The sequence below is a fragment of the Ovis aries genome, chromosome 14 (genome assembly GCF_016772045.2).
Source record: "Ovis aries strain OAR_USU_Benz2616 breed Rambouillet chromosome 14, ARS-UI_Ramb_v3.0, whole genome shotgun sequence".
NCBI lineage: Eukaryota > Metazoa > Chordata > Mammalia > Artiodactyla > Bovidae > Ovis > Ovis aries.
The window spans coordinates 22,645,606-22,789,784 of record NC_056067.1 but is presented as its reverse complement, the minus strand read 5'-3'; the positions used below and the strand labels follow the sequence as shown (position 1 = coordinate 22,789,784).

Below are 144,179 nucleotides of genomic sequence, written 5' to 3'. Positions count from 1 at the left end.
GGAATGTGGTCTTCCCGCACTGACTTCTCCTTGGTGGTCTGGGGGCTATGGAACCCTGAAAGGCTGGGTCCCTGCAGTGTTTAGTCAGACTTGTCGTGTCAAGCAGTCTCCACCCCAGTTCCTTGTAGGGTGCCTTTGAGTCATCGAGGGACCCGGAGCAGGCATCCAGATGGGATGGAAGCCTATTTTTATCCACTATTGATCTCTCTTGCTCAGAAACCATCATTATCCTGGTGTAAAATGGCAGCTCCCAATGCAGGAGGCTCACGGTGTCTCTGGCCAATGGATACCCAGCAAATTGCTCCAAGCCACACCAGCCAGAGAAACCAAAATAACTTCACGAGACAGCCGTCCAGCCTGGCCCCACCGGGCTCTCAGAAAAGGGCTAACTTTGACCCTTTCTAACATTATCCACAGCTTTTCTTGTCTTGTCTTTGGGAAAACAAAGATGAAGCTAGTCTCTAATTGACCTGGTGTCTGCAGTTCTTGGCTGTGCCTGGCGGCTGAACAGAGGTGAGAAGCCTGCGCCAGGATCAAGCCCGGCTCTGCTGATTCTCCGGGAGCTGTTGATGGGCTCCAGACTCACAGAGGAGTAACGGGGACCTCTGTACACCAACGGGCATCTGTGACGAAGGAAGAAGGTGATGTCCTTCTCCAAACTTAAAGCCAAGCTCCCTTTCCCCATGGAATAGCCTGGAAATGAATCCCTGCTCATCTGAGGGCCCAATGAGCAAGCTGACACCATACGCACCCCGAACTGCCCTGTGGTGTGGGAGTCAGTGAAGGAGTTACAGAAACTTCCTAACCCATGACGTGGGAAGCACAGTCTTGGTCACTGGACAACATGAGTCCAGTCCCGTGGTTTGCAGGGAAATGTTTGACAACTGACATCAGAGGAAAGGGAGTAACTTAAATCTGTGGCCTTATTTGCTGATTTCCAAGGTGTGAATGGGGATTCCTTGGTAGCTCAGATGGTAAAGAATCTGCCTGCAATGCAAGAGTCCCTATTTTGATCAGTGGGTCCCGAAGACCCCCTGGAGGAAGGCATATATTCTTGCCTGGAGAATCTCATGGGCAGAGGAGCCTGGCAGGCCACAGTCCATAGGGTCCCACAGAACTGGACATGACTGAAGCAACTTAGCATGCATGGTGTGACTTAGCATTCACATGGTGTGAATATTATCTTCATGCTGATTTCAAAGTGATCATCTCTCGCAAGCCATTCCACGTTGGCTCCAGCTCACCATGAATTCCAGCTCTACCCCTGGCCTCTCTGTGACCTCAGACAAGTTACTTAACCCCTCTATGCCTCAGAGAATAAAACAGGAATCATATTAGTGTCCACTTCTTAAGATGATCATAAGACGTAAATGGTAAATGCCTGGAAAACACTCTGTGCTGGGCCTAGCACATAGGAAGCACCCAGTTAGCACTGGATATAATTACAGTCCCTGGGATTATTGTTATCATGTTCATAACTGAGTTGGCCAGGCAACACTCATGTGTACATATATGTCCATACACACACTCTCTCTCACTAACTTCTGAAAGGCCAGACAAGGAGAGATTAACTTTGGGTGGATCAATCCCAGGAGGCTTCCTGGAGGAGGCAGGATTCAAATCTGGAGGAGGTAAGACAAGAGGAAAGGAGTGAGTGGAAGATTGGGGGCCAGAGAGGACACACATAGAGAGGAGCACATGAGGGGTGAGAGATGGACAGCAGGAGTAAGGGGATGAGAGTTCAGCTTAGAGAATGGGCCCAAACCCACTTAGTGCAGACTGGCTGGCATATGCAGGCTGAGCCTCTTGGGGCTTCTAATAACTGGGCCCCAAGTGGAAGTCCAGTCCATGGAGAGTCTGGAGTAGGGCACCTGGACCCCTTAGAGGTCCCCTGGCAGGTGGCATCCTAGAGAATTGGTCTGAGCAGCAGACCTTGTACCCTCAGATGCCCAGAGCTTTCAGAAGTGCTCCATACCCGCCGCCCCAGCCAAGCCCAGTGGCCCTGACTTGGGTAATTGCGAGTGATAATTATCCAGTGTGCACAAAGGCCTGGCTTGTTTTCTCATTTGGGTGGGGGCCCGGGGTGGCTTTGTTTGGGCCGGGAATCGTCGTAGGGCCTCTGTTTAGCCAGCGCTGTCTCCTCTTTGTTAACATTCCTCACTAACTGTGGCTCCTCGGGGGCTGGAGCAGAGTGAGGAAGGCGGCACCCAGGCCCTCTGGCTTCCGCGGCCCCGCTCCCAGCTCCTCAAACCCCTGGGAAACCTTGGCCCTGCTTCCTTCTTGCCCAAGCCACCGGGGACAGGCCCAGAAATAACCCAGCTCACCTGGCAGGTGCAAGACCCACATCTCAGGCAATTGCCTTAAACACGGGGAACTTCCCCGGGACCAGCGTGGCTGAAAACAGTCATTAGGTGTCACTTTCTATGGCGGCCTGCTCTGTCTCTGGGGCTGAGGGGCTAATTACACACCTGGGGCCATCCCCACCTTGCACAACCCCAGGACAAATGCTACCTGGGTCCTCCCTCGGTCCTTGGAGCCCACTCCCACCCAGCACTTACACGGCCGACAAATGAATGTTTTTGCCTGTCCTCGGTTCACATAAATAGCCACAAATTCCTATAATTAACTACAGTAAGCTAGGCTGGGATTAAAACAAAGACGGGCTTGTTTACTGGGATGTCCTGAAACAAGCAATTTTCAACATTACAGTGTCAACTACTGTCTCTGTCTTTGTTAAGCAAGGCATTGGGGTAAGGAGGGGGGGCAAGCATGATGAATGGTGAGGGACCCCAGCTGGGAGCCGGGAAGGGGTAAGGATGATCGCTTCTGATGTTTCAGCCAAAATCCCTTTGTCCACGGGTCACTGGGCCTCCGAGGCTTTAAGACCCACTCAGCGTCTAGTGAAGGACAGTAGAGTAGGGCGCAGACAGGAAGGCACCCTCTCTTCCTCCCAGACGTTGGGATTTGAAGGTTCCCAGAAGAATTTCTTCCCTCACTCCTGGCAAAAGTGACTCCTTCCACCCAGCCAGCAAAATTCCTGGAATTTCCACTGTTAGGTGTTAGAGTGGAGTAGGGCTTTGGAGACCATCTGGACCAAGCCTTCCTCTTCCAGATAGGGAAAATGAACCCTGGGAGGCGATCATGGCTAGCTGTTCACCATTACTTGGGAGGTGATGACATAGCAGGATTTGACCTCTAGTTTTCTGGTGACGACGGGGTCAGCAAACTAGGGCCCACGGGCCAAACCTACTCGATGCCTTGTTTTGTCTTGTTTTTTAACAGCCTGAGAGCAAAAATGTAAGCGTTCTTACATTTTTCAATAATTGAAAAAAATGGAAAGAAGAAAGTGTTAATTACTCAGTCATGTCCCACTCTTTGTGATTCCATGGACTGTAGCCCACCAGGCTCCTCTGTCAAGAATACTGGAATGGGTTGCCATTCCCTTCTCTAGGGGATCTTCCCGACCCAGGGAATGAACCCCGGTCTCATGCATTATACTCAGATTCTTTACCATCTGAGCCACCAGGGAAACCCAAAAGAAGAAAAGGCATGTGAAAATTCCATGGGGACTTCCCTGGTGGTGCAGTGGATAAGAATCTGCCTGCCAATGCAGGGGACACAGGTTCAGTCCCTGGTCTGGGAAGATCCCACATGCCTCGGAGCAACTAAGCCAATGAGTGACAACTGAGCCCAGGTGCTCTAGTGTCGGAGAGTCACAGTTACTGAACCCACGTGCTGTAAGTACTGAAGCCCGAGAGCCTAGAACCTTTGCTCTGCGAAAAAAGAAACCACTGAAATGAGAACCACAGTTCCCAATCACCGCAACCAGAGAAAGCCCGAGCAAAGCAATGAAGACCAGCACAGCCATAAATAAATACATAAATAATTCTTAAAAAAAAATTCCATGAAAGTTAAGGGTCAGTGAAAAACGTTTTACTGGGACATGGCCTCTCATGCACTTACAGGTTGCTTTAGGGCACTTTCAAGCTACATGAGGTCAGTAGTTGCCTAGACTATATGAAAAGATTTCTTATCAGACCCCTTGGTCTCTGTGCTAGTACGTTACACACTGCATGTTTAAAAAAAATTTTTTTAAAGACAGAATTTCCTTTTTCAAAACTTTGTTTTCTACTTGGAAGTCTTTCTTTAAACAAAATCCTGGGTAGATCCTTGATGTGTAAGGCTTATCAAAAGGGGAGCTGTACTTTTTAGTTGGATGGGAGTGGGCTAAGAACCCCGAGGAAACTTTGTGGGCTCCCTGAGCAGGTGGAAGAATGTCTAAACCCCCATCTTTTGCTAAGGCCTTCTGGTACACCCTGAAGTGTCAGGGTTGTCCACCTGGCCTGCATTACAAGCCTCAGTGGACAAGCCAGGCTTCTGGACAGATCCACTTCAGAGACAACTTGTAATGAGACTTTTCTGTTGGAATTGTCTTACTCCGCAGGGGTTGGACAAATGAATTTAAGATTCAGTAAATATTTCCTGAGCTCTTCCTCTGTGCTAGGTGCTGTCCCAAGCTTTGCAGATCTTGAGATGAACATCAGGTAGAGTGCCAGCCCTCCTGGGGCTGACGTTCTAATAGGAGGGACAGAGTCTGAAGATGTTAAGAAATTAATGTCGAGTATGGAAACCAACCCTGAATATTTATTGGAAGGACTGATGCTGAAGCTGAAGCTCCAATACTTTGGCCCCCTGATGCGAAGAGCTGACTCATTGGAAAAGCCCCTGATGCTGGGAAAGATTGAGGGCAGGAGAAGGGGGCGGCAGAGGATGAGATGGTTGGATGGCATCACTGACTCAATGAACATGAGTTTGAGCAAGCTCCAGGAGATAGTGAAGGACAGGGAAGCCTGGCGTGCTGCAGCCCATGGAGTTGCAAAGAGTCGGACACGACTGAGTAACTGAAAAACAAAGTTTACTCATAAAGAAGAAAAACCAAGTAAGGGATTAGAGAGACATGAAACTGTAATGCAAAATAAAGGAAAGAAGGAAGGACTCTAAGAAGGTAAATTTGAGCCTGGAATGAATGCCTGAATGATGAAAGGAAAGGAAGAAGGAGAGAAAGAAAGAGTAGAGAAAATCCAGACTTTGGAAAAGGCGGGGGCAGGCTGGCCCACACAAGTCACTAGAGAGAAACCTGAGGGATCCCCAGAGAGGGACAGATTGGATATTGAAAGAAAACCTTGAAACCTTGGAGATTTGTGTTGGGTGAGGGGTGGGGTGGGGCCTGCAAACACAATCTTATAACCCTGTGCCCATCACTTGTGATCCTAGTCAAACTCCTGCAAAAGAACCCCAAGGCAAGACCAGAAAGCCAAGGCACAGAGAAATGAATGGAGAATACCCTGGAATCTAGGTCCTTTAACTCCTGGGGAAGACCTTCCAGGGAGGGTGGGCTGCTGGGAGTCACAGGCAGCGATTCCAGTTCACACCCTGCCTCACTGTCATATGTTTGCAGTCTGTACTCTTGAGTGGAACTTACTAGGTCCAACTCTTCATCCATGGATTTGTCACTCCTGATGATTCGCCTTAGTGGTGCTGCCATAAAGACAATTTGGTGTGTGACAAGGTGACGAAGCTCATAGAAAGTCAAGAATGTGTTTAGCGGCCACCGAGCAGTGATCTGCAGGTGCTGCCTCCTGGGCTAAGTAGCTGCCAACACATTAGCCTGGGCCAAGAAGGCTGAGCCCTGTGAAAGCAGAGGGAGTCAAGAGATTCTACCCAAGGTGACATTCTGCAAGTCACTTATCCTCTCAGGGCCTCTGCTGGCAGATTCTGAAAAATGGGGCGAAATGAACAATACATCCTCTCGGGCATGCTATGCAATGTCAGAGAAAAGATGTGTACAAAGTTCCTTAAAGGCCCTTAAAGAGAAGTGCAGGCATCGCTGATGATGCTATTAACAGAGGCAGGGCGATGAGCCAAGGGAAGGCCATGACCTATTGGAACACCAGGGATCTCATTGGACAACAGGCCATATGTGCCGAGATTAAGACAGGTCCTCTGGTTGCCTCGGTTCAAATCTCAGTCTGGGTTCCAATCCCAGCACTGATATACAGGGGTCTTGCAATGTGGATCAAGTTACTTCATTTCCTGAGATCTCAGTTTCCTCATCTATAACCTGGAGATCATAACGGGACTAACTTTACTTAGGGTAACTACCAAAACTGCGTTAGTCACATAAATAAAGTCATGAGAAGGAGCTTAGTTCCTTATTACTAACTGGGACCTCCTCTGCTGCCCAGGGCTCTTGTGAGGACAGAGTGGGCTCTGCTTCAAGAGAGAGCTGAGCGCATGGGGAAGACTGTCTTACTCTTATCTGGGGGAATTTGGTGCTGGCGGGACCTTGCTTCTTTCTCCTCCTTCTTCTGGCTTGTCACAGCATGGACCAGCCAGAAGGAGAAGCATGGCACCAGGACGGACCAGATATGGTATATTGGGTTGGCCAGTGAGTTTCTTCAGGTCTTTCCATTGCCTCATCTGGAAAAGCCCAAATGAACCTATCGGTCAAGCCAGTACCTTGCTGGCTTTCTGCTTCATCAAATTGTTTGCTGATGTTGCGCTCCAGGCATTAGTCTAAGTGCTAAAGACACAGTGGGGAGCCAACAGCCCAGTACCCTGCCTCTGGGAGCTGATATTCTAGTGGGGACAGATGTAGAGAGATACACAATAGCTTGCCGAGAATGAGGGGTGCTATAAGAGAAGTAGAGCCATACGGGGCTCCTGCCTGCGGCCTGCTTCAGCAGGGAGGGTGACGTTCTCTCCGAGCAGGGGATGGCCCAGCACACATATACTCTCTGAGCCTCGGTCTCTTCATCTGGATGACTGTGTGACAGGAAGAACTGAGCAAGATGCTCGCTCTGGTCACCTTGTCTGCAGACAAGGTGCCGGGACGTCCACCGCTAGGCAGCCCAGGGGCTGGCACGAGGCAGGTACCTGGCTCCTCAGGACCAGCCCTGAGCAGAGCTCTTTTTTTATTCGGGCCAAAGGTGCAATTAACAGCCTCCGCTTGGGCCTCGCCCAGCCCCAGGGCCTCTGCTCAGCCTGACTGACCGGCAGGAGGGAGGAGACCCTCCCAGGGCCCCTCAGTTCCCTGCCAGGGCTATTTTGGTGGCTGTTATTTGGGCAAGGAGTGGGCTAGTGGCTTGTGGGAGGGAGGGGAGGAGGCAAGATGCTAAAAATACCGAGGCCAGACTGAGGTGACCGGTCTCTACCCTCTCGCGGGCCTGGCCTCCCTTCCTGGGTGAGAAGGGCCTGGTCTTTCCTGGGGGGCGGGCTGCTGAAGGCTCAAACCCGCCCAGGAGCCCTTTGGTTTTGGATAATGTTAGTCACGGTTTCCATTAGTAGAGAGGTTGCGGGGAAGGCGGTTAAGTGACCTGTGGAGGTCACATGGCTGTAGGTGGAGGACAGATGTATGAATAGTTGAGAAACAACTGTAATTGGAACAAAGGCCTGCCTGGCCAGAGTGGCGTCCTGCTGAGGAGGTGGTTGGGCAGAAGTCTGCATGACGGCGTCACCTCCCCAGGCCCCACCAACCCTTTTCTTGTTGCAGGAAGACCCAAGCCCCCACCCCCACTGCCTGTATCCCTTCTCCATACTCATAATCCCACAGACCGGGACCACCTCCTTCAAGAGGGTTAAAGTGAGGACACAGTCAGCTGAGATCACACTCTGTTCTCTGCTTTCTCACCTGCTAAACCAGTAAGCCCAGGACACCAGGAGGGAGAAGACTCTTCTGAATCCTGGTTTGGTTGTATGTTGACCTTGGGTGACCTTGGACACATCGCCCAGCTTCCCAGGCCTCCGATCTTTGGCTCTGACCGCCTTGCAAACAGCTTATTTGGGTGACTTTCCATGGCTTTTACCAGATGAGAACTCCAGCGGAACTGTGGGTTCTTCAGCTTGAAGGTCAAGGTCTCCTGCATAGTGAGGCCATCTCTACCTGGGGAGAGAGGATCCATGGGGGGAGGGAACCTAAGTGAACCTTGATGTTTGGATCTAATCATTCATTCATTTTCTCATCTGTTCCATTCTTTAGTTATGCCTTCAGGATTTTTTGAGGAAGCACCACCTACATTCAGGCATTCATCTAAACAGTAGCAATTCAGTGGGGAGCAAATTTACACCCTAAATCCTTATAGAACTTACTCTGTAGAAGGAATAGACGGCCAGTGCCCTAGGGGGTGAAGCAGTGTGTTCAGAGGCGATGGGGGCCAAGAGGAAAAAGAAAGCAGATTAAACAAAGAGGAAGTGCGTGTGTGCGTGTGTGTGTGTGTGTGCGTGTGTGTGTGCGTCGCCTTATCATTATTTAGTCGCTCAGTTGTGTCTGACTTTTGGGACCCCAAGGACTGTAGCCCTAGACTGCCCAGCTCTTCTGTCTATGAGATTTCCCAGGCAAGAACACTGGAATAGGTTGCCATTTTTTCTCCAGGAAACTCTCCCGACCCAGGGATTGAACCCCCATCTCCTGCATTGGCAGGTGGATTCTTTACCACTGAGCCACCAGGGAAGCCATCATATGTGTGTGTGTGTGCGTGTATATAAATAAGTATGTTTGTGTGCACATCTGTATATGGGCATATATGCATGTATGTGTGTGAATGTTTAATGTGTATATGGATGAATGTGTATATATATATGTGTGTGATGTGTGCTGAAATGTATTTCAACAATACATGAACCATGAACTTCCAGTTGTTCAAGCTGGTTTTAGAAAAGGCAGAGGAACCAGAGATCAAATTGCCAACATCCGCTGGATCATCGAAAAAGTAAGAGAATTACAGTAAAACATCTATTTCTGCTTTATTGACTATGCCAAAGTCTTTGACTGTGTGGATCATAATAAACTGTGGAAAATTCTGAAAGAGGTGGGAATACCAGACCACCTGACCTGCCTCTTGAGAAATCTGTAAGAAGGTCAGGAAGTAACAGTTAGAACTGGACATGGAACAACAGACTGGTTCCAAATAGGAAAAGGAGTATGTCAAGGCTGTATATTGTCACCCTGCTTATTTAACTTATATGCAGAGTACATCATGAGAAATGCTGGGCTGGATGAACCACAAGCTGGAATCAAGATTGCCAGGAGAAATATCAATAACCTCAGATATGCAGATGACACCACCCTTATGGCAGAAAGTGAAGAAGAACTAAAAAGCCTCTTGATGAAAGTGAAAGAGGAGAGTGAAAAAGTTGGCTTAAAGATCAACATTCAGAAAACAAAGATCATGGCATCTGGTCCTGTCACTTCATGGAAAATAGATGGAGAAACAGTGGAAACAGTGGCTGACTTTATTTTGGGGGGCTCCAAAATCACTGCAGATGGTGATTGCAGCCATGAAATTAAAAGACGCTAGTCCTTGGAAGAAAAGTTGTGACCAACCTAGATAATATATTCAAAAGCAGAGACATTACTTTGCTAATAAAGGTTCATCTAGCCTAGGCTATGGTTTTTCTAGTGGTCATGTATGGATGGGAGAGTTGGACTGTGAAGAAGGCTGCACACTGAAGAATTGATGCTTTTGAACTGTGGTGTTGGAGAAGACTCTTGAGAGTCCCTTGGACTGCAAGGAGATCCAACCAGTCCATCCGGAAGGAAATCAGTCTCATTGGAAGGACTGATGCTGAAGCTGAAACTCCTATACTTTGGCCACCTGATGCAACGAGCTGACTCATTTGGAAAGACCCTGATGCCAGGAAAGATTGAAGGCGGAAGGACAAGGGGACGACAGAGGATGAGGTGGCTGGATGGCATCACCGACTCAATGGACATGAGTTTGAGTAAACTCCGGGAGTTGGTGATGGACAGGGAGGCCTGGCGTGCTGCAGTCCATGGGGTCACAAAGAGTCGGACACGACTGAGCAATTGAATTGAAGTGAACTGAATGTGTGTATATGTATATGTGTTTATGTATGCACACGTGCGTGCTTGTGTCTCTCTGTGTATGCATGTTTGCATTCGAGTGTTTCTATGTGTGTATGCACATATACGTGTGCATGTGTTTCTCCATGTGTACACGTATGTGCATGTGTGTGCATGCACGCGTGTGTTTATGTGTATATGCATGCATGTGCGACATATATGTGTGTCTCTGTGTGCACATCAATGTATATAGATATGCATGTGTGTGGTGTGTGTGTGTGTGTGTGTGTGTGCATGTGTGAGACTGTGTAGGGGGCTGGGAATGGAGATCAGGAAAACTCATGTTTGAAGCAGGACTAAAAGGTGGTGAGTGTATGAACCATTCAGACACCTGGGGGAAGAACACCCCAGCAGAGAGTGTGAAGCACAGAGGTGCTGAGGGATCCTGGAGGATACAGAAGGAGAGCCCTAGGTCCACCCCTCTGCCATGGGTCATGGGGACAGAGGCAGCTCCTTCATTCTCTCGCCCATCACAGCACCCTCTCCCCAGGGCGGACCTTGCTCCCCTCTGCGCCCCTGGTGAACCTTCACCCTACAATTACCATCCTCTGCCCAGGGCTATTTCCTGCAGACTTGTAAATAGAACCTCTTTCAGCTCCACACACATTATGGTTTGTCTAAAACGGTGTCAAAGGAGCCAATTTTCCTGAACGGGGACCATTGACAAGAGGTGAAGTTTACAGAGGGTTCCCGCAGGACCTGGGCCTGAGAAGTCAAAAACAAGGATCCAGTGGTGACGCAATCGCCCGGCAAAACCAGCTTGAACAGAGGGGCAGACTTCGGGCATCTCTAGGGTGGATTTTCTTGGGGACGTGGTAAATAAGATGGTTAGGGCACAACCTGACCAGCTTTATTAGGGAGAGGCCCCAGCTCAGACTCCAGGCGTGGGAGGGTCTAGGCGCTGGTCCTGGCCTCTCTGCTATATTTCCATGGACCTGCTTACCCTTTGTGATCAGAAGTCAGTGAACTTAACTAGCCAGCTGTGATAGGTTGCGGTCATCTTGCAGAAGGGAAGGAGGTTGATGATTGGAGAGAGGAAAGAAATATGAGGAAAGGTGAGACAGTTCTAAGGACCCTTCCCCACTCCACCCCCTCAAGCAGCCATTTGTGACCCAGGAGGCTGCAGGCCCATATGATGTAGGTGAATTGAACAATAGCATCCACTCTGGGCAGAAGCACTCCCCAGGTATGAGACTTGGTTGAGTGGAAGGCAGGCTGGACTAGGGTACCCCTGGGACATGAGGGTGGTGATCTCCATCCTATTGAGGAAGAAACTGAAGTCCAGAAGGGTGTCGCACATTTCGTACTCAAAGTCACACATCTGATAAGTGGCAAAAACAGGATTTGAACTCTGATTGGCCTCATCCCTAAGCCAGTGAGCCTTCCACACTTGGGAAGCCTCCCAGTCCTGACTCTGCTCTGCCTTAGCAAATCCTGAGAACAGCTCTCTGAGCAGGAACGTTTACTGACCATGACCTTCCCATGGCCCCGGAGGAGCGTCCCATGCCAGCTCTGCAGCTGCTGGCCGTTTCCAGGGGCCAAGCCTGAGCCCTACAAGGCAGATGCTGCCCGTTTTGGCCCAGGTTCCTGTCTCACTTATGCTTCTATGAATAAAGGTTCAGAGAGCATTTTAGGAACCAAAACCACCTAGTAATCTTCCCTGACTTAAAAAAAAAAATGTTCAAGGAACATCCTAACTAGAAAAGCATACTCACTTGGATTATATAAAGATGACGCAGGAAACAGTTTCAGCCTTGGGTTCTGGATCCAGATTTACCTCTGAGTCATTTAACTTCTCTGAGCCTGACTTTCATCATTTATCAAATGAGGAAGATGTTAATATCTACCCTTGTTTATATCCCATTCACCTCATGGAATGTGCATTTAACGTCTCTGAGCCTGAGTTTCATCATTTACCAAATGAGGAAGGTGTTAGTATCTATCCCTGTTTATATCCCATTCACCTCAAGGAGTAGTTGTTGAGAAATGGGGCAGCGTGGTTAAGATCACAGGTTTTAGGGTCAAACACAGGTGGATCTGAACTCTTAGCCTTACCATTTCTATCTGTGTGGGCTATGGCATCTTTGAGTCCCTTCTCTGAGTCTCAGTTTTCTGAGCTGCAAGATGGAATTAAAAATCCTTCCCCAGACTCTCTTCTAAAATGAGTTTGAGGCACCTGAAAAGCAGGAGCAAGGGAGTGAAATCTATCAAAGGATTTTCCTTCTCTCCCTGGGGATTTTTAGTTGTTAAAAGATTTATCTATCTTTCTATCTATACATATATGTGTATGTGTATATATATATATATAGTAAAGTCATGATTCACATACAAATATAAAGTGAACATGTGTCAAAGATTTTATTTAATTCATTAATTAATGAGGCAACAAGCACGACGTTACAGCTGTTCAAAAGAGAACTCAAAGCACCCACATATACAGGCAACTGAGAAAGCTGGAAATGAAATTACAAATAGACACAGAAACAATCCATTCAGCCGGCATTTATCAATTGCATTGCAACCAAACAAAATTCATTTGCATTCCAATGGATGAGAAGCATTTGAATTCTTATCTGTTTTCCACAACTTTCAGAGATATAAAATAGCTCAAAGACTAAGAAATGTGGAGGTCATCCATAAGGAGGAACGAAACAGCACACACAACCATTTATTTCCTGCTCATTTCCAAACCTTTTACAAATTTTTCAGACATGGTTCTGATGCCCTTCCTCCACGGCTCCCCACCACCTCCAAACCAGAGAGCACACACACACACACACAAGAGTGTTGCTTGAGCCATTGGAATCAAGGTGGCAGGGGAGTTTCTTCTTAGGTATCAACTTCAGTTCATCAGTAGCAGCTGCTTACAGAGATGTTTGGAGGGGATTCAGAGCCTGTTCAGCATGGGAGAGAGTGAGTCCGGCCTGGAGGTGAGTGGTACTCAGAACTCTCCCATAAACCGCCCTCTGTGGATCCTCTCTGCTCTTCCCTTTCCACCTGGCTGGACTAAAAAGGTCCCCGGGGTAACATGGAGAGTCAGGTACTGTAAAGGGCAGACCCACAAAAAGGAAGGTGCCTGAGTTCTGGAGTGCAAGAGAAATTTCCTGTCAGGATACTGGACACAAGTGAGAAACAGACTCTTTTCTTTGGTAAACTGCCGAGATTTTGAAGTTTGTCTGTTTTACAGCTGGCATTACATTGTATAGACTTCGCCTATCTGGATTTGAAATTTTGCTAACTTTCTCTGTGATCTTGAAAAAGTGACTTCATGTCTCTGAATCTTGGATTCTGCAAATGCGCAAAATGAGGATTAGGATATAACCATCACAAATTAGATGGGAGATCAAGTAAGAGAGTGTGTATGGCAGGAGTCCATGTCCCCTTTCAGGGGAACAGTTAAGATCAAAAGCATCTTTTCTCCTGGGTTGTACGCAGACAGATCTTTTGACAGTCGATGTGATAGTCTCTATGAAAGGAGCCAGGGTCAAGTAGGAGCAGAAAAAGAGAAATGAAATGGTAGCACAATAATGATGGTGGAGGGGTAAGGATGGTAGTAGCGCCCAGTGGGCTGCAGCAAAGCCATGTTAATGGGAAAAATGGCCCCTCCTCCACATGGAAGCAAACAGAACCGACTCCAAAGAAGATGAATACCATCATGATCGGGTGTACCAGCCTTGCAGGTAATCTAGAAAGAACACTGCTACACGTCTCTTGGATGCAGAGGCTGAAGTGGAATCCACACTCAGTCATGAGCTTAACCTCATCCCTAGCTTCCTTTTGAGGCTTGCAATGGCTAAGCTGAGAGAGTCCTCACAGGGGTCTATTAAGGACGCAGAAAGCATGGAACCTCTTTCCCTTGGTCCTGCAGGAAGCAGAGTATCTTGAGGACCGATAATGGTTACCATTCTTCAGAACTTGAAAATACCTGCCAATGGAGAAATGTGGAATGTATAAAAAGTGTTTTTAAAAGAAAGAAAATAATCAGGAGGAGAAAGGTCACCCATGGTGTTGTGGGATGGAAAAAGAATCAGGGAGTCATCTCAGTGAAGTCCAGGTTTGCAAGGACCTTCACAGAACAAGGGAATGAGTTATGGTTCTGACCAATCCCTCAAGTACATCTCTCTCTTTTCGCCCCAGTGCTTGCATGCATGCCGTCACTGCAGTCGTGTCTGACTCTTTGTGACCCTGTGGACTGTAGCCCTCCAGGCTCCTCTGTCCATGGGATTCTCCAGGCAAGCATTCTAACGTGGCTTGCCATGCTCTCCCCCAGGATCTTCCTGACCCAGGGATTGAATCTGCATCTCCTATGTCTCCTGCGTCGGCAGGCATTTCTTTACCACTAGCACTGCCTGGGAAGCCCACCTTCTAGGTGCAGCCCCCTCGTATCATCCTGTGAAAGTGATAGTGAACCTCCAATACCCCCTGGTGTTTTCCCGAGTCACCGGTCTCACAGGCCTCCAGCTGGGATGCTTGCTTCTCACGGGAAGGTGGGGTGGAGCTCTCTAGGCAGAAGGTAGAGTCTCTCTTCTGCAAACTGCATGCCCACCCACAGACACTGGGACGCACATCACCGCTGTGAGCAGGTTTACAGCCAGAGACTGCTTCTTGGGATGGAAGCTCAACAGCTCCAAACACATCTGTCATCTTCTCGACCTCACTGGCTGTTGGAAAGAATTTGAGAACTATGATTTTTTTTTTTAATTTAAACCTTCAGAATGCTTCACTGTTAAGCTTGGAAAACTTTGAAGTGGAAGCATACTTGGCACTCAGCATGGTCTTTTACATAGGTGGGTCTGAAACTTGTACTCCAGCCATTGAGACATCCACGTTTTCTATTAGCCTTCCTTGCTGACTGTAATCAGTCTCTGGAGAGACTCTGCCATCTCCCCTGTGTGAGTTGCTGAGAGAGGCCTGGGATTTGGAGTGACTTAGACTGGGATTTGCATTCTACACCTAAATTTTTTTTAACCTGTCTGACTTTGAGCAAGGTTCTCTAACTTTCTGTGCCAGAGTTATTTGTTGTATAAAAAGGAGATCACAAAAATTGTAACCCCTACCTTACTAAGTGTATCGGTCAGGACAGGCTGGTCATGCTGTGTAACAAACAACTTCAAATTTTCAGTGCTTTGAAACAAGAAAGATGCATTTGCTCACACATACTCATGTTTATCCCATTGGCACAGAGTCCATGTCATCTTCATTCAGCCAGGCTGGTACCACTATCTGGAATATCCCTGGTCATTATAACAGGGAGAAGTGAAAGTGCAGAAGTGTGAATTAATCTGTAATGTTTCTACTCAGAAGTGCCACATCTATTGATCTGGGAAAGTCATAGAGCCACACTCAACTTTAAGGAGAAGAAAGTGTAATCCCTCTGTGCCTGGAAGGGGAGAGAAACTGGACATTTTTTCCAGCAGGACTGATATATACTATACAAAGTTGGAGAGGGCACATGTGAGAGAAACCTATAGATTGTGGAAGACTTGGGAATGTAAAGAGTTTTTACAGGATTACTCTTTTCACTGGGGTGACCATCTTCTAACTGAGAAGCGCCACACTTTCCAACGCCATGTCTGCTTCTGTGGTTACATTCACACTGGTATCAACAACTATAATCATTGAGGGCTTAGGAGAAAAGGAACAGAGAGAGACTTAGCATGAAAAGATGCAGAGACAACTCTGGCATCTATGCCAGCAGGAGTCCCACCCCAAGCTCTGTAGGACCAGTTCTGCCATTTGATTTGATGTTATGGGGTTTCTGTCCTTGTACACTGGTCTTCAAGGAGTCTATTAGCCACTCTACAGTCCTTCATTAATATGTTTTTGCTTATATTACCATCATAGTTTTCTGCTGTTTGCAACATACCTATAAATATCAGAGGGATATTAAAATAAAAATAATCTGTGTTGAACCTAATCCCCCTCTTTGAAAGGAAAGGATTGGGTACATAGCATATATAAGCACTAACCCAGTGGGACTCATTTTAAAATGAAAGATGGAGGCTGTGACAGGAGATGGAACCTCCAGGGTCCCGCAGTGGGAGAGTAACGGAGTCCAGGGAGGGAGGCAGATGCTGCACCTTTAGGCCCCCAGGGCCTTCCAGTGAAGTGGCCCCGCTGGAGCTGAGCTGGCCTTCTCTGGGCCTGTGTGTGGCAGGTAGGGAGGCGATGAGGCTTGAATGGGAGCTAATAATAGAACTGAGTGAAAAGTCTGAAAGGCTTCTCCAACGGCTCAGTGGTAAAGAATCCGCCTGCAATTCAGGAAGCACAGGAGAGGTGGGTTCAATCCCCGTGCTGGGAGGAGCCCCTGGAGGGGGAAATGGCAACCCACTCCTGTATTCTTGTCTGGAAAATTCCATGGATTGAGGAGCCTCCAGGCTACCGTCCACGGGGTTGCAAAGAGTCGAACACAACTGTGCGCCTGGGCACATGTGCATGCGTGAAAACTCTGCACCCTGTGACCCCCTCCCCCCACCGAGCATCCTGGCAAGGGGCACTCCCAGGACTGGCCACCAGGATTCCTGGCATGGGCCCAAGAACAAGCAGGGGTTGGGGCAGCAGCCCTTGCCCCCGGAGCCACCAGACAATCACTCCGCAGTCCACAGCCCTCCCGTAAACAAGCTGTTGTGCCTGAAAGAACATGATAATAGCAGCCCCTGCCATTCTGCCCTCTCTCTGTGTCGGGGAAGGTCTGCAATTACTGTCTTAACCGACGCAGATATGGCTGGCGGAGGGCAGACATTTCCTGAAGCTGTATACAATTTTTGCAAACTTTTCTCTCATCTCCTCTTCTAGAGCTGGGGGTTCAAGCTCCCTCCCTCCAGCGCCATCCTTTAAACTTCTCTTGCAAGGGCAATGGCGAGGCATGATCCAGGGAACAGAACTTCAGGGCCTTCTTTGCCCACAACTCATATCCATGGCTGCGGCTGAGGCTGGGGGTAGGGGTAGGGGAGAGACAGTGCAGAAAAGTCCCTGTTTAATGATCTCTACCCAGACCTTCACTGTGCCTGGAATATCTCCATCGGAGACTCAGTCCTTTGGTAAAGCATTGCTCTCATAAAGTACCTGCTAGACTATGTTTATCTCTAGAGGATACCAAAGGGACTTCAGAGAAAGTCAATGGTTCAGATGCCTAAAACAGAGCATATTCAAAAGTAGATAAATGCTGGCAAGGGTGTGGAGAAAAGGAAATCCTCCTACACGGTTGGTGGGAATGTAAGTTGGTGCAACTACTATGGAAAACAGTATGGAGGTTCCTTAAAAGACTAAAAATGGACTTATGATCCAGCAACCCCACTCCTGGGCAAGTATCTGGAGGAAACTATAATAATTCAAAAGACACATGCACCCCAAAGCTCTCAATATCACTATTTACAATAGTCAAAACATGGAACCAACCTAAATGTCCATCGAAGAGAAATGGATAAAGAAGATGTGGAATATTTCTCAGCCATAAAGAAGAAAGAAAGAATGCCATTTTGCAGCAACATGGACAGACCTAGAAATTATCATACTGAGTGAAGTAAGTCAAATGACAAATGTCATCTTACACTTACATGTGGAAACTAAAAAAGTTAGACACGTGAGCTTATTTACAAAACAGAAATGAACTCAGAGGCATAGAAAACTTATGGTTACCAAGAGGGGTGGGGGTGGCAAAAATGAAGAGTTTGGGATTGACGTATACACACCACTATATATAAAATATTTAACCAACTACTATATAGCAGACCTACTATATAGCAGAAGGAACTATATTCAATATCTTGTTCCAACCTATAATGGAAAATAATCTGAAAAAAGAATATATTAATATATATGTGTGTGTGTTTATAACTAAATCACTTGGCTCTACCTATAAACCTAAACCTAACACAACATTGTAAATCAACTACAATTCAATTTTTTTAAAAAAGTTGATCTGCCCAGCCCTGATCTGAGTGACAGTGTTGAGTGGTCTGGGTAAGTCAGACCTGAGTCTCTAAACTGAGATTTGGCACCCACTGCTTACTGTCAGCCCTGCAGGCCCAGAAATAATTGTCAAGGACAAGGAGAGAAACTGGGAAATAGAGAAGGAACCAAAGAGATTCTGGGCTTTAGAAATGTACTGCTAGGGCCTGAACTAGGCCTAGTGTTAGCCATCAAATCTTTTTGTGCCTTAGCTTTCTCATCTGCAATATGGCGATGATAACTCCACGAAGCAGGTCAAGTCTGGTTATCTTGCAGTAACAAGCAACCCCAAAGCTGCCAACAACACAGGTGTGTTTCTCACTTATACTACAAGTCCACTGTGCGCCATCGAGGAGTTTCTGCTCATCTTGTTCAGAGCGGCTACCAACCCAAATGTTGCTGGGTGATAACAGGAGGGAGAAAGAACGACAGAGATCTTCAGCCAGCAATCATGCTCTGGCCTGTAAATAGCACACATCTGCCCTGTTCATACTCAAAGGCCAGATGTAGGCTCCTGATCCTTCCAGTTAAACGAAGAGCAGTCCACGTGTTCTGGAGAGAGGAAGCCAGAAATATTTGGTGACTAGCATTAATGCCAAGTCAGTAATCACAGAGGGTTTCCCAGGTAGCTCGGTGGTTAAAGAATTCACCTGCCATGCAGGAAACACGGGTTCAATCCCTGAGTTGGGGAGATCCCCTGGAGAAGGAAGTGAGGGCCCACTCCGGTATTCTTGCCTGGGTAATCCCATGGACAGAGGAGCCTGGTGGGCTATAGTCCAGGGACTTGGAAAGAGTCGGACAGGACTTAGTGATTAAATGATGCAAATAATCATATAGCGTATTTCTAGAGTTGTTGAGAGAATGAAAGGAATTCAATTTATAAGTTCTATGTAAATATAGACTGTTCACATTACAATAATAATGGTGGTGGTACTGTTTATTAATAGTCAGGATATTAAAGAAGGACCCAAGTAAACTGTCAATGAAGGAAAAATCACAATTCTAAATGCTTATTAAAGTGACATTGGAAAATTTGATGTCATGTCAAGAAGAGCCAAATCTTGGCTGTGCCACTAATTTTGCTGTGTGATCTTAGGAAATATGCTGTTCATCTCTAAGTTTCCAATTCCTTTTTGTACAATAGCAGTCTTGAATTCATTATTCAAGAATGAACTTGGGAGGCGGGTAGGGTATAAATAAAAGGAGACTGGGGCTGGCTTTAGCTCACCCTCACTGGCTGGGGTGGCATGTACCCGTTGGTGCTGAGCTCAGGAAAATCCTTGACATTGGAGCTGTCTGTGTCAGGCTTATGAATCTCAATCCCTAAATTATGGGTGACAGTGGCTTCTTAAAGAGGAAATGAATTGTTGCAACACAATCCAGCCATGTTGTATCGATATGATTAGCTAGTTATCCATGGAGTGCAGTAATTTGCTTTGATTTTTAAGTATCCGTTAGCAGCCAAGTCCTAATGAGGCGGCTCTAAATTGATTAGATACTCCAAGATACAGCACGGTTCACAGATTGTTTCAGAAAACTGTCAAGATCCTGAGACTGGCATTTCATTGGATTTAATGATTGCTGGAGAAGGTGTGTATCCCAGCCAGATACAATCACATTTGTCAGCATGATCCTTTTAAGCACAATTCAATTAAAGTGTTATTCTCTAATTTTATTAGAACCAGAGCCCAGAGCTAATGCAAACGCCCGATATTGCATCAGGAGGGGAGTGTGCACAATTTAATTTCCCTAATTGGAGTTTAGTGATCTAACATGCTTTTCATATCTTAATTCTTGGGATAATCTCTGGGTTTTGCACCTGCTACGATTCCTTTCATGGAGATGAGAAATCAGAGGCAACCGTTATGCCTGGCGTGGAATCACTGGGTCACATCTGCCTCATTGAAAAGAATTTGCACATCTGGATCCTTTGTTTTTATCTGACCCTTTCCCACTGATCTTGGCCTTGACTTTGATAAAGAGTGTCTCTAACCCAGATATGAACAGCGTTTCCTACCAGGCTGACGGTCTTAGTATGAGGGTAGTGGAAAGAATGTGGGCTCATTTCGGCTCTCAGCTCTATCTCACACACACGCATAAATGCGCTTGATCAATACTTGGGTGGATGCCTGCTATGTGCCGGATACTGCATCACGGGCCGAGGGTACAAACATGAACAAATCAGGCGTGGCCTCTGACATCGTGGAACTTACAGCCTGCTGGGGAGAGGGTCACAGATAGTAATCACATGAATATCGAAACAACCACCACTGTAAAATAAGATGTGGAGGGAAGGAGCCATGTAAGGAAGAGACCTTGTCCCACTGAAGGGTGAGTGTAGGGAGAACCTCCAAAGAGAGTGCCATGAAGCCCTCAGGAAGGACCCTCCTTCAGGCTGCAAGGGCCCTCCCCCTGGCCCCAAACAAGTCCCAGCCTTCAGGTCTTGGGAGGGGCCTCAAGGTAGGAAGACGCTTGGAACATCTGTGAAGCACAGAGTTGGCTCTTCAGTTTAAATGACTTAGAAAGTGTCAACAAATTAGTTTAGAGCAGTAGCTGGGGGCCAGATCACGTAGGATCTTAACGGGTCTCAGTTGACATCTGTTGTCCCGATGCCTCAATGTGAGCAATGAATTATAAGGTCACCACTTACAAGTCAAAATGGAGAGGGGTGTTTTACTGCTAACGTCATCTAGAATTGCTGATTTGTTGTTGTTTGTCATTTAGCCGCTAAGCCATGTCCGACTCTTTTGTGACTACATGAACTGCAGCCCTCCAGGCTCCTCTGTCCATGGGATTTCCCAGGCAAGAATACTGGAGTGGGTTGCCATTTCCTTCTCCAGCAGGGTCTTCCCAACCCAGGGATCAAACCCACATCTCCTGCATTGTAAGTAGATTCTTTACTGCTGAGCCACCAGGGAGGCCCCAGAATTGCTGATGCATGGAGCTAAAAAAAAAAGACTATAAGAAAAATAGCTAAAATGTATTAAGCTCTGTGTGCTCAGCCATTATCACTGGATGTTTTCAGTGGCCATGGGAGGACACTGTGATCATGTCCTTTCTATGGGTGGGAACCTGGGCCTCAGAGAGGCAGGTGCCTGTGCAGGGTCATCAGCTAGTGAGGAACAGGGCAGGAGTTAAACCTTGCCTCGCTGATCTGTAAGCACCAGAGTGAACTGCTTGTTTTCATAAACCTCTCCTCATCCCCAGTCCTGAGTGCATAGCCTGCTAGAAAGGCAGGTACCAGAGCCTCCTCCAGGCCACACTGAGTGTCCAGAGCCCTGTGGATGCCACACCTCCCCTCCTCCCCCAGCTCTAGACTGGCGTAAGCCAGTCCACCTCCAGCCAGGATTCAATGCAGGACTTCTAGGACCAGGCCTGGTTACGTCAGGTTTCGTTGGACTCTGTGGGGAAATAGCACCCCAGCAGTGGTCATGGTGGCCTTCCTGGTGGCTCAGCTGGTAAAGAATCTGCCTGCAATGCAGGAGGCCTGGGCTTGATCCCTGGGTTGGCAAGATCCCCTGGAGAAGGGAGAGGGGAATAGCTACTCACTCCAGTATTCTGGCCTAGAGAATTCCATGGACTGTATAGTGCATGGGATCGCAAAGAGTCGGACATGACTGAGCGACTTAGGCTTTCATTTGCACCTACTATGGTGCCTGGTGCAGAGCAGAGGGTTGGTAAATATTTTTGGATGGGTGGATGCACACATGGATTTAAGGATGAGTGCATGGCTGGATAGACAGGTGGGCACAGGCATGCATACACGGACGGATAGCTGGATATGTGGACGGATGCATGCCTGCAGGGATGGATGGAGGATGGTAGATGGACAGGTGGATGGAGAGGGCCCTCAAGTCCAACAAGACCACATGCAAGTTGATGTTTTCAGGCAGCAAAACCAAAAAGCAGGTATGAGAATAAAGGAATGAAGTACTTCCTGGGAGGCTGAAAAAGCAGACCCAGCAAGTCTTTGAGGATGGTAAAGCTCATAGAGATAGGTAATCCATGCATTTTTGACTTAGGACTAGAGCTGCCCTTCAATCCCTGCCTTTCCAGAGGTTGGCAGGCCTTATTTCTCTGGTTCCTGCCCATGTGCCCTCAACGACACCATGCCCCTTGAGTGGGGCTCTTTCTTGCCACTCAGAGAACCCAAATAGAGCAGATGACCCTGGACTCTGGCATTTTTTTCCACTCTGACGTTATCTTCTTCTCGGTTATCTTATTAAAGTGTCATGATAATGTGGGAAGTAGGCAATCTGCTCCAACGGACAGATGAGAAAACTGAGGCCAAAAAAAGAATTAAGGGGCTTGTCAAGGTCACACTGGGAGGTGCTGGCTTTTCCAGAACCAGCTCCCAAGGCCCGGGTCTAGGAGTTCAGCTCCTCATCACCTTCCCCAGTTTGTCATTGACATGGGTCCCCCGTGACATCTCTCAACTCCTCCCTCTGCCTCCAGAGGTAAGACTTGCTAGGCCAAGTCTGTCAGAACAATTTGGATTTAGATGAAAAACTAGGAACTTCTGCCCCGAGCCACCTAATGGGAAGAGAGTGACGAGAAGAGAAAAAAATCCTTCAGAGACAGAAGGGAGGCGAGCAATGTTTTTCTGGGAGTCATTCGTAAAAACTAACACTTGCCTAGGTGTTACTCTGTGCCAGACCATGTGCTGAATTCTTTACATGAATTAATTCATTTCATTCTCCCCAAAACTCTAGGAGATTGAGGGTGGGAGAGTATTACTGATAGATGAAGTATCTGGGGCACAGAGAGGTTAAGTAACCTGTCCAAGGTCATACAGCTAGTAAGTGGTAGAGATGGGATTTGTTCTCACAAGGCCTGGCTGGTGTTAGCATCTTTGCTGTTAACATGCACTAACTCATTTTTGCTTCCAAACACTCCTACAAAGGGGTATTAGCAGCACTTGCATTATGGGGATAGTAAAATTGAGATTTAGGGAAGAAATGTGATTTGCTCAAGGTTTAAGCTTCATGAGCAGCAAGGTGACTGGCTTGGGGACTTCCCTGGTGGTTCAGTGGTTAAGAAACTGACTGCCGACGTAGGGGACACAGGTTTGATCCCTGGTCCAGGGATTAAGATCCCATGTCCCTCAGGGCAACCAAGCCTGTGTGCTATAGCTACTGAGCCCACTTGACCTAGACCCTGTGCTCTGCAACAAGAGAAGCCACTGCAATGAGAAGCCCACGCATGGCAACAGAGTAGCCCCCACTCACCACAACCAGAGAAAGCCTGTGTGCAGCAAGGAAGACCCAGCACAGCCCAAAATAAATTAATACATAAATAAATAAAATTGTAAAAATGATGACTGGCTTGTTCCATTTGGGTCAAGGCCAGACGGCACCTCCCAGGATGGAGACCTGGGATGATAAATACTGCTGATAATAAACACTGAATATGTACTTACGTGTCAGCCACTGTTCTAAGTGCTTTATAAGTATTAACACGGGTAATTCTTATATAAACCCTATGAAGGAATTATAACTTATCCCCACTGTACAGATCAGGAAACTGAGGCCCAGAGAGTTTAGGTAGTTGGTCCAGGATCACACAGCTAGTAAGTACTGCAATCTGGCTCCAGAGTCCTCCAGCTTTTCTGCCTTATCTCCTAGACAAAGGCCCTCTTCAAGCTTGAGGGCCACTAACCTGCATGCGAAATTCACATCTAGGTATGGAGGAAGGTATCTGGAGAAACACCAGCCTCCCTAACTCTGAACAGCAGCAGATGATGTAGCCTGGATCAGGGGTCGGGAGACACCCTCGAGTGGGACAAAACAGAGCCCCAGGAATGAGATGTTCATGTTTGAAGCTTCCCCAGGGGCTGGGTTCACTAATGGAAACCCACAAGATGTGCCAATAAGAGATGGGATGGGGAAGGTGGGCACCTTGCTCTGCTCTGCACGGAGGTGATCTTACTGTCAGAAATGATTAGGGGTCAAGTTTGTCTGCAAGCCAGCCTGGGGGCCAAGGCAGGGATGGCGCACAGTGGGAAGATGAGAATGAGGGGTGGGGGCTGTTAAATCAGAAAGAGAAGCAGTCTTACAGAGGCCAGCAGAGGGAATGGGGAGGGAGTGAGATGGAGAGAAGGGGAAGAGAGACATATTGAAGCAATTGGGAAAAAAATAAAAGGAGAGAGAATAATTTTGAACAAGCTCTTTTTAATCTCCCCTTCCCCCACATCCCTCATTCCCATCCCTGTTTCCCTGCCCGGTCAAAGTTGTGATTAAGTTATTCTACACATAACAAATAGAGTGAGACCGGGCTCTTGGAAAATTATTTACGGAAATAATGGAATTATTTTCTTCATGAGCACTGGTCAAATAAAATGATTCTGCCCCCTTTTCATTCCAAGGTGGGGCTGGAGCAGTGGAGGAAGGGTTGGGGGGCCAGGTTACCAGCCTGCTGGTGGAATTAACTCCTCAGTCTTTCTCTCTCTTTCTCTGACGGGTGGTAAAGATTCATTTCATCTTCCTGTCTGACGGTCCTGGCCGAGGAAGTACTCACGACAGTGAAAAATGGCATGTGGCTCCAGGAAGGATACCAGAGAAATAAAAGGCAGGTCTCCAGCCTCCATCTGCAAGTGGGAGGCCAGATGCTGGTGCCCAGGATGACAGGAAGCCCGGGTCTCCCCTGGGACATCAGAAAATCCTACAGCCCTCGGCTCCATGGTTTTACGGCAAGAGCCTCTTCTCCCATACTGGACCCCAGAGAAAGAGAGGTCGAGCCCCAGGGATGTCCCATCCCAAAGGAGCTGGGTAGGGGGACCAAGGCTTATTTATGACACTGCTTGAGTTTCATTTGAATCAGAGAGAACGGTGAGTTTGACCCTCCAAAAAAGCAGTTTTTGATAATACGCTTTTCTCAATGATACTAACTCCTCAATTCAGAGCTTCTAGTTAGAACTCCTAACTATGGAGGACCAGCCCCTGTGAAAGTCTATGCGGTTCATAACTGGTGATGGGATTTCTTTTTGTTTTCATGTTTTATAGTGACAGCACTGACTGTGGCTTCATAATGCTTTGCTGTCTCCTCCTTGACTGTATGTAGCCTCTTCCTTCTTTTCCTCCTTCCCTCTCCTCTTCCTTCTTCATCTTTCTTCCATCCCCCTCTCCTCCTTCCCTTCTTTCCCTCCTCTCTCATTTCCTCTCCCCTTTATTTCAATAAACATTACTGAGCACCTGCATATAGGTTTCTCAAGAGGCAGGTCAGGTGGTCTGGTATTCCCATCTCTTTCAGAATCTTCCACAGTTTATTGTGATCCACACAGTCAAAGGCTTTGGCATAGTCAGTAAAGCAGAAATAGATGTTTTTCTGGACCTCTCTTGGTTTTTCCATGATCCAGTGGATGTTGGCAATTTGATCTCTGGTTCCTCTGTCTTTTCTAAAACCAGCTTGAACATCTGGAAGTTCACAGTTCACGTATTGCTGAAGCCTGTCTTGGAGGATTTTGAGCATTGCTTTACTAGCATTTGAGATGAGTGCAATTGTGCGGTAGTTTGAGCATTCTTTGGCATTGCCTTTCTTTGGAAGCGGAATCAAAACTGACCTTTTCCAGTCCTGTGGCCACTGCTGAGTTTTCCAAATTTGCTGGCATCTTGAGTACAGCACTTTCACAGCATCATCTTTCAGGATTTGAAAGAGCTCAACTGGAATTCCATCACCTCCACTAGTTTTGTTCGTAGTGATGCTTTCTAAGGCCACTTGACTTCACATTTCAGGGTGTCTGGCTCTAGGTGAGTGATCACATCATCATGATCATCTGGGTCATGAAGATCTTTTTTGTATAGTTCTTCTGTGCATTCTTGCCACCTTTTCTTAATATCTTCTGCTTCTGTTAGGTCCATACCACTTCTGTCCTTTATCAGGCCCATCTTTGCATGAAATGTTCTTTTGGTATCTCTAATTTTCTTGAAGAGATCTCTAGTCTTCCCCATTCTGTTGTTTTCCTCTATTTCTTTGCATTGATCATTGAGGAAGACTTTATCTCTCTCCTTGCTATTCTTTGGAACTCTGCATTCAGATGCTTATATCTTTCCTTTTCTCCTTTGCTTTTCGCTTCTCTTCTTTTCACAACTATTTATAAGGCCTCCTCAGACAGCCATTTTGCTTCTTATATGCTTTTTTTATATGCAGGTCAGGAAGCAACTGTTAGAATAGGAAAAGGAGTACATCAAGGCCGTATATTGTCACCCTGCTTATTTAACTTATATGCAGAGTACATCATGAGAAACGCTGGCCTGGATGAAGCACAAGCTGGAATCAAGATTGCAGGGAGAAATATCAACAACCTCAGATATGCAGATGACACCACCCTTAGGGCAGAAAGTGAAGAAGAACTAAAAAGCCTCTTGATGAAAGTGAAAGAAGAGAGTGAAAAAGTTGACTTAAAGCTCAACATTCAGAAAACGAAGATCATGGCATCTGATCCCATCACTTCATGGGAAATAGATGGGGAAACAGTAGAAACAGTGTCAGACTTTATTTTTGGGGGCTCCAAAATCACTGCAGGTGTGACTGCAACCATGAAATTAAAAGACGCTTACTCCTTGGAAGGAAAGTTATGACCAACCTAGATAGTATATTCAAAAGCAGAGACATTACTTTGCCAACAAAGGTCCATCTAGTCAAGGCTATGGTTTTCCAGTGGTCATATATTGATGTGAGAGTTGGACTGTGAAGAAAGCTGAGCACTGAAGAATTGATGCTTTTGAACTATGGTGTTGGAGAAGACTCTTGAGAGTCCCTTGGACTGCAAGGAGATCCAACCAGTCCATTCTGAAGGAGATCAGCCCTGGGATTTCTTTGGAAGGAATGATGCTAAAGCTGAAACTCCTGTACTTTGGCCACCTCATGCAAAGAGTTGACTTATTGGAAAAGACTGATGCTCAGAGGGATTGGAGGCAGGAGGAGAAGGGGACGACAGAGGATGAGATGGCTGGATGGCATCACCGACTCGATGGACATGAGTTTGAGTGAACTCCAGGAGTTGGTGATGGACAGGGAGGACTGGCGTGCTGCAATTCATGGGGTCACCAAGAGTCGGACACGACTGAGCGACTGAACTGAACTGAACTGAACTGAGTACCTACTCTACGCCAAAGCTTGTTCTAAGCTCTGAGAACCCAGCAGTGAACCAGACAAGATTCCTGTTCTCATAACTCACATTCTATAAAGAAATGCTAGACAATAAACAGAAAAAGAAATAAACCCACAAACAGTGCTGCAGAAGACTCTTGAGAGTCTTCCAGTCAATCCTAAAGGAAATCAATGCTGAATATTCATTGAAAGGACTGATGCTGAAGCTGAAGCTCCAATACTTTGGTCACTGATGCACAGAGCCCACTTACTGGAAAAGCCCCTGATGCTGGGAAAGTTTAAAGGCAGAAGGAGAAGGGGACAACAGAGGATGAGATGGTTGGATGGCATCAGTGAAATCAATGGATATAAGATTGAACAAACTCTGGGAGAAGGTGAAGGACAGGGAAACTTGGCGTGCTGCAGTCCATGGGGTTGCAGAGAGTCAGACGCGACTTAGAGACTGAACAATGACACAAACAATAATACTATAAATCATGTTAAGCACTCAGAGGGAAAAAAAATGGACAACCGTCGTGGGGTGGGCAGGGTGGGATGGAATGGGCAGGGGGCTCAATGTGTTTGGACAGTTGGAAAGGCCTCTCTGAGTGGGGTCTGGAGTAGAGAGGAGGTCAGAGATGTGTGGTCAGATCTCGTAAAAAACTGATGTCACTCTGGGCGAGTTAGGAGTTGTCTGGCTGCTGTGTGGGAAATGGACATAGAGACAGGTAGAAGCAATGGAGATGAGGATCCTGGAGACAGAGCTCGCTGGGTTGCTTAGGCAATGGACAGAGTGGGATGACCCTGGGATGATGACAGGGGGAGCACCTGGTGAATGAGATGCAGCTCCCTACCTGGCCGGGCAGCCAAGGAAGCCTTCAGCCCCTCGCTGCGGTGGGTGCCTCCATGCCGGGAGAGCAAGCTGAGACAAACAGACACCTTGACCTTCCTCCCAAGCAGAGGAATAGAAGGCACTTCTGGTAGAACACTTACTCTTGCCACCCCTGCCGGGGCCCTCTCTGCAAAGTGTTATTACCCCCTTTTTGCACAGGGGAGGAAAAAAAAAAGATACGCCTCAATTTCTATTGATCCATCCTGAATCAATGCTTTTAAAAAATCTCACGCACATTTGGCTTAAGAGCCAAAGCATGCATTTTATGTTTTGACATGGTGTCATCGATCGGAGGCACGCGTGTGTGTGCCCCACCTGCCGGAGCCCCCCGCCCACCCCCCGGCGGCCGGCCTGGTCGCGGTGCGTCCTTAATGGCCTTGCCCCCGCCTGCACCTTCCATGCCTCCCCTGGCCCTCAGCACGGGGCCCTTTCTCAGGTTTTTTGAAAGGATCGATAAGGTGCTGAGGCCTCCTGCTGCTGCCTGTCACTCACCCTCCGCCATACCATAAATTATGTATCTGCCTCACTCTCTCTCTGGCTCTCTTTTCTCTTGCAGTCTTCGATGGCTCCGCGATGGTTGACTCTTTTCAGCCCTTTGAGGCAGGAGTGCAGTTAAACTTTAGTGAGGACACGGGTCAGGGCGGCAGGTTTAGGAAGAGGGTCTGGAATGGGGGGAGAGGGAGGCGGCAGCTGCTGCCAGTGGTTGGAGTGTGGGGGTGTGGATGCTGGGGCTGGAGAGAGGGAGGGCGGAGCTACATTCGGGGGGTCCTGCGACCTTCTCAGTGGGGTGGCAGTGGATCAGAACCACCCTCCCAACCTAGGAAGAAGGGACATCTTTCTGGAGGAGAAGCGAGAGATCGCAGGTGGCATAAAATGTCGCCTCCTGCTGGGTCTCATCACCTGACTTTTAGACCAACAGGAAATTTTGCTAAGAGTGGGACAAACCCAGGACAGTGTAGATAGGGTACAGCATCTGTTAACCGGAGAGTGGGCTTGCGTCCCCCAGGAGCCTCCAGACCACCCACCTAGAATGCTGAGTGATGTGTTGGAAGAGCAGTGGGCTGGAAGGTCCCTCACTTACCTCGTGACTAGAGATGAGCGTGTTCCCTTCTCTTAGAGGTATAGCCAGGAGATCAAAGGAGTTAATATGTGCAACAGCTATGAGTTAGTGAGTATTTACTACGTATGGTCTCAGCTCTTCTTCCCAACAGCCTTGGCACAATCACAGTCCTCATTTACAGATGAGCTAACTTTGGCCACCTGATGCGAAGAACTGACTCATTTGAAAAGACCTTGATGCTGGGAAAGATTGAAGGCGGGAGGAGAAGGGGACGACAGAGGATGAGATGGTTGGATGGCATCCCCGACTCAATGGATATGAGTTTGAGTGAACTCCGGGAACTGGTGATGGACGGGGAGGCCTGGCGTGCTGCAGTCCATGGGGTGACAAAGGCTGAGCACGACTGAGCAACCGAACTGAGCTGAACTGAGGCCGCAGAGCTTAGGTCAGTTACTCAAGATCACACAGCTAGAAGGAAGGGAAGTTTAAAGCCAGGCGTCGCCACGTCAGAGGCTATACTCCGACTCACTCCGCCCTGCTCCTCTTGTGGCTGCCAAGGTCCTTCCGGCTTTCCTCCGCTTTGGTTCTCTTAGAATCTGTGCCCGTGGTCTTTGCTCCTCTGCCTCAGGTTAGGACAGGCTTGGGAAAGGGGGCTCTAATGGGAAAGGGGGTGGGGAGAAGGAGTTGAGGCTGTAGCCCAGCCATGTTCTCGCCAGGTCTCTCCTCCCGGAGGGTTCTCCTGGTGGCTCAGAGGGTAAAGAATCTGTCTGCAACACAGGAGACCTGGGTTTGATCCCTGGGTCAGGAAGATCCTCCGGAGAAGGGAATGGCTATCCACTCTAGTATTCTTGCCTGGAGAATCTCGTGGACAGAGGAGCCTGGCAGGTTACAGTCCGTGGGGTCACAGAGAGTTGGACACGACTGAGCAACTGACACACACACTCCTCCCTGAACCTCTTTCTTCCTCCCTCAGTCACACAGCCACCATATCTTCCTCTCTGCTGATATGGCATCAGTGGCGAGTGGATTGATAGGTTTTCTCCACCTATGTAGATAGAGGTTTGCAATGAAACCCAGAAAAAGATTTGAGTCAGAAGACCAAGTAATAACGTTTGCCTTCCAGTGTGACCTAGAACAAATCCTTTCCTCCATTTTTACCTCAGTTTCCTCATCAATAAAATGGGTATAAGGTAACACCTGTTTTTACTTTGTCAACAAAGGTCTGTCTAGTCAAGGCTATGGTTTTTCCAGTGGTCATGTGTAGATGTGAGAGTTGGACTGTGAAGAAAGCTGAGCACCGAAGAATTGATGCTTTTAAACTGTGGTGTTGGAGAAGACCCTTAAGAGTCCCTTGGACTGCAAGGAGATCCAACCAGTCCATTCTGAAGGAGATCAGCCCTGGGATTTCTTTGGAAGGAATGATGTTAAAGCTGAAACTCCAGTACTTTGGCCACCTCATGCGAAGAGTTGACTCACTGGAAAAGACTCTGATGCTGGGAGGGATTGGGGGGCAGGAGGAGAAGGGGACGACAGAGGATGAGATGGCTGGATGGCATCACTGACTCGATGGACGCGAGTCTGAGTGAACTCCGGGAGCTGGTGATGGACAGGGAGGCCTGGCGTGCTGCGATTCATGGGGTCGCAAAGAGTCAGACATGACTGAGCGACTGAACTGAACTGAACTAAAGGAGGTGGGAAGGAGGGATAGAAATGTAGTTTTTCAAGATCCGAGTGGATCATGAATGGGGACATATTTTGAAGCTCTGAAACATCATATGCATGAAACAGATTTGGTCCAAAGAGTGTTTTATTCTGTCTCCAGGGAGTAAAACCCTAACAGACGCTCTGGGTGACCCTGGAAGAGAAACTAAGAAGACAGTCTGGCTCTGCAGCTATCGTAACCTCTGCCTACTGGTTTTGGGGTCTCACTGAGGCTCCCTCATTGGACAACAAACAATGTTTTCTGGTTGCAAACAGTCACAATATCTGTGTCCCCATCCCATTGATGAGAGTGGATCTTGTTAAGACCTAGACCTGGCGCTTGGACTGAGCCCCCAAACTTCCGAGGCCCAGAGTTGGAATATCTGTTTATAACTCACAGAGCAGGGTTCTCCAACTGTGAGCTGGGAACCAAACAGAGAGACCCATCCATTTGGTATTCAGAATATACCCTATGTTTATTCATCTATCTGTAAAGTGCTTAGTCCAGTGCCTGGCACATAGTAGGTGCTTTATAAGTGCATGCCTTCATCATTTATTCATCCTTTCCCTCACTCACTAGGTCACTCAGTCAATCACTTTGCACAGCCCCAGGGGGTGACATTACATACGTAGGCACCTTGCTCATTCTCTCTCTGAAACCAGACACTGGGACAGGTACTTTGGGCTTCCCAGGCTGATAAAAGAGAGTCCCTCCCACCACCAGCCCAAGGATCACACAGTCTGTAGCAGAGGAGATGAAGATGCCTATGTATGCATGCATGCTTAGTCTCTCAATCATGTCCAACTCTCTGCAACACGTTGGACTGCAGCCCACCAGGCTCCTCTGTCCATGAGGATTCTCCAGGCAAGAATACTGGAGTGGGTTGCCATGACTGCCTCCAGAGGACCTTCCTAACCCAGGGATCGAACCCAGGTCTCCGGCATTGCAGGCAGATTCTTTACCAGCTGAGCCACTGGGGTAGCCCTGAAGATGCCTATAAACATTAGTAATTCTTAAAGAAGATAGAAAGCAAGAAATAGCACCTACAAGAAAAACATCGAGTGGAAGAGAAGGGGAGTAGGAGGAGAGGGGCTGAGGGAGGATCTTAGTTGCCTTCAGGGCTCAGTCAGACAAGTTTACCTGCTGCTGCTGTTAAGTCACCTCAGTCGTGTCTGACTCTGTGCGACATCATAGAGGGCAGCCCACCAGGCTCCCCAGTCCCTGCGATTCTCCAGGCAAGAGCACTGGAGTGGGTTGCCATTTAGGAATCCACAGAAGTGGAGAAATCTTGAAATGCCTGCCCCACCTGCAGGGGGCAGCAGTGACCCATCTACAAACAATTGTTTTTGTCCAGGAATGTGGGACCAGAATTGACAGGTCTTTAGACTCTTTTTAAAAGAGGTAGAAAACCACCATTTGGGGTACCATTTTCTGATTACATAGTCCAGGTCAAACAAAAGGGCCACTAATTTTCAACTCCAGGTTTGAGCTTTGCAAAAGGAATCAATTCTTTCCCAGGGAAGGCTTCATGTTGGCATTTGAACCGGTCCTTGTGAAACTGACTTGCAAGATGGGAAGAAAAGATTGGCAGGATCCTTAGAGAGAATCTAGTTTCTCTATCTCACTTCATAGATTAGGAAATTAAGGCCTGGGAGATTGGCTTCTTTTAGTTGCCTGTTGAAAGGTGATGGGGCGATAGGGAAGAGTTTGGAAGAGTAGGTTGGAGACAAATTGCAAAGCCCAGCTTTGCAAAATTGAATGTCCAGATGGGGAATTTGGGTTTGTATAAGCATGTAGGCCTAAGGGCTAACACTTCTGAACACTTACTATGTGCCAGGCCCCATACACTATCTCATTTAACCTTCACAGTACAATTACTATCATTCCCATTTTACAGATGAGAACACTGAGACTTGTTAGTTTAAGAAACTTGCCAAGTTCACAAAGCTGGTAAATGGCAGTGCAGGTCCTCAGACCTAGGCCTTTCAGACCCCAAAATTTATGTTCTTGACCACCAAGTCCTATTACTAGAGAAAAATGGAGCAATGGATTTTTTTCAAAAAGATGTTCCATTACCTAGACATATTTTTTAATTCTCTAACTCCTTTACTCCCAGAGCCCTGTTTTGTTTTATTGACTTGAAGATTAGGTTTCCACATTTCTTGAGAAGTCTCTCCCCGCCCCTTTTTAAACACAGCTGTCTTTGAGGGTGGGGAGGAGGAGTATTTTAAACAGGAGTTGTTTAACTAATTGCCAATTATCTCTGAATAGGGTATGGTTTCCAACAGCTGTAAGGGATTTTGGTCTCCATCCATTGCCTACTGTTGCTGGTACTTGGAGTGTGTTGAGATATTCTTGGCCTCTTGCTTCAAAGGGACAAAACCAGTGCCTCACCCCTCCTCCAATCATGCAGTCTCAGCCCTGCTTTTTACTGACTGGCTGGCCTAGGAGAGCGCTGACTGTTTCTGAACTATGAGATCTGTAAAGACTGTTTGTCAGTCTGTCTCTGAGTGCAAGTGGCCTGGTACCTGTGAGGGCAAAATACTTCCCCAAGACTTGGTTCCTAGGCTGTCATTTCACAGTGCTTTTTAACATCTCCCTAGTGTGTGGAGGATTCTTGTTGAAATAGGAGACCAGACTTTGTCTCCTCCATCCTAAATCTAGCAGAAAGCTCAAAAGAAATTAATTTGAGACGTCAGAAGACCCCAGTGCAGATGGGTGATGTTAATTGTCCCTTCTGGCTCTGTCTGCTGGATTCTTGGGAACCGGCCGAGGGGCAAACCTTTGTAAATGTTAATCTCCTTATGCTTAAGATATCATACTGCCTTTGATGTTCCCAAACATGTTCACTCCTATCTCGGTTGAGGGTGTGTGGCCCAGACAAGCCAAATGCTTGTTTTGTCTTTCGTCTTCCTCCAGGAGGGCTCAGTTGATATATGCTCACCTTCAGCTGAAATATGAACAAGCCCCTCTTCAAAGCCAATGTGGTATTGGGGGCAGGGGGAGGGAGGCAGGATGCAGTGACACTCAGGGCCCCTCTACCTCTATACCCAGAAACCAAACTTAATTGGCACCATTTTCTTACTCAAGGCCCATTGAATTCAAGTGGGTTGAATTCATGTGGATGGCCCTGTTACAAACCCCTTCAACACCATAGAAAGGGGAATAAAAGAAATATTTTTAAGAATCTATGCATATAGTTAAGGTAATGCTGATTGCTATAACTTTTAAAGACCAAAATTATATGATGGCTCAAATACAATGGAAGTTTATTTTATCCCTAACGTCAAGTCCAAAATGGATACTCCTAATTAGAGGGGTCTTTCCTCCAAATTGTGATTCAGGAACCCAGATTCAATGCCCTGTGGTCCTTTCATCTTCAAGAATGGTTTCCAAGTTTGCTGTGTTCATCTGCAAAGAGGTGGGGTGGGCACATCCATTTCTTAACTGCTGGTGCCTGAAAATAAGTCATATCATTTCCTGTCATTGGTAAGAATGAGTCACATGACCTCACCTAGAAGGAAAGCTGGGAAATGTAGTTCTGGCTGGTGGCTGCTTCTCGCTAACAAGCTATATTGCAGAAGTGAGAGTATGACTCTCTGGTGGACATGTAGTTCTCTGCTATATACTTGAGCCATGAGAAGATGGCTGGGACACAAGAGGAAGAAAAGCAGTTAGAAGGTATGGTTTGAGTTTCAAAGTCTGGCTATGTCCTTTTGGGTAGGTCACGTTCCCTTTCTGAACCTTGGTTTCCTAATCTGGAAAATGGAGATGGTGTAAAATGGGCAGAGATGATAAGGGTGACCAAGTTATATTCTATCAAACATTCTACCTGTGCCTACCCACTAAGCTTGGATGTTGGAGTCTTTTAGGGAAAATGTGATGCAGTTGATTTATATGGATTTCAAATTTCACTGAAAAAAGGAAAGGAAAGAGCTAGCAATATGGGGTTTGCATTCCTGGATGGTGACAATCAGCCAGTACTGAATGCAGAAAAGGCAGCACTCGGACACTGAGTTGCCACCACTCTCATATGGCTAGCTTGCCCATCTATGTGGCCTTTCTGGCCATGTCAGCAGGGAAGTTTGAGTCTCTTGAGCTGTGCAAGTATCATACCTATTCATAAAGATGATCACACTCAAGCTTCAGGAATGTTTTACTTCTCTTCTGCTTTCCAAAGATCTTAGTCATCGCCAAACTTTTACCACAGCTGCAGAATCTCGTACATCATCTTCATTGACTGATAAGCTCTAGAAATTGCATATTAACGATGAAGGCCAACATATATAATTCTTTTAATTGTCAATTTTTTTTTAATGTTGGCAGAGTATTGTTACGACTACCAAAACACAAACTTCAGGATCTTGTTCATCTTCCTAAGATAATGAATGGGCATTCCTGGAGAAGGTTTTGTTTCAGAATGCAGAGCCCTGTGACTCCAATAATTTGCTGAGGAAGTTACCTCCTGCTGAGGCCAGTGCTGGGGAGGCCTACTGACTGACAGCTGTAATTGATGGGCACTGCTGATGATGCCAGGGACATGGCCTTGTGGGGCAGGCTGGTGATCTCCTGCCAAGGTCCACTTGAATATCACTGGGAAGGCAGGAGATGACCAATCACAGATGCCTTTTAATAGTCTGTTGACAGAAGATAAGTTAAGAAATAGAGTTATATAAGACTGCTGGGCAGAGCAGGGCAGCTGTGGGAAAGGAAGGGACAAGGAAGGGAAGAAGGAGAAAGAGGAGGAAGAGAATGTTTCTGAATATATTATTCAGGATAGGCTAAGTTATGCTGTTATAACAAATGACCCCAAATCTCAATCACTTAAAACAACAAAGGTTTATTTCTTGCTCACGGTGCGTATCCATCGAGGGTCAGCAGGGGTCTCCACTTCATGTTGTCCTCAGCCTGGGGCCCAGGATGATAGAGGCTCCACCATCTGGAACATCATTATGGGAAAGAAAAAGAGAATTGTGGTGAATTGTGCACGATGTTTAAAGACTCACCTGGAAATAACATGTATTTCCTTGGCCAAGGAAGGTATATGCCCTGCGTCTCTCAGAACCAGTGGAGAAGGACAATTCTCCCACCTGCCCAGGAGGAGAAAAACTGAAAATTTTGTGAAACAGCCTTCATATATACCTCTCAGAGGATCCAAGATTCTAGATATGGAAAGGATCTGTACTTATTGGGACAATTTGAGTTGCAAATATAGAAGGTGAAACTCAAACTACTTAAATGAAAGGAAATTTATTGACTCACAAAACTAAAATTCAGTGGCAGGTCTGTCTTCAGGCAAAACTTAATCCAAGGGCTCAAAGTCTCTAACATCTTGTCTTTTACCATCTCTTAGCTCTGTTCCTGCTCTTGTAGACTTTTTTTCAGGTCTTTATAGACCCAAGTTAAAGTTCCATGAGAAAAAAGAGCCTGTACCTCTCTTCAAATTTACTAAAAATCTGAGGCTTCAGTCTCAGTCTGGACCATTTTGGGTCGTGTGTACCTTCCTAAACCAGTCACTGAACCCAGGGGGATGGAATGTTGGGCAGCCTTATATCATATGTCTAGCCCTAGAATCAAAATTGAATTAAGTTCGTCAAAAGCATTTAGACCCAGAGGTGAAGACAGATGGTTCCCAAGGGAAATTCAGAATGCTGGACTAGAATAAATATCCAAAAATATACACAAATAAAATTATGCATATCCACTACAGGATGTAGAGATGCTCTGACCCAGTGGTTTTCCAAGTGTTGTTTCATGGTTGTTAAGCCTACACTGGAGTTCCCGTGCTCTCCAAGCTCCCTTTCAATTAGAGTAATTGTGCTCTGTTTGTTAAATATTAGCATTCCATGTAAGATTTCTTTGGAACTAAAAAAGTGGGATTCTCTGCTTAAAAAAAAAAAAAAAAACACAAGAGGACTAAACAACACTGGTCTTTGATCCCACCTCCTCATTTAAAAAAAGTTGAGACTGAGATTCAGAAAGATTATATTCTCTTCATGTCTCATTGGCCAGAATGGGTCACCTGACTTCCTCATTGCAAGGGAACTTGGGAAAGTGAGCATCTGGCAAGGGAAATAGGATGATCACAACTGGCCCAGATATAAATGGTCCATCCCTTAGGGCTGGGCGCATTGCCACTCCACACAGAGGTGGGGTTCCTTTAGGAAAAGAGAAGGAAGGAAATGGTTCTCCAGGAGCTGTCAGCCGTGTTGGTGTGAATCTGATTTCATGGAAAGTTCCTTAAGGCTAGGACTGGGTCTTGTGTCTCTGTTTATTCCCCACTGGTTTGTGAAATTTGCCTGCAATGATCTCTTTTAATCCTCAAAACAATCCTATGACTTTTAAACTGTCTATCTAGAATGGACCCTTATAACTATGATTGTGTCCCATTTTCGAGAAAGAGAAACCAAACTTCAGAGATGAATTAAGTACCCAAGTTCAAACAAGTAGGTAGTTTTGCTTGTTCCTTGCTTTGCTCCTTTGTCACCGAGGGAGGAGGGAAATTTAAGCACAAATCTTTCACCATCTAGGGGTTGACTGTAGAAAGGTCAGGGGCAGACAGTGAGAAGTGGGGCATGACAGAGGGGACAGCATGTGCAAAATCCCAGAAGCAAATGGTACAGAGAAATGACAAATGGTTTTGTAGGTTTAGAGCCTAATAATTAAAGGAATATCATACTTAGGAGTTTAAGCCTTCATGAGGGCAGTAGAGAACTGATAAATATTTTAGGCAGAAGAATGATATCATCACATATCCAATCTATCTTCATGGGCAAAATCAATTTCAGGGAATAGGACTAGGTCTGGGAGGCTACCAAGGAGATGAGAGATGACAGTGGCCTGGATTCCAGCGTTGGAGACAGGAAGGAAGTGGAGACTCAAGAAAAAAATTAAGGACGTTGAATCCACCAAATCTGAATCCAGATTTGGTACCTGGAGATGACAATCTGGAGAAGACAGGGAAAGCTGAGGCTGAGTCTCAGGTTTCTAAATGGTGGTGCCATTGGCTGAGGTGGGGCAGGTGTGAGCTGAGGGTAGAGGGCAGGAACCCAGGCATCCTGGCTCCCGAGGCTGCACTGCTCATCATGATGTACTCTGGAGGCCCTGTGCTTGTCCCCCATAGGGCTCAAGACTGGGCCACGGGTATTAAGGGAACCCTGATTGAAGTGAGGAAACCTCCTTCACTGGGTGTGGGTACAAGTCCTCACCCAACCAGTTTCTCACCCTGCAAAGAACACCAGGCATAGGTGAGGGCCATTCACCAGGAGCAGGTAGTGAGCCCCTTCCTCATCCTGCCTGGAGCCCCTACCTTTGCCTCTCCCCTGCACCCAAGGTAAGACACCTGGGCCCTCAGATTTCCTGGTAGGACCTGGCATGCATCTGGTTCCTTTCTCCATCTGTATCCTCGGAGAATTACCTGGATGCTCTCATCCCTAGTACCCTGAAGCTCAGACGCTGTACCTGGCACAGTACTGAGAGAAAAAGAACAAAAATCAATGATTTCAACATAATAAATTGATCCTAAAACTTGCATGGAAGCATAAATCCTCCCAAACAGCCAAGTCAAATAGTTTTGAACAAGAAAAGCAAGAAGGAAGGACTTCCCTGGTGCCTTTGCCCCAGCAGTACCTCCTCTGGAGAGGGAGCAGGGTGGGACTGGAGCCACTGAGAATGTCCTGGAAGCTTCTAGAAGGACTGAACACAGTCTCTGAAGGGTGAGTGCATTTGGACAGGTGACTGGGTGGTTGCTCTGATGCCAAGGAGCCAGGCTGGGATAAGCGGCTTGGAAAGTGACTGTGTAGCCAGTGTGGCCAGAACACAATACACCCAGGAAAGGGTCTTGTCACACGGGCGCATGGGGTCAGATGGATGAAGAGCTTCAAAGACAGAGAGGGGAACTGTGACTTCTGTCGGTCGAAATGTAGCTTAGATTTTGCTACTCTCCCACTCCACAACCTTCTGTAGCTCCGCTGGCTACTGTCTCCTGGCTAATAAGGCAAGAGCATGTGGATGGAAAGATGGGAGAGTGCCTGGAGACAGAGAGACCTATTAGGAGGCTGATGTCACAGTCCCAGAGGGAGAGGACAGGGCCTGAAGGGGACAGGAGGAAGGAAGAGCGTATTCTTCAGGGAGGGGTTTCGTGAGATGCACGCCAACCCCCTCCCCGCCTTCACCCTGGCCCTCATCACACTGAAGATCACCGCTTCTCTGCAGCATCAGATAGCATTTCAGGCTCAGCAGATAGCAGGTAACTTATTCTACTCAGCGCAGAATAGAGCCACGAAGTAGCCAGAAAAACAACTGCTGCCTAAAACTGTAAAGAACACACAGCAACTCCCTCCTGGATCCAGCTAGGCCCAAAACACAAGAGTCAGATATTCCTAGGTTCATATCTCACTTTGACACTGACTCAGGCAAGTAAACCTCAGCGCCCCAGTTTCTTCACCTATAAAATGGGCCTAATAGTAATACATACTCCCTAGGTTTGACGAGGCTTTACTGAGCTCATGTATGTAAAACCTTCAGTAGAATAACTAGTATACACTAAGAGCTCAGTGAGGTAGCTCTTATTATCAATAGCAAAATAATTGGTTAGGTATTATGTTACCCACTGTTCTATGCAGTTGATTAGCAGCTTTTAGCAAAGGAATAGGTGCTGGAATTCTCAAACATCATTTATCTTATCATCAAGGTGGAGACGTGATTAAGAAATGTCAGAAGAGGAAACAAATTCCATTCCATTCAATTCAGGAAGTTGTGACTTGTCATTCCTAATTATAAAATAATAGAGAGATAAATGGACAGATAGTAAATCATGAAAGCTAAACATTTGAAGTACTGACTACTTCAGTAGTGAGATTATGCTCCCTATTTGAAGTACTGACTGCTATTTTTAAAAAATAAAGAAAAGCCTATTCTATCTCCCTCCAAAAGTCCATGCTTTTGTGACAGAAGTCCATGGTGTCACCTCTAGGAGTTTTCGTTACTCAGCAATTTTGGAAATGAGTGATTGATGTAATTAAAGTTATTGGTAAAGAGAGACTCAGTTACCACGGAACAGATGAGTCAGCAGAAAGTTTAAGTAATGAAATAATGTTCCAAGGAATGATTCTTAAAATAAGCTTTTTTTTTTTTTTTTTTTTTTAAATTCTAGCCATTTTAACCATTGCTGGTCAGCAAAAAGATGTGAAGTAGTTAAGAACTGGAGAAAACATGCTACACAATTTTAGAAGTTCTCAGATGAAGTCATTTTCAATCATAGGAAACTATATGTAGTAAGCAATAATGGTAAGTGCTCACCTTTCTTGAGAGTTCACCATGGGCTTCAGTGGGCTTTGCACCCATTATCTCATTTAATCCTCATTTTTGAACATTTGGGCTTCCCTGGTAGCTCAGCTGGTAAAGAATCCGCCTGCAATGCAGGAGACCCCAGTTCAATTCCTGGGTCGGGAAGATCCCCTGGAGAAGGGATAGGCTACTCATTCTAGTATTCTTGGGCTTCCCTGGTGGCTCAGCTGGTAAAGAATCCACCTGCAGTGTGGGAGACCTGGGTGTGATCCCTGGATTGGGAAGATCCCCTGGAGAAGGGAACGGCTACCCATTCCAGTATTCTGGCCTGGAGAATTCCATGGACTGTGTAGTCCATGGGGTCGCAGAATTGGACAGGACTGAGTGCCTTTCACTTTCACTCTAACATTTAAACAAGCAATGAGGTAGGTACTGTATTATTCTTGTTGTATAGATGCAGATGCTGAATTTCAGAGAGGCTAAGAAACTTTCCCCGGGTTGCACAGCTGACAGAGGGCACAGAGGGGAATGGAATCCAAGAAGTCTGGCACCCAATCACCACTCTGTTTAGATTTCCTGATTGTCTAATCTGGTTCTTCAATACACCCCAGATAATACAGTACAGTCAAGATTTGAATTTTGATCTGTCTGATCGCACAGCAGTTTCAAAATTCATATTTCTACGGGAAAATCCAAGTATCCTGGCTTGGGGTGCATTTCTTCATTTTCACTTCCATCGACAGGTATTGAATACCCAGGGTGCTGCAGGCTTTGGTCTCTATGTTGGTTCTACAAAGATGGCTGGGGCAGGAGGACCCTCAGGAGGGTATGTGATGGTCAGTGTGATAGATGATGAGGCTCAGACTAGTGCTGTGGGTGGGAGAGACAGTTGAACAAGACTTCTCAGAAGGATCTATGGGACTCGAGGAGTGCATGCATGTGAAGCATGGGGAAAAGCAAACTGCTGGCTCATTTCTAAAGTCTTTCCACTGGATCACTGGATGAAGGGAGGCGAGAGAAACCAAGATCTGGGCTGAGGCTGGGAATGGGAAGGAGGTGACTTTAGTTTGGGACACTTTTTTTCATCTGTCATTTTATATGGCTTTATTCTTATATATAAAAATATATATAATTATTTTTATTAAAGTATAGTTGATGTACAATATTACATATTATAGGTATATAGTACAATATAGTATTCACAAATTCTCCATTTATAGTTATTATGAAAATATTGGGTATATTCTTCGTGTTGTACAGTATATCTGTGTAGCTTATTTTATACCTACTAGCTTGCATCTGTCCCTCCCCTACTCCTATATTGCTCTTCTCCTCTTCTCTCTCCCCACTGGTAACCACCAGCTTGTTTTCTGTGTCTGTGAGTCTGCTTCTTTTTTGTTATATTCACTAGTTTGCTGTATTTTTTAGATTTCACATGCAGGAGACCGGGGTTCGATCTCTGGGTCAGGAAGATCCCTGGAGAAAGGAATGGCAACCCACTCTGGTATTCTTGCCTGGAGAATCCCATGGACAAAGGATCCTGGTGGGCTACAGTCCATAGGGCGGCAGAGAGTCAGACATGACTAAACAACTCACACACACACACACACACACACATAAGTGATATCTGACAGTACTTGTCTTTTTCTGTGTCACTGATTTCACTTTCTGGCCTAATACCCTCAAACTCCATCCATGTTGTTGCACATGGCAAATTTTCATTCTTCTTTTTAATGGCTGAATAGTACTCTACCATATATATAGAAATTAAGGAAACATAGACATTGAGGAAACAATCCCATTTACCAGTGCATTGAAAAGAATAAAATAACCTAGTTTGGGACGTTTTGAATTTGAGGTATTTGAAGTCCTTCTGGCTGGAGATATAATGCAGGCAGTGAGATGAGTGCCCTGGAGCAGGGGCAGGGGGTGGCACTGGAGGTAGGCCAGGTGCGCTGCAGCACCATTGAGGGGTGTGGCAGAGCTTCTGGGCAGGCTGTGGAGGGCCTACCCAATAAACAGGCTAGGCTGAAGGTCCGCGCCCAGAGAGAAAAGGAAAGAGAGGGGAAAGAGACGAGGTGTATGTTTGGGGTGGGGGCTTAACTTCGAGTGACATTACAGCTGCAAACCCAACAGCCCTCTGCTCGATAGCACTAAACAGAGTTCCCATGTGTCTCTTTGGCCGGCTTTAGGAAGAAGGGGAGAGAGATGGGGACCTCCCATCTGTAAGCATCTGGCAAAGGGGGCGCTGAAGGGGCAGGGACCTCTCAAAGGGCAATGGATCCATGTCCTCAAGCTCACCCACCCCTTCCCCAAACTTTGCTCAGAGCCTCTCTTCTTGCCCTGCAGAAGGAACAGAGAAGGACTAGAGTCTTTCATAGTGTCAAAGAGCATATTGGTATGTAGATCTTAGCCTCTTATCCCTAAAGTGTGCATGCTCAGTCACTAAGTTGCCCGACACTTTGCGACCCCAAGGACTGCAGCCCTCTGAGCTCCCCTGTCCATGGAATTTTCCAGGCAAGAATGCTGGAGTGGGTTGCCATTTCTTCCTCCAGGGAATCTTCCCGACTCTTCTTGAACCCTCGTCTCCTGTGTCTCCTGCATTGGCAGGCAGATTCCTTACCAATTTGCTACCTGGGAAGTTCTTAACCCCCACCAAAATGAACTACAATAAAAGAGACTCAGGCCCTGCAGAACCAGTGGAATGGAAGGAACCAAAGCTTAGCAGGTTTCTAACGATCCTCCCATCTGGTCCTGCTCCTGCAGAAGCACGCCTGGAGATAAGGGCTACAGTGCATGCTCAGTGACTTCAGTTGTGTCCGACTCTTTGTGATCTCTCACGGGCCATGGCCCTCCAGGCTCCTCTGTCCATGGCGTTCACCAGGCAAGAATACTGGAGTTGGTTGCTGTGCCCTCCTCCAGGGATATTCCTGACCCAGGGATGGAACCTCCCAGGGTACATTGCAGGTGAATTCTTTCCCCCCTGAGCCACCTGGGAAGCCATAAGGGTTCCCAGGGAAGATTCCCTGGAGGAAGAAATGGCAACCCACTCCAGCATTCTTGCCTGGAAAATTCCATGGACAGGGGAGCTCAGAGGGTTATAGCGCAGGGGATTAATTAGGAAAGAGCAAGGGGGAATAGGGTGGGGACAGGAAGCAGGCATCTCTGACTGCTCTGTCACCAGCCAGCTGCATGATCTTGAGCAAATGGTTTTACCTCTCAGGGCCTGAGTTTCCATTTCTATAAAATGAGCAGTTACTATTTTTCAAAGTGTAGTAAGCACATTTCTGGTGGGGGGAGCGGGGAGGAGGAGACACACAATCATGGGCAAAGCAGAAGGACTGGGGTTGGGGGGAAACCTCTAGAACAACCAGAGACCCTGAGAGACGCCAGTTGCCTTCGAAGCCCAGGCAGCCAAGAACTTCACTAAGTTAGTTTTGCAATCATTGTCTTCCATTGATGACAAGGGATACTAGCTTTCGGTGACTGTGATGGTATACACATTCCTTTCAATATAAGGAAATGGTGACAAAATTCGAAGGAAATTATTCTGTAAATAGTAGTTTCAAGAGTCAGAGGTGATGATGAGTATTGGGAAGGTGGGGCTCAAATGAGTAAGTTTCAGGGAACACTGAGCAAGGTAAGGGTTCTTTCCTTGCAATTTTGAGTCCTACGGAGTCTTCTCAGACATTTTCTAGAAGTTGTCAGGCATTTACCACCAGATTCAAAGAAAAAACTTAAAAGAAGGTAGGAAGGAAAAAACAAGTCTGGAGAGAAAAAATAATCTCCACCAGCCAAAATAAACCAGGCCAACAATTTCTACCACATTCTTCATGAGAGTAAAGAGGTGGTGTTTATTCCAAATGAGCCCTTTTCTCCAAGTCACCACTCATCCACTCTTTTACGTGATGCAAGAGAGTCAGTCCTCAACTAGCCATGAAGATCTTTGCACGTGTGAGTGTTTAGAGGAAGAGCCACCTATTACTACAGGGTTTAGATTTAGATGCTGGATACAAATAGAAGGCAAACAAAACCAACCAATCAACCAACCAACAACAACAAAAAAAACTTGTGGTTTAGAGCTAAAAAAAAAAAAGTCTCAGAAATGACAACTGTGTGGTAAGTCTGATGTCAAACTGTGTTAGCTGGGAAGGTGTCTGGTATGTTCTGGAACTGTGAGGGTATTTGGAATCTAAAGCTAACAGATGTCTCACTCTGCTTGAAAGATGTTGAGATGATGTTTCTAAGGGCCTGTGGGTTCCCTTGGGGACAAAGCCACTGATAGTTTTTACAGGAAAAAAAAAAATCCCCAAGCTGACGACCATATATAAAATACAAGGATTCAAGAAAAGGATTGAGGGGTTGGAGGAAGCAAAAAACAGTCAAACAGACATCAAAAAGAAGAAGAAGATGGAGAAGGAAATGGCAACCCACTCCAGTATTCTTGCCTGGAAAATCCCATGGACAGAGGAGCCTGGTGGGCTACAGTCCATAGGGTCACAAAAAAGCTGGACATGACTTAGCAACTAAATGACAACAAGAACAAAATTTGTTTAAAGTTTTTGAAAAGAAGAGGAAATACAAAATAAATGCGTGAAAGACTCATGATTGAAGTCCTTGTCCCCACTTGAATATGTTTGCTAGAAGTTGCTCTGTAAAATGATGGGTGAAGGCACATTCATTTTTTGCTTGCATTATGTGAGTTCATTGTGGGCGGGCAGGCAGTTACTCCCAACAGGAGAAATGAGCAAATCTTTTCAGATGGCAATTATTTAGGGAAGTAAACACTCCTTGGCAGGAGCATCGGTCCTAGTCCTTCCTTGCTGGTGAGTGTCTAGGGGAGATGACATACTCCTAGCTTTTTCCTCATCTGTACTTCACACCCGGAGTCCTGAGGAGGCAGCCCGTCCTCCAGCAGCGTTGGAGGAGGGCTAAGATGTTTCCCGGCCCAGTCTAAAAATATCTCCCTTGACAGCCTGTCATAGCGTCTGAGATTCCACCATTATAAATTCATTCCTCTCTGTTAAGGCATTTTGTTTCCAGGAGTTCTCGGTTAAAATATAGATATCTGCGAGATCTTAGCTTGGCTGAGACAGAGGGAGAGAACACAGCCTAGGTGTTAGGAGACTCGGGTTTCCGTTTGGTTCTGCCTATAGACTCAGTGGGGCTTCCCAGGTGGCGCTAGTGGTAAAGAACCTGCTGCCAATGCAAGAGATGTAAGAGACAAGGGTTTGATCCCCGGGGTTGGGAAGATCCCCTGGAGGAGGGCAAGGCAACCCACTCCAGTATTCTTGCCTGGAGAATCCCATGGACAGAAGGGCCTGGAGGGTTCACCATAGGATCACAAAAAGCTGGACACGACTGAAGCGACCTAGCACACGTGCACACGTAAACTCACTATGTGAGCTTGGGCAAGTCATTTTCACTTTCTAAACCTCAGTTTCTCCACTGATTTTTTTAAAAAAAGAAAAGGGAAAAAGGAAAAAAAAGACAGGAATAAAAAGGGAACTGAACTAGAGAGTTCTGAGATCTCTGGTTTCAGGAGGTACGATCTGTTCACTTCAGGGTTTGGCCCGGACACCAAGTCCTTTGCCACTGGATTGCCGCGTGTTAAGAGCAACTCCTTTGGGCCAAAGGATTTGGCTATCAGGTCAAGGGAGTATCTTACTTCCCCTTCTCTGAAAAAAAACAAATCCCTGCTCCTCCCTTACTGTTGGCCACCTCAGCAAATGGCAACTCCATGCCTCTGGGTTTTCAGGTTCAAATTCTTGAAGGCACCCAGAATTCCATTTCTCTTGTTCCCAAGAGTGTATATAGATCCAACCCACCAGCAAAACTTGTTGACCCTACCTTCAAATTATCGCCCAAACCTGACTGCTTCTCCCCATTTCCCTGGCTACCATGCTGGTCCAAGACTGAATTCCATCACCTCCCCCTAAAATTCTCCGTCAGCTTCTTAACTGGTCCCTGTGTCTACTCTTCCCCTTCCAGAGTCTCAGCTCCTCATACCTGGGGATGCCTTTAAAACATAACTTAGATCCTGTCTCTCGCCTGAAAACCTTCCCTCTCCCACTTCCTCCCTCTCTGTCATCATAAAATCCAAAAAATCTCACATGGACCTATGAGGCCCCATATAATGTGAACCTGGCTTTGCCTTGGTCTAATTCCCTCCCTCAAAAGTTTTGTTGCTGTTGCTCAAACTTGCTCCTACCTCAGGATCTTTGCACCTGCTATGCCTTCTGCCTGGAATCTCTCCCTCCGATTATCGGCCTGTCCTTTCAGTGGTAAAGAGCCCACCTGCCAATGCAAGAGATTTAGGAGACTTGAGTTTGATCCTGGGCCAGGAAGATCCCCTGGAGGAGGAAATGGCAACCCATTCCAGTATTCTTGCTTGGGAAATCCCATAGATAGAGGAGCCTGGCAGGCTACAGTCCATGGGGTCACAAAGAGTCAGACACAACTGAATGAAAATGCACGCACAGGCACCCATTCCCCCAGCTTATCCACTCTAACGCCCCCTCCCAGGCGACGCTTCCCAGACTGCCTTGCCTTAATTTTTTTTTCCTAATGCTCATCACCTGGAAATGGTGATTAGCCATTATCACACTTATTTGTTTACTTTCTGTCCTTCTCTCTAAAATGTAAGCTCCAGGAGGGCAGGGACTTTGCTTTGTTGCTCGCTGCATCATCATCACCTAGAACAATGTATTTGGCACGTTATAGATGCTCAATTAATGTATGCTGGAGAGACAGAAGGTAATGATTTAAGTGGAGCTGCACTAATATGGAGGCCAGCCTAAGCTTTCCACTGGATTGGTCAATGCCAAGGGCTTCCCATGTGCTGCTTCAGCAGGGCAGCAAGTCCTGGGGAGACAAAGGTAGAGCCTATTGTTGGGAGATGTGGGTGGGGCGCTGTGTGGGGTATAGGTTGGTAGGGGAGGCAAAGACTCCAAGCTGAGTTTATATGTTTATGGGCTACAGAGTTTTTATTCAGACTAGAGGAAGTAGCCAAAAGGCCCTCAGGACACACTCCCAAAGATAGGAGCCTGTAGAGAAAGGGTGGGTTATGTATGAATCAGAACAGCTGTGAACAGTCATGTGGGCTAACCGGAAATTCAATTCTGCCCCTGTAGGGGATCCCAAGCCAGGTCTAGTCAGCTCCCAAAGGTCAGAGCTGCCTTCTCAGGCTCCCCACTGTCCCCCTTAATCAAGTTCTAGAGAGGAATATACAGATGCCAGGGAGGGGGGGAAGGGAAGAGTGCTGCAGGATACCAGCTGTGCTGGCAGGATTTCCCCCAAGTCAGAACCCAAAGCCTCAAGTCTTCCTCCCTCCCTCCCCTCCCCTCAGGCCTCGGCTAGCATCTTCAGTGAAGTGAGGTCTTAAGAGAGTATGACCATAATAACTATGTCAAAGGATGACCACATGCCACCCATTAGAATCCTCACAAAACAGGTGGTACAGGCCATTGTACAGAAGGGGCCATTGAGGTTCAGAGAGGTTATGTGATCTGCCCAAGGACACACAGCTTATTAAATTGCAGACGTAGAATTGAGTCACCAAGGCCAAAGGGCCCAACCAGTAAGTTATAATGCCTCTGGACAACAGCCTACATCTCCGTACTGCCTGGAGCGCCCCGGTCACACTCAAGTCCTGGCTTCTAGAATACTGGAGCAGTGCTGTTTACCTCTGAGCCTGCTGCCACAGGAGTCCCTCCCGGCCCCCCTACCACCCCACACTACAGCCGACAGCCTGCTGGGATGGTGGAATGGCTGGAGCTCACACCCCAAATACAAGGCTGGTCAGCAAAAGGTGGCTAAAGGAAAGGAAAGCGCCCAGGGCCAGGGCTGGATGCAAATAGAAATCCTTGAAGACGCTGAATCCTCTGAGGTAGAACCCCAGCTGTGTGGAGCGCCTCCGACAGGCCGCTGGTGCGCACCAGAGCTCTCCAGCCCTTGTTTGATGAGCAGCGGCCAATAAATTCATTAATCATCATTTTATGCCTCATCAAACCCCCTCCAAGCCCCTCCATGGGAGTTACACAAATTAGCCCCTGAAAAGACAGTAATTTCAGTTTAGCGAGGTAAGTGCTTTCTGATGGGCTCCGCGCACAGAGCTCTCCTGACAAGCCAATCCATCAGCGCACTGGGAACCGGGCGCGGCCGGGCTGCCCGGACCAGCCGGCCCTCACCAGGCCCAGCCTTGCACAGCCTAGCTTGCGACGGCTACCTGGCGAGTGTCTCGGCCTAGGGCGCCCCCCTTTCCCCACCTCTTTTGCACCCATCCTCCGAAGTCTGTCTCAGCCGCCCTTTTGCCCTCACCCACCCCTACCTGCTCCTCAACCTTCCAAACAGAAAAGAAACTGTTGGAAACACCGAGGATCAAAATCGGGTAACGAACTTCTCCGAGGGTTAAGGAGACAGACGTACTGATGCTGAAGTTCTGAACTCTCGCCCAGGGGAGGGGAGAACCAGGTAGCCCTTTCCCCTCATTCAGTCTGGATGTCGGGGTTCGGCGACTCTTTGAAACCATGGAAGGGTTATGTGTATTGCGGGCATACTTTATTGGGGAGAGGGTGTGTCCACGCCAGTCCTGAAAGAAATCCCCGGATCAAAAAGAGAGCCGTCTGGGAACAGAGAAGAGGCTCTCCGCGCCTGGAGGGCGGCTCCACGGGACACTGGTGGCTGGAGGTGGGGGACACGCCTGGCCTTTTTCGCGGCCCTAGCCACATGGGGTGAAAGATGACGCCTGGGGAGGGGAGCAGGGAAGGATTTTTCCATCGAATGGGCCTGGCCAGTAGGACTCCAGTATAGGGAGTTCGGTATGAAAGGAGAGGGGAACAAACCTCAGAACATTGTGGCGAACGGTTGGGTATTTGCAAGCGCGAAGCCAAAGCCGCGCCTTCTCACTTTCCGGTCCTGGTGCACAGAAGGTACCAAGCGGATCCTACCCGGCGGGCAGGGGAGATGGACGAGGAGCCGCGGTCCACCGAACCGACTGACCAGCGCGCACGGCCGCGGAGAGCTCGAGCGCCCGGCGACGCGCCCCTCCTTCATTAGCTTGCCCTCCACGCGGCGCTGCCTCGGAAAATAAGTTAGCAAACGGGGAGCCGTTTATCTCTTTTATCTTGGGGCCTGATCCAATTAAATAAGTGCACATTTACATTTGCATCCATCAGGCGGGAGCACTGAGAGCCCGGGGTTTGCTCGGAGCAAATAAAAGCAGATTTCACTGGGAAAAGTGGCGTCTGGGAGCGCCGGGCTCCTCCGGGCGCCGGAAACGAGCGTGGCCCTGAGGGAGGCCTTGGGGACCTTGGGTTGGGGCTTGAGGCCGATTGGAGGCCAGAGATCCCCAACGGCCCGGAGGGGCTCCGGCTAGGGCGGGGTGTGCAGCCGGAGCTGCCTCCCGGCCCCCGAGGCGATCGTGTTAGGCCACAACCTGGGCCCCACCTGGTGCCTGGGACCCAAGTCGCATTTAGAGCGAAAACGAAAAGAAGAGCCGCTCCGGCCTGGTCCAAAAGGGAGACCCGCGGGGTGGGTCTACGGACAGTCCGGCAGCTTTGGCCAGTTTAGGGGGAAGAGCAGGGGGCAAGTTCCAGGTCCGGCCGATTTCCCTCCTATTCGGCGGCCGAGAGGCAAAGGAATGCTAAGAGCCAAACAGAGGGCGCGCCTCCCGCTGTCCTCCAACGTCCTGGCCCGAGGGGAGATCAGGGAACACCTTCAGGAGGGGTAGAGGGCATGCCCAGGTGAGCACCTCCAGCTTTGCCACGCCGGCCTCATTAAAGATTCGCTCTAAACCGGGTTTGAAGAATTTGAGGGTAGTTTTAGCAGCAAAGATGTCTAACCCACAGGCCAAAAGATAGAAAAGATCTTTGGGGGCCGCGGCTGCATGGTAGACCCCGCTACATGCCAAACCGCAAATAAAAAACTGTGCGGGGGCCCAGAGGCCGGGCATGGGAAGGCCTGCAGAAACGGAATGCGTGCCCCTAAAGCCGAGCGGGAGCACCCGACATGCCCGGGCTGCGCGGGCGGCGGCCCCCACCAGCAGGCTGCTCCGGCCGCCCGCAGATTGCTCAACTGCCTGCCGCTGGTTTGTAAAGACTGTGCCCCAGCCTTGGCAGGCATCTGCAGGGTTAATCCTCTTTTGGTCGCAGGCCCTGCTTCCCGAATCCCCAGTGTTAACTAGGTTCTGGGTCCCAGGCCGGAGCGAGTGGGATGGCGGGGGAGTTTACATTTGACCCTCTTGGGGTCCAGAGCTAAGGACCCAGCGGCGGGGGTGGGCGGGGGGTGAGGAGGGGGCATGGCCGGGTGTCGCCTAACTTCTTCTCTCTGCGAGCCGCAGGGCGCTCGGGGACCAGTAGGCGGCGCCCTTCCTGAACTGCATCCGCCTGTGTCTCCCTCTTGGGAGCGCAGGCACATTCCTTTCAGTTTGGGCGCTTTGCAAGGGCGTTATTTCGTGTCTCTGCCCGGGGTTGGCAGCTTGTGAGGCGGGACAGGTGGGCTGGTTGGCACCACCCGTTCTGAAACCGCACGCACGACCACCTTACCCCAGCCCCTAAATCTTCCAGGTTCCAAGAGCTGCGTACATCTCAGGGGAAATGAGAGGGCCCCGAGGGGTCTGCAACCAGGAGGCCTCGATGAAGGCTCCTCACCTAGGCCTAAGAACAACACTTCGGGCACTGGCCCCCGGATCCGAGGAGTGGGGAAGAAAAGGGGCCCTTTCTGCAGCCTCAACCTCTCTGAGCCCTCGGGGACTGACTGGGCTGTTGGCTTGTCACCCCAAATCCCAGAAGCTGATTCTGCCGCGCACAGAGGGGGAAAGGGGAAGAAACCCAGCGGGTCTCTGGTTTGGAGCTCCCTGGGTAAGGGTGGCGGGGGCTGACTGCAGGGACCCCACTCAGTGATCCGCGGCCTCTGTTGCTGGACTCAGCAACTCTTTTGCGAGATGCAGAGACTCCTAGTCACCCTCAGTGTCAGGCTAGCCTCTGTTTAGACACTGGAACCAGCGCAGCCAAGCGCAGGTGGCAAATGCCGCGCAACCCCCGCAACGAGGTGTTTTAGGCGCTGCTTCGCATCGCGTCATTTGCGCGCCCCAGTTCAAGCGTGCGAACAAACCTCCGGCACAGGCCGGAAGGTTTCCCCCCTGCCCTCCCCGCCCCACCGCCCCTTGCAGAGAGCATCGCCTTCGACACGGCCCAAGATGTGGCCAAGCAGAGGCTCAGAGGCTCTAGGAGGGACTTGGAACCTTACAGACAAGCCACTACTTCTGAGATTAAACGCGGGAGACTGTCTTAACCGCACATACCTCGATCCGCCCGGCAGGCAGCCCCCAAACTGAAAAGTCTCTACACACCAGAAAAAACATTGGTCAGCGAACCCCAGCTCTGGAAAGGAGAAAACCCTAAACTTAATTCGGGGCTTGTACTTAGGGCAAAGTACGCAAAGAAAACTCTAGAGGCCAGGGCAGGAGGGATGCAGGCAGGGGACAGCGAATTTGGGCATCAGCCTTCCAACCTCTGGCGGTTTCGCTGCCCAGCTGGAGGCGCTTCCCGCAGCCCCTCGTTGGGGAAAAATGCCGCGGGCTCCCCGGTGCGCGGCTCCCGTTCCCAGGCAGCCCCCGCGGGCATTCGGCTCCCAGCCCCGAGCCTCAGCAATCAGACCCGGGAGGCCCGCGCCTCGCTATTTGCATATTCCCGGGAACACAAGGAGGCCTGTAATTTTCTTTTTAAAATCGTTGGACAGGGTTTAGGGCCAGTGCTTCCAAATCCCGCAGAGTTGATGTCGTCCTTAAACTGGACTGGCCTATTCTTCTGACTTTTTTAGAAGAGAAGGTGATTCCTGGGGTTACATATTCAACAGGGGGGAAAAAGCTGATTGTGAACTGGGCTGTGTGTGCGGGGGGTGGTTGTGGGTGGAGGGGATTGGAGCGCGGGGGGTAGGGCAAGTCATCTCTGGAATTCAATTGTTTTTAAAAAATCATTTATAATTAAAGGGACAAAGTAAAATACGATCGTCTCATGCATATTTAATCATTCACACTTCCAAGTTTGAAACCATTTTCCCTGAGTGAATTTTCTAATTTAAACTCTGAAGTCGACTGCCATTCGCCAAAACAGCTGGACAATGCTGCTTTCAAACTTGTTTAAATTCGAATAAGCTAAAAGAGCCCCGTTGCAGGTTTAAAGGAAAAAGAAAAAGTAGCAAAAGTAAAACCTCCGGTGAAAGTTTGGGCGGTGTTTAAAAAATCAAGTAGGGTTAAAGTAGTCTTGAGTAGAAATGCAAATATGTGCATTTTGATTTAGCCTAATTAAACTGGTGTTATGTGCAAACACATTCTCTCTACACTCAGAGGCTTGGGTTTAATAGAGCAAATTAATTTCCCTCGCTGGCGTATGTTTTTGCCCTAAAGCCTCCCCTTCCCCGACCAGTGAAAATTTCCCACGAAATTCCACACGTCCGCGGTTCTCCATCTCCAGCGCAAAATGGAGACTGGAGCACCAACAGTGCTAGCGGGCCTCGGGCGCAGGGCGGTTTCTCTTCCTCGTTTGGGACTGAGACCCGACCTGACTTCGTTTTGAGATGAAATGTGCGGGATTAAATGGAGAAAATAAAACCTCAGAAATACTTTTGCAGCTACTCGAGACTCTTGAATGAGCGATGGGAGACGTGCTAAGGTGACGACAAGCCTGATCAAATCCACAACGGCCTCATTATCTAGGCAAATGTCCTTTAACTGCTGAATGCCTCTTGTCCAAAAAGGGGGTCCGTGGGGTGGGGCGGGGGACCCTTCTGGTCCATCCGGGGCTCCCCTTCCTTCCCTAAACGCCTGTGGTGCTCCCTCCCCAACTTCCGCCCCCTCTCTCGCCAATCTCCTACTCTGCAAAGTGCAGGCTTGTAATTCAGGACAAGTGTGACACCTACCTGTGAAAGGGGGGAACCGTCCCCTCGCTGGTCCCGCGGCCCCAGCCCCGCGGCTGCGCGGGGAATCTACCCGGCCGCCTACCACCCGCACGGTCGCGGATGGAACATTTACTAATTTAATGAAATCCAGCGAAGAGATCAATGCCCAGTTTTGAAGAGGTAGAAACGACAGTGACTTGGGAAAGCCTTCTCCTTGGCATCCCCCAACTGCTTCCCGCCCGCATTAGCCCAGAGCACCTTTGAAATAGTAATAAGGGCTAAATCCGGCATAAAATCGAACTCATTAGCAAAGTTCACCAGCTGATTGCTTTGCATAAAACACGACACTGATTGGAAGTAATTAGGTTAAGCGTTGGAGCTCGGGTGGTGCGTGTCTCTAACTGGCTTTGCCATCTCTTCTCCCTTCTGGGCACACACTTGGGTCTCTCTCGTCCCTCCTCCAGGGTCCAATCACCCCCCACAGCAGCCCGCATCAGTGATCCAAATTTGCATTCCGGGCAGGGCCAGGTTCCCTGGAGCTCGAAGCCTAATTACGGTTTCCCGCTGGCAAACTGGGTTCGGTGGAACCTTTCATTCCCCACTTCGAAAAAAAGTTGCAGGTTGCATCTTTTGTCCAGGGCGATGGACAGTTTATTGAGGCTTCTAACAAGTAATGAGTGGCTCTGATTATGTTAAAATCTCTTTTAATTAAATATTTTGCATTTTACAAAGGCGGCTGCAGTTTCTTTTACTTTTCAAATCTAAGAGTATATAACCTGTTTCCTTTCTGTAATAATACTTTAGCTCATACCCAGAAAAAATCAATAGGTGTAAAAAAATTAAATTAAACTTGTATTTTTAAACTATGAAACAGTTTTGGGGGAAACACAAATGTATATATTTATATTACAAAAAAAACATTAAATGCCTGTACAGGTGTCTTAATTTCATAATTTACTTCAAAGATATTGAATTATCAATTTAAATACAAAAATGCTACATTAAATATACAGAATAAGATTTAATACAAATCCTTTTTTAAATTTTTCTTTTCAGTTGGTTAAGACATTTCTGTGGGTGTGTGGAGATGTTTACATTTTTATATCATCCATCTCCATGTACTATAAACTTTTTAGTAGGAGGGGTAGTTTTGCTTTTCTCTCATGTTGATGGAAAAATAACTGCCAAGGCCATGTTTTCTTTTTTTAATAAATTAGGAAGGTCCGGGACCGACGCAGCCCGCGTTAAATGTCGGACATACCTTTCTTCAATTCATAGGGAGAGTCTTTGCACAGGTCTAGCTGGGACTGGCTCCGCAACATTTTCGGGTCTTTAGCCAAAGCGTCCGCTCGATTCAACACGGTCTGGTTTAATCCATTGAAATGCGAGCCCGGACCCGTGGTGGGGCCTGGCCCGGGCCCCGGGTGGCCGTGAAGGTGTCCGAAGGAGCCATAGTTCGTGTAGCCAGGATAGAAGGGCGCCGTGTAGTAGAGAGGCCGGGACAACACCGTCCCGCCTGGGAAGGGACACTGCGCCGAGGGCGAGCGCGATGGCGCCGGGGCTGGCGAGGCGCGGCTGCCTCCTAGGGCTTGCCCGGCTACGGGCCCGGGGCACGGTGGGCACGGAGAGCCCTCGCTCCCGCCGCCCCCGTCCTTGACCTTGTCCGAGGATGTGGCGATCTCCGCCAGAGACCACAGTTTGGGCTTGGCGAGCACCGCCTGCGGCGGCGGCGGTGGCGGCGAGTGTATGACCGAGGACCCTCCGGGACCGGGGGGCAGCTCTCCCGCGGCTGGGTGCGGGCCCGGAGCCGGCGCGCCGGAGGGGTAATGAGGGGCTGGGTCCTCGGCCAGCCGCGCTGCCGCGGGCCCGGCCGGGGAGAGCCCGCCGGCGCGGGGGGGCCCGGGCAGCGCGTCGAGGCGACCCTCGGATGGCGGCTCCTTAAAATCCGAGTCGCTGAGGCTGCCCTCGGTCTCCTTGCCGGCAGGGGTGGGCGGCCCCTGCAGCCGTTCACAGCCCGAAACCGCCTTTTGCTCTGCTCCTCCTGCGGGTGAAACCCAGGCGGTCAGAGGCACGGAGGCCACAGGTCCCCACCCGCAAAGGCAAAAGGCCCTGTCCCCAATCTCCAGGCCTTGGGCGCCCCCTCTCCAGGCCCCTCTTTGGCTCCACACACCCTTTCCCGCGTCCACCAACCTGCTTCGGGGCCCTCGGGGTCGCCCTTGTCCTCGGGCTTCTGGGGCTCATCCTCGTCGTTCTTCTCCAGATCAATGTTCTCCTCCTCCTCCTCGTCCTCACTGCGGTTCCGTGGCGTCCACGTCATCTTGTTCTCCTTCTTGAGGCGCCGGCGCGCGTTGGCGAACCAGGTGGACACCTGGGTGAGGGTCATCTTGGTGATGATGGCCAGCATGATCTTCTCGCCCTTGGTGGGGTAGGGGTTCTTGCGGTGCTCGTTGAGCCAGGCCTTGAGCGTAGCGGTGGCGTCTCGCGTGGCGTTCTTCCGGTACGCGGGGTCCCCGTACGGGTACGAGCCCAGGGGCGCCGCGTACGGGTGGTACCCCAAGGAACCTGCCATGCCCGGTGTATGGTCGTAGGGAGAGCCCTGCAGGGAAAGGGCAGAGAGAACGTGAGTGGGCCGTGGTCCCCAGTTGGCACCTGGGCGACTGAAGCACACTTCCTCTGCGCCCAGGGGTCTTCGGGCAGCGAGGCCCGCACTCAGGCTCCCCCTGGGGTAGGGCTGGAGGGCTCAGACCCGGGGGCAACCCCTCTTCCTCCTTAGAAGGAAGCAGAGGCCGCCAATCCCTGAGTCCTTGGAGGCTCTTGGAGCAGTCCTGGCTTCCCCGGCACCTGGTAGGCCCCCCTCTGGCTGGGCACGTCCTCCCCCGCGTGAGCAGATCCGGCCACCGAGGCCAGGCCCCTCTACCCAGAGAGAGGCCCGGGCAGCGGCGGCGACTCTGCTCTCTGCGCCCGAGTGGCTGCGCAGTAGAAACAAGGGTAGTGAGCAAAGGAAGTCAAGGAATTTTTTTCCCCCACAGAGAAAGGCAAACGAAGATTCAAGCCTTGTCCCTGGCACCCCCTCCCCTCCAAAAGTGTTATCCCAAACCGAAGCCACGGCGCTTTTCCAGAAAGTGCACCCGGCCGAAAAATCCCGGATGCACCGCAGCTCGCCCGACTTTTCAGAAATTTAATACCTCCAAATCGGATTGCGAAGATAGGATTACGGATTTGCAACATTTTGGAGGACTAATTAAAGGCGAGGCCAAACACATTTACACAGACCGAGCACGCTTCTGTTCAGATTTCGGATCTATTTCTTTTGAACTACTTTTCGCCAAATGGCCAAACCCCCCAAAATGAAATAGAGTAAAATGTGCAGGACGGCCTAGAGCTCACGTTTGAACCAAATGTTGCTCTTTGAAGCGACCTCTCCCCCCAAAAACCCCTTCCGCCAAGTTAGCGATCTGAGCAAGACGCGGCTCTCCTCTCCGTGCAACTCCTGAGCCCGAAACCCGGGCGAAGCCGAGAGAGACAATCGCCCAAGTTCGCAGGGGCCGCGAGGCTCGGCGGGACGGTCCGCGGTGAAGCCGAGGCCCGTGTCCCCCGCAACCCCCGCCCGCCACGCGCGGCCCCAGCTGCCCTCGCCCGCCCAGGCTCCCGCTCACTTACCACGTACGAAGAGAAGGCGGCGGCGGCTGCCGCCGCGGGATCGGCACCGTACTGGAGGTGCGAGTTGTAGCCCGGCGAGGGCGCCGTGAAGGCGGTGGAGCCGGCGTAGGGCGAGAACGCGGAGCCCGACGACGAGCGGCCGAGCTCATCCGTGCGGGGCCCCGAGATGACGCTGGTGCTGTACGCCGGGCAAGAGTAGAGCGCCAGCGAGGCGGACGGCTGGTACAAGTAGCCCTGCGGGTAGGACATGGCCACACACGGGCATGGGGCGCTCCGCGCCGCGGCCGCCAACGAGCCGGGCGGCGCCCTGCGAGGGCGAGCGGGCGGGCACCTGGTCTCCGGCTGCCCCGGGCCGCTGCTCCTCGGGCCCCGGCTCCCGGGCTCCGGCCCGCGGCGCCTCCTCGCTGGCTTCCCGCGCGCCTCCGGCTGCGACCGATGAGCCCGCTCCTCTGCGCGCCTCGCTCCTCCCGGCAGGGTTTCCCCCCCTCCCTTGTTGCTTTCTCTTTTTCCCCCTCGCTCTTTGCACTGGGGGGCTCCGCTTTTGGCTTCGCAAAGGTCCTGCCAAGATGCTAAGTTGGAAATTGAGGATTCTGACGCCTTGTGCGCGCCTGAAGCTCCTCCTTCCCGGGGTGTAGTCGGTGGGAGGACTGGCAGGAGCCTCTGGGCGGCCGCAGCCAACCCGGCCGCCAGGCGCTCCTCGTCCTCTCCCTCTTCCTCCCGGGCTCCCTCTCCCGCTCGCTGGCGCTCCCCTCGCCCCTCCCTAGCGCCCGCCTCTCCTCCGCGGCCCTCCTCTCCCCCCTCCCCTTATTCCTCCCCCCCCCCCTCCCCTCATCGGTCTCTCCCTCTCTCTCACTCAGACTCTCGAGCGCCGGCCCCAGGATGACAATCACATCCCAGGCGCGACGATCTCTTCCAACTTTCCTCCCCTGCTAAGTCGGGGAGGAGGAGCGGCGGTTCCGACACAAGCGGGCCCTGGTGGCCGGTCCGCGTTCCGACGCACAAAGGGAACGAGGCAGCGGACCACGCGCCAGCGAACGCTCTGCTTTTTCTACGCCACAGTAAATCGCGGAGTTAGCGGATTTCTTGTTCGCGAGGAGGCTGGGCTCCAAAGCGGATCGCTGTCCACCCTCCCCTGGTTTCTCCCCCTAGTTAAAGGACCCACGAGAGCGCTGGAGACCCAGATGGATGCCAGCGTTCAGGGCGCTGGGAGTCCGGGGTGACTATCCTCCACCAGCAGCAGCAGGTGGGCGAGAGACAGGCCTTGGACATCTGCACGTCTCCGGCTCAGCCTCCCGTCCACCAACTCCCCGCCAGACGGCGAGGGAGGAGACACTGGGGACCCAGTACTACGGGGGGGAGCCTTTCTCTAGAGAGGTTGTGGGCAAGAGCTGCCAGACGGAGGAGAAGCAGCTACACTGGAGTAAGTCTCTGGACTCCATTACGCCCTCTCCCACAATGGCTCGCTGCCCCTTTCTTGGGGCTTTGCATCACCGGCAGCTCGCCCCTCCAGGCCGGTGGTGACGGTGGTGGAGAGTGCGGGTCCTCTTCCAGTTCGCACGCTCACTCGCTCGCACCCGCCCACGCTTCACCGCTAACAGTCCGCGGGGGAGTAACCAACCCAACCACTGTTTGTTCAGCGAGGCGCTGGCAAGGCAAACACAACTGAGTCACAGGCCGAGCCCTTGCCCACGAAGGCCACACAGAATACAAAATAGACCTTTTGCCTGTCTCTACACCCAGCGCCACCGCAAGCCACAGAAGCACTCGAACTCTGGGACAGACAGGGGCGCTGGTGAACCAGGACAGGGGCTGGCACAGTTTTGGGCACTCCAGTAGATCAGGGACTTTGTGGCTTTTATAATGCAGTCACACGGAAGCCGAAGTATACCTAGACACAAAGTTTCCCTCAATGACTCTGACAGTTGAGATACTTTTATTTCCTAAGTTCCAACCGGGTCTGGCACACAAGCCTAGACTCCAGACCCGCACTCTGCAGCGCGACTTCACGCACGCGCGCAGACTCCTCCCCATCAGTTCTCCCAGGCCCCGCCCCTCAGGCGGATATTCTCCTACAACTTCTGAAATCGCCCGGCCCCATCCCGCCCTGCCTTCGCCTCTAATTGGACGCTGGCCTCTATAGGCTCCGCCCCTCGGCGACGTGAGCCCGCTTCCCTCCGAGTCTAGGCGCCGAGGGGGCGGGGCGGGGCGGGGCGTCGGCGCCCTATTGTCATGGAGACGGGAAGCCGGCGGCGGCGGTGGCGGGCATAGCCCAGCTGAGGTGGCAGCGAACCGGCCGCGACTGAGGCGAGGCCGAGCAGCCCCGCGCGCGCGGAGGCGATCGCTGGCGGCCTCTCAGCAGCCAAGGGGGCAGTGTCCTCCGGGGCTCGGGCTAGGCCGGGGTGATCGCGGGGAGTGCCCAGGAGCGTCCCCGCCTGCTTGCGTCGCTCCCGCTCTTGCGGCCCTTCAGCTCCCCAACGCCCGCCCCCGGCTCCGCCCGCTGCCGCCGCCGCCGCCGCAGCCCCTCGCGCTAACGGTCGGTAGCGGCCCGCGCGCGCCGCCCGCCGGGGGCTCGCGCCAGCCACGAGGGAGCGTCCGCGGCTCAAGCTCCCGCGCTGCGGAGGAGAGGTGAGCCCCGCGTCCATCCTGCCACCGCGTACCCTCTGCGTCTCGGCCGGGCTTCCTGCCTCTCGAGCCGCGTCCACGTCCGCCCGTGGACGGGATGGACGTGGTGGTGCCCTGCGCCCCTCCGGGCTCTCGGTAGGCATGGGCCGCGTGAACGTTGGGCGGGATTCTCGTGGTGTGACGGTCCCCCCAGCGGGCGGGCGTGGGCGTGGTCCCCTCCATCCACGCGCGGCGACTTCACCCCCTCGGCTCTGGTCCAGGATTCTGATCTCGGAAATGGAGCCCTGGAGGTTTGTGCCACCGAGAATCTGAATCTGTCAACACAGACATCCTCATTACATCATCCTGCCACTCTGGGCAGCCCCCACTCCCCCCACCCCACCCCCCGCCAAAGCACACACACACACCATACTTCCCGCCCCCGCACCCCCCGGTTTTCTAATACTGTCTTCTTTTTGGTGTCAAGGACTTGGAGAGAATCCTGAAAGATATTGAAGCATTTAGAATTTATGGTTCTGTTGCTGTGGTTGTCACCTCCGCTCTGCGTCAAATTTGAGACTCATTTCTTAAGGATGTCTCTATTTTCTGCTTTATTTGCACATTGATGGCTCTGCTGCTCCGCCGGCCGCCGCCGCCCGTGTCTGCGATAGACTCGTGTTAATATGCTAGAGGGAAGAGCTGATCATTAGCAGGCAGGCGGGATTCAGATAGCATCTGGCGGGTTTTCTCCGTTTTCATGTGAAAGCCTTCCGTTTTTGCTGGTAAACCCGAGGTTTTAACTTTTAGCCTTGGATGCATTCCTTTCTCTCCCCTCCCTCCTTTTCCCACTTTATTCATCAGCTTTCCAGTTTGGGAGCCTGCTTACTTTTAGCAGTAGTTTAACTCATCTCCTGTCACTGAAGCTTTCTCCCCCCGGCAGGCAGGAACTAACTCCCTCTGGTTCCAGGTTACCAAGACGATTCTTTTTCTTTTCCGCTTACTGGTGCATTTGTATCTTTCTGAACATTTGCACTTAGGTTAGGGCTAGGCATGCCTTGATCTTAATGAAAGACTTTAAAACATTCTAATTTTAAAACTTCCTAAGGGTTTATTGGTTTGTCATGTCTGCACGGATCCTGTTACGCATTACTCTTAAAATTTAGAGCTTTAAAATAACAGACACAATCGTATTGCTAAAACATGGTGTGGAGCTTGCTCCTAGAGTTTGGGCTGCACAGTTGTCATTGTTTAAATCGAGTGCAAAAGAGGTTATTCTTGTTTATTTAGTGTAATAACTGTTTACAGTAAAAACTTTAAAGACTTATAAAAGTAGATCTGTATTTTAAAAGATCTCATCATTCTTGTGGGAGAGACACAACACAGGCTAGGAAAGGCAACAGATTGTTTCTGTCATATCGCTTTGCTGTTTTGGAGTGTACTTAAAGGATTATGATTGATAAGGCTGTCTTGCCAGAGAATGTTGACACAGGTGTGCATCGTTATCTTAATTAAGATCCTGAGAAAATGTTGTCTATAAAATGGTGACATAAGAAGGGCAGCATATTTTTGTACAGTTTTGCTTCTGGAGAATTTAATTGCACTAGAAATCTGTCTTTGAGTTCCAGATTTTGTGAGCACCTTGGCAGCAGAAGTTTGAGAGAAATGATAGTTCAGTGTTAAGTGTTCTGGCATGTATTGATACTACTTGTGGCTTTTTTGGCAATGCTTCTGTCGGCTTTCTTTGTGCTCCATCTTTGTGGAATAATGGTTTCTGATTTAGAAAGGAAAGCATGAATAGCCTAGTATGTTATTAAGCAAACGTTTATTAGTATTCAGAAAAAAATATGTAGAGGAAGACATGCTTAATGTGCAGAAACAGGAATGTAATGAAAAAGTAAATATATAAGAAATTTATGTCCCTTCTTTGTTTTTTTTTTTTTTAAGTCTCTTAGGATGTTTTCATGATCTAAAACATTTTCTTTTTTCTTCTCAAGTACTTAGCTACATTGTTTATGGAATGCCTTGTTTTACTTCCAGACACAGAAGAAAACTGTTTTATTTCTTCCAAAATGTGTTTCTGTAAATTCGAATTGATGAGCAAGTGAAGATAGTGCATTTAGACTCTTATTAGTTTAAGGCTCTGAATCATAACCTGGATGACCACTAAAATAATATTACTGTCCTTTACTTCAAATCTCTGAATGCCAAAACAATAGCAAGACGGATGCTGTTGATTATATTACCCCTTGGCTTACCCAGCACCTAATACCCTTCAACATAAGTATTGCATTAAGATTTCCCCCCTCTTTTTGTAGCTCATGATTTCCTGGAAGCCGGCTGTCCATCAATGTGTATGTAAGATGTGTGAGTGTTTTTCTTTAATATTAAAACTCATTGTAGAAAAAGGAAATGAAAGTGGAGGAGGCCATAGGCGTTATGATCGGAGAGGCCAGGTATAGAGTCACAGCTTATTTGTGACTCCAGGGATAATTAGCTGCCTGTCATTATATGGGAAACTAAAATCAAAGAATGATTTATTTAGACTTGTTTGCTGAAACAAAAACAAGAGCATTACTTTTGAGATAATTGCTTTAGTTATCTCCCAGATCCCCCATCAAAATTTTTTTTTCTGGCAGCCAGTATCAGCATCCCAGTGTTATTATCCATCTATTATTTTCAAGTATGATACGTTAAAAGAAATTAAATCAGAATATGAGCTAATTACCTGTCATCTGCTTTAGTAAATAATACCAAGTAATTATTAATGTATTAATATATAGTTATATATTTTTACAGTATAGAAATCTTGGGGAAATTGTCAGTGTTTTTCAGTTGATAATATGCAAGTAAATTAGATCATGTGATCCTGAGTGAATTAAACATGTTTTTTAAAATAGATTATGAAAACAGTATTATATTTTGGAATAACGTTTTAACTCTGAGATAGCAGAGCTTGTTTTGTGTGGTAGTACCTCAATGTCTTTACATATTTCCCTTCAGTGTCTACATTGTGTGGACTCCTGTAGTTTTAACATCTTTTGGGTATAAATGGTAGCTGTTTTTATAGAGAATAATTGTCCTTAATAGAATAGCAGCTGGTACAACTCTGAAAAGATGTAAAACCTCGGAATTATTATTATTTTTGTTCAATAATGACTCTGGTTTGCTTTCATAGCACTACTCTGGAGTGTGGTATTCATGACTTAACTTCTTCATAAATTTGTAGTATTTTTATAGCTGGAGTATACCTAAGTACCAATTTAACGTGGTAAATTAACTTAGATGCTTCAAAATTGAAAACCAGTATATACAAATGTAGTTAAAGTTTAAATCTTTATTAGTGAGGATGCACTTAACATTCGTTCAGGAGAAGAGAATATAATTTTGTCCTACAGTTATCTTTTATGTAATCCATTTTTCCAACCTTTTCTCAGGTTAATGATATTCCATACCTTGATACAGTCTTTACTTGTTTATTTTCGGTAATATAAAGTGATACCTTGGGGAAAATTAGATTAGCTATTCATATCTAATATCTCAGAAGTATTTAACCAGACTTCTATATTTCCTTAAACAGAATCATTTTTATTTTCTGTGCAGGTTATGAGTATGATGCTTCCATATACGTTTGGATGTTTTCAGCTAAGTTCACTTCTGAACTATGGGGTTCCTCCAAGTGTTGACTGAAATCTGTCCTTGAGCATCCCCACGCTCATCTGTAAGTGAGTGTCTGCACAGTTGTGCTTGTATATTTGGGAGTAAACCCAAAATAGCACCAGTGTTTGTTTTACCAAAGTATTTATATTGGTAATAGGGACAGTCTCAGTACAGAATGCAAAGAACGTCACTTGAGGCCTTTATTACAATTTTACCAATGTATTAATAAGTAGGAACATTTTGCTTCATGGAAATAAACTGAATGATTTATTTTTTAATGGTATCTTTGGATAGTGAAATTTATGACCTCAGTGCTTTTCATAAAAATCAAGACTAAGGTTATGATATGTTATAAAGAGAGAATTATTTGAAAGAAATATTTATATCAAATTACAGCTTTTTATTATTTTCGTTATCCCAATTCTTTTTTAGAATAAATATAATGGGAGTATCAGCTCTAGTCATAGGTACTAAACTCTCAGTGACAAAGAACATACAGGTGTGCTCAAAACTTGTCCCTTCTCATCAGAATAGGGGCTGCTGAACACAAGCAGATGAGAAAAGCTATAAGAAAAAAAAAGTGTGCAGAATATTTGTGTTGTCTAGTGGGGAGAGCAAAGTACAGGATTCAGTGATAGAGAATATTTTCTGAAGTAAAAAAGATGGTTGGAGGACCAAAAAAGAAAGAAAGCTAATTCTACAGAAGGCAACTCGAGTACAGTCTGCTATAGAATCAGTGCTTCTTTGTGAATACTTTCAAAGGCATTAAAGTGATTCTCAATATTAAATGAAGTCATATCTAATTGTTTTCAAATAGCACCTTTGTGTTCTTCTATAACTGATTGAGCCTTATAGGTCTTCATGTATGACCAAGAGCTGAAGTATTATAGTGACTTAGGAAACACACAGATACAAAGAAAATGTTATACCGTGAACAATCTGATTCCTCTTTGTTTGTCTTTAAGCTTAGTTTTTTTTTTTTTTAACCACTTATAAACTTGTTGAATTTAAAAGACGGAGGATTAGATTTTTTTTTTTCTTCCTAAGAATGAATATAGGAAAACCTAAACATACAGGCAAATTGGTTGGATTTTATATCTGTTATTCGACAAAATTTATTAAGATTTATAGTTATTATTTATATATTAATGGTATTCAAATATATTAAAACTAATTCTCATTTTATATAAAATAGGTGTGTGGAAGGGAGTTCCCTACTCTTGAAAAGATGAAGAAAGCATGTCCTTTCCAACAATAATAGATTATAGTTGATTAACAGAGAAGGTTATACTAAATATTCTCTGGTGGAAATGGTTAGGGTATGCTTTTTGAGAAATATATCCTTCAGGAATAAAATCAATTCAAGTATAGGTAATTAAATTGTAATTCAATGAAGGAAGGAAGTGGTAGGAAAGATGAAGCTAACTCTTGCTGTTTTTCTCTTTAAGAATCTACAGTCCATAATGGAGCCACTGTACTGGCTTTTGGAAGGAGGAGATTCTGAAGATAGGGAGGTAATATTATCTCTTTTAAGAGAATACTTTTCTCTGTAATCCTGCGCCTTTATTACATATAAGAACTTTATCTAGGAGGCAGCAATTTCTTTAAATTTGGGGTATGGAAACAATCTGATTTTTCTCTGCTGAGTTTTTGAGCTGCTGTGTTGGGAGGGCTGAGAAATCTCAGCTAGGCCTACTCAGCACCCTTAAAATAGCTTCTTTCTGAGAATTAGATCTGCGATGGTGGCCTACCCCATCCCAGTAGGTGTCATTTTAGTGTGTGGTTGATGTGCACACACTGAGCAGTTGCTTAGCTGTCCTCATTTACCTCTCTGGCTTTGTTACCTTCTCTAGGGGAACACGCTGTCTGCAGGGCAGTTTACTGTCAGCCACCACCCAGCCCAGAGTGGGAGACTCGCTGGTTGACAACTGGTTCCAGAGCTCTGCCAAGGAGCTCTCCAGGCCCAGCCGGGGCTGCTGTAGCGCACGGGAGGCCGGGAGCTGCGCCACTCGGGTTCCTTCCCTAGTTGTCAGCTTTAGGTCCCTTTCCATTTTTTGTGTAATCCTGGGCTGTGGGTAATACTTTCCCTTTCCTCTCACTAGGTTGGCTTGCTGCTCTCTTTGCAGCTGTTGCAGGGATTCACATGGAATGGAGGACTCTGTTTTATTCTGGATGAGATCTTTGAGCATTTCTGTGCATGCTTTTTCAGTTTCAGAAACCTAATGTTGGTGTCCAAGAGTGAATCTAAGATTCTTGAACAAGAATAAAAAATGAGAAAATTTGTATCAGAAGGAAAAGCTTCCATCTTTTCAGGCTATGCTGCTGCCTTCACTATGCAAGTTAAATTAAAAACAGAGTCAAATCCTTTTATAAAATATCAGTCTGTCATTCAGTCATTCTGTTTTGAAGAATGTTTATAAAGGCTTAAATTGTGTTATGGTGTTTATGTAATTTTTTTTCCTTTTTAAGAAAAATGATATACTTTTCTAGTCATCAAAAATATCTACTCCCCAAACTATAGCTATAGAAGGCTGTTAATGGAATAATGAAGGACTTTATGATGTCTAATTATATAATTGGGAAATGGGTAAGCAACAGTAGTAGTAGCTAAAACCAGTTTCTTTTATTAAAGAGCTAGTATAGAGTTAAAAACAAAAAACTTCAAGAAGACGACTCTGTAATCTTTAAATCAAATGACACTTTTGGTTAATACAATAGGAAGAAGCAGCATACCAATCTCAGATTCTTTTATTCTGTCCTAGGTAGAGGTTGGAAGCAGCTGAAGAGCTGTTAACATGTGGCCTGGAAAAAAATTATCCAAAAGTGGTTACTTGGAAGGCAGTTTACATTTGCAGAACAATTCAATATTATGACCTTGACCAACTTTTACACTTCGTATTACTTGGGTTATCACTCCAGCTTTTAAAATATCAATCTATGGTATAGCTTGTGTATGGAATACAAGGGTATTTTTGAATTGACTAAGTCTTGCTCGTCATTCTAAATTGTGCTTCAGTATTACAAAGTTGAAATGTAATATTTATTAATAGAAGGAAAATATAAAATTTAATATCTAGGCAACTGAGACCATTAAACCTACTTTAAATGTATAATCTTGACATCTATGACACTCTTTTTTTGTCTTTGAGATATAGATAGAATTATGGATTATTCTAAAATCCAGATGTTTTATTTATTAATTCCAAATTTTGTTCTCTCTAATGGACTTTTAAAATAAAAGAAATACATGCTTTAGTCATGGACTAATTTATTAAACATTAGTACACAGAAAATCAGCCTTGATTAATTTAAAACTGTGAAAGGGGGCAGGTAAAACTGTTTTCAGCTGAAATTTCCTAATGCAGCAACCATTTAAATTAAATGTTTGTTAACATAATAGTGATGGCATTTTCTCCTCCTCCTCCTTGTGGTTTTGTCCAACTAGATGTTACAGTGGCAGTTGCACTGACTGTTAAGTGTTTAAATGATGACACCATTATGTGAAGTGATTTTGAAATGAGAGATTCCAGCCAAGAATTACATCTGCTCCCATCTCCTTCAAATCATAGTCTCTGGCAGTACAGATTATGATTGATTTGTTTGTGACAGATTGCAGGAAACAGTCATTGATTTTTCAATATTTTACCTTAAAATTATTTACAGTTGTAACCATGGGGAGGTATTTCCATGGGCTGTCAGCCCCTGAAAGACTAGGATAATATTCCCTGCTCTCTGACAAGACAAATTACCTGTAATGAGTGCAGTAGCTGAAGGGTATACTTTTATTTTAAAATATGTCAATAACCCCAGTGACTAAACGAATATTGATTTAGCATAATGAAGCCTGAGTAATGTGAAAATGAGCTTTTTCAAGGAGCATAGTAAAGACTTTCTTTTTAGCTGGTTGTAGTAAGCTTTTCATTCTTTTCAGCTAGCAAGTGGAGATAAGGAGTTTTATATGCAAACCATCAGAATGATAGTGTTATTTGTGATAACCAGGGTCCAAATATTCTGCCCTTGCTTTTATCGATTCTTTTTCAAATCTTATTTGGAGTCTTACTTTTAGTCATAGAATAGATACTGATTTACTTGCTGTTACCTTTAACCAACTTAATATATTTACCATTTCAGCATCTTTTGCATTAGAACCTGTGGTATTGAATATTAACATATAAGTTTATATCCAGTCATTTGTAGATGACATAATAATTATGTTAAGACATTTCAAATGGGTCTATTGTAGTATTTAATGTGCTGTATTTTATGGTGGAATAATTCCCAGTCCCTGGACATCAGATTGCTTTCACTGGGAATGAAGATTAATTTACTTAAGTCCTGATATTTTAGGCAGCAGTGCATGTTTCCATTTTTGTTAGACTTTCCCCTCCTTTCCAAATGTAATTCTCAACTTTTTAATGGATCAAGACCCTAAAATATAAGGTCCTTCAAACAATGATAGTAAAGTAGTATATAGCTTTGTTTTATAGTTCATCGAGGAGCCTGAAGACCTTATGCCTAAACTGGTATTCCATGGAAACCTAACATATTTTATGATAACTAATAGTAATGAAATTTTATTGAAAGCAGTAGGTAAAGTCCCTTTAGAAATTAAAAATGAGTTTTGATTTAGAAAATTCAGGTGACTCTTTGTGACTGTTAGTTCTTTTGCAGCACTGCTTTGGAAATGTTTCAATAAAATGAAAAATACAAACAGATCTTTTAATGGAAAATAGGATAGACTCTAGAATAAAAATTACCATTTTGGTTTTTTTCCCCAGGAATTTGCCTGAGGGTGTGAGACAGATGATTTCTGTTACTCATCCTAGTTGTGTCCTGCAGTAAACTGGATACTTTATAAAATACTTGTCCCTTGGTTTCGAATGCTGTAAGATTTTAGTTCTCCATTATCCTCTCCTCCAGATTCTTTCCCTTTTTCTATAAAGCACCTTTGAAAATAGAAATATAAAGCCTGCACCATCATCATATGTGAAACTGATAGCCCAAATTCTTCAACCATTAATTTGGTTTATAGTTTTCTAAGTTGATCTCATATCTTAGATCTTAGATATGAGAACTTACTTATGGATAAGGCTTATCTACAGACTATACCCTCCAGAAAAAAATAAATATAGATCGTTCTCAGTAATTAAAAAAAATAAAGCATATTTTCTTGAGACAAATCTGTGTTAAGGAAAACATCTATATTGTTGTTTAGTTTATTTTGGAATAAAATAATAAATGTATATGGTAAGCACCCCCTGACCCCATCATGTAGTTTAAACCTGGCTATTCATTTTATAATACATGTGCAGAACTATTTATGTGAGTAAAATTTAATAAGTACATAGATAAAGCTTTTTCTGGGGAAATTATTCTCTTTTGGATACTCTGCCCTTTTCCATTTCTTCTCTCCCCTTGAAAAAAAAAATATCCTGCCCTGTTCTCCTTTAGGGAAAAATTATTTAGGTAAAGTGTTTTTAAATCATGCAAGTCATTGCCTGGGGTTGGTTAAAACATTTATTTTTTTCAAAAAGGAGAAAATACCCCCATTTGAAAAACCTTTCTTGCATTTGTATCTATTAAGATAAACAGTTTACTTTGATACGGTACATACCAATCTACTTAGTTAATTTTTTTCCAGAATTCATTTTACTCTGTTTGGTCTGACCTTCTATGATAACTTAATATAGGAACAAATTAGCATATAATTCTATTTTCCATGTGACCTCAACCAGTTGCAGAATTGTACCGCCACTTTTGGGGGGGGCAATTTGATATTTTATGTAGACTCTAGCATTAAGCGTTTGCAAATGTTCACTGTATCCTGGCTCATGTGTTATCAAAAATGTTTAAAAGTAAGCAGTTAGAGGAAATCCTCACCCCTATTACTAAGGTATTACAATGCCTCCAAAAGGTAGCATTTTTAATTAGTGTACATGATTGATTAGTGATTTGTCTTTCTCCCAAGCATAAAGCAGCTGGGCAAAATTAAGTAAGGTTGGTGAAGTATAAGAAGATATTAGGGGCTGATGGTGACAGTGATCATGACAACTAAATAGACTTTTTTGTGTTTTCTTTTAGATTCAGCAATCAGTCTTTGAAATTTCCTGTGGTCTGTTCAATCTAGATGCAAAGGACATGGAAAAATCAAGTGCTCAAGTGGTTTAAATATGTTTTTGATATTCTTATTTATAGATTACAGGATTTTTCCAATTAAAATCCACAGTTGTCATGCAGAAGGAGGTTATGCCCTTCTTGATCACCAGTTTTATTTGAAATGCTTAGCATTATAGTGTTACTGAATGCTGTTTTAATCAAAGTATAGAAAAAATAAAATCAATTTTATATGTTGACTTTTTTTCTAAAATGACTTTATTGAACTGAATGAATGTTTAAACCTGAAAAAGAGGGTTCCCCCCGAGAAAAATCATTTTCTCCATTATAGCAATTCTTCTGGCAATCTGATATCATTAGAATAGGTTTAAAATCACTTTCTAATGTGACCCTATTATATTTATGGAAGAAGAAAGACTTAAAAGGTATCCATATATATAATTTTAATTCTCTATATTAGTCCCTCTGGAATGAAACATTTTCTTTTAAAAACATCTATTAGCTCAACTCAGGTATGAGGGAAAAACCATCTCAACTGGCAGAGCATTTGTTACGTGTTTGAGTATTTGGTTTCTATAAAGGTTGACATCCAGTCTTCCACAGAGTTCTTATATTTGGGCAGACTGAATAATGAGGGGTTGCCTTGTCATCGGGAAATTCCTTGTTGTGGCCTTTGTGGTGGCTGAAGGAAAACGGAAGGATTCCTCTGTGGCAGGCAGGCCTCTGGCTTCGGTGGTGTGAACACTGTCAAGGGGTATGTCTGACCAGAGGTAGCCTTTAGTGAGGGGACTGGAGAGATGCACAGATGTGCTGACACCCGAAAAAGTAGTGGTGAGTGACTGTTTTGTACGTGACACAGTTTGTACTTCATCCACTTCTACAGTTTTCACAAAATGCTGTGATAAATTCTTAAGCGCAGATCTCTGTACAGCAAAGTAAATTTTTTAGGTTAGAATATTTTTTATTTTTAATAAAACTTTATATTTTGAGATAATTACAGATTTCACATGCAGCTTTACTAAATAAGGGAGCAGTCCTCTGTACCTTTCGTTAGTAAGTTTCCCCTCAGTAGGGAAAGTATCACAGCCTGGACACTGGCGTCATTACAGCCCAGATGCAGAGCTTCCATCCCCAGAAGGACTCCTCACTCTGTCCTTTCATAATCATACATGCTTCTCTCCGGCTCCTCCTCCTTTAGCATCACTAAGCTGTTCTCCTTTCCTATAATTTTTTTTTTCTTTTCAAGGATGGTCTATAAATGGAATCACATAGTATATAACCTCTTGGGATTGACTTTTCTCTCTCAGCACAATTTTCTGGAGATTCAACTTGGATGTATCAATATTCTGTTCTTTTTATGGTTGGGTAATATCCCATGGTATGGTTGCCCCACAGTTTGTTTAACCATTGTACCAGTTGAGACTTCAGTTTTGTTTCTGGTTTTTCACCATTATGAATAAAACTGCTGTAAACATGCATGTACAGATTTTTATGTGAACACAAGTTTTCATTTTCCTGGGATAAATGCCCAGGAGTGTGATTGTGGGTCATATGATAATTACATAGAATCTTTTTAAGACTAGAATTGATTTTGTGTGTATGGAAGGGGAGACAAAGAGAACATCTACATTTTTGTGGTATTTTTGCTTTAACTGGATTTGTCTGTGATTTCAAAACATACAGACTATTTTAAATAACTTGTAGCTAGATATAAAAAAAAACATTTTTCCACAAACTAGATTTTGTTCTTATTTCTAGAGAAATACTTTTGAGAAAAAACTGACTTTTTTGGGGGGGGGTGTAAGCAATTTCTGTGTAAAGGAATAAAGGTAGACGTACACTATAGAAAAGTGCCACAAAGCTGGCAGGTTCCTTGGGGAAATTTTCCGAGTGTTAATAGAGACTTGACATTCAAGGGTATATTGTAATAGTTTTTCAGTTTGTAGACTTTAACTTTTGTCACTACCATGTTGCCTGCAGATTTTATTTGTAGAATAAATTCATTATCTTTATAATTTGTGTTCAGCTGTGTTGCATTTCATGTCCATCTAATTCAACTATATGCATGTAGGAAGAAAAAGAAGGAAATGAGAAACAAAGTATCTTTTCTAGTGCAGGCATGCTCAGTTGTGTCTGACTCTTGCAACCCTGTGGACTATAGCCTGCCAGGCTCATTGGTCTATGGGATTTTCTAGGCAAGAATACTGGAGTGAGCTGCCATTTGCTTTTCCAGGGGATCTTCCTGACCCAGGAATCAAACCTGTGTCTTCTGAGTCTCCTGCATTGGCAGGTGGGTATTTTACTACTAGAGCCACCTAGGAAAGCCATCTTTTCTAGTACCCGGCCCCTAAAATGCAGCTACTTTATGCGATGCTTAGTGGAAGAATGGCTGTTTCCAACTCTGGTAGAAATTATGCTGGTATACTTACTGAGACGTGATGAGGCACATACAAAACCATCTATGCTATATTTTGGGAGAAGCCCACTGAAAGAATTGTCAAGGATAATTTTATTTTTATTTTCTACCATATATATTGACTTTAGCACTCTTAATGAAGATGTTGCTCCATTTCTTTTTAGAAAACTTTGGATGTCATTAAGGGGTTACAATAATCCTTCTAACAAAAGTCAATACTATAAATCTTTAATTTTTTCAAGTGAGGCCTTAGGGACCTCACCTTAGGCCGAGCAGACCCCAGTCGTGCAGTACTTCTAAATATAACTTCATCTTTAACCCATTATGGCCGTGACCACAGTGATATAAATGACGTAAGACAATAAAATAGCCCTTGCCCTTGAAAATGACCTGGACAAAAGATATTGTGGACACATGGAATCTATAAATATCAGTGGTCACTCAGCATGAAGCAGCGAGGGAAGCACCTCTGTCTAGCACTTCTAGGCACTGGGACCCTAATGATAAGGAAGAGCTACACAGACCCTGACCCCTTTGAGTAGTTCTCTTGATTCTTAGATTAGGGGATGGGGACAGGGGAGAAGTAGATAGAAACTGAGATAGAGACCAACATGATTATGTATTACTAGAAATCCAGAACCTTCAGAATTTAGGAGAGAGGCTAGGAAAGCTGAAGCTGCTGGAACAGGCCTCACAGAAAATGGTGGGCTTCAGCTGGGATGGAGCATATCCGTGATATGGAGAAAAAAAGACATTAGGAAGAGAAATAAAGAAGCTGCAGTTCATTTTGTTGAAAGTGGGGTGCAGTCTGGTCTGGCTAGAATTTCCCGTGGTATTAAAATGGTTTGTGACTGGCCCAAAGTATACTTAATAGCTTCCTATGTTTTAGTAACTCACCAGAAATGTGGCAGGCTTTCTTTAAGAGTAATATTTGAATTATGCGTATTTGAGAGAAAAAAACAAATGGATACTCTTCCTCCTAAAACCAGGGCTTGGAAGTTTGTTTTTGTTATGAAGCTCAGTTTGTGAAAACCAAAATATTTTCTTCCCTTTATGTTTGATAAGGGATAGAATATTTTGTACCTTTCTAATGTCTTAAATGTATAACCTATAAGACTATAATACTTTGAAATGTTTTATTTCTTTTAAGCTTAAAATAAAAGAACTTTAAATTCTTTTGGAAGAGCTCCAAAATTAAAACTGCAAGATCACATGTAGATAAAAGTTACATAAAGAACATGTTTGTAAGACGGTACATAGAGCTGATGGCTCTACTAAGAAACTCTTTTGGGCACCCTAAGAAAATACAAGTATTTCTGTGCATTTTTTTCAAGCAGTCAAGGTAGGAAGAGAGCTGAGAGTCTTTTCTAAATATACATCCAATTTTAGAAGGCTAAATCAGGACTCTCTAATATGACTGGGCCCTTTATGTCAGGAACTTGGAAAAAGGAAGCCACCTAAGGGACTATTAGAGTTCTATAAGTTTATGTAAATCACAGATTTGATCAAAGTGGTTATAAAAGACATCCAAATTAAGACACTCAGGGCTTTACATGTAATAATACAGATTCCAGTACCCTTAACTATATACCATTGCCAGTGGGGAGGCCAAGATGAATTGGATCTTGTGAAAGTGCAACAAGAGGTGGGCGACTTAAAATTTCCGAATATATGTAATGACCCAGTATTGTGGAATCATCTTGTAATAGTGTTTATCTAGCAGTTTAAGGAAAAAAAAAAAAAGGAAGAAAAACCGGTGCTATTTTAGATAGTTTAAAAAATTTTTTTACAAATACTGCAAATCATAGGTTGGTTACCACTAGACTTCCTGACTCTGCTGTGATTGCTATATTCTCTGTATATTCTTTTAAAATACCGAGCACTTTATAATTTTGTCTATAATTGTTTATGTATATTTTATCCACAGAGTGTTTCTAGAACAACTTACATTGCTAAATTACCTTAGCCTACCTGCCATCTTTAAGCTTTATGTATGACTATACTGAAGTGTCGATTGCAAGACACATTAGCAGACTATTTAATTTTTTTTCCAGAAGTCTTTTTATTCAGAACACCTTTCAAACTCAATGCATAAAAATAGCAGGCAGCTCCCACTTGCAGGCTTTTGAAGCTAGAGAAGACGTGTTTTTCACATGAAGAAGCTGAGTCCTGGGAAGATGAAATGCCTCAGTGGTAATAAGGATCTTTTGACTCCAAAGCAGATGCTGCCAACTTGAAGATGCTTGTCCCCAATTCTGGAAATTCAGGCTTCAGATGCTTGTATCACAACCCTCTTCTTCATAATATTTTGTTCTACAGACGTCAGAAATAAATGTCTAACTCATCATCTGCACGTGCCATCCAAAGGTTTTGGCACCCAGTATGGGTACAAGTAACAGGGTAAGGCATGTTAATCTCAGAACTGGATTTTAACCAAAAGAATGTTCCATGTATTCATTACTATTTATGCATACCTGCTGGGTTTTAACATTGTGATAAATTCAGGGAATCAAATCTGAATACATGTTCCCTGAATTCAACAAAGTGGGCATTGGACTCAGGCCTGGAGTTGAGACGGTGAACAGCATGCAGTGTTTGTCTTTGTGGAGCTTGGAGCTTAGCACCTGCCATGGCTATAGAGGGCTATAAACAGACCATTTCAGCTCAGCATGGTGAGAGGGAAAGGCCAGGTGCTGTGGGACCACAGGGGCAGAGGCCCCAGGCAAGCCTGACAGAGGGAGGGTAAAGTCAAGGAAGGCTTCCTGTAGGAAAGGGGCATTGAGGTTGAGTCCTGAAGGAAGGGAAAGCCTGGTGCCTTTGGGAGTCAGTGAGGAGCTCGAAGGAAGCAGAAGATATGTGTGCAGAGATGGGAAAGAAATGAGAGTAAGGAGGGGCCAGGCTGGAAGAGCAGTTTATATGCCAGACAGAGCAGCTTGGACTTCATCTTCCTTTCACCAGATCAGCTCTGCATTGTGGAGGTAAAACTTTCAGTAGTGACACAAGAGTCTCTGGATGATAAGAGACTCAGTGGTTTTGCAAGTAGTTGTCCAGGGATGAGATCAGTTGCAGGAGCTGAGAAAATGGCCAGGGGAAGGAGGGATGTCAGTGGATTGATGTGAGACGTTAAGATGCTAGAAATAAAAGGACATGTGACTGAAGGGTTACAAATGCAGACAAAGGAAAAGCATGTCAGTGAGGGTGTCCTGAAGGCTGCAGCAGTTCGGTCGTGGTGGTGGTGTTTCGAGACGGGGGACCTAGGAGAAGAAGGTCTAATGGAGAAAAGACAGTGTGGGCACATCAGCTGGTTTTGAGGCACGAGCAGAATATCCAGGGGGTGGAACTCACAATCTTGAAGCAGCCGGAGAACACAATCTATTCTTTCATATCAGTCTATTTTCTTTTCTCTGAAAATGCGATTTCCTGATTTCTGAAAGGCAGATTTTTTTCTTTCGTTCTTTTTTAAAGTGTTCTCTTTCATTATTAAATGTTTTTTCCTCATATGATACAGCTGTAATGATCCCATGGAAAGCAAGTCTGAGATGAACTGTTCAATATTACTGGGCAACATTTGTTTTTTAAAAAAGATGTGGTTCGGAAGGATATAAAGGAAGGAAAGGGAAAGACTGTTCTGGCGATAGCTGTCCCCTAAACAGCTTGAAGGATTCAGTTCAGTTCAGTTCAGTTGCGTCCAACTCTTTGCGACCCCATGAATTGCAGCACGCCAGTCCTCCCTGTCCATCACCAACTCCTGGAATTCACTCAAACTCACGTCCATCGAGTCGGTGATGCCATCCAGCCATCTCATCCTCTGTCGTCCCCTTCTCCTCCTGCCCACAATCCCTCCCAGCATCAGAGTCTTTTCCAATGAGTCAACTCTTCGCATGAGGTGGCCAAAGTACTGGAGTTTCAGCTTTAGCATCATTCCCTCCAAAGAAATCCCAGGGCTGATCTCCTTTAGAATGGACTGGTTGGATCTCCTTACAGTCCAAGGGACTCTCAAGAGTCTTCTCCAACACCAGTTCAAAAGCATCAATTCTTTGGCGCTCAGCTTTCTTCACAGTCCAACTCTCACATCCATACATGACTACTGGAAAAACCATAGCCTTGACTAGACGGACCTTTGTTGGCAAAGTAATGTCTCTGCTTTTGAATATGCTATCTAGGTTGGTCATAACTTTCCTTCCAAGGAGTAAGCGTCTTTTAATTTTATGGCTGCAGTCACCACCTGCAGTGAGCACTAAATTTCAATTGTGCAGAAGGATTTAAAGATAGAGAGGGAGGGGCAAAACACTTCCAGGAAAAAAGGACTGGAGAATAGTTTTGTTTTTAGAAGCTTGGTGAGTTTGGATTACAATATATGCTTAAGTGATTAGTAAGTAACATTATCTGGATCATATTACTTTCAGCATTCACCCACAAGTCCTTACTGAGCATGTACTGGGTATTGGGTACTGGGTACAGGGTACAGGACAGTGCTGGCCATTGAGTAGGGACCACACTGGGCATGTCCTTTCCCTCACAGAGTTAATAGTCTAGCTGGAGGACTATAAATTCCAAAGGTAGCTCTCTATGATCTTTCTGTCTGTATCTGTTTACTATCATTGACATATATTGGGAGGACAACTTATGACTCTCGGATCCCATAGAAATGAACATGTATACCTCCAGAGGGCACTGCCACATTCACAGCAGGAAGAAAAAGGATTCAGGCTGCCTTGACTTTCTTCTACCTGTTGAGCTGGGGCTGGTGGGATTGTTATTCGAAGCAGGGGACTGGAACATAGGTGGATAGTAGCTCCTAGATACTCCTGAGTGGCTGAGAAAGAGTTGTGGCCTGTTTGCTCACAAGGGTCAACACTCCCCTCCAGAGTAGTGCATTTGTTACAGTTGATGAACCTGTATTGACACCATCACCCACTGTCCATAGTTTACGTTAAGGTTCACTGTTGGTGTTTTACATTCTGTGGATCTGGACAAATGTGTAATGATGTGGATCCACCACTGAAGTATCATACAGAATAGTTTCACTGCCCTAAGCAGCCTCTGTGCTTTGCCTGTTAGTCATCTCCTCTCCACCAACCCCTGACAGCCACTGATCTTTTCACTGTCTCCATAGTTGTGCCTTTTCCATAATGTCATAGTGTTAGAATCACCAAGTATTTAGGCTTTTCAGATTGGCTTTTTTCAGTTAATAACATGCACTTAACGTTTCTCTTTGTCTTATCATGGCTTTACAACTTATTTCTATTTAGTGCTGAATAGTATTTCATTTTCTGTATGTACCAGAATGTATCCATTTACCTAATGAAGCACATCTTGGTTGCTTCCAAGTTTTGGCAGTTATGAATAAAGGAGCTGTAAACATCTATGTGTAGGTTTTTATATGGATGTAAATGTTTAACTCCTCTGGGTAAATACCATGGAGTGCTATTGTTGGGCCATATGTAAGAGTATTTAGACATATAAGAAGCTGCCAAACTGTCTTGTAAAAGTGGCTGTATTGTTTTGCATTCCCACCAGCAGTGAATGAGATTAGGCCTCTGACTTGATGAGCCTGTGCCTCTTGCCTGAACTTCACAATCCTTCTTGGTCGTCTTCTTCTTTAGCTAGGACAGGGTGGCTAGAGTGGGCTGGAGTTACATATCTCCCTTCTTCCCTGTGGAAGGCTTGAGCCTGCTGGAAATGGGTATTTCTTTTCCCTCAGGTCAGTTAGGCTCTGGTAAAACCCTAGCAGGTTAGGCTCTATTAAAATAGTTTTCCCTGAGGACAGATCTTGTTAAGACGAAAGTTTTGGAACATTTTAAAATAATTCCTTTTCCCCTCCCCCTTATAGAAACTCAACTTTTTTTTTTTTTTCTTTCTGGATATTCACTGTGAGAATCTGGTTGAGCTTCTGGAGGTAAAACTCATAAAAGTTTGGGGGAACTCCCTTTGACTGGGTCCCCCTGGGTCTCCCTGTTGCTTCTCAGAGTTGTCTACACTGAGCCTCTGGCATCTGGTCAATTACAATTCAGGTTCTCCTTCCCCACTGTTGCTCTCATGGAGGTTTCTGCTTGTGGGTTTTTGCTCTGTTATGGTTTTCTGTATTCACCTGTCTCTCTCTCCAATTTTGGGGGCAAACGTTTGCCCTGTAACCTCACTTCTCCTATGGCTCTTGCAGGATTGTTGATTTTTCAGTTTGTTCAGTATTTTACTTGTTTTATATTGGAGTTGTTGACATCTAAGCTCTTTACATGTTGGACCAGAAACTGGAAGTCCACAAATACTTACCAGCCTGTGATGAGATAAACACCAAAAAGAAAAGAAAGCGTTTAGAAACCTGAATAGTTATTTGAAATTGCTGTGATATCCAAATACACAATTTTATATTTTATAAAAATATTGGTCTGCCGAAGATTAGAAAATAGGATTGAAACAAAATGACAATAAGCAGTTGGCCCTTTACTCCAGATAAGTGGAGAAGCATAGGAGTGGGAGGCAGTCAAGAAAACAGTGATTGGGATGGGAATTATACCACTTTTGCAGTTATCTAGAAGGTGCTCTGAGATCCCTGGGGAAGAACATCAAACTGGACTACAAAAAAAAGGGTGATTAGGGCTTTTCAGAGTGGACGTGATGGGGAGGAAACAGCAGCCTATGGGATGGCAAAGATAGCTTCCACCCCCCACCTACCTTACCCGAGCTGTCGGAGTGATCTTCCTAACATAGAGATCAGACCATGTCACCCCCTTGCTTAAATCCTTTGGAGACACCAACTTCTCAGCCCCACTCAGAAGGCTGCTTACCACCTGACTAGAGGACCCATCTGGCATCATTTCTACCACTCCAGCCCATGCACCCTTCTCTCCAGAGGCTGGTTTTCCTAGACTACATCACAACGTACAGTCAATTTTAAGTGTGGAGCTAGAAGGGAAACTTTCAGATTCAGCCACACTTCTGATAACCTCATGTCCTTGTGTCTTCATTGGGTATCTCACAACTGGAAAGTGGGATGTGTTTCAGGCCATTAGGTAGGAGCAATTACTATATGACCCTGAAACCAGCATCTGGATGCCTCAGGGCTGGGGGAGACCAGAGAAGAGGCACTCAAGGTCAGGGGTGGGGAACTCACTTTCCAGGATGGAGGCAGCTCCCCTGGGGTTCCCATCCTCCTCACAGAGAGAGCCTCTCTAAAGCAGGACTTGGCAAACTTTTTCTCGAAGGAGCCAGATAATGGATATTTTTGGCTTTGTGGGCTAGACAATGTCTGTTGCAACTATTTTGTCACTGCAACGCAAAAGCAGCCATAGACAAGTGGGTGTGGCTGAGTTCCAATGACACTTCTACAAAAGTGTTCCAATAACATTTATGAAAACAGGCTGCAGGCTGGATTTAGCCCATGGGCTACAGTTTGCCAAACGCTGCTCAAAGGAAGGAAAATGTCCCCTTTCTTCTGCCCTGTCTCTAAATAGTCTTTTGAGGCCTCACCAAGTTTACCTTTATAGTTTCTAAATTCCTGAATTTTTTCCCTTCAGAATAGCATAAACAATGAGTAATCCGCCCCCACTTGCCAATCAACTGCAGCGGCCTGAAATGTCCTTTATTGGTGAAGTGAAAGATGCAATGGCATACACTGAACATGTGTAATAGTTAGTAAAATTAATCCTTAACCCAGGTGTCTTAATGAGATAGACACATGAGATGCTTACTGTGAATGATGTGAGAGCTAAAACGTTACCATAAAGTGATTCGGTAATATCTTTGGTGCTCTGCCTGTGTTTTGCTGGGCTATGTGGAATTTGGACCTGGAAAGTAGGGTTGAGCTTTTCATAAACTGGGTAAGGCTAGAGGGGGGATACCCATGTCCGTGACCTAGCATACTGTCTAGAATTCTCAGTCTATGGGAAAAACTGCACAGCTTACTGATATCCTGTCTTTGGAATAATAAAATAGATAGGTATAGCAATGCATCAGTTAAGCCAGTAGACATTAAAGGCAAGTACACCTGCCTCAAATGGCTCAAACGGCCATAAACTCTATAAAATACTCAAACCAAATAGCCATGTACATTAAAACCTAAAACAGTGGGGTTATTAAAACCCTGACATCATTAGCCTCAGGGAAGCGAGTAGAGGAGGCTTGCTGATGCTATGATGGTCTTTGTTGCTACACTCTGTTCTCAAGAGGCTCCATAGAGTTCATCTTGCTACCCTATCTCCCCAAAGCCACAGATCAGGGCATCTTTTGTCTCCTGACTGAACAGATGACCTAGTAGCAAGGCTTGTGCCAGGGAAGCCATGAAGGGGAACTCTGGCCTTGTCTTCATCATCTCCTGTTTGTTTGGAGAAGGGCGTGCTGCAGGCATGGGGTTGCAAAGAGTCAGACACAACTTAGCGAATGAACAACAACAATAGATTAGCCGCAGTCTCCTACTCTGAAAAATAACCAGAATGGGACATTCTTCCCCCAGTAGGTTTTGCCTCCGGATGCCTTCAGAATCAACATGTGCTTTACAGCCTGCAGTGGAGTGGTCTCCTTTTCAGTCTCCAGCTCTTTCCCTTTGCATATGTCTTAGAGGTCTAAACACCTCCAAGAAAAGTTGATGATACTCCCAATATCTCGCTGCTTTTATTTATGTGACAGCCAGATCACTTGTAAATTATATTTCAGATAAACAATGATCTGTTGAGCACCTAATAGGTCATTATGATGTGAAATAAATGAGTGGTGTAGAATATTACTAGACCCTTACCCAGATGCATAGCCTAGATTCATTTTCCTACAGCCTCTTCTCATGAACACAGTGTGTGATTATTGAGATTTCATCCAAAGGGTACAAATGAGCAATTTCTTCTCTCTTTTCTCCCCATTTATCTTAGGACATTTTTGTTTTTCATTTTGAACAGCCATGGTGAATATATTTATAGTCAGCGTTGAAGAAGGCTCATTTTAGTTTATTCTAATGTTATGTACTTTAGTGCTTGAATTATTTACTGTGGGTTTGGTTATTGACCTATTTTATTTGTCATTTTATGACATACATATTTTCAGTGGAGACACTTAGGCTAAGCTATATTTATTTATACCGCAGTACATTAACCATAAAACTATCTAACTACAGTAAAAACCACGATAATCTGGAACCCTCGGGGAGTGGGCTATTCAAGATAGCCAAGTCTGAAGAATGAACATTAACTATTTGTGATGGAAACCTTTTAAAAATGGATCATACCTTTCCCTCTTATGTTGAAAACGAGATATCAAGTCCGCGAACTTGGATAATTACTCCTGGTTTTCAGTTGGAATTGCACTGCATCACTCAGCTTTCATTAAAGGACTTGGTTGTTCTGTTCTGTTTTTAGTTTTTGTTGCTGTTTGTTTTTAATTCTCACGGGCATTTCTGAAACCAGTCTTCTTTCTTCAACGGCTGTCAGCTGTGTTTCTCACTGCCGCCACCCGCGCCCGCCACCCCACACCCACACCCCCCGCTAGCCTGCCCTCTGCCTTTCAGTTTACTGCTTTTATACTTCTGTGGACTTGAAAACTAGGTGATGAAACTCATGAGAATATGGGGGGATTGCCTGAGAAAGGACTTCCCAGAACCCATTAACAGGCCAGATACTGCAGTTGGGTATTGACTTGCCACCAACCCTTATCTCCCTGAAAACTCTTAGTTATTAATGTGTTGGTTGTCTTTGTTCTAGTCAGTGAGAGCTGCTGTAATCCTCCCCTCAACACGCTTCTCTACTTAGCAAAGCTCTGCAACCAGAAGCTGATTCCAGCCAGGCTAGAGGAGCTCTGGGCCTTGTGTCTGGGAAACAAAGCAGTTAGTTGAATATTCCTTAGAAACGCAAATCAGATTTAAAACAGGCCTCATCTTATATTCATAGTTTATTCAATGATGCCTACATCATGATACTATCCTGCAAATTTTGCTTTTCTTCTTTATCCTATTGCTTCTTTTTCCTTTTTTTTTTTTTAAAAAAAATAAAATGCCGAACATATGCTCTTTTAGCTTGTAACTTTTTGGGACTAAAGCTAATACATCTAAAAAATGCTTTTCTAAAAAGACATATTGTCAAAACTGCAGAGCTGGGGCTTCCCTGGGGGTTGGTCTAGTGGTTAAGAACCTGCCTTGCGATGCAAGGGACACTGGTTGGGTCCCTGGTCTGGGAAGATCCCACCTGCCATGGAGCAGCTAAGCATGGGCACCGCAACTACCGAGCCCACGTGCTGCAACCACTGAAGGCCGCACAGCTAGAGTCTGTGCTTCCCCAGCGAGAGAAGCAATCACAACGAGAAGCCCGCACATATGCAGTGAGGAGCAGCACCCACTCTCCCCAACTAGAGAAATCCCACGTGCAGCAACGAAGACCTGCCACAGCCCAAAGAGATAAATATGTCTTAAAAGAAACTGCAGAGCCCTTAATGATTCTAATTTTTAATGCACACTATTATGGAGCTATTGCATATATTTTTACAATAGTTTCTTTGCACAGAAACAAATGAAAAATGCTTCATTAAAGATGCTGTCAGGTGAATATTAGACAAGAAACTTGGTTGTCCGGCATTTCTGTGGTGCTTAGCAGCATCTCCAGGGTTTCACTGTGCTTCCTCGTTGGACCCTGAGAACAGCCCAGGGGTTACACTGTCCCCCATGTCAGAGCTAGTAGACCAGAAGGGCAGAGGTGTCCAGCGACATGTCCAAGGTCTGTTAGCGTTCTTGAGACTGAGCCCTGGAGCTCTGCTTCCCAGACCTGTGGGTTTGCCCCATGAGATCCCAAGTTATCGTACTGATGAGTAAGAGCTGAAACCTCTTAGTTTACAGCGTGCAGACACGTTAGTTGTCACCCTGCAGCGCGGGCTGCCCACCGCTCCAAGAATGTGAAATGTCAGAGCTTCCACCATGAGAGGAGAACCTGAGCGGTGTGTGATCCTGAGGGAGAAGTCTGTCTTCTTCAACTAGCTGTCCCCCTGCTGCTGCTGGAGCAGGGGATCCGAGGGTCGACTGGTTAGTCATGTACAGTAATCTGGGGACCCCGGATCTAAATAGAGTGGCCTTAGTTATTAGCCCACTTAGGCTTCAAGGAGTGACTGGTTAGTTGTGTACAGGAATTTGGGGACCCTACAACTAAATATAGTGGCATTCGTTGTTACTGAAGATAACTGTCCAGTGTTTTTGAAGAACTAAATACTGTCTTGTTCAGTGGTGTTTTGGCCTCAAAACATCACTAAAGTAGTGGTCAGTTAATGAAATTATTATCTTTCAATATTAGGTGCCTAAGGTATTTTGGAATATATTCTGATCCATTTCTTAATACAAACAATCATATCTGTGCCACTTGTATCCAAATCAAAAGTTTCTCTTATTTTTTACTTTCAAATTTCAAAATATAACTGTTTCAGAGCTGGAAAAAAATGAGTCTTTGACAAGAATAATTTGCATAACTGGATTTAATTTGTCATTTGCAAACTCTATTGTGTTTTAAGAATTGTTAATGATAGGTTATGTTAAACCAATGATTTTGAAGGTCTATTAAGATGTTACATTCCAAATAGAACAGTATTTAAATAAACCTTTCACAAATTTGTATTTTTCTCTTCATTTGTGTGTGTGTGTGTGTATTTGCTGATGGAGTATAGAATGCTTCCTGAGAAGTCAACCTAATCCCCAAATTCTAAAATGTTCTCATTATCCAGCTTAGTTTTTTAAAAATCAGAAATTCAGGCTGATCTATTTATATTCACAGACTGGTGCTATCAAGTTAATCCTATAATTAAAATTCATTTCCCAAAGATGTTACTAACATCCTAGAAATATTAAAGATTTAAATCCTAAAAATTGGTATGGAAATGATTCAATTTTCTCTAATTTTTTTCCTCCTCTCCCAGAGTGATTCATTTCACTTTCTGTGTCTTCCTCCATGAACCATAATGCTTTTGCGGAGATCCCTAATTCAGTGAAACCTGTTTAGGGGATCATCTCCGTTAGAAAGACAGCTGCCGAAAAGGCATTCACTTTCCGAGCATGGATTTTAGATTACGGCCAATCAAGACTCAGAGCTGGAGGAACACCTGTCAGAGACGTTTTTCTACAAGAAGATGGTCTCTTTAATCAGGTTTCATTGCACTTCAGAAAAAGATTCATTTTAAAATGTGGGTAAAACGGCATCTGCTTTTATGATTCATCCTCACCATCCTTTTAAAGCTGAAAAACCAATTTAGAGTTTATTTACGACACCATTCTATGGCAGAAGGAGAAACTTCAACAAAGTGTTTAACGAGGAAGGACTTTCCCAGATGTTAGACTTGTAACTTGTGAAGAAATCTAAAAATCTAGTTTTGAACTTTTCTCCTGTGAGTGTAATTAACGATAGGAATTCTTCAGGGCCAACTTTTATAAATGTTTAAGCTGAATTGGGAAAATATCCTTCCTGAAAGCTGGGAAACTGTCCTGTGTTGAAATTTGTTGCATTTATCTGTGAACAATGCAAAATATTATTGATATTGACTGGTGTTTAGAGGAATGACACTCAGCTTTCAACTCTGCTCTAATTAGAGGCACAGTTAAGTATATAAAACACAGGTACCTTCTAACATCTGCAGACTATATTGAGCGTAACTATTAAAAGACAAACTTCATTTTGTGAACTGTAATTTAATGGTATAACTGTGCAGACCGGAATATCGGTTAATTTTCAAAACATTTTATTCTACACCAATTAGCTTGGGTCCTAGAGGGCAAAATGACAAGAGGTTACTCGTTCACTATGTATTTAATTAATTGAAAAATGCTCAAATTGCTTTTACAGTTGTTATTAAAAAGTAGAATCAGTGTTGCCAGTGCTCAACCATAATTGGAACCCCAGGGAATTAAATATTTAGCATTAGTAATGTAACAGCACTTAGGACACAAATTTCTATTTTCGTAATGAAAGCTATACACTGTGAGTGCAAGCGGCTGAAACGACAGCTGTGACAAGTGAAACGGCCTGGGATATTTCAATAAGACACCTCATTGGACAGCAAGTCTTACCACATTACTCGTTCGTAAGAGATCTGCAAGTTTAATTCCCAATAGAAACCCGTTACCCAACTATTTAGATTTCTAATTGCATGCAGGATGAACAGTTGGGCAAATGTCTTGGCTGTAAGTGGCTGAAATGTATAGTGCTTTCTAAATAATCCTATATAAGTTCATGCCTTTGTCAGTTTAAAAATAGCAGGACTGTCAGGGAATAAAGATCTTGTTTGTTTTAAGTTTAATTACATTTTAAGCATAAATGCTTTCAGTGTTACAATGAGAAAAGTTGGATATTAGACTCTAATGAGCTACAGTGGTAGACGGCTAGAGACCCTAAGGGATTCCCTCCGTAAATTAACTGGATAAAAGTACTTGGTTAGGATATAGTTGATGGCTGAGCTGTTCTTGAAACCCAGTTATAGAGCTGTCTCTCACTCCTGTTTTCATTCTAAACAGGCCCTGTAGAGACTTCAGCGGCCGCCTGTTACAACCGTTCAACTTGTCAAAATGTATTATATTACTCCACTAATAAATAGTATTAAAGGGTATTTGACTTCATTTCTCCTTTTCAGAGGGGATCAGGTTGATAAACACAACTGGCTTAGGTCGGTCTCATTTTAATTTGTTTATGTCATCTAAGTAATACTGAAGGTCCCTGGTTTGAATTTGGCAAACATTATTTTCCTGGGGATGTAAAACTTACAAAATATTATGGACAATGGAAACAATTAATGGAGACTATTTATTATAGAATCCCTGTCCATGAAAGATGTATGACTTTGACATGTTTAGCCCATGTTCAAAGTATTTGAAAAACCATAGCTAAACTGACATTCTTTGAAGCACAACTCGCCTAATTCCTTTGCCAATCACATTCTGTCTTTTCTTGAAAAAAAAAAAAAAAGAAAAAGTTGCAAGAATTTTGGTTTCACCATCTTCTTTTGCTTACCATTGTCTGAGACAGTTGTTTTCAAGAATTTATTCTAACTGATCATGATTTCTATTTACTTTTTGTAATGTTTAGATGTAAAGGTTATTTTTTTTTTTAAAGAGAGAGAAAAGAAAAATGTAGATATATATTTGATAAACTCTCCCTTTCACCCTCTCCCCTAGTCTTCCCTCTCTCACTGGTGATCACCTTTGCTAACAGTTTGATAACGTATCAAGCATCCATAATATTTTCCATAATATTATACATGTGCACAAACAGATGTTATTTATACAAATTACGTATAGCGTATTTATTTAAAGAACATACTTTTTTCCCCCACTTAATCATCACGGATACTTTCCTATAATGGTGCCCAAATCTTCCTTATTCTTTTTCCTAGCTAATTGCCATTCCATATTTTAGAGGCATAAGATTCGCTTAGCTATTGCCTGTTGATGTAATTTGAAGTGACCTCTCGTTTTTCACTATGGCAGATAGCGTGGCAGTGAACTTCCGAGTGTGCCTGAGTGTATGCGTGTGTGTGTCTGCAGCAGATGTGTGTACATCTTTGAGCAGATGTCATAAAACGATACTGAACTAGCATTTATTGCATGATTACTCTGTGCCAGGCACTATTCAAAGCTCTTTACATATATTATGCCGTTGCATCATTACAATAAAAAGCTAAGATGTATTGTAATCTCCATCTTACATATAGGAAAGCTGAGGCACAAGAGAGGTTAAGTTGCTTGCCAAAGGCCACAGGCAAGTAATAGCAGAGCCTGGGGTCAAACCCAGGAGGTCTGGCACACCAGTCTGAGTTCTTAACCGAACCAGTGTGCCTGCAGAAATGCTTTGTTTTTCCTTCAGAAATGCTTTGTTTTTCCTTCTAATTTACCTCTACTTAGTAGTGAGTTTGAATGTGGTTTCATATGTTTATTGCCATTACATTTCTTCTTCTGAGAATTGGGCTGTTTCTGTCTTTGCTCATTTTTCTCTAGTGGTGTCTTCTTAGCAAATTACAACAGATCTTAATTGTTAATGGCTGTTGGCTCTTAGTTATACTTCGTCAAATATTTTTTCTAAGCCGATTGCTTATATTTTTACCTTGGTTTATTTTAATATTACAAGTTTTGCTTTATGGATTGAGGTATAAGGAAGTTTTTCACCACCTACAAGATTACAACTATGTTTTCCTTATGTTTTCTTCTACTACTTTTAATTTTTTAACAGTTTTGATCTTCCACTCAAGTGGGATTTATTTGGGTGTGCAGTGTGAGATAAAGATCAAACCTTTTACTTCTAGTAACACCCACAGGTTCCTTTTGTAAGCTGTCCATTTTTTTCTCTATGGTTTGAAAGATAACCTCTGTTTAATACTATAGTCTGCCTATATATGTCTCTGGATTGCCAATTCTCTGGAATATTTCACTTGTCCAATCCTACAGCATCACACTTTTTACCATTATAACACAAAAGTGAGTTTAAAATCTTATAATTAAAAAATAATCTCTATCAAACACTCTCATATTATAAAAATAATTTATATTATAAATATCTATATATAATACAAAATTATACATACGTAAAAATTTTAAAGATACTTTAATGACATACATTTGCTTTTTCAGATAAACATTTGTGTCAGTGTAAAATTTCATTTAGAAATTCCTTTGGGATTTCAGTTGGGAATAGATTGAATTTATAGCACAATTTAGGGGAAGGGATGAATCTTTCTAATCCTCACTCCTTATGATATCTCAGAATAACACCTCATAAATAGCTGTTGAATGAATGAATATGTGCTTTGTTTTGGTTTTAGAGAAAAGGAGAGGGGGTAAATACTTGTTTTTTTTCTAGATAGCTTAAAAATTCTTAAAATGATCTATTTCATTAGATTTTAAATTTATCATTGTGAAGTTCTATTATACATAGTATTTTCACCTAAAACATCTTCCCCATATTTCTAACTATGTACACTTTCTTAATCCAAATGTAGTTTACTTTGCTTTCTCCACTTTTCATCTTTGTCAGACAACAGTTTTACTTTATTGGTCTATGTATATAAAAATTTTGATATTATTGATATGCTCTTTTTCACTTGTTTTTCTTTCATCTTAATTCTTCCTTTTACTTGTTTTAGTTTATATGATTGACTTTTTCCTGGGTCTTTTGGCTGAATGTAGAGTGTGTTTATTTTTTCCTCTCTCTTTGTTTTTAATACATACTTTTAGGCTATAAATTTTCCTTTGGGTTTTGCTTTGACTGTGTCCAGTAGTTTATACATATATTGCTTTCATTGTCTTTCTTAACTGAATAGCCTATAATTTTACACTTTTATTATTTTTTAACCAAAGATTTGTTTTGAAAATAGCATTAAAAAATAAATGGTTATAGCAGTATTTTGGGGGGGGGCATAGGTAAAGAAGAGAGAGCTATCCATATACTGTTTATTTTAGGTTACTTTTTTTTCATAATAGCTTGAGAATAAAGCCTGTATCATTTGCCCTTTGGGTCATATGTTGAGATTTCCTTTGTAGTTAACTTTTGTAAACATTCTGCATATTTAAAGAAAAATGCCTTCTCTCTATAGGAAAAGTATCTTTAAGTTTACTTATTAAATCAACTTTGTTAATTATGCCTTTCAAATACTCTACATTCTTATTTTCCACATATCTTAACCTGTCAGTGGCCTAGAGCTTGTAGTTTTAAAGCTTCTCCTGTATCTCCAATAATGTGTTTATATATTTTGAGGCTGTGTTGTTTCATAAAGATTTGTTTGTACTGTATCTTCATGGTGGATTGTGTATTTAATTGATATAAAATTTCTGTCTTTGTTCCCTTAGATTACTAAAGGAAATCTTTTCCCCAGTGTGGTGCTTCTTGTGATTTTTTATTTTATTTTTTGAGAGTCTGGAGTTATTTCTCATTTTTCTTGCTTCTCCCTCAGCTCCAGACCTCAACAGTGAGCCTTCCCTCGGCACACTTCTCCCTCCATTTGATGAGCAATTCTCAGTAGCACACACTGCTGCTGTAACCCACTGTACCTGTGAGTGAGGGTGAGTGAGTGTGGGGAAAGGCTGGCACTAGAGTAGGCCAAGGGAGACCCAGGGGGTGCAAAATTGAGGTGATCACGGTCAGTGACTTCAAAGTCAGGCAGACCTCGCAGGATGCTGAGAGTGTGTGTTTTCCTGAATTTTGCACTCTAAGGCCTCACCTGCCTCCCTGGAGTCCTTGTCCTGCTAACAGAATCTGTTGTTCTCCAGGTGGGCCTCTCAGTGATATTGAGAGACTGCCCATCACTCACTCTGGGTCTTTCAAACCTGTCATCTCTGAGTCTGCTCCATTGAGAGGGACGACTTCATTTCCATAGTAGTTATTCCTATACCTGTTTACAGTGTGATTTGCTCTGGAATTTCTATTAATCTATTCCGGTCTTCTTAATTCTTATTTTCATCAGGGTGACAATGATGAATTAGTTAACAGTGAACTAACACTAAAAGAAAAACAGGAGGTCTTCACCTTGCCCTTCTTCACTTCATTCTACTCCTCAGAGATAACCCTTGAAAAATCTCTAGCTGTTTCTTCCATTATTTGCCTTCACATTTCTAAGTCATATGATTTCTGCTTTGCTTATCAGTTAAAGGAGTGCTTTATTGACTTCCACTCATGACATATGAATATATGGTTTTGTTAGTTTACCATTCCTATTGCTCTAAAACTTTATTCTCCCAATATAATTTTTGGTTAAATTTGCTTTTTTACTGCTGGGCAAAATAGCATAACTAAACTTCCCTAATCATTTACACTTTTTTCCCTTGATGCTAATAATGGACTTGTTTCCATATTTGATTAATTTCCATTTGCTCCATCCATTATTCACTATCAGCAGTTTCTAAACAGTTAGATCTACCAGATAATAATTTATCAATTCTCTTTTGGTTATTTGGTTTTTCTTTTCTAGGGAACTCTCTCTGGAAATTTTCTTTCCCTCCTTCTCCAGTTTGCATTGATTGCTTTCTTGCTTTGCCACCTGGTTGTCGTCCTGAAACTTATATTTCTGCTGTCCTGTGTTAGAGCCTGTGTTTTCTTGCTGTATGTCTTCTTCGTTCTCATTTTCATGGAGCACATCCTTTCACAGCTTTTTACAGTAGTATGGAAGGAAGTAAAATATTTTCATGTGAAAACGTCTTTACTGGAGGTGTAACACTTTTCTAAGAGCTCTATCTTATACCCTGATTGCTCTTATTCTATAACTGCATATTCTTGTCTCATTGATACACTATCTTCTCTTATTTTTCTGAGGTTGTTAATAACTTGATTTTCAGCACTGTTTCCTTTGGTGCTCCACATGGTCTCAGCTTCCTCCAGATCCCATTTTTTGATATGTGTAGGTCTTTTTCTTTCTGTTGGAGGATCTCCTCAAATGTCTTTGTGGTCATTAACTGTAATATTTAAGAGAAAGGTACTCAAAAGCTGATGGGAAGCTGTGTGTACCTTTGTGAAGCTTTTTGGTGAATGAATTGGAGGATCAAGGGGCAAGCCATTCTTGACTCTGAGGAACACTTGAACTTCTTGAAAGTCTCTGTTTCTTTAGACTCAGGTCTTGAGAGGTGAACCTACCAATCTCCTCTTTGGGAGGTCTGATTTGGTGGCTGACTTGGGCTTCCCTGATGGCTCAGTGGGTAAAGAATCTGCCTGCAGTACAGGAGATATAGGAGACTGGGCTTCACTCTCTGGGTCAAGAGGATCCCCTGGAGAAGGGAATGGCTACCCACTCCAGTATTCTTGCCTGAAGAATTCCACAGACAGAGGAGCCTGGCAGGTCACAGTCCATGGGGTCACTGAGAGTCGGACACAACTGAACGACTGACATTTTCAAACTTTCTGGAAGCAAGGAGGAGGAAGGCCCTAGGGAGTATGCTTTAAAAAGTATGTGGCTTTTTTAAGCCCCGTGTCTTGAACAGCTCTTCTCTCTGCATGGAATCTCTGAGGCTGGACCCTTTAATTTAATGTCTCCTGCCCCTGACCGTTGCCAGGATACATAGGAGAGGAGAGAAGATCTGGGAGTCTTACTGCTGTGCACAGAATTTGAGCCTATCTCCACCTTAACCCTCAGCCCCCACACTCCACCATACCTGTTTCTTCCCATTCCTGAGCCTTTAGGTGCCATCGGCTTCATTCGCAGTTTTACTCCCCTTTGCAGAATTTAGATTCTAGTTTCCTTTCCTCTTTAAAGCCAGCTTATCACTTCTCCACACTCTCTGCTTTCGAAATTGTTTTGATGTCTTTGAAGATGATTTTGATATCTTTCGTGCAGTCATGTCTTCCTTCTTTTCTCCTTACATACTTGCATCCTCTTTGCCTGGAATGGAACCCTTATCTCTCCTTCAGGTCTCAGCTTTACTGTCACCTCATCAGAGACCCCTCTTGGGGGTTTCTCCATTTTCTCCCTCTTGTATTGTCTTTTGGCCTCTCTAGGCTGAAAGCTCTATCTTTTATCACTCTTAACGCAAATCCTGGCACCTGCATGATACATATTTGCTGAGTAAATAAACACAGCAGAGATAGGTTGTTCTAGACTGCAGGAAGTACACCGTTTTCCTTCTGCCTGGCCTGGAGGAAGCTGCTATCAGAGGCACCCATGTTGCCTTTCAAGTGCCAGATCTGGGACCACATACTGCTTTACGAAGGAGTGAAGCTGGATCCATGCGGAGAGGAAGATTATGTCTGCTCCTCATTCCCTCACATCTGTGTTCCAGCTGTGATGACTTAAGCCCTGTCCTTTTTGGAGAAGAGTGTGTAGATCAGTGATCTGGGGTTGGGAGTTGATTCATCATGTTAATAATGAGAGCTCACATTTATTGAGCCCTTCCTACGTGCTGGGCACCATACTGCATGTGCAACATTTTGATGTCGTTTGGTCACTAAGTCATGTCCGACTCTTTTGTGACCCCATGGACTGCAGCCCGCCAGGCTCCTTTGTCCCTGGGATTTCCCAGGCAAGAATACTGGAGTGGGTTGCCATTTCCTTATATAAGATCTCATTTAATTCCCACCAGGGGGTAAATTATCTCTGTTATTCCTGTTGGTATAAATGAAGAAACTGTGACTCAGGGAAGATGAATTGCTTGCTCCAGTCCATGGGATTCATGAATGAGAGAAGTGGGACTTGGACCTGGCTTTGTCTGATTCCAAAGCTCCTTCAGTTGGTGTCATCGTGTTCTACCAGTTTCTGTGATGTTTTCCTCCCTCTACACTTAAGCATCACAGAATCACTGGCTGGAGTCATGACATCTTAGAGGAAGAAAAGATCACATTTGGTGAATGTGATCTTCTTAGAGGAAGAAAAGATCACAAAGGTCATCTATTTGGTCCAGCTCCTGTTGGCACTGAGGAGAAAACGTATGCCTGACACTTCCGGTCACCCATCATTTGCAGGGTGAGCACTGCATTTAGCACTGATGCCTCATAGGAAATAGCAGGACCAGACTCTGTAGCTCACCAAGGCACCTACAGAAGGGCACAAAAGTGGGCCCCAGATCGTTTTGGGCAAGTGCACATAGCCGTCTGTCTACAGGGTAAAGGAAGCTATAGTCTGATGTAACTTAAGTAAATACAGTGCTTAGCCTGAGAAGGGCACCTTGGGAACCTACTCTGACATCGCCTTTCTTCTGACTTATAATTAACATAAAACACCTATTAGTCAGTTTTCCAAAACCCTTGTGCCACCTCAGGCTTTATGTTAAACACAACACTCTCGCAGCCCAAGACTGCAGACTCAAAGGGCAATGTGCAAAAAAAGGCACAGCAGGATATGTTCCAAGATTCACCCAACAGTACAAATTTTGGACTAAAATCACAGGCTATTTCTCTCTACTCTTCCTCCCCAAGTTTACCTACTCCCAGGGTTTCCTAGGTTTGCAAAGATTTGAGGGTAAGGGGATTACCACTGAAGCAAGTAGGTTTCACATTCTGATGGTGTTTTTGTAGCTGCCACATGTGGCCCCGTGTTAAGTAGCTGAACATTTCTGTTTGCTGGCAGCCAAAGTCAGCCCTCACCTCCTAGGGAGCTCCTTCTGACTTCAAAAAGCATTCCACAGGATTGTAGAGAACAGGGAGTGGGGGAGAAGGTTACCACTTATGCTGCCTGAATTCAAGTTCCATCTTTGTGCTTCCTGGTTATTAAAGCCTCTCAGGAGACAATGAAAGGGCAGAGGATTTACAGGGGTTTCTTCAGATAAGGTGCTAGAAACCCAGATATTTGAAGGAGAGATTGCATTCTTTTAGAAGCAACTTTTTATTTATTTTTTTTTTCTAAAAAGCATAACTAAATCTTCAATTGGGAAGGTTCCTATCACAGATGTGCGAAGTATACTGAATCAGTTAAGGGATCCCTTGCTATCCATGAAAGCTCATGTTTTTGCATCTCTCAGGAAAAAAGCAGTCATTTAGAATGTTTTCCACAGTATGGCAGTTCTACTGGTGGCAAGTGAAGCCAGCCTAAGGAGGCACTGCTTCCAGAATGGCATAAGAAATGTGTCATTTACAAACTGTCACTGTGCATAGCTGGAGCGTATAAATGAAGCCAGAATAAATATAAGCTGGACACCCCCTGACTGGAGTCATCTCTTTTTTAGTTTGTTGATGTTTTACTTTATAGTGACTTCTGACAATTTAGCTACCAACAGATTGTCATGAAAAAAATAGCTCTCTTTCTCTCTGAAAAGTATGATTCTTTAAAAAAGTTATTAACTAATTTACTATCGGGATTAAGCACAATGAGTTTCCAAATTATGGCATCATCTTAACAGCAGTCTGCCTGCAGAATTTTTGAAAAAAATTTATTTTTGCCTGTTGGCATTTCTTAAATTTGAAAAAGCCTTTAAAGTCTTCTAGATTGTTTTCACCATTGAAGATAAACCAACATAATTCTTATTTTGTTCTACTTCATATTTTGAGTGAAATTTTAAAGTAATGTAATAATTCTTTTTTAATTTACAAACTTTGGGCAGAATCCTTAACACAGTACAATAAGTTGCTTCATGAGCCAGCTTCCTTCAACAGATTTAATAGAGATGTGAGCATACTTTGTTCTATCAAATGAAGGTAAAAGGCTGATTTTTATTTTGAAATGTAGCCAGTCAACAGATACTTATTGCACATCCCTGTGCATAAGGAATTGTGTGAGATGCCATAGGCATCACATGTTTGGGATGCAATGACTAACTTAGAACATCAAGCATCTTCTCTTATCCTTCTGCAGTGATACGTATTGAGTGTGAACTACACATCTGTTGTGATGATCTTGGGGAGAAAGGGGGCGAGGTTCTCTCAGCAGCACCTGCCCTTTGGTGCTGAACCTGACTATAGTCAGTCTCCCTGTCCCTCTGGTCTTCGGTCTCTTTCCTCCCCCTAACTCACAGGTCAGACTGTAGTTGGAGTGGAGCTGGAGGTTTCTCTGTGTGAAGCTAATTGGCCCATTTGGGGCTGAAACCCAGATTCTTAGACCTCTTAGCACCTTACTTTAGACAGCTGGGCTTGGTGCTTTGGATGCAAATGCTAATTGTTAATCATTAGGAATAACTTTCTCCATTGAGGAGACGGGGTTGGCTGGCTACTGTATCAGCCTTGACTCACGCTTACAGTGGGAGCTTCGGTCCTCTGTGTAGAAACAAGTGAAGTTCAGGCGTGGGGCCGATATGTCCCCTCTCACATTCCAGGGGACAGTTCAGTGGGTGACACATCCCACGACCTGGCCTCCTCCATGATAACATGCAATCACCAGGAGTTAACTTAAACAGTAACTAGCTAGAGATTGATGCAAATGTGTGAACCGCATGCCTATTTGTTGGCGGCAGCCTCAAAGGCTACCATGGTGACTTCTGGAGGAAAAACTCTCTTCCTCTTCTGATTGTATGGATTTGTCGGCTTGAGAAACCTGCACAGTGATTAGGTTGATGGTCTTTGTTGGCCCGAGGCAGTGTTCTCCTTGTGTTCTTAAGTAACAAAGCTTAAATGTCTCAAGAAATAGATGTATAAAGGAAAACATTTACTTTTTAGTGAATTCAGAACTGCTGACTTACAGAATTGAGATGCGTTCAATATGCATAATAGCCTGGATCTGATAGGCCGTAAACTTAAGGAGTCAGAAGGATCCATCATCTAATTTCCAGATCCAGAATAGTAACTCTTTCTCCCCTTGTTCAAACAGCCATTCCTAATCCACCCGGCACTCTTCCCCGAGCCCAGATGTGTTGTTAGAACCTTCCTTAAGACAAGTTGAAGGCAAGTGATTGGAACTGGTGCTTCAGGACACATTTATAGATCAGCTCTGATCTAGGTAGCTTCATTCAAGGAAATGTCAGAATTCTATGTTTTCTGGGAGTCTACACTGGTTTATGTTGGGATATTCTCACTCTCCTTCTGACATGACTTTTGTGTATTACTCTCCAAATGGCATCAGTTTTCAGCCTAGACTTAAGTACTCTTCGTGTAGCTACCAGGCAAAAATAAAGGAAATTTCCAAGTCACATACAGTTTTAACATCATAATAGGATGCCATATTATAACTGACTTTTAATCAGTGTTAACTAGACTTTATTAGTTTGAAAAGTGAACTATATTCAGTCTTTGAATTTTTAAACCATTTCTCTTTTTATGATTTCATTTATTTTTGTCTGTGCTGGGTCTTTGCTACTGTGCGCAGGCTTTCCCTAACTGTGGTGAGTGGGGTCTACTCTCTAGGTGCAGTGCGTGGCCTTCTAATTGCAGGGGCTTCTCTTTTTGGGAAGCATGGGCTCTAGGGCACACAGGCTTCAGTATTCGCCACGCGCAGGCTTAGTTGCCCCATGGCATGCGGAATCTTCTGGGACCAGGGATTGAACCTGTGTCCCCTGCATTGGCAGGCAGATTCTTAACCACTGGACCACCAGGGAAATCCTTAGTCTTTTCATTAAACGTCTCATGAAAAGTCTATTGTTTGGACCAGAGGCATTTTTCAGATTATGTACCTTAGGATACATGCCCCTTAAGTCAAAACAAAGGCTGTGAGTGTGTGTGTGACAGTGTCTGTGTGTGTGTGTGCATTCACAACCGAACTAATACTAAAACCATTTACTGAGCTGGATATTATGGTAGTTATTCTAAATATATTTGAAATATTTTTCAGGGCTGCTATAACAAAATACCACATTGAGTAGCTTCAAGAATAGGAATTTATTTTTTCATACTTCTGAAGACTGGGAGTCTAAGATCAAGGTGTTGGTGAGTCTGGTTTCTCCTGGGCCTGCAGATGGCCACCTTCTTGCTGTGTCCTCACGTGGCCTGTCCTCTGTGTAAGCATCCGTGTGACTCTTTCCCTCATCTCCTCTCCTTATAAGGACCCTCGTTAGATAGAATGGATTAACTAGGGGGCCCCCCTAAATGGCCTCATTTTAGAACTTAATCACTTCTTTAAAGGCTCTATCTCCAAACCGTTCCTAGAGATTAGGGCTTCAATATATACATTTGGAATGAGGGAAAGGGAGACACATTCAGCTCCTAACAGTGTTGAATTCTCACCACAATTTTTGTAATAAAGGTACTGTCATTATCTCCATTGTAGAGATAAAGAAACAGTGGTTCATAAAAGCTGAGTCACTGGCCTGATAACTTCCATGTAGCAAGCCAAGCATACCATTTACATGCCCTGTATTTCTTTTTCAGTGTGTGTGTCAGAGATATCATCTAGGTTTTGAAGTGGGTTTGAAAAGGCCCATTGAAATTTCTGGATTCCTTTAAAAGAAGGCGTATGTAGCCATGTTGCTAAAGGAGCTTCTGCCACTTAGCAGCTGTGTGACCTCTGGCAGGTTACTTCACTTCTCTGGCCTTTGGTTTTCTAGTTTACAAAATAGGGTTATTAATCATACCTACCTGAGAGGGCTGTTGTGAAGAGGATGTGAGATAATCCGCATAACATATGTCTGTAAATAGCAGGGATTAAGTAGATGTTAGTTGCTATTATTATGTGATTATCGTCATTCCGAGAAAGATGCATTTTCAGAATGGGACCAAGTGATTACTATCATTCCATTCTAATATTTGAAAGTGATATTACTTGCTGGTTATTTGGATCTATATATTATCATAGTTTTAAATATTACCATTTTCAACACATTATGTCATTTTACATCAGTAACATGTCAGAGGCTGGTCTAACGTGTCAAAAGGGATTTAACTCATTGGCTGTGTGTCATCAGTGTGACACAGCTCTGAGAATCAGATCAACAGCACCTGCTTTTAACACACATTGGACATACCTGGGTGGTTTCCTTGGAGCCAGGTGACACGCTGAGCCGTTGCAGCACCAATTTTCTGGGGAGTTCAGAAAGACCATAAGAGATGATCAAGACTTCCTGCAAGCCAACTTCCAGGTAATCCCGTTGCAAAACGGCTCTGCAGTCACTCCACCATGTGGCTACTATAGTCTTCTTCTGCTGGGTCGCACTGCCACGGGTGCCAGCCCTCTGGAGTGATGCTCCTTGTAGATGCTACCAGACATCTAATGCCGCAAGTCATGCTGTGCTGCAGGGCCTCATCTGTCTCACCTAAGGTACTTTTGCAAGGATTCTTCTTCTAGATTAAATTCCTGGCAGTAGAGTAGCTGGATTAGAATTTATATGTATTCACAATTTGGATCAATACCACCAAAGCGCCCTTATAAACAGTCAGACCAATACAGTCTCATCTACAGTGGATGAATGCACCTCTTTGATGTTATCAAGTATTTTCATTTTTGCCAACACGATAGGTAAGATCCATTCTCCCACAGTTGCTTTGATTTGTCTTTACCTATCAATATCATTGAGCACCATTTCATGCATTTGTTCCCTGTTTGTATTTTTCACTTCTGAGTGTGAACTGCCTATTCATATCCTTCGTCCACTTTTCCACGGGTATATCTTTCTCCACCTGAATTATATAGACCCCTTTTCAATTGAGGAAGTGAGCCCTTAAGGCAAATATTTCCTCCAGTTTACCCTTTGTCTTTGTTTACAGTATTTCAGTCCATCCTAAATGTTTACATGTTTTTAAATTTCTCAACACCCAGGAAATTTGTTGAGTTGGACCACATCTCAAGATCCCTCCAAGTCTAAAGAAGATGCCACAAATACCATCAGCTACAAAATGAAAGGAATATGAGTCCAGACTTTAGCAGGTGAGTGAAAGCCACTTCTATTGTCTAGGCCTTTCCAAGGATTCTGTCATCTCTCCTGTAAAATACTCAACTCTATCTTGTATTAGCAGAACAGTCAACATTACAATCAAAATATGATTTTTTAAAATGTTTTTATTAGTTATGAAAGTAATATGGTTCACTACAGTGATTCAATTTTTTAAATCTAACAATAGGTTCTGGATTTTTAATATCCAGGCTCTACCCTTCCACCATGCCTGTCCTTCAGGAATGTGCTGGACAACTCTATCAATGTTTGGGGTAAAGGAACATGATTCATGAAAAGGATGAATCTCCCTTAGAAGGCTTGGTGAGTTCAAGGATGCTCTAAGACTTCTTCAAGGGGAGGAAAAGAAAGTAAGAGCTTTGAATGAAGTTATTAAATGATTTGGAGTCAGCTTTAAAGAATTCATGATATAGTTTTAAACTTTTTGGAATATATGGATCCTCTTGTCTATAAGCTTTCTCCCCTCTAAAACTTAAACTATTAAGGTGAAAAGTGAAAATGGCATCTGATTCTTTGTGACTCCACAGACTAAACAGTCCATGGAACTCTCTAGGCCAGGATACTGGAGTGAGTAGCCTTTCTCTTCTCCAGGGGATCTTCTCAACCCAGGAATCAAACCGAGGGTCTCCTGATTGCAGACTGATTCTTTACCGACTCAGCTATCAGGGAAGCTCAACTATTAAGGTAAAAAACTCAGTCATCTAAATTAGAGAGACCCCCAAAACCTTATGTGCATGTGAATCACTTGGGGATCTTGTTTAAATGCAAATTATGTGGTTCTGTGGGGGCAGGGGGACAGCGGTTTGGGCTGGACTGAGATTCAGCATTTTTAACAAGCTGCTTGTTCCCAGACCTCTCAGTAGCTGGGCTCTAAAATACAACTTTTGTGAACACATTGCCCTTACTCGTTGCAGTATCCTATGTACATATACACATGCTTTATATATATCTTTATATTCCTGCTTTCTAAAACATTAATTGAGAAATAGGCCATTGTTACAGAAACCACAATGCGCTTCATGAAAAAACATTGGGTACAAAGGCAAAACAGTGACAAATTGATACTTTCTTGCTTGGTCACGCCTGATTTAAGGAAATGAACCCCAAATAGGCTATGTGAATTGGAAATTGACTTCAACCACATTTAAATTGTTGTCTTTTAAAATATTAGCAGTTGAGTGTGTAAACCAATATTTATTTTCTAATCAAAGGTTTGTGGCAAATGGTTTATAAATGAAAGAAATGAGGGAAGAATGCTTTGAAATGTTTCTCGTAATAGAAATGGAAATAGGATATTTTATTTCTTTAAGTGGCAGGCACAGGCTTCAGCTAAAATTCATCCTGCTCTGGAAAGAGGAAATTATATGAAAAACTGATCATAGTATAAAAGCCCAGACCAGCACCTCTCTGCCAGCGATCATAATAAATATCTTTCAGTGGAAAAAAATTTGAAGATCCAGCTACATTAAGGAAGAATCTATTAACAGAATAATTGTATCCTGAGGATCCCTTTAAGAAAAGCTTCCAAAATTCCATTATCTTAACTGTCACTCGCCACTTTGAGTTGTCTCAGCGCTGTGTGTTTTCATGAATTACCAGAGCTGTTTGTTTTTTCCTTTATCAGTCATCACCCTGTCAGCCGGGCCATTCATAACAACTTTTGGCAGCTCATCAGGAGAGTTCAGAGCTTGAATAGGACCCTATCAACTCTCACACCTCATTGTGTGAAACTGTTTACCAGCATTGCCTTTTTCTGTAAATATTACAAGCAGAGCCCTGAAAAGTGGAGATGCGTGAAAACAAAATGGACAAATCTTGTAGCAGTTGGTGGAGATGGCAGATGGGGGTGGGGTGGGGGGAGTGACTGAGATTTACAAGTACTCATGTTTCCTTGATTGGGCTGAATCCTACCTAGTCACTGGGCTTGAATTCTTGTATATGCTGGTTAATTAGACAATATTTAATTTGACTTAACATTGGTGTCATTTCGGTGAAAGTGGGGCTCTGTAATTAGGGAGTACAGACTGGGTTTCTGTCACAGTTCTGCTCACTTCCTCTAATTTAATGCCCCCCTTTCCAGTGTATTATCACCCTGGATGTGTTGAGTTCCCTGCTGTCTTTTCTGCTTGACTGGTAACAAGGTGGCCCACATGAACACCAGCAGCAAATGGACTCACTCAAGTCTCCTGGTCTTAACAGCCTGAAGTTCTGCCAGATTCACCCATCAGAAATAATTTCCTCTTGAAAACGAATGTCAGTAATTCTCTATGGAAGCTAATATCACCAACTTGCAAATGGGTATGATTTTTTTGTTGTTGTTGTTCTCTATTTTTACTGAAGTTATATATATATATATACAGATTTTTGAAGGGTCAAGTAGTTCCTGGTTTTGTGATTAAAAAGTTAAAAAAAAATTAAGCCTTCTCCCCAGCCCCCCACCCTGCCCACCAGAGGCAACCACTTTCAATTCTTACAGCAGATTATTTAGAAAATAATGTCACAGGGAGAAATAGGTTGTTTTGCTTTACCAGTTTTGGGATGCTACATAAATGTGACTTGCTTCTTCCCTTTACCATGAAGATGGATTTTCTTTAATTACTCTTTTAAAAAACCAAGGTAAAATTTATATACAATGAATGCACAGATTTTCAATGTACCATTCAATATATTTTCAGTTCAGTTCAGTCGCTCAGTCGTGCCCAACTCTTTGTGACCCCATGGACTGCAGCACATCAGGCCTTCCTGTACATCACCATATATATTTTAATGAAAGAATATACTGATGTAACTGTACACCAAACTGCAGAGCATTTGCAAGACCCCCAGAAGTTCCCCTATAGATGTTTGCAATCACCCTTTTTAGATCTGTAAAGCAATCACCCTTATTTCTTTCACTGTAGATTAGACCTACCTGCTCTGGAACTCTCTGTAAGGCATTAGATATTATGTACTCTTTTGGCCCTGACTTCTTTTGCTCAAAATGATATATTTGAGATTCATGCAGAAATTTATTCCTTTTAACTACCAAGTAGTGTTCCATTGTATGAAAATACTACCGTTTATCAATTTTCTTTATTGACGCTCATTTGTTTCCACTTTGGGGATGTTTTTATTATCGACTCATGGAAGTTTTATACATTCTAGATAACAAGCTCTTTGTCAGAAATTGACTTTGCAAATCTCTCTCCCAGCCTGTATTTTCTCTTTTCATATTCTCAATGGTATTACTTGATGAGGAGAAATTTTAAATTTTGGTTATGTCCATCTTATGTTTTTTTTATGATTTGTGCTTTTTGTATCTTATCAAAGAGCTCTTTGCCAACCACGAGATCATGCAAATATTCTTCTATGTTTTCTTTTAGGAAAACATTGAAGCTTTCTAGTTTCAGATTTTACATGAAGGATTCCTTTCCTATCTAAATATAATTTTTGTGTATGGTGTGATGTAGAGGTCAAGGTTCTTTCTTTTTTAAATATGCGTATACAATTGTTCTAGCATCATTTGTTGGGAAAACTTTCCTTTCCACATAGGATGTGTGTGTGTGTGTGTATTTCAGGACTTTATTCTGCTTCACTGACTTTTTTATCTTCCTTATGCAAGTAACAGCATCTTAATTATTGTAGTTTTCAGTACAATTTAAAAGTACAAGTTTTCAAAATTTGTTTTTCTTTCTCAGGTTATTTTTACTATTTTTTAGCTTTTGCATTTTCATGTACATATATAATCAACTTGTTAATTTCTACTACAAGCCTCATAGAATTTTGATTGGGACTGTACTGAATTTATAGATCAGTTAGGGGTGAATTGATACTTTAGCAGTATTGATTTTTCCCATCCCTAAACATGTTATATAGTTTAAGTTTTTATTTAATAACTTTCTACATTATGTAGCAGTTTTAAGAATTTAAGTCTTATCTATATTTTCTTAAGTTTATCTTTGAGTATTTTATGCCTTTCCTACAAAGGTAAACGAATTGCTTTTTAATTTCATTTTCTAATAATTTGCTGGTAACTTTTGAGATATAATTTTTGTATATTAACCTTAATTCTTGTGACTAAATTCACTTTTCAGTTCTAGTTGTTTTGGGGGGGTAGATTCCTTAGAGTGTTTTCTATATACAATCATGTCAACTGCAAAAAAAAAAAAAGACTTTTGTTTCTTTTTAATTTTTATAGTTTTATTTTTTTCTTACATTGTTGTGCTAGATAGGGTTTCCAGTATATTGTTGAATAGATGTGGAGACATTGGGTATCTTGTTCCTGAACTAAAAAGCATTCAATATTTCACCATTAAGTATGACATAAACTGTTGTTTTTTCATATATGCCCATTATCAAGTTGATGAAATTCCTTTCTTTTCCTAGTGTTCTGAGTTTCTTTTCATGAATGAGTATGACATTTTCTCAAAAATGTTTTTGCATCAACTGAGATTTTTCTTCTCTTTGATTCTGTTAATGTGATGAATTACAACTATTGATTTCATAATGTAAAACCAACCTTTAATCCCGGCATAAGCTCCATTTATTAATAACATTTGTCCTTTTCATATAACACTGAATTTGATTTGTTAATATTTTATTGAGGACTTTGTATATTTATTCATGTAAGATATTGGTCTATAATTTTTTTTTCTTGTAATGTCTTTGTCAGGTTTTAATAACAGGGTTATGTTGGCCTCATTAAACTACTTGAAATGCATTTCCTTCTATTTTCTCAAAGAGTTTATATAACACGGTATTAGTTTTGTCCTTAAACCTTTGATAGAATTTGTGAGCAAAGCCATCTGGACCTGAGGCTTTCTTTGTTGAAAGGTTTTTAATTATGAATTCAATTTTGAAAATGGATATAAAGCTCTTTGATTTTTTCTATTTCTTCTTGTGCTAATTTTGGTAAGATGTGCTTTTTGAGGGATTTGTCCACTTGTTCTAAGTTGTTGAAATTATAGGCGTAAAGTCATTAATGTTTCTGTCTTCTTGGAGAATTGAATCCTTTTTCATCATGTAATAAGTCTCTATATCACTGGTAATATTTCTTGTCCAATCTTGTTTTGATATTAATAAAGCTACTTTAAGCTTTGTTTTGAGTAGTGTCTACATGGAATATCTTTTTTCATTCTTTTAATCTATTTATGTCTTTATATTTAAAGTGGTATTCTTGTAGCCAGCATACAGTTGAATCTTGCTTTTTATGTAATATAACAATCTATCTTTGAATTAGTATAACTTACATTTAATGTGATTATCAATATGATTGAATTAAAATCTACCATCTAACCAGCTGTTTCCTAATTTTTCCATTTTGTCTTTTGTTTCCTTTCATTTTGCCTCCTTTTAAATTAATTGAGCATTTTCTGTGATTCAGTGGTATTTCTACTATTGAATTATCACGTACAACTCTTTTTTAAAAATTGAATACTTTAAGGTTTGCCATCTGCATCTTATTTAATCAGTCTACTTCACATTATATCCCACTTCATGTCTGCCATAAGGACACTATATCCCCAATTTCTTCTCTCATCTCTTGTTCTGTTTTGCCACATATTTACTCTTACATGTGCTATAAATACACAGTATTACTCTTTTTGCTTTAGGTAGTTATCTTTCAGAGCAACTAAAATCAATAAAAAATTAAATTTGGACTTTGTTTACCTTTCGTTATTCCATTTCCAGTGCTCTTCATTTCTTTGCGAGGATTCAGATTTCTGTCTGCTCTTATCTGCTTCTGTCTGAAGATCTTTCTTTAACATTACTTATAACATTGATCTACTGGCGATGAATTCGCTCGTATTTGTTTTATGGTTTTCATTCAGGAAAGGCTTTATTTCCTGTTCCTTTTTGAAAGACATTTTTGCTGGGTATAGCATTCTGACTTAACAGGTTTTTGCTGTTGTTCGGCTACAGAGACCTCATCCCTTGTACAGTTTCTGGAGAAGTCTAGCTCTTTAATTTTCATCCCTCTATACGCTGTGTGTCTTTCTCTCCACTGGCTGCCTTCATAATCTCCTTTGTCTCTGGTTTCCAGCAGTTTCTATGTAATATGCATATGGTGTGGGCGTGTCTTGGGGAGGGGAGTGTTAATTCTGCTGGGTGTTCTTTGAGTTGTTTGGTATCTGTTATTCATTTTGGAATATTCTTGAGTATTATTCCTCCTTATTTTTTCTTCCCGGGATGCCAATTATACATAGGTTAGATCTTTTGTTATTGTTTCACATCTCTTGGATGCTCTGTTGTGTTCTTCCAACCACTCTCCATCCTTCCCCACTGTTCTGCAATCCATGTCAGAACTGGTATAAACCCAGTTTCCATAGATGTGAGGGTCTGACTGAAGAAACTTCATTGCTGTTATATCCTCTCCTATTCTCCAAATCCCTATGGGTTTACCCCTTTAAAAGATTGTTTCCTGGGACTTCTCTAGTGGTCCAGTGGTTAAGAATCCGCCTTGCAATGCAGAGGGCTCGGGTTCAATCCCTGGTTGTGGAACTAAGATCCCACATGCCTTGGAGTAACTAAGCCCACATGTGGCAACTAAGACCCAGTGCAGCCCAACAAATAAGATTGTTTTCTGCCATTTTAGTGGTCTTGGGAGGGAGTGAGAGTAGGTGCACATGGGCAGTCTGCCATTCTTTACCTGAAGTCAACTGTGAATTTCATTATTTAAGGTAAACTTAGTGGTGGCAAAGAACTAAATTTCCTATTATCTTTAAAGTAAGTCAATCTGTTATATCATCTTCCTCATTTTAAATCACTTCTGCAGTCTCAAAAATAAGAGAAAAGTATCACAAATAATGATAGCTAACATTTATTATACATTTATCATAAGCTAGTGTTAAAAATGCTATTATATTAACTAAATTTTATTCTCATAACAGCTTTATAATATAGACAGTCTTGTTTTTTTCATTTTTATAGGTGAAGATAAACTGAGGCACAGAAGATTAAGTAATTTTCCCAAAAATTCATAAATAGAAAATGACAGAACTTGGCTTCTTAACCACCATATTCTAACTGCTTCCAACGGATGGGAAGATGGTGGCTTTTAGGGAATTTCTCTGATTTTGTTCTCTGCAGTCTTTCATGTACTACTGTTAACTTTCCAAGAATCTTAACCTGTTAATCAGCAAGTACATATTCAGTGCCTGTTATGTGCCCAGAATTGTTTTGTTCACTGTGGAGGTATAAAGAAATACAGCCAGGCCATTTTCTTCAGGGAGCTTACATCTCTCCAAGAGAAGGCCCCCACAAATCTGAAAATAAGCTTAATGTACAAAGTGGAACCATCATTCAGACAAATGAAAGCTTGATTTGATCTGGGTGCTCAGAAACCATGAAAAGCTCATTAAAAACCCTGATAGTTATTTAAGAATTTACTTAGCTTCTGGCTTACCTGTGTTGCCTTTCATTTCTCCCTTTACCTCTTTTTTCTTTCTTTTTTTTTTTTTGCAGCCTAATTTTAGCTATTGTACTGTTTATAAACATTTCTTCCACAGAGCAAATGTAAAAAGATCATTTGTTTATTTATTTGGCTGCGTTGGTCTTAGTTGCAGTACAGGGAATCTCTGTGGCAGCACATTAATTCTCTAGTTGCTACACACACACTGCAGTGTATGTGGGCTCAGTAGCTGTGGCATGAGGGCTTAGATACCCGACAGCATGTGCAATCTTATTTCGCTGATTAGGGATTGAACCCATGTCCCCTGCATTGGAAGGTGGATTCTTAACCACTGGACAACCAGGGAAGTCCCCACAGAGCAAATTAAGAGGATTGTTTATAAGCTCAAAACATCTTTGTGAAAGTTTAAAGTGGAAAGAGTCTCAAATTCTTGGTCATAGTGAAATATGGAGAGATGTGTGTGTGTATATATATATACACACACACAGACACACACACAAAGCTTTATAGATATATGTACTTTTATCACTTCTACCTTCTTTCCCTGTCAAGTTACATAACTAGGAATGAACATGTGTTAACATTAGATGTTCTCTGGTATTTCTGGAATGGCAGTGAGTAAACAAAGGATTCATAGATATAATATTGTCTTTAGGTTGGTTAGCACAGTGACTGCCTCCTAATAAAAACCTAGCAAATTTTTACTGTTTCATGGATTGAATGCATGAAATTAAAGAAATCCTAGGGTGACTTTTTTTTTAATAGATGATGAAGAAAATCCTCATGGGTTTGTATTATAATTTGAAGGGATTTTCCTAATGCAGTACATGTCAACACACCTTAGAGAAAAAGTTGTCATTGATCTATTATCCTTATACCAAATCTCTTTTAGGATTAAGGGACAGGATTCATTCACAGTGTCAGACCCCTCCCTCCCCAGCACAATACCTAGCAGACAGTAGGTATTTGTTGGTTGGAAATACCTGTTAGGTGAAAAAAGGAATCATTTGACAGTCTCTAGTTTGACGTTGAAGACGTCTAAGTGCTCAGTAACCACTTCTCCCAATAGTAGGTTCTACACAAAACTAGCAATAACAACAGAACAGTGTTTTAGGAGAAACTTGATAACATAGCCGTCAGACCATGTGCTTTGAAGACAAGCAGACCTGAGTCTCGTCCTATCTGTGCCACTTAGGAGCTAGCATATGACCCTCAGGAGGGTTGCTTAACCTCATCAAGTCCCAACTTCCCAATCTTTCAACTGGGAGCAGTAACAGTATTCCATATGCTTGTTGTGAGGATTAAAAAAGATTCTCTGCACTGTGACCCACTACAGCTAGTGCTCAACACATGGTAAATAAACAGTTATTACTCTACAAGGATTTTGGGAGTTGAGGCTGTGGCCATTTGGATCTGTAAAGAATCTTGACAACAGTGGGGAAACCTAAAACAGAGGAGCTTATATATTTCCTAGTTTCTCGTATCTTGCTTTAGGAATTTTGAGTGATGTATGTTTGGTGGTATGCGTATGTGGAAGGACGCAGAGGTGCGGTGGGACAGGATCTAGAAATTCTTTCCACCTTTAGAGAAATGCCCTCTACCAAGGATTTATGCTAACAGGGCCCACAGGCCCACCCTATCAGCTGAGGATGAAAACAGCCAGAGACAATGGGATATGACACAGTAATGAGTTCTCATTTGTCAGGTGTCTACTTGCCGATATGGTCTAAGGATATGGTGTTCAATAATTTCTAGAAATTGGTAATAATGATACCATTTACACGGCAGCTCCTCTGGCAGTTTTCAAAGTGCTTTCACATACACTTTCTGTTTTAATTTCCACCACAGTGCTAGGAGGAACCTGAAATAAATATTATCATTCCCATTTTATAGATGAGTAAATTTATTCTGAAAAGTGAAATGACCACGTCCAAGGTCACACAGCTGCTCAGTGATCAACCTCAGATTTAAACCTGAGTTCTCACTCTGGGGTCATTCCATTTTTTTCTTCCATGAAACTAAACAGCTTGTTTATTCTACATAACTCATGTAGTATTTTGGATATTAAGTGTGCTTGCACCCCATGCTCCCTGGTGGTTTAGTCAGTAAAGAATCTGTTGCAATCCCTGGGTTCAATCCCTGGGTTGGGAAGGTCCCTGGGAGAAGGAAATGGCAACCCACTCCAGTATTCTTGCCTGGGAAATCCTATGAGCAGAGGAGCCTGGTGGGCTACAGCCAGTGGGGGTTGCAAGAGTTGAATGTGACTGAGCGACTAAATCACCACCACGTACCCATGCTAGACCTTTAAGAATTTGTGTTCATAAGGTCATTTAGTAATCAAAATCTGCCTGCAATATAGGGATGCAGGAGACATGGGTTCGATCCCTAGCTCGGGAAGATCCCCTGGAGGAGGAACTGGCAATCCACTCCAGTATTCTTGCCTGGAGAATCCCATAGACAGAGAAGCCTGGCGGGCTGCAGGCCATGAGGTCACAGAGTCGGACACGACTGAGAGACTGAGCATGCACACATGGAATAGCAGCTAACCTTCCGTGCCTTTTTTGTCCTACAGAGAACAAAATTTGTCATCCGGATACACCTAATGTTTAACGATGTCAATAAGGAAACCGTCCACCCTTTGGTCCAGAGGAGGCCATGGTTATTCTGGTGAAGCACAAGGGCATGGTCATTTTGATGAGTCACTCTACAGAGGGTCCAAAGCTGTGAAGCAGAGTAAACTCAGGACAGACAGCTGGAATCCTGGGAGTATAACCTCACCAACAGATGAGGTAGTGATGGATGACTCCTGATTATAGTCTTTTCCCTTTCCCTCTCTCAATTTATATTCTGAGTTGTTACCTAGAATAAATCCTACAGCTTCTAATTAATGCACTCATTGTCTTTGTTTTGAATGGAAAAGAGGAAAAAATATGTTCATACCCCTGCTGGCAGCATAGGAAGTATGCCTAAAGTAGAATATCTTTCTCCATCACAAATAACATTAATCTCTATAGTCCTCCAAAGTAACTAATTGCCACATAGTTGAATTTCTATTTGTATGGATGGGTGGTATCCTTTATGAGTTTCCAGGTAACAATTTGTTGCAGGAAAGATTCTCTCCAGAAACCCTTCTTAAGATTATTATCAAATTCCTAAATCAAGAAGGAGAAGTCAAACCGGTTAGGCTAGATGCACAGACAACCAGTTGGCAACAAACTGAGCTCATCAGTCCTAGATTCTCAACTGTCGGAGAGGATGGGCGGATAAAGCTACAGCGGGCTTGTTGTCCATTACAAGTCTTCCAAAGGGAGGGGAGCAGCCATGCCACAGTTTTCTTCTATCCTGAGCCTGTCCTGTGTTTTTCTAAGTGTGTGAGCGTGAGCTCCCTGCACACACCCACGCCCTCTGATGAGATGATGATGGGAGTAACTGGGAACCTGAAGATGCCATGGCCACTGTGCCCTATTCTCAACAGAACCTTTTTGTTCCAACAATAACAACTTTCAATTAAAAAGAATCATTACATTTTAGACATTTCAATATAAGGGCTTGGAGAGATACCTTACCTTGTTCGAGGTCATGCAATTATTAAATGGCAATGTAGGAATTTGAGCCTGGGTCTGTCTGCCCCCAACTCAAGGCTTTTGAGCATCACTCTCATTGTCTCTACTGGGATAATGGCTTCCTTGTGGTAACTGTTAGAAGCTGGAAAATGTGGGCCTGAGGGAACTTTTCAATATGAAATGCTAACTCTTTGCCTACTGAGATTCTTATTTTTAAAAACCCAGAGGAAGTTCATATTAATAGATTTATTTAACATTTATGTACAATATTTACATTTACAAAATGCTTTACAGTGTAACAGAATGGGCAGAAATTTTTATTGCAGCATATAATTGTCTTTTCTTTCATATTCATTTATTCCTTTGATTTATTTCAAATGTTCTCCACTTGGTCTTCTGAGATCATGTACAATAGTAACAAATTTAAAATAAGATTAATAAAAGATTATTTTGTATCACTCCTAGGGAAAACCGAGCAGGGCCATGCCATTCTCTGTTCTTGATAAATGTTATGCAAAAGCGCATAATATCGTCCCCAGCACACTGCCTGTAACACCAGCTGTGCTTGTTCATGGTACTTTGAAACTGTATTTGGCTCCTATTCCTCCTGTATTTCGTGGTGTTTGTTTTCTGCCCTTCAGCTGGTTGGGGTGCTCCATATTTGGGATGATAAACTGCTGTCTGTCATCTGAAGAGGCTGCACTATGGCCTTTCTTCACTGATCACCAAGGCGGAAACCTCTGCCAGCTTTTCTCACTGATGATTCCCTCTGCCTGCAAAGCCTTCTTCCCCAGATGGTCCCATAACTACTACCTTCTCTTCACTTGGGCCTGAGATCAAATGGCACTTTCTCCAAGAGGCCCTGCCTTGACCCCAGGTCCCAAAGAAACTCCCCCATCAGTGTATCCTGGCATTCTCTTTTATTTTCTCGTTAGCATGTAAGATGCTTTAGTAAAAACCCTAGAACTGGACTTCACTGGCGGTCCAAGAATGGTTGAGAATCTTCCTGCCTGTGCAGGGGAACATGGATTCGATTCCTGGTCCAGGAAGATGCCACATGCCTCGGGGAAGCGAAGCCCCTGCGCCACAACTACTGAACCAGTGCTCTAGAGCCCGGGGGCTGCAAGTACTGAAGCCCGCACGCCCTAGAGCCCACGCTCTGCATCAAGAGAACCACTGCAATGGGAAGCCCACCCACCTCAATGCAGAGCAGCCCCCACTCACCACAACTAGAGAAAGCCTGTGAGCAGCAATGAAGACCCAACACAGCTGAAAATACACAGGTAAATAATTTAAAACCTCTAGAATTCCACTGTTTGATAAGAATACATGTATATGATAGTTATTGATAAGTTAATATTTTGTCATTTTTAAGTTGCTAAGGAATCTCTTTAATAAGAAGTACTCTGAAGGCTTACAATACATTGCTTATCTTTTTAGAGTCAGGCCATTACTTTGGAGGGCATGCAAATATATGGCTAGGGGAAAATGTCTGTATTTGGTTACTTTACAGGTTCTAAATCTAAATAACTTCAGTGCATGATCAGTAGATTAAAAATTTACTCTCAAAAAGTTTTTCTCATCCTTGTGTATGTGTGTGTGTGAATATTAATTTTTTTTCTTTAAGAATTGCAGGTAGGGTGCCTAACTAAACTGTGGTTTAGAAAGACAAATGTGGAGGTCTGCCCTGGGAGGGAGGGTTGGGGGACAGACAAGACTGAGTAAGTGGTTCTTGACCCTGGCTGTACATTATTAACAATGATCTATCCTACCAACCAGGACCAGTAAAATCAGGACCTGGGAGGGTGAGCCCAGGCACTGGTGATTTTAAGTCTTCATTGAATTTGTTATAATAACGCTTCTACTTTATGGTGTTTTTTTTTTTTCTTTTTGGCCACGAGGCATGTGAAATCTTAGCTCCCTGATCAGGGATCGAACCTGCAGCCCCTGCTTTGGAACACAGATTCTTAACCACTGGACTGCCAGGGAAGTCCCGGGCACTAGTGTTTTTTAAACTGTGCCAGGCGATCTGATCTGTAGCCAGGAATGAGAACCCTGGATTAGCAGGCTGCTATAGTCCATTCTTGAGATAAGTGAGTGACCAGGGTAGCCACTGTCAGCCCTGCCTGTCCCACGCCTGCCAGGTAGAGGCGCTTGATTCTATCCAGCTCTGACCAAACCTGGAAAGAACTTAGGATCCTCCTCTTACCTGTGGATGGTTTCTGAAACTGGTCTTGCTGTCTTCAGCAATGTCCAGTGAGCCTGGTCCAACGCCACCAGGGCTCTCCACTCTTTCCTGTTTCGATTTTGGTGATTTTTTTTTTTAATGCTGCAGGGCTTGTGGAGTCTTAGGTCTTAGTTACCCCACCAGGGATTAAACCTGGGCTGTCCGCAATGAAAGCATAGAGTCCTAACCGCTGGACTACCAGGGAGTTCCCCTTTTCCGATTTCCTGTTTGGTCTCTAGCTGTTCTCCTGGACCCTCAGCCCAAACCTCTGCCGCCTCCTCTGTTTCTGCCTACTCTTTGCTTAGCTACTGCTGACTGCCGATTCATGGTGGCCTTATACCCCATGTCCAAGCTGCCAGCTGGGGTCCGGCGTCAAAGATGAACTACCCAGAACCACAGTGGGGGCTCCTTCCTGATTCAGTCTAGCCTGGCAAACTCAGCTGCTGCCAAATCCCCCAACAGGGCAATCTCCTTGAACACGGCCCCTCAACATTGCCTTCGACTTCTTGGGAGAAATAAACCCCACTCTCTGAGCTAGAGGCTGTGTAAAGCCGTGTGCAAGGGGCTGGGACACAGGGAGGGAGGGGTGAAAAAGGCAGGCCATTAATTGCAGTCAGCCAACCACAGATGGAAAGCAAATAAGGGAGATATTGATTGAGCATTTCTCAGAAAGAAGCAAAAATTGTGTGAACATCAGCTCTAAGGGGAATTTGATTCAATCTGAGGTGAAAATAAGGTGACAAAATGACAATTGTGATCACGTTGCCGTGAAGCATCCGAAAGTTTGGCAACTTGGATGTGAGCTGAGAAAGGTGTATGAGTTATTTAGACAAGTTAACAATGGCAACTTCAGAGTGCTGCTCACAGCAGGAACCAGGGGAGAGAATGGGCTCAGATGAGATCTTGGCAAAGACTGGGGGGCCCGCCATGCAAAGCCGCCTCCTCCCAGGAAAGGAGTGGGGTAGTCGGGTCTACAGCAACCACGGTGGGGTTCTTGGAAGCCTCTGTGGACTTGGTTGTATGAAGCATGCTCAGTTCATCTTTTTGCTTCTGGTGTAGGGGCCTCAACCCTGTGAATCTCCTCTCCTTCACGCGCACACTCAGGCAGATTGTACCTCCCTGCCCCTTTGAGACATGAGAGGAAGGGTCATACATCACTTCCTTGTGGAAGCCATGAAGAGCCACCACTGTATTTTTGATGTTGTTTTCTCTTTTCCTCTGATGATGAATTGTCAACCTTGTGTTGAGATGGTGGCATAGAAAAATGGTAGAATCTTTGAGTCCCTGGGTGACTAAATTAAGCACAGCCACCTGCTGACCCACAGTGGACAGACAGAATGAAAGAGACATCAGTCTTCACTATGTTAAGCCACAGAGCCTTGGTGGTTGTTACTGCAGCAGAGCCTAGCCTATCCTTACTGCTGCCAAGATTTTCCTCATGAAGGTGCTCCTGTTAACTCTCTAGAACTTTTACTCATCTCCAGCCTGGTAAAGCAGAAGGAGAGGGAACAGGTTTCCGGCATTCCTTTTCTGGGCTCATCTATGGTGGGTGCACTCAAGGGGATGGAGAATGGCAGGGAAATAATGTTTGTTGATTTCCTACTCTATACCAGGTGCCTTGCCAGATGCTGTACATGCAGTCAGTCTTCAGAACAGTGTGACTAGAGGATTTTGATTTTTATATTATTGATAAGGAAGAAGAGCTCCAAAGAGGTTAAACTACTTGTTTAAAAATCACCTAACTATGGGGTCAGTACAGTGGTTAGGACTCTGCACTTCCACTGCAGGGGGGCGTGGGTTTGATTCCCTGATCAGGGAACTAAGATCCCCCATGCCATGTGGTCAATAAAATAAAAAATTCAACAAGAAAGAAAAAAATTTAAAAAATCACCTACTAGGAAATGACAGAGTCAGGACAAGAACCCAAGTCCATCTGACTTGAAACCTGTAAGTTTTCCTGTACTATAAGCATACAAGTAATGGATTTTAACCCTTGATAGCCTATTAGTGTTTATCTAACATTATCTCTTTGGTTTAGTTAGATCAATCTACTATTCCAAGCTATTAATTCCTAGAATGATTTTCTTCTTTCATTTCACTCAGAGTTTCATTGATCTTTGACACCCAAGGTGCTACAAATCTGCATGTTTGCTTAACTCAAACCAAATGCACTCACGTTTAAGTTGGAATATCATCACCAGGATATCTGGAAATTCCTCCACTGTGGCTCCAGGTTTTACAAACTGTGAGGTTTGCCCTTTCTGGCAAGGCTCTTGGAGGAGGGAAATAGAATGAGATGGGATGTGGAGGGAGAAGGTTTATTTGTCAAGAGGAGAGCACGAAGGCTGTACTCAACTAACAGAGGCCCTTAGTACATGGGATCTTTACAGCTGCCTCTCCATGACCCTTGAAAACGGAAGATCCAGCTACTTGAGGAGAGCCCCAGTGACTCCCACTGTGGGCGTGCATGCTCTGTTGCTAAATCATGTCTGACTCTGTGCAACCCTATGGACTGTAGCCCGCCAGGCTCCTCTGTCCATGGGATTCTCCAGGAAAGAATACTGGAGTGGGTTGCCTTTTCCTTCTCCAGGGGATCTTCCCAGCCCAGGGACAGAACCTGTGTCTCCTGCATTGGTAGGCAGATTCTTCACCACTGAGCCACCTGGGGGGCCTGTGACTCCCACTGGCCTTCACCGAAATGAGGTGAAATCTTGATGCAAAGCCATGACCCACCCTCGATGCACAAATGAGATGATTCCCTTGGCTTTCAGAGCACAGCCATGCCGTCCCATTCAGAGGTCAGCAGAGGGCATGCCTCGGCCTGCGTTCTCCGACTCACGACATGACTTCTGGATGGAGAGCTAGGATTTTTCTCAAGTGTAACAATATTAATTATCAACTCACTTTAACACACGTATGATGTATGTGTGCATTTATTTCACAGGAATGGTATAAAGATTAAATACTTAATGAATCCATTTTTCATATCAAGGATATATTTGCCCTCTGCCTAACTATACCGCTCCCTTCTGTTTCTCATGAGAAATATAGCTATCTTTATTATGTAATCAGTAATATATCATTCCTTCTAAGCAGGATCTAATTTTAGCAAGATGATGAATGGCCCGGGAATGCATTCCACTGCCCTCTGCAGAAAGGAATATATATCAGACCTGCTCAGGTGTATGTCACTTCTTTATATTGGGAGCTTTCAAGCTCCCCAAGTGGCAGCCTGGGTTTTTCTGGCTGAGAGCCCCAAGTTCTCTGTTTTGGCCGTGCAGAAAACATTAGGAAACAGCCATGTGTGAACAATGACCAGGCATGCTCACTCAGCCAATGAGATATGTATCTCTCCTGCACCTGGAATTATTGCGCCAGCTAGAAAATGACCAACTTGGGCTTTTCTTTAATTTATTTATGGGAAGGATCTGTGTGTATGGGACCATCCTCAGCTTCCAATCACCACCTCCCATTTCCCCCCCTTTTGCTTTTAAGCAGTGAAATTTCTTTAAAATGTAGGAATCATTCCAGTTTGACTAGCAGCATGAGGAATTAGTCACTTTTTCCTGAGCTTTCAAGAAGAAAATGATCACCTTCTTTCATGCTGCCTATAAGTTTTATAGCTGCTTCTGTCCATTCACAGCACCTTACAACTTGATAGATAACATATTAATTTTGAAGTTATTTTGAATTCATTTTTGATCTGTAGGAGAATCAAAGCAGTACCTTATCTAAATTTCAGATGTGAAAACTGAGATGCAGAGAGAGTTAATGATCAAAACCTCCATATTAATGATTGCCTATGTTTAATTAAAAACTTTTTTCGGTCACACACCACAGGGATTGAACTCAGACCCCCTCTGTTGGAAGGTGGAGTCTTAACCGCTGGACCACCAGTAAAGTCCCTTAATTTTTAATGACCTCTATATAAGATGGAAGATAATAGTTATAGGTGTTTGCTTTTGCAACAACCGTATAGGTAAAAATATGAAATATTTTGTGCAACTACTATATTTGCTGATTCTAAGATGTACTTTTCTCTCATACTTGTGTTCCCCAAAGTGGGATACAGTTGATAATTAATGGAGTATCATAACCTAATTGGTACTGTTTTTTTCTTAGTGGTTGCGGCAGATTGGCACTTATAATATCTCAAATCTTCACCCCTCTCTGAGTCTACATCCTTGGCAAAGATGTCACTTTGTAACTCCTTCTATCAGCCAAATCTATTTCCCCAAGCCTGGAAAATGGGTTCAGTTCAGTTCAGTAGCACAGTCGTGTCCAACTCTTGGCAACCCCATGGACTGCAGCACTCCAGGCTTCCCTGTCCATCACCAACTTCCAGAGCTTGCTCAAACTCATGTCCATCGATTTGGTGATGCCATCCAACCATTTCATCCTCTGTGGTTCCCTTTTCCTTTTGCCTTCAATCTTTCCCAGCATCAGGGTCTTTTCCAATGAGTCAGTTGTTCACATCAGGTGGCCAAAGTATTGGAGTTTCAGCTTCAGCATCTGTCCTCCCAATGAATATTCAGGACTGATTTCCTTTAGGGTTGACTGGTTTGATCTCCTTGCAGTCCAAGGGACTCTCAAGAGTTTTCTCCAACACCATAGTTCAAAAGCATCAATTCTTCAGCGCTCAGCTTTCTTTAGGGTCCAACTCTCACATCCATACATGACTACTGGAAAAACCATAGCTTTGACTAGACGGACTTTTGTTGGCAAAGTAATGTCCCTGCTTTTTAAAATGCTGTCTAGGTTGGTCATAGCTTTTCTTCCAAGGAGCATGCATCTTTTAATTTCATGGCTGAAGTCAGCATCTGCAGTGATTTTGGAGCCAAAAAAATAAAGTCTGACACTGTTTCCATTGTTTCCCCATCTATTTGCCATGAAGTGCTGGGACCGTATGCCATTATCTTAATTTTCTGAATGTTGAGTTTTAAGCCAACTTTTTCACTCTCCTCTTTCACTTTTATCAAGAGGCTCTGCCATAAGGGTGGTGTCATCTGCATATCTGAGGTTATTGATATTTATCCCGGCTATCTTGATTCCAGCTTGTGCTTCCTCCAGCCCAGCATTTCGCATGATATACTCTGCCTATAAGTTAAACAAGCACGGTTACAGTACCCAGCCCTGATGTACTCCTTTCCCAATTTGGAACAAGTCTGTTGTTCCATGTCCAGTTCTAACTGCTGCTTTTTGACCTGCATACAGATTTCTCAGAAGGCAGGTAAGGTGGTCTGGTATTCTCATCTTTGTAAGAATTTTCCACAGTTTGTTGTGGTCTACACAGTCAAAGGCTTTGGCATAATCAATAAAGCAGAAATAGATGTTTTTCTGAAATTCTGTTGCTTTTTCGATGATCCAGTGGGTGTTGCCAATTTGATCTCTGGTTCCTCTGCCTTTTCTAAATCCAGCTTGAACATCTGGAAGTTCACAGATCACATACTGTTGAAGCCTGGCTTGGAGAATTTTGAGCATTACTTTGCTAGCATGTGAGGTGAGTGCAATTGTGTGGTAGTTTGAACATTCTTTGGCATTGCCTTTCTTTGGGATTGGAATGAAAACTGACTGGAAAATGGATGGGCCTTATCTTCATTTGTTCCTGAAGAAGGCATTTTTGGGGTTCACCCATTTCCCTTGTCCCACAGGGCCTCAGCCTGCCTGACTTCCATAGGCACTGGCATTCTTTGCTTGAGTCTCTTTGCCTGCTCTCATGGTTTAAAATAAGTTCAATCTTTGACAGGTCTTCTTACACTCCCCTTGAATGTGGGCCAGGCGTCATAATTCGTTTCTCTCAAATGGAAGGTGGTGGAGATCACGTGACTCTCAAGGGGAGGTTATAAAAGCACTGTGGCTTTGCCCTCTTGGATCACTTACTTTGCACTAAGCCCTATATCTTGTCCTGAGGGCATTCAAAGGCTCAAAGGAATAGAGACCACTGGCTAAAAGCCAGCCCTGATTGGCTAGCCATATGAGAGGATCATTTTGGAGGCAGGAGTCCAGCCACAGATAATGAAATTCTTGCTGATTCCCTAGATTTCTTAAACTGCAACTTCACAAGAAAGCCCAAACCAGAACCCACCAGCTAAGCTATCCAAAATCCATGACCCTAAAAAAAAAAAGGCTTTAAAATAAATAAAAACAAAATCATTTCAAGTCATGGAAAAAAGAACAGTAGTCACAAATCCAGAATAAAACTATTTGAAAATGAGCAGATTTGGAAAAGACATTCTAAAAAGGAAAAAATATACTAATTGAAATGAAAATCTAATAGACCAGTTGGACTGTAAGGCAGAGAGGGCTGCTGAGAGGTTAAGTGAATTGGAAGACACATTACGGGAAATTATCCAGAATATAACATACAAGATAAAGAAATGAAAAATATGAAAATTGATCAAATGATAAGGTTCTACCTATGTCTATTAAGAGTTCCAAGTGGAAAAAAAAAAAGAGTTAGAAGCAAATAAATAGTAGTCAATAATTGCCATTATCTAAGACAGGAGTCTTTTAAGAAGCACACCAGTTCTTATGCAGTATAATTAAAAACAAACCCATTCTTAAATACAGAAGTTCAACTGCAAAGTATCAACCTTAAAATTTACTAGAGAGAAAAAATAAATTACCTAGAAATGAATGACAATTAGACTGGGGGCATAATATTCAAAGCAAGAATAACTAGCAGAACACAGCTGTTGTGTTATAAATGTAGCTACAAATGCACAGGAATAATGCATTTAAATTACTGACAGAAAAACTATCTTTCCCGAGTGAAAGTAGAATAAAGTAAATTCCAGATACAGATGACTATTTTGGCCAGCAGTATTTGGCATGCTGTACATGAATATTTCCTTTGGCTAGGAAGTAAATTACCTTGCAAAGAAGAAATGGGATGCAGGAAATATTTTTTAAATGGATAAGTACCTAAACAAACACTTAATAGTATAAATTGAAATGGCTACTTTATGAGTATTTAAAAATAAGGGAAAATAAATTTCTAAGTAACAAAATCATGGAACATGGGAGAGCAAATCAGAATTAAAACATATATTATTTAGAAGGAGATCAGTGATATTGATCAGGCTTCCCTGGAGGCTCAGGTGGGGTTCCCAGGTGGTGTTAGTGGTAAAGAACCTGCCTGCCAACGCTGGAGATGTAAGAGGTACATGTTCAATCCCTGGGTCAGGAAGATCCCCTGGAGGAGGGCATGGCAGCCGACTCCAGGATTCTTGCCTGGAGAATCCCATGGACAGAGGAGCCTGGTGGGGTACGGTCCATAGTGTCACAAAGATTCAGACATGACTGAAGAGACTTTGCACACATGCGTGGAAGCTCAGACGGTACAAAAAAAAAAAATCTGCCTGCAATGCAAGAGATTCAGGTTTCATCCCTGGTTCGGGAAGATCCCCTGGAAAAGGGAATGGCTACCCACTCCAATATTCTTGTCTGGAGAATTCCATGGATGGAGGAGCCTGGTGGGCTATTACAGGCCATGAAGTTGCAAAGAGTTGGACATGACTGAGTGACTAACACTTTCACCCTCTTTCAAGTGATACTGATTAACTAGATGTTAAGTGTGAATATGGATGTAAGGGTGGGGCTCCTCACATGGCTCTAGTGGGATAATAGAATCTGTTTGCCATGGTAGGAGACACAAGAGACCCAGATTTGATCCCCTGGCCACTCCAGTATGCCTGGAGAATCTCCACTCATGCCTGGAGAATCCCATGGACAGAGGGGCCTGGTGAGCTATGGTCCATAAGGTCACAAGGAGTCTGACCTGACTGAAGTGACTCAGCATTCATGCACGCATGGATGTAAGGGTAGACATGCCAGAAGAGAAATGGAATGCATAATTTGCACACAAGCAAAAGAAAAGCATAAAATTATGGACTTGAATACTACCCACCAAAACAAGACAGTAGCTTCCTGTTGGGAAAGAGAAGAGATGATGGTGACCAGGAGGGGCTAAGGTGGGGGGTAAAGGAGATGTCAACGTTCTCTGAAATGTTCTACAGTTTAAAAACCATTTAGAAACAAGCCTTGCCCCTTCTCTGCCTCTGGGAGATGCTCAGGATTTTCCGTGATATTCATGGTCCCTTATAACTTACCTCTATGTTTCAGCCAGCTTAGCTCCCTCTCTACTTCCCAATGCATATTTTTCATTTCCATCAGGCCAGTCTCTCTTTTTACACACATCATCTGACTTATTTTAGGATTCATGTCTCTGTTGTCCAAATCCTGCCAGTGCTTAAAGACCTTCCTTTGTATAATCCAATATTGACAACAGCAAATAGAGCTGTTTGTAGCACATAATACATAATTGCATTGTTCGGCTCTCTCTTATTTGTATGTAACTATCTTATGTTTTCTATTCCCTTTTAATTGCTTTCTTTTATTCCATATTTCCCTTAAAAGATTATAGAATCTCAGAAGTCAAGAACTGTGGTGTTTATTATACCTTGCCCTGGGATCCCTCATGGCATGTTCCACAGCTAAACACATTGTAAAGAATATGTTTGTTAAATTGAAAGCAGTCTCTCTGATGGAAAGGCAATGAAGAAAAGAAAATGAACACGCAAGTTCTGACCATTCTTTAGCGGATAAATTGCACCGACAAAACAGTAAGTCACTTATTTCAATGTTATTGATTAACCTCAGTGATCTGGAATGTATTTGAGATTCAGAAAAAGTTGGTTAAGAACATGAGGTTTGGTGTCAGACACGCTTAATTTGAGCATCAGTTTAATCATGTAATTACTATCTTTATAACTATGGATAGGCAACCTATCCATTTGAGTTTTAATTCTTCATGATAGAAAATATTAATAGTTCATACATGGAAATCACCTAGTTCAGCACATGGAACATAGTAAAACACTCACGACCTTGGATTATTATTACCTAAAATAAGTAAAACCAAAGCAATGCATGAGATAATGGCCAGTTGCCAACCCATGATAGAACCACATTTATCTGCCCTCTAGAAGTTAAGTGTGGCTATGTTCTTTTGTGTTTGCCAGTGAAATGTAAGCATAAAGACATGTGTGATTTCCTACAGAATTTATAAGACCTCCTGAGCAATTCACCACTTCCTCTTCCCCTACAGGGGCACCCTGGAAGCATGTGTTGAGACGGAGCCTCTGCCCACCTGGGTCCCTGACGGCCATGCTGAGGAGAGCTCTCCTGAAACCCAGTGGATGCATAAAATGAATGAGAAACAAACTTGTGCTATATTACTGCCCCTGAGATTTTGGAGTCTTTCGTTCCTGCAGCAAAACCTAGCCCATCCTGACTAACATAATGAATTAAAAGTCGTAGTTGTTTTTCATCTATCCTCAACCCCCCAGAAAATAAAAACTGTCTAAAGTCATGCTTTTGAACTCATTTGCTCTTACTTTCAAACACTTCTCCCCAACTTGTTTATATGGTTTTCCATCTCACAGGATGTTTGAAGCAAAATATTAGAGGCAATATTACCAGAGGTATGCACTGGTAGGCACAGCAAGAAGGGAGAACTGCTGGGCGATAAAAAAGAAAAGAAAATTGTGATAAGAAGATAAGGAACTCAAAAAGCGTTATAACCTGGGGGCACTTTTTTTAGCTTTGCGTTTATTTTAATTAATTTTTCTTCAGTTTTTTAAAAATTGGAATATCATTGCTTTACAATATTGCGATAGTCTCTGCTGTACAATGAAGTGACTCAGCTATACGTATACATATGTCCCCTCCCTCTCGGACCTCCCTCCCACCACTCCCCATCCCACCCACCTAGGTCATCACAGAGCAGATCTGGGACCATTTTGGATAGGTGGAATGAATGATGCTTACTCTAAGAGGCCTTTGAAGTCATCTCTGTATCATGACACTGCTTTTTCAGTTTATTACAGTTCCACTACATTTTTATTTTGCTTATTCACTTTTAAAATTTTATCGTACAATTTAGTTTTTACAATGATTTTTTTTTTTTAATGCTAACTATCTCCTGAGCATCATACTGAACACTTTTGAATGTGTAGCAGGTCATTTACACTCTCAGCATCTCTCAGAAATGGCAGGTTTTATCCCACCTCTATGGCAGCACTTAGAGATCTGTAATTGCCCCAGGGTTTCATGGTCAGTACTGTAGAATCGGAATTTCATGTGAACCCAGCCTGTCTGATTTCAGAGTCCTTTCACCATCATGCCTCTCAGGCATTAGCATAACACCGAAGGATGACCCTCAACAAAGGCTAAAGTATGTTTCAGGGAAGTCTGTTTTAAAAGCCTGGGAGACATGTGTAACATTTTGGACATTTTTCTATCAAGGAAAAAAAAAAAAAAAAAGATTCAGTTTTAACAAGTGCTGGTGCTTCAAAGGGTAGAAAGCTTGGGTTATCAAGAAAAGCCACATGTGGGAAGCAGCTCTCTCCCTAACAGTGCAAGACAAATGATACAGTCTTGAATTTCAATGATCTTATAAATGCAACAGGAGTGATAAATATAAATCTATTAAAGCTCTTTCATTTAGAACAAGGAATCTATATTCTGTGACCATATAACTTTTTTCTTTAACTGCATCTTTCAAACAGAAAAAGTTGCGGGGCACAGATGAGTCACTTCCTTGGTTCTTTACAATGTGAGGAGAAAGGACCCATGATGGGAGGTGGGGAGGCTGGAGAGAAGGTGAATTTCTCTTGCTGCTGTCCAAATGGTTGCCAGAGAGGCCCCAGCTTGCCATTTCATCTCTGTAGTTGCTTCCTTATGCGAAGGATGGCAGATGACACCAGGGGTCCTACCCATAGCGAGAAGAGCAGAAGACGATCAAGCTCAAAGCTTAGAGACATTTCCTGCGTGAACAGGCACTTGGCAGAGAGCGTTTCTTAAAGGATAGCTCACCCTTCACTGCCGGTCTGATTGAACCTGCTTTGGAAACCCAAGTTGTCCCTGCCTACCACAAGCAAGGTTTCACTCTCAGTGGAAATTTTCATTTTTATTTCTGTATGACAGTTCAACAGGCAAGCGGACACCTCTGTCACAGAACTGCAGGGCTATTGTTTAAACATCGCAGTGGCAATTTCAGTTCTCTGGAAGGGCTGCTAAGAATGTTGGGTCCCCTTCCCGGATCTGTGTTTTTGTCCCCTGTTACTGTGGGTGCAGTGTATTAAACATACCTTCAGAGCGGTTCAGAGAAGCCAGAAGGGAGGGTGACTGCAAATGCTTACTATCAGGCTACTTCTGACAATTCCTAATGTAATCCATATACTACACATACATTCTGGTTACACAATTTATGAGGTATAACAAGGGGAGAGAAGTGAAGCTGGGATATAATTGTGACTGATGTGAAACAGACATGTAGAATGAATGGCCTTACAACATTTTCTTTGAAGTTTGTTAAAAGCAGTAAAGTGATATTCACTATAAGTGAAACCTGCTGTTACAGATATCCATTGGCTTGGGGAACATTTTCTTTTGACTTGATTTCTTGAATTTTAATTTGCCACTTGAAGTTTTTGAAAAAAATTTTTTTTTTCTTTTGACGTGCCATGGGAGAGAAAGGGGATAAAAATTGTGGAGGACCTACTGAAAGCTCATCCAGGCACTCGACGTCAGGGCTGACTAGCAGGCCACAACAGGCACAGTGCCTAGGGCAGCAGGGATGTTTTAATGTCTTTTAAAATCAGATGAAAACAATGAATATAATAATAATATAATTATATTAATGTATTATCGAGTCATATAATAAAATTAAAATGCATTTATACATCAATATGTTGTTAATTCATATAATAAAATTTTAATTATTATAATAAATATATTAATATATTATCAATTCATACAATAAATTAAATATATTAATATATTATTGATCATATAATAAAATTTAAAATTATTATGATAATAATTTGTTTTTTTAACCCTATTTTATGGAGGAAGGTGCCAACAAAGGCAATGTGGCAAGGGTCCACAGATTTCTTAATGTGGTGACCCTGCTTGTTAGAAATTTTCTCACTTAATTCTAGGTAATCCTGAAAGACTAGGATTTAATCCTGAAATTCTAGGTAATCCTCAAAGACATGGAGAAAGTGATGTTTGAAGACTTGAGAAATTTTTCTAAGGCCCTACAACTAGGAAGTGCTGGGGGTGGGTCATAAGACTACTATCTCATTTTTTCCACTGAAGAAGAGCTTAATGCATAGGGAATTCTATATTGGAACACCTGGCATTAGGAATGAAAAATGTCACATATATTTGGTACCAAGGAAATGAATGGAAAAATCAGTTCTGAGGTTGGCATGTGTTTTTCCATACAATACAGGAAGATGTCTAGAAATATATGTAACCCAGATGTCCCCAAGTTTACCAGCTTCAAGGTCAAGACTTCCCTTCAATACTCAAATAATAGTTTATGCCCTGACAGGAAGTCCAGCCTTCATCCTATCACTGTCACCTCTCCCATCTTTCTCTTGGGACCTGTGAAGACCACTTACGTGTTCCTCTAACAGTCCAGGTTAATGCTCAACGTCTCCACTGACTGCTTCTTACCACATTTGAGGAGTCACGTTTAGGCAGGTAGCCACTGCTCTCTCCTCACACATGGATGTGTGCCCCGCCAAAGGGAGGGGCAATAACGGGTCCCCAGAGCACAGCTTGGACCTCCAACCAGTTTTTACTGAAGTCTTGGGGGCATCGATAGTACAACACAAAGGGGAACATTTGATTAACAGCTAGGTCAGCCAAGCATCCTAATTTGCCCAGAAAATGGGGATGAATTAGGAGATTGGGATTGATATATATACTCTATTTATGCCATGTATGAGATGGTTGGATAGCATCACCGACTCAATGGCCATGAGTTTGAGCAAGCTCTGGGAGACAGTGAGGGACGGGGAAGCCTGGCATGTGGCAGTTCATGGGAGCGCAGCGTCGGACACACTTAGAGACTGAACAAGAACGGTAGGCCAGATAACTAATGAGAACCTACTGTATAGCGCAGGGAACTCCACTCAATGCTCTGTGGTGACCTCAACGGGAAGCAAATCCAAAAGAGAGTGGAAATATATATATATATATCTGATACACTTCCTGTGCAGTAGAAAGTAACACAACACTGAACAGCAACTATACTCCAATAAAAACTTCAAAAATTTTTCTTTAAAGACGGAGTTCTCCAGAAATTTTAGTTTGAAAATTGTGTCAGTTTTGGGCGAACCTGGACCAAAAAATTATTATAATAATTTTTGTTCGCCCTACAGATGTCTCATCTTGAATGCACAGCCCTGACCTCACTTAGGGCTTCATCTTGGTTACTGGTCTAGCTCCACTGGGCTAAGCTATTTGTTTCTATCCCTGCCACCTCTAAGAAAACTCTTTCCTTAGATCCCAGACTCAATTTGGCCTCAGAGAGAGGAAGATGTCTTTCCTCAAGTTTAAGACCATCCTTCATCCCTGCTCTAGCCTGATTACTAACAGGACCTCTTCCCTTCCTGGAAAAGAGCCATGCTCCTTCATTAGCACAACACTAAATTCTTATGGCCTGGACAAGACAAACCCAGAAGTCCAGAGGACTGTTTCCAGACTCAAAGTCATTTGGTCTTAAATGACACCATCTATGGGACCCTGGGCTTCCCTTGTAGCTCAGTCGGTAAAGAATCTGCCTGCAATGCAGGAGACCCAGGTTCGATTCCTGCATCAGGAAGATCCCTTGGAGAAGGAAATGGCAACCCACTCCAGTATTCCTGCCTGGAGAATCCCATGAACAGAGGAGTCTGGCAGGCTACAGTCCATGGGGTCCAAGAGTCAGACACAACTTAGTGACTAAGCCACCATGGGACCCTAAGAGTCTAATGTGGGTAGTCCTGTGTCAAACCCATACAGTATCTTGTCACAATCTCTTGGCCTGACGATGAATGGGAAACTGGGTCATCCTCAAAATTTGTAACCTCTTATGAGAAATGTTTGGGTTAGATCATAGGCACATCTCCCAGGAAGGGAAAAAACAAAGTGATTTTTCAGGCAAGTATCAGTCTAAATTCAGATTTCATGAGAAAAGAGGTTTATAACTCCCAAGGGGCACAGTGCTGTTCAAACACACCACATATACCGCCAAGTAGAGCCCTCGGCCCCTCAAGAAGAAGTGTCTCCATTTTTGTTACCCTGTGGGTGCAATACTTTTGCCAAGAACAATGGGTGCGCGTATGTTCTACGTACACTGGTGACTTACAACAGCCTTTAAATTGGACTTCCCTGAAAAAAAAGGGAAAAGTTCTTTTTCGACACCAATTCCATATACCATCCTTGTATTCAGCAATGTTTGTGACTCAAAGTGATAGGTTTCCAGTTTCAAAAATTTTAACTTTAGGTCGAACCCTGTTACAGTTAGGATCTGCGATTACCTGCAGATTACAAAATTTGTAACAATATATTAAGTGTCACGTGAGTTGACAATATTGATCATGAAGCTAAGAGGCCATCTGGGGCAAAGTGACCAGAAACTTAATAATTCTGAGAAGGAAGAAAAACAAAGTAAATGGGACAAAACGAAGTTAAGAAGGCTGATTTCAGAAGACTTTACATTGAGTTGGTAAGGCTGTAAGAGGGCTTCCACTCGAGTCTGTAGCATTAAATTTACCATACTTGCATTTAATAAAATTATAATTGTACCTTCTTCTAATAGATAGCTAGTGGGAAGCTGCCGTGTAGCACAAGGAGCTCAGCTCAGTGCTTTGTGATAAACTAGAGGGGTGGGATGAGGAGGTGGGAGGGAGGGCCAAGAAGAAGGGGAAATGGACGTGTATAGCTGATTCATTTTGTTGTACAACACAACACTGTAAAGCAATCATAACCCAATAATAAAATTTTAAAAATTAAACAAACAAACAAAAATCCTTATCATTATTATGCCACTTGTTTTGGTTTTTTGACCAAAGATTATATGTGTGTATGTTTTGCAGGGGATGTTAAACCTGAAATTAAAAATCAGACCACCAGCTTTAATAATTTTGCTTCCACTCTACTTTTTAAATATCACTTTCTCTCTTTTTTTCCCCCTCTGTAGACAATCTCAAGAAATATAGGATAAAATAGGTGTTTAACTAAAATTCCAAGTTGATTTAAGAAGTGTGTTGTGCTGAGGCCGGGACAGACTTAGGAACACATGAATCCAGGGTTCAGGGAAGACGAGGATCAAAAGGGAAAATAGTAGAGCTAGTTTTTGCCCTGGTGGGAAGTTAGAACTCTGTAAGCTGCAAAAGTGAGGTATTAGAGGAAATTTGGGTTGCCACAGCAATCAGACAAGAAATAGAAAGAATTCGAATTGGCAAGAAGGATGCAAAACTGCCAGTTTTGGCAGAATACATGATACTACAAATAGCTGACCCTTGAACAACACAAGGGCTGGGAAGCCAATTCTCCTCATAGTTGAAAATCTGTGTATAACCTTTGACTCTCCGAAAACTTAACTATCAATAACCTACTGATGACTAGTAGCCTTACCAATATGTATATACACTATATTCTTACAATTGAGTAAGCTATGGGGAAGCCTGGTGGGCTGCAGTCTACGGGGTCACACAGAGTTGGACACGACTGAAGTGACTTAGCAGCAGCAGAGAAAATGCTATTATGAAAATCATTTGTGAGTGCGTGCCAAGTCGCTTCAGTGGTGTCTGATTCTTTGCGACCCTATGGACTGTAGCCCTCCAGGCTCCTCTGTCCATGAAATTCTCCAGGTAAAAATACTGGAGTGGGTTGCTATTCCCTTCTTCAGGGGATCTTCCTGACTCAGAGATCAAACCTGGGTCTCTTACATCTCTTGAATTGGCAAGCGGGTTCTTGACCATTAGTGCCACCAAGAAAAGCATAAGGAAGTGAAAAATATATGGGTTTCCCAGGGGGCGCTAGTGGTAAAGAATCTGCCTGACAATGCAAGAGAACTAAGAGAACTGGGTGTAATCCCTGGGTGGGAAATTCCCTGGAGGAGGGCATCGCAACCCACCCCCGTATTCTTGCCTGGAGAATCCCACTAATAGTACAGTACTGAATTTTTCAGCACTGTTAAGTTTATGTCATTCATTTACAAGATGAACTGTCAGCCCACATCAATACTGGCTTATATGACATAAATACTGGCTTATATGACACAGTAAATATTACACATATTACTAATGCCATAGAAAGGGAAAAGACAAATGCATATTTATTTTCAGGGATAACAATTTCTGCACTGATAACAAGGAAGCAGCAACATAATTGCTTTATGCTGATCTAGTGTAACCTATACAATTGCTTCATGGTTGCCTAACCTATGGGGTTGCCCAGGTTGCTCAATGGTAAAGAATCTGCCTGTCAAGCAGGAGATGAGGGTTTGATCCCTGGGTCGGGAAGATCTCCTGGTGAAGAAAACAGCAACCCATGCCAGTATTCTTGCCTGGAAAATCCCATGGACAAAGGAGCCTGGCAGGCTCGCAAAGAGTCGAACATGACTTAGCAACCAATAAGCCTGATCTATATATTAATGAATGAATTGTTACAAAAGTTTTATGGTATACAGTATTACAGTCGTATTCATAATACAGTATTGGAAATATTGTTACCTTATTTTAAAAAACAAACAACACTTACCTGGGATGATAGACTGATAGGCAGTTTCTCCAATTGTGAGAGAGAAGCATATTGTACAGGAAGGTAATCCTTTGAAAGAAAAGATATAAACAGTAAGAAAACTAGCACATTATTAATTTTATATTAAATGTCATCGATGCCTGTGTAAGAACAGGCTATCCACTTCAATACAACTCTTGCACATAGATTTTTGTGCATTTATTGAAAAAAAAAATCCACGTGGCCTTGTGCAGTTCAAACTCACATTTGTTCAAAGGCCATCTGTATAGAAATCCTAAAGACATCACCAAACAACTATTAGAACTAAGAAATAAGGTCAGTACATTTTCAGGATACAAGATACACAGAAACCTGTTGCATTTCCATACACTAAGAACAAACTATCGGAAAGAGACATTAAGCAAATAATCTAATAATTGCATCAAAAAGAATAAAATACCTAGGAATAAATCTAAGCAAGGAGATAGACCCAGCAATCCCACTTCTGGGCATACACACCGAGGAAACCAGAATTGAAAGAGACACATGTACCCCAATGTTCATCGCAGCACTGTTTATAAGAGCCAGGACATGGAAACAACCTAGATGTCCATCAGCAGATGAATGGATAAGCAAGCTGTGGTACATATACACAATGGAGTATTACTCAGCCGTTAAAAAGAATTCATTTGAATCAGTTCTGATGAGATGGATGAAACTGGAGCCAATTATACAGAGTGAAGTAAGCCAGAAAGAAAAACACCAATACAGTATACTAACACATATATATGGAATTTAGGAAGATGGCAATGACGACCCTGTATGCAAGACAGGGAAAGAGACATAGATGTGTATAACGGACTTTTGGACTCAGAGGGAGAGGGAGAGGGTGGGATGATTTGGGAGAATGGGAATTCTAACATGTATACTATCATGTAAGAATTGAATCGCCAGTCCATGTCTGACGTAGGGTGCAGCATGCTTGGGGCTAGTGCATGGGGATGACCCAGAGAGATGTTGTGGGGAGGGAGGTGGGAGGGGGGGTCATGGTTGGGAACGCATGTAAGAATTAAAGATTTTAAAATTAAAAAAAAAATTTATCTGTTAAAAAAAAAAAAGGTTTGTACTTCGAAATTACAACTTTGATGAAAGAAATTAAAGACAACACGAGCAAATGGAAAGATATTACGTGCTTATGGACTAAAAGAATACATGTTGACATGTGGTTAAAATGACTATACTACCCAAGGCAATCCGCAGATTCAATACAATCCCTATCAAAATACCAATGGCAGTTTTCACAAAACTAGAACAAATAATTCTGAAATTTGTGTGGAAACAAAAGAGACCCTGAATAGCTAAAACAATCTTGAGAAAGAAGAACAAAGCACAAAGCTGGAGGCATCATACTTCCTTATTCCTTATACTACAAAGATACAGTAGTCGAAACAGTATGGTACTGGCATGAAATCAGACACATAGATCAATGGAACAGAAAAGAGAGCCCGGAAATGAATTCATACTTACATGGCCAGCTAATTTACAACAAAAGAGGCAAGAATACACAATGGGGAAAAGACAGCCTCTTCAATTAATAGTATTGTGAAACCTGGACGGTTACATGCATGAAGTCAAACTGGTTTACTTTATTGTACCATATACAAATGTAAACTCAAAATGGCTTCAACACTTAACTGTAAGACCTGAAACCATAAAACTTCTAGAGAAAAACAGACAGTACACACTTAGAAGAACTAGTTTGGGGTAGGTCTTCTCACTTAAGGGAGGCAAAAGCAAAAATAAGCCAATGGTGCTGTGTCAAACTAAAAAGCACTGGACGGTGAAGGGAAACTCAACAAAACACAAAGGCAGCCTACCAAATGGGAGAATATATTTGCAAACAATATATCTGATAGGGATAAATATCCAAAATATACAAAGCATTCATACAACTCGGCATCAAAAAAAAAAAAAAAAAACCACACAATTAAAAACTGGGAAAAGGGCCTGAATTGACATTTTCCCCCCCCAAAAAAACGTACAGATGGCCAACGGGTACAGGTGTTCAGCATCAATAATCATCAAAGAAATGCAAATCAAAATCACAATGAAATACCACCTCACACCTATTAGAATGGCTAAAAAGACAATAAATCACAAGTGCTTCTGTTTAAGTATATAACTAGGCATCGAATTACTAGGTCATAGAGTAAATGTACGTTTAGCTTTCCAAAAATTTCAGTGTCTTTCAAACGGCTATATGATTTAAAATGTCTACCACAGATGTCAAACTCTGATCACTCCACATTGCCATTAACATCTGGTATTCTCAGCATTTAAAAATTTTGTGGGTGTACAGTAATCACTGTACACCATACCATTATGGTTTTAGTTAATATTTTTTCTGATGACTGGGTGTTTTTGTGTGTTTTTCTCCCTCACTTGTATCTCTTCTACCTCAACGAAAAACAAATAAAAGGCAAAAAAGAAAAAAAATTAGTGATATTGGAATAGAATACCCTTTTAACCTAGGTATAACAATTTATCATATATACGATCTCAAACCATTAAGTCAATATCTTAGTACTGAAACCCATGAGAACCTAACATTATAATTGGAAGCTAGATCTACATGTCCTATTATAGGTGATAATATTTTAACAAGATTCTACAAGTACTCATCAAAATAAGCAGTGAAAATAAAATATAACATTTAAAAAAAAAAATATATAACATTTTTGTATGAGAAAGGAGGTGGCCTAAAATACTGTTATTTACAGTTATTGGAACTGTGCACCTGAAAATCCAAGAAATACAGAGAATTATTGGAATCAAGAGGGTTTACCATCCTAATTATAAAGCCAATCAGTTCAGTTCAGTTCAGTTGCTCAGTCGTGTCCGACTCCTCACGACCCCATGAATCGCAGCACACCAGGCCTCCCTGTCCATCACCATCTCCCAGAGTTCACTCAGACTCACGTCCATCGAGTCCGTGATGCCATCCAGCCATCTCATCCTCTGTCGTCCCCTTCTCCTCCTGCCCCCAATCCCTCCCAGCATCAGAATCTTTTCCAATGAGTCAACTCTTCGCATGAGGTGGCCAAAGTACTGGAGTTTCAGCTTTAGCATCAGTCCTTCCAAAGAAATCCCAGGGCTGATCTCCTTCAGAATGGACTGGTTGGATCTCCTTGCAGTCCAAGGGACTCTCAAGAGTCTTCTCCAACACCACAGTTCAAAAGCATCAATTCTTCGGCTCTCAGCCTTCTTCACAGTCCAACTCTCACATCCATACATGACCACAGGAAAAACCATAGCCTTGACTAGACAGACCTTAGTTGGCAAAGTAATGTCTCTGCTTTTGAATATACTATCTAGGTTGGTCATAACTTTTCTTCCAAGGAGAAAGCGTCTTTTAATTTCATGGCTGCAGTCACCATCTGCAGTAATTTTGGAGCCCAAAACAATAAAGTCTGACACTGTTTCTACTGTTTCCCCATCTATTTGCCATGAAGTGATGGGACCAGATGCCATGATCTTCATTTTCTGAATGTTGAGCTTTAAGCCAACTTTTTCACTCACCTCTTTCACTTTCATCAAGAGGCTTTTTAGCTCCTCTTCACTTTCTGCCATAAGGGTGGTGTCATCTGCATATCTGAGGTTGTTGATATTTCTCCCGGCAATCTTGATTCCAGCTTGTGTTTCTTCCAGTCCAGTGTTTCTCATGATGTACTCTGCATATAAGTTAAATAAGCAGGGTGACAATATACAGCCTTGACGCACTCCTTTTCCTATTTGGAACCAGTCTGTTGTTCCATGTCCAGTCTAACTGTTGCTTCCAGACCTGCCTATAGATTTCTCAAGAGGCAGGTTAGGTGGTCTGGTATTCCTATATAATAGTAAACACAATTTAAAAAACATAATCACTCAAACAATATTGTTTTAAAGATTAACAAAAATACAAAATGCCCAGGACCAATGCAAGCAAAGTTATTAAACTCTACTGATGAAGATAAAAATCACTTTAATAATTTGAGGGTTTCCCTGGTGGCTCAGACAGTAAAGAATCCGCCTGCAGTGCAGGAGACTTGGGTTTCATCCCTGGGTTGGGAAGATCCCCTGAAGGAAGGCATGGCAACCCACTGCAGCATTCTTGCCTGAAGAATCCCCATTGCAGAGGAGCCCTGGTGGGCTACAGTCCTGGGGTCGCAAAGAGCTGGACACAACTGGGTGACTAAGCACAGCAAACTCAGCACATCTTCACATGGATGGACTCAAAATAATACAGATATTGCTTGTCTGTAAGTTCATACACATATCCAGACCCAAGCAAATTCCAGCAAAGTTTTTAAGAACTTTGGAAGAAAAAAGATTCTAATACTAATATGGAATCAAATGTGTAAGAATAGCCAGTAGAAGAATGAACTTTCTTTTAGCAGGTATAATAATCTGTTTGGGTTTTTTTTTTTTTTTGGCCAGGCTACAAGGCATGCAGGATCTTAATTTCCCAACCAGGGATCAAACCCGTGACCCCTCACAGTGGAAATGAACAGCCCTAACCATTGGACTGCTAGGGAACTCCCCAAGAATCCATTAATTAATGTAGGTGCAGAACTGGTTCAGGAAGAGGGGTGCCTTGTTGGAAGACGATAGAGAGCCAAGACAAAAACCAAGGCATGACTATGAATTGGGACAAAGTAAAGGTAAACTGAAATGACCAGAAAAAAATTGGATTGTTCACCCAATAAGGTTAGGACAAATGACTCTCTATTGTCACGCTGAAATGAATTACCTATTACACATCTTACAATAAAAATCTGTGATAGATTAAAGATTAAATGTACAGACAAAACCAGAAAAGTACCAGAAAAAAAAAAAGATAACTATTTGTTAATTTCGGTTAGAGAAGGAATTTAAGGAGGCTGTTTGAAGTATATCATCAAAGCTAGACACTGAAGAGGGAAAAGAATGACCCCTTAAAAACAAAAAACTGCCATATGACAGAACTCTCCTTAAGCAAAATTAAAAAACAAACAATTGGGGAAAACACTGCATACGTGGCAGACCAAATGTTAATATCTTCAGTGTGTGATTTTGTATGGTTGCTCTCAACTGAAGAGTCCTGCTCAGACTTGCTGGAACACACAAGGGGATTTGCTAGTTTCCATAACTGGAGAGCCCAGGGATGGAGTAGCCTGAGGCTTCCATCATGAGGAATCCACCTGGGTTGCCTAGAGCCCAGTCCCTCCTGTCCTACCAGCCTAACGATTGCTCCAGCAGAGAAGGTTTTAGAAGGATTTTGACCCAGTTTGGGTCACAGGTCCAACACTGAATAACCCCTATGGCTGAAGGAAAGTTTCCTTCTCTTTTGCTCCTGTCTCTCTCTTGTTCTGAGATTCTAGTGTGTTACCCACTGATGTTTCTGGCCAGGCATGGATCATGTGCTGCCCTTGTGGTAGGGAAAGGGGTAGATCAGTGCCACACGAACTACCTGGAATGCATTCTTCCTAATACAGCGTGACTCTGCTATCAGAAGAAGGGAAAATGAATCCTAAGGGGCAAAACCAGCAGATTGTCACTAATATATAAACAGTTCTCACAAATCAATAAGAAAGTATTTTCAAAAATCCATGAGAAGCCATAATGACTTGCCATCAATTAAAATTCACTTTTGCTGAGTCCTATTCTTTTTCATCTCTGCTGAATGCTTTCTAAGGTTGTAGTTGGTTAATTTGACAAATTAAGCTGTTATAATTTATCACAAGATGCTAATATGTTATAAGAAGTTTTCTCTCCTGTTAGGTAACATGTGGAGTTTGGGGGCTTTCTGCAGATAACATTTTAATTCAAAGGACTGTCTCTGTTGAGAGAATTTTAGGCATGAAACTAAGAAACAGTCCCTCAGGCAGAATGAATGCTCAAATCTTTATTTCACTAGGGTTCAATAAATCTTTTTTCTTTTATCTTTGATAAGCAAGGGAAGGCCTTGTTCTTAAGGTTTTCCTTGAATAACCTATGATTTTCCAGTTATTTTACGTGTGTATTTCTTAAATGAATTCAGGGGCCTAAACTTTACTGATTTTGTTTCAAATTTAGTTTGTCACATTGCAAGAAAGATTTGATTATTACTTTTATATAATACTTGTTATAAATTTTTATCTATTAGATTGCAAGTTGCTGCTCTTTTAAAAATATAGGCTGTGTTTTAGACCCAAATGAGAGTATTCATAGAAGATAAAAAGTGCAAGTTTTGAGAAAACAGAAAGCTTCTATTAAACCTAGAACCCTGAAACTCAAGAAGCCCATTTATTATTTTTTTTTGTTGTTGTTGTTGTTGCTTTTAAATTTTGCACGTTTTTAAAAGATTATTTTTTTAATGTGGACCATTTTAAAGTCTTTATTGAATTTATTACAATATTGCTTCTGTTTTATATTTTGCCTTTTTTTTTTTTTTGGCCACGAGACATGTGGGATCTAACCACCCCCCACCAGGGATTGAACACACAACCCCTCTATACTGGAAGGTAAAGTCTTAACAACTGGACTGCCAGGGAAGTCCCTTGCACATGATTTTTATGAGAGAAGGAGATAGAGTGGGAACCTACGGCAGGAAGCTAACTCAAGAGAAGCTCTCAAGGTTACATTCCACTGAGTAAATAAAAGTATACGCTCAACACTTCATACATTGTGTGCTCAGAGGTACTGTTCACCTTCTCCGTGGCTTGGACGCATCATTTAAGAACAGGGATTACAAAAGAACCAACCTCACAGGGTGATTAGGCGCAATGAATTAAAGTGCTTTGAAAAGTGCCTGGCCCCAAATAAGTGTACCTATGCAGTCGGCCTAAACTATTGTTTCATGTCATTTCTAACCATAGCCCAGCCTAGCAACAGTTGTGTAGCTGGACACTGTTCAGAAGTCCTTGGGAGGTTTCAAAGTACCTCCCAAATGTCAGACTGCAGTTGAATAGAGTTGATCAGCTTACTTCCTTGAACTAGAATTCTCTGGAAATAGATGTTTCATCTAAGGATAAAAGAAACGAGCATCACCATTAATCAGAAACATAAAGAGTTCTCACAGTTCCTTGTTACCTCTCTGTAACCCTTATTCTATGATTTATCCACTGATGTGCCTGTTGTCACTGTTAATCTGGGAACTCAAAGGAGAGCTGTGACTTATTTATTCTGTGGGACTATCACAGAGGGGGTCACTGGATATTCATTGAAGGAATGAATGAATGAATCAGCTAATAAACAATCAAACCGGCATACAGCTCTCCAACCCTCTTATATAAATACCACTCCACTAAGAAGTGTACAAGCCAAGACTAGAAGCCCCAGCGGCGAACTACCTGGAGAGCAATGGAACAGGTTTCATTTACTTACAATCTATTAAAAGATCACCCTTCAAAAATCCTGTAAGGTGTCTTAGAAGAGGAAATTCCATCGTTATATGTGCTTCAGCCATGAATTTCACAATTTCTTCTTTGAGAAAACATGAAATATTGTACCAACATAGATAAAATCTTTTGACTATTTTTATTGGTCATTCATGCTTATATGCTATTTGTTCTTTTTTAAGTAGATAAATTAAGATTTTTTTGGGAGTTTCAATATCAAACTCTCAAAAATTAATAGAACGAATATACAGAGAAGTAGAAGGATATAGTGGACCTGAAAAGCTCTATAAACCAACTCAACATAATTAAGATTTATACAATTTTCACACAACACTAGGATACTAATTCTATGAAAGTTCCCATAGACTGTAAACTAAAGGACACTGGAACACATCCAGGAACATGAAACAAGATGCAAAAATTTCATGGTCTAAAGGTACTGAAATCATACCGAGTCTGTTCTCTTATCACTGTGGAATTATGTTAGAAACCAATATCAAAAGGTATTTGAAAATAACTCATATATTTTCAAGTACAATGTGACATTCACCAACTTCAACTTAGCCACAGAAAGCCTCAGTAAAGTTAGACTAAAGAAAACACAGAGGGTGATTGCAGAGAAGAAAGCATTTAAATAAGAAGTCAGTATCAAATGAAGAAATTAACATTCAGCTCAGTTTAGTTCGGTTGCTCAGTTGTGTCCGACTCTTTGCAACCCCATGAATTGCAGCACACCAGGCCTCCCTGTCCATCACCAACTCCCGGAGTTCACTCAAACTCACGTCCATTGAGTCGGTGATGCCATCCAGCCATCTCATCCTCGGTCGTCCCCTTTTCCTCCTGCCCCCAATCCGTCCCAGCATCAGAGTCTTTTCCAATGAGTCAACTCTTCACATGAGGTGGCCAAAGTATTGGAGTTTCAGCTTTAGCATCAGTCCTTCCAAAGAACACCCAGGGCTCATCTCCTTTAGGATGGACTGGCTGGATCTCCTTGCAGTCCAAGGGACTCTCAAGAGTCTTCTCCAACACCACAGTTCAAAAGCAACAATTCTTCGGCACTCAGCCTTCTTCACAGTCCAACTCTCACATCCATACATGACCACTGGAAAACCATAGCCTTGACTAGACGGAAATTAAAGACGCTTAAAATCCCACACATTTGGAAATTAAATGTCCACATGTAAATGGTGAGTGTATCTAAGAAACCATAACAAGAAAAATTAGAAAATATTTGTAAGAGAATAAAGATGAGACCAGAATTTACTGGAATTTCTTGCATACAGCTAAAGTTGCTCAGTGCAATTAAATACACATGCATATATACTATGAAAGATGAAACAATTGAAAAGTGGTAACCAAAAGGGAAGGTAACTTAACAGAGAGAAATTAAAAGGATGAGAGGGAAGCAACACCCATGGCTGAGTTTGCTGAATATTTTTCTATGCTGGGAAAAAAAATTGCCAGATAGATATTCGATACTTGAACAGAATGAATTATCAGTTCAATTCAGAAAATGTTTTAAAGCTTTGATTTTCTTCTGATGCAGTAGGTGAGGTCTTTTGATTTTTTTAAGGAAATAGCTAGTTCAGTTCTGTCTGAATGATCCTTTAGTATCTTTCTGCAGACATCTTGTTTTATTGCACTTCCTTTTATTGACATTTGCAGATACTATGTTTTTCACAAATTGACGGTTTGTGGCAACCTTGCATCGAGCAAGACTATCGGTACCATTTTTCCAATAGCATTTGCTCATTTGTGATCTCTGAGTCACATTTTGCTAACTCTCACAATATTTCAAACTTTTTCATTATTATCATACTTGTTATGGTGATCAGTGATCTTGGATGTTACTACTGCAAAAAGATTACAACTTCCTCAAGGCTCAGAGAATGGTTAGCAATAGTATTTTTAAATAAGGTATTTACCTTTCTCAGTGGTAAAGAATCTGCCTGCCAATGCAGGAGACACGTGTTTAATCCCTGGGTTGGGAAGTTCCCCTGGAGAAGGAAATGGCAACCCACTCCAGTATTCTTGCCGGGAGAATTCCATGGACAGAGGAGCCTGGTGGGCTACAGTCAGTCCATGGGGTTGCAAAGAGTTGGACGTGAGTGAGTGACTAAACACCAATCACTTTGTTTTTATACATAACACTATCACATACCTAATATATGGCCGTAAAATGTAAAGGTAACTTTTATAGGCACTGGGAAACCAAAAAATTCGTGTGACTCACTTTATTGTCATATTTAATTTATTGCTGTGGCTTGGAACCAAACCTGCAATGTCTTCAAGGTGTGCCTTATTGCTTTTTTAGTAAAACTTTGCTTATTTCAGATTGAGTATGATAAGCAGTTGGATTTGGTTCAGCTTGCAGTTCACAAAGGTTGTATGTTTCATTCTGGTAGGGCGGTTGTTGTCACCCTTTGGATTGGCTGATACCTCCAGCTACTGTGAAAGTTAGGATTCTCCCCCCAAACGGTAAATGGATATCCCACTTCAGATCAAACGAGGCAGGAGCCCTATATCGGAGTGTCAGCTGAAGAAACAGCTTTTTCCCTGGGTTCCTGCAGTGAGTGGGTCCAGGAGCCCATCACTTAATTCAGAGCTAAAAGAATATAAGCAACGTGTTGGGTTTTTAAAGTGGCAAATGAAATCCTTTCCCTCCAAATTTCAGAATTAATCAGGAAATATCTATACGCATCAGATAGATGAAGATCAAAATGTCATCTTTATTGCTGGCCTCACTCAATTCACTACCCACTCCAGTATTCTGGCCTGGAGAATTCCATGGACTGGGGTCTCAGAGAGTCAGATACGACTGAGTGACTTCCATGTCACGTCACATCACATCATTCGATTAGAAAATGTGGTTGGAATCTGTGGCTCAGTGATTGGGTTTTCACATCTTGCCTCTCACTCTCTCCTTCGAGACAAGGTCTTAGGACTGCCTGTTTGTAAAGGAACGTTGACCTGCCCTAGGTCAATGGCTGATAGGGTCACCATCTCCCATCTGAGAAATCTCATGAGTTCAGACAAATAGAAATGGTTTTCCAACCTGTTTCCAGAAAGGAGATGCCAGGCCCCAGACAACTTGCCCTGTCGATGCAGGAGCATGAGGAAATGCCCCTTCCAGACAGACAGACCTGAGAGAGCCAGGAGCAGCCAAGCCACGCTCAGGCCAACCAGGCAGGTGGCTCCTTCCCCTCTGGGGAGTGAGCGGAGTGGGGAAAGGGACCAGCAGCATTAGGGAATAGCTGTCCACTTTCCACACATTTTATCCTTGTCCTTTCGTCTCACGGTTCAAAACAGCACTTTGAAACTTCCATCAGAATTGAGCCCCTGAAAAAAGGTGCCTTCATCCTTCAAAGGAGCCACTCTCCTTGCTTCTAAGTCAGGAAAGTCATGGTTGACTTTTTCTAGAAATTCCTGCTTCTATCATGCCTACCCCCTCCCCAGAGTTCCCTGTCCTTGTCACTTACATCATCCTTAACAACGGAAAGTCTGCTACACTTTCCGGCTAAGAATGGCCCTTTTCTTGCTCACCTACAAGTCCATGTGGTTGTCACCCATTTCAAGACATTTTTCTCCTTGTCCAAACGCCTGCCCTCTACTCAACACACCCATTTCAAAAGCTCTGGTCTCCACAAAAGCCTGGGACCACTTGGATAATTTTCTGTGCACTTACTGTAGTCAAAGCCTGTCTCAGAATCCTTAGTAAAGGTAGGAAATTTGGCTGTTCCCTGTATATACTTGTTTTCTCTATACATACTGAATATAAAACCCGAAATGCTGAGGCTGTCATTGATTTTGTTGCCATGTTCTGTTGATCAAGATGCCTGTGAGTTCTTGGGCTGCTAAATCCATACATTTAACTCTTTCATTTATTTATTCACTTACTAATCTTTATGGCGTATGCTTGGCCCTCTGCTTCCTATCTTTGGGAATTCAGTCTAGGGGGAGGAATGGACATATAGATATTCTACAATATAGCCCAGGAAGTTGAACTGTGGAGGCACATGGACTTCTGTGTTAGCATTCTGCCCCAGGGTGAGAGATACTTGGGTATCAGTGAACCAAAGTCTTGAAGTAAGGTTGCAGGGTGAGGGGGCCCTCCTACAGTCAAGATGAGCCATTTTGGCAGGGTCTGCTCTTTTTCAGTGTGAAGAAGAGCAGTGTGTGCCCCAGAAATTGTGAAAGGCAGGTTGGGCCCAGTCTGTGGAAGGCTTTGTAAGACAGAAGGAGCTTAAACTTCATTCTGTAAGCAACAGGAAGCCAGCAGAGATTTTAAGCAGAGGTGTAACTCCATCAGCTTTTTATTAGGAAGATAACTCTGCATCGGATGGATGGGATTCATTCTTAGAAAAGTTAATCCTTCCAAGGCAACCAGCACTTGGCTGCTGAGAAGCCTGGCTTTTTGCTCAGTGTTTGGAGGGTCTCGAGCGATATTGATGTAATTGAGCTTTTAGCAAAAAAGATGAAATCGTAATAGCCAATATGTCTAAAATGAAAAGAACGTGATTTGCCTTATAATAATGTACCCCCCCTTAAAAAATAAATCTTTAATTCAACCTATGAATCTTTAATGCCAAAAACGCAGCATAATACTTTGAAATTGAAACTTGAGATACAGGCATGGCAAAAAAAGCAGTCCTACAGTGGGTTTGGGGCATACAAATTGAGCAGTATGAACTATTGACACCTCCTGGTGGCAGCAGATGTGTGCTGTTTGCTCGGTCAAAACAAGAGGGAAATGAATCAAAGGCATTAAAAATAAATAACACTGGCAGCCCAGAAGGAAGGGATGGGAGAATGAAATGGCCCGGGTCTGGGGGCCAACCTGGTGGAGACCTCTGCCTGTTGGAAGAGAGAGAGATGGCAGAGAGAGGCCTCGAGTGATCAGGCCCAGCCGCCACTGCTCCTGGTGAGAGGGGCTGAGTAAGGGCGCTTCTGACAAATTTAAAACCAAAAGGTAGATTACTGAGATCGGTGTTCCAGAATGTCTGCTGGCAGTTTTTAAAGGAAATTGTTTTCACTTTTCAGTTCTAACCACCCAGCCTCATAACTGCTTTCTCCATAGTAACCCCTTTCAGGTCCATAAGCACTTTTTAACCTTCTCAAGACCCTTTCACATAAAGGGTTGTATTTAATATAAAAGGAAAGAACCTGTCCTCCAGGAAAGAACCACCCAGAATCATTGCATTTCTCACTTGTACATTATTTTAAAAGGCACAAAGACATTAACTGTGACAGCTTGAATACCAAAACACAAAAGCCGATCAAATGTATCTTAGATGGACACACTTACCTAATCCCAGTTAGAAAACACGAGAAGGACCAAAAAGAAGCATCATGGTTTCTGATTCATTCCTGATATAGAAATGGTTCAGAACTGAGATGGGAGGATCCAGGCTCCAGGTTTAATCATCACTGGCTGGATGACATAGGACATGTCCTTTCCTTTCTCTCAGCCTCAGCTTCCCTCTAGGTAAAGTGGGAAGATGGGCTACAAAAGATCTTTAGCATCTAGCAGATGTTGGGCAGGCTTGTGACTTTCATGCACTCTAAGCACTTTTGTCTTCATGGTCCCCTTTTGCTGTTTCATCTCTTGGTTTATTAACTAACCACAGGCCATGTGGGTGACAAAGTTCACCTCATTCCTCTAATATTTTAAAAGTCTGATTATAACCCAGCTATGTACATCAACATATTCCTTTCCATAGGATTCTGTGTTTTCAGGATGATTGAAGTGTAACATGACCAGAAGCTTTGATTCCATATTGATTTCCAGATCAGAAAATGCTTTATCCCTCCAAGTCACTTTAACATCACTAGCAGTACACACAAGGGAAAAGCAAGTTGTTTCTGCAAAAAGTTTCCATGTAAAATCCAAAGAGTCAACCCAATGTCCATCTCCTGGTCTGGTACTGCTGATATAAAAGGTTACCACTTGGTGGAAGCTGAGGGAAGGGTATCCAGGAAGTCTCGATTATTTTTGCAGTTTCCTCTGAGACTACAATTATTTCAAAATTAGTATTATTTTTTAAATATGTTACTTATGGAAAGAGAGGATAAAGTTCAGTTCAAAATTTAAAACGAAAATCTGAAAGTTCTTAGGAGAGCTTGGGAGTCACCTATCACCTGTGATACTTCAGTCAGGGAAACCCTGGAGTCCAGTTAAAAAAGGTTTACTTCCCTCCAAGGCTCCTTAGTCACTGGGGCAGTGTGATAAATATGGCATGGAACATATCTCTCCCCAACTCCCAGACCAAGAAGGCTCTGAGTCAGCGTCAGGTCATAAGGAACAAGTGAGAAGGGGGCCCCTAATTTTGTGAAAAACCAGGGAGAGAACATAGCACATGATTTATTCCCATCACTCTGTAGCTGAGGCTCACTCACACCAACTGCGCAATCGCAGGCCAGCCATCTACCCAGGCTCAGAGCCCGGTCCGGACCCAGGCTGGGCTGGGGTTTCATCTCGCGAGCTCCGAGGGCACCAGAGGGTCAGCCTAGCTCAGGGCCAGCTGGTCCTTCTTCTTCTGCAAGACCTGCTCCTCCCACCGCGCCTGGTCCAAGGGCGTTGAGCACCACAGGGCCTTACTTCTCTGGAGGAGCCTCTGGAGCGCAGCAGGTAGGGCCCCACGCCGCACAGAGCTTGCCAACACTGAGGTCGCAGTCGCACATCTGGGCCCCCGCACTCACCAGCGGCCCACGAAGCCCACATGCAGGATGCGGTCCAGGAAGCAGGTCCAGCGGGGCTGCAGGGAGCCGCAGCAGGCCTGGCAGAGGCCGGCCTGGGCGTCGAAGGGAGCCTCGTACACCAGCGAGCAGAGGCCCAGGGCTCACCGCGACCCGGCGGCCAGAGCAGCTGCCGCTGGGACACTTCCGACTCAGCTGGAGGGTGCCGGCCTGTGCAGCCTCGCCCCCTGGAAGGCCGCCTCGCTCTGCTCCGGGGCGCAGGACACAGCCGCGCCCGGTGGACCCGGCCGCCAGCCTGCCTGGGCCCGCGCTGCCGCCGCCTTGTGCCGCAGGCCTTAGTCCTGGAGCAGCGCGCGGGCCTCGGCACCCGACCGCGCCCACACGCCGGGCTTTATGGTCACCCTCGTCTCCGCGGCTTTGGAACTAACATCTCTCCAGAAAGGCCGCCTCCCTTCTCTTCCGCTTGAAGGCCGGGAGTCTTTTCTGGTAAGCGCCAACAGTGTGGTTCTTGACCGCACCCCACTGCCCCCCCAACCCCCGGCCTTTTCTTTCTTTATGCATATATTTTTTAAAGTATAGTTGACTTACCCTGGAGGAGGGCTTGGCAACCCACTCCAGTATTCTTGCCTGGAGAATCCCTAGGAACAGAGGAGCCTGGCGGGCTGCAGTCCATGGGGCCGCAAAGAGTCAGACGCGGCTGAGTGGCTAAGCACAGCACAGTTGACTTACAACGTTTCAGGCGCACAGCAAGGTGATTCAGTTATACATATCCACGTCTATTATGTTTGAAATTATTTTCCATTATAGGTTATTACCAGACATTGACTGTAGTTCCCTATGCTATCTAGTAAACCTCTTTTGTTTGTTGCATATCTATTTTTTTAATCAGAAATCTAACACTCTATTCATACTAAGTCAAACATGTGGAATCAAAATGTCATAAACTTTTTAGTTAGGCAAAAATTCGTAAGTTTTCTAAAGTATTATACATATTATTTATACGGCCTTTTAAAAAATAGATTTTAGAACTGCTTAGAAAAGAAGTAGAGCCAGGTCTGGATTTCATCTGTCTTTCTAGCAGTGCAGTGACGGTAGGCATCTTGCTTCTTGCAAGAAGCAGAGGTTCTCCTGGCGCTGGCCACGTGCGAGCTGTGCCCAGAGCATCTCAGAGAGAAGTGGGCCCCAAGAGGGGGCAGCTGGAGAGGCCAGAGAGCACAGAGGTGAAGAGGTGAGCTTCGCTTTCAAGGAACCTGGGATCAAACTGGCACTCAGCCACGCACTACTGTTTGGCTCCAGGCGAGCTATCTAACCTTTCTGAGCCTCAAGTTTCTCCAGTGAAAATGAGGATAATACGTCAAAGCAGCTCCCTAGCATTGTGGTAAGGGTCTTCCAGAGTCAGGCCTTTGTGGGCGCTCAGTGTCTGACCTTTAGGAAGTGCTCGGTAAGTGGTGGCTGTTACACTTCTTACTGTATTGTTATCATTGTCTTCCCTAAGGGTCTGACCCATTTGGTGAATGTGATTGCTCAGTTCAGAACAGTCTGCCCACCAACTTCCTCCCCCACAAGGTGAGCAAGGATCCTTCCTCCTGTGGGCCTTGGGACTAATTCATGATAGCCTGGCTTTGGGTTCCTTTCACGAAGGGCGTGTGGGCCCATCGGGCTGCTGAGCCAGCTGGTGGTCGTGCCCACCCCTGGGCCCAAGCTGAGGAGCCTCGCCTAGGTTCATAGTTTGGGAGGGCAGTGATGCTAGTAGCCACTGCCCTGCTCTGTGGCTACTGAGATGATCACATTCTAGGTGCTAAAAACGACTCTAATCGTTGTTTAACACATTTGGTTGAGTTTCATGCCTTTTTTCTTTTTTTTTTTGCTATGTGCACAGATGACTATAGCTTTTATTTTAAAAAAATATACGAGATTTAAGTACCCCAATCTCTCCTTATGCGTTGTTACTAGAGAGCAAAAAAGTTCTATGAAATTTGCATGTGTGTGTTTGGGTCTTTTGCTAGCCTCAAGTTTCCATAACTACATCTGTTTAAGATTCTGTGGGTATGGAAATCTCATATTGTTGATCTAGAAGGGCTATTTTTGCTTTACCAAAGGCCAATCACACAGGTCAGTGGTAACCCCTCCTCCTTGCTCAATTGCTATTCTTTGGGCATTAATTTTAATGTTTAAATAGCAAGTGCATTTTCCAAAGGCTGCATAAAGCACTAGATAAGCAGAAGACCACTGGCTTGGGAAGAGCAGAATGCTCAGCGAAGCTTTTCACACAGAGAGAATGCTGAATATCTCCACCATTATTTAGCATCAGAATCAGTTATGGTTGTCTGACTGATGGACAATTTTTTCCCGACCTGCTCTCTTTGCAAGTGACCTATACTGTCTAGACAGTTGCATATTATTTATACATTCATTTCAGATTTTATGGGCTTTTTTTTTTTCAGCAAAGTTGTGCAGGTTTCATGCAGCCAACTATTGGAAATGTACTTCACGAAAAGCCATATAATTGCAGTAGGTGAATGCTGCTTTCTTCGAGTTGTGTCACCATTAAAATAAAAAATTGTTTTTTTTTTTTTTAAGGAAAGACCGTTATACGAGCTTCGAAAGAAAATGAGACCAAACTTTCCAACTTCAGCTCACACACACACACACACACACACACACACACACACACACACACACAAATGCCCCTCCTATCTTCAGAGTACCAGCAGCAGACCATGGAGAGAATTAAAGACAGCTAATTTCAAAGGTTCTTAATCAATTCAAGTTGATCCCATTTGTTGATTAGGGAGTCAAAATGCATTATTTGCATTCTGTTTCAAATTCAGAATTTTCTTGAGGAGGTTTGAGGCTGGAGAAATCTCTTTCAGAGGGATCCCCTTGGGCAGAAAGGGAGTTAATTTGAAAACTCTGGT

The 144,179-nt window shown here is 43.7% G+C and overlaps 1 protein-coding gene and 1 long non-coding RNA gene across 16 annotated transcripts; one reads left to right on the top strand and one right to left on the bottom strand.

The window, feature by feature from the left end:
• Positions 1-35,433: 35,433 nt before the first annotated feature.
• On the bottom strand, positions 35,434-57,029 carry IRX5 (iroquois homeobox 5). Of its 2 annotated transcripts, XM_027977846.3 has the most exons (4): positions 56,459-57,029; positions 54,989-55,394; positions 54,060-54,839; positions 35,434-35,552 (listed from the first exon to the last, which is right to left on the bottom strand). In XM_027977846.3, exons 1-4 carry the CDS (start codon positions 56,705-56,707, stop codon positions 35,506-35,508), a joined length of 1,482 nt encoding a protein of 493 aa, XP_027833647.2. In that variant the 5' UTR covers positions 56,708-57,029; the 3' UTR covers positions 35,434-35,505. The 2 variants fall into 2 exon arrangements, with proteins under 2 accessions (XP_027833647.2, XP_027833648.1); XM_027977847.3 differs by lacking the exon at positions 35,434-35,552 and having other exon boundaries at positions 53,486-54,839.
• A 1,965-nt stretch (positions 57,030-58,994) lies between these two features.
• On the top strand, positions 58,995-119,957 carry LOC106991591 (uncharacterized). Of its 14 annotated transcripts, none has more exons than XR_009596177.1 (15): positions 58,995-59,083; positions 62,660-62,777; positions 64,165-64,230; positions 71,064-71,120; positions 73,301-73,646; positions 95,352-95,446; positions 97,272-97,379; positions 97,596-97,707; positions 97,996-98,088; positions 99,485-99,702; positions 107,367-107,583; positions 109,376-109,640; positions 116,002-116,084; positions 119,003-119,208; positions 119,694-119,957. It is a non-coding gene; the product is annotated as an uncharacterized LOC106991591 (long non-coding RNA). The 14 variants fall into 14 exon arrangements; XR_009596176.1 differs by adding an exon at positions 61,375-61,423 and having other exon boundaries at positions 58,995-59,215; positions 95,352-97,379; XR_009596167.1 differs by having other exon boundaries at positions 73,469-73,646; positions 95,352-97,379; positions 97,932-98,088.
• The last annotated feature ends 24,222 nt before the right edge of the window (positions 119,958-144,179 follow it).

Excerpts from the sequence above, each read along its gene's own strand:
- IRX5 (XM_027977846.3), bottom strand. The coding sequence starts at position 56,707 with ATGTCCTACCCGCAGGGCTACTTGTACCAGCCGTCCGCCTCGCTGGCG. Across the intron at positions 55,395-56,458 it reads CCGCCTTCTCTTCGTACGTG|GGCTCTCCCTACGACCATAC; the intron begins GTAAGTGAGCGG and ends CTTTCCCTGCAG. Across the intron at positions 35,553-54,059 it reads TCCCTATGAATTGAAGAAAG|ATGGTGGAGCCTCTATCATC; the intron begins GTATGTCCGACA and ends ATGATGTTCCAG.